At 37.2% G+C, this 118,797-nt stretch overlaps 1 protein-coding gene across 4 annotated transcripts; it reads left to right on the top strand.

Moving 5' to 3' along the window:
- CHD1 (chromodomain helicase DNA binding protein 1) lies at nucleotides 24,433-116,587 on the top strand. Of its 4 annotated transcripts, XM_021085397.1 has the most exons (37): nucleotides 24,434-27,058; nucleotides 29,137-29,336; nucleotides 54,992-55,193; nucleotides 56,172-56,276; nucleotides 57,514-57,578; nucleotides 60,891-61,034; nucleotides 61,159-61,430; nucleotides 63,076-63,301; nucleotides 64,344-64,444; nucleotides 64,654-64,832; nucleotides 65,681-65,808; nucleotides 66,527-66,743; nucleotides 67,736-67,825; nucleotides 68,715-68,905; nucleotides 69,449-69,637; nucleotides 71,342-71,504; nucleotides 72,355-72,507; nucleotides 74,989-75,060; nucleotides 75,514-75,663; nucleotides 78,754-78,902; nucleotides 79,287-79,383; nucleotides 79,506-79,601; nucleotides 84,764-84,940; nucleotides 88,817-88,977; nucleotides 90,488-90,529; nucleotides 91,218-91,348; nucleotides 92,151-92,289; nucleotides 92,488-92,638; nucleotides 93,787-93,909; nucleotides 94,938-95,066; nucleotides 95,519-95,782; nucleotides 96,136-96,276; nucleotides 107,614-107,792; nucleotides 110,249-110,345; nucleotides 111,139-111,190; nucleotides 111,927-112,137; nucleotides 113,289-116,587. In XM_021085397.1, the coding sequence occupies exons 2-37, from the start codon at nucleotides 29,284-29,286 to the stop codon at nucleotides 113,632-113,634; spliced, it is 5,385 nt and encodes a 1,794-aa protein (XP_020941056.1). In that variant the 5' UTR covers nucleotides 24,434-27,058; nucleotides 29,137-29,283; the 3' UTR covers nucleotides 113,635-116,587. The 4 variants fall into 4 exon arrangements, with proteins under 4 accessions (XP_020941058.1, XP_020941056.1, XP_020941059.1 ...); XM_021085399.1 differs by lacking the exon at nucleotides 93,787-93,909 and having other exon boundaries at nucleotides 24,433-27,058; XM_021085400.1 differs by lacking the exon at nucleotides 95,519-95,782 and having other exon boundaries at nucleotides 26,537-27,058; nucleotides 113,289-116,572.

The following is a 118,797-nucleotide window of genomic DNA, read 5'->3' as shown; positions in this document are numbered from 1 at the left end:
ATCCAGCATTTCCACAGCATCGGTTGCTGCTGCAGCTCAGATTCAGTCCTTGTCCTGGGAACTTCCATATGCTATGGGTGCAGCCAAAAATTTTAAAAAAGAAAAAAAATCAAATAAAGAATTTGCAAACTGGGAGGTGCTTTAGAGATCATTTATAGCTTGTATATCCACTGTACATGTCAGGGAAGCAAAGACCAGAGTTAATGGACAGCTCAAAGTTACAAATGTAGAGCAAAGCTTTCAGATTCTTACCTAGTGTTTGTTCCTCAATAACAGTTTGCAAACTGTATTCCTTGAGGATGATGGAGGGGGTGACTGAGTAGAAGAGCCTCTGCATCTCTCCCTAACATCAACTTTAACATCTTGACTTCATAAAGTTCTGAGCACTTTTGTTTTTAAAATAGCTTCACTGCTAAAAATTTAATACATTTAAAAATGTTGGAAACTGCAAAACTGCTCCACAGTGTCCAGAGGAGGTATGTGCATAGTACTGCACACAGTTTAAATATCCCGTCTATAAAACTGCTCAATACCACCTAAACACTTAAACGGTCTCTTAGTATATGGTATATGTTTCTAGGAATTGCTCCTTTTTCTAGCTAGTAGAATTTTTTTTTAAATATTGTGCATGTTTGAAAGTCCCAAAAGAAAGCATTTTTCATTTACTGACCTCAAATTTAGGTATTAAAATTACAGCAAAACAACAAGAAACCCATTCACAGGGAGATGGCTATATTTACTGAGTACAAATCAATCTATATTCAAAAATATATTTTTGACTGTAGTTTCTGTAATATTAATATGAATGGAAAATAGCACCTTCCCTAGAATACTTAATTTTAAAAATAAAGTACTCATAAAGGGTTTGAAGTCAAATTATGCCTAAAGATGCTTTGCCATAGAGTCTATTCAAATACATATTGTGGTTCTAATACAGTACTACTACTACTATAGCAAGTATTTATTTCCTAAGGGGACTGGACTTCAAGGAGTATGAGTGGCTGACTTGGCATCTGCAGTGCCCAACGGGTTTTCTAAGTGTCACCAAAATGTGTTGGAGTAAAAAGAGCAGGGTGTAGACACTTACTAAATGAAAGTACTTTGAAAGTCATTTCAATAAGTTTACTTCTCTCGGATCCTGCGTTGCTGTGGCTGTGGTGTAGGCCAAGAGCTGTAGCTCCAATTCGACCCCTAGCCTGGGAACTTACATATGCCATGAGTGAGACCCTAAAAAGACAAATTAAAAAAAAAAATTACTTCTGAAGGAATTTTGATGCTTTCTTGGGTCACTTACTACTTTCTAGGGCTGCCACTACAAAGTGCCACAGACTGGGTGGCTTAGACAAAAGAAATTTATTTTCTTAGAGTCTTATGATGCTGGAAGCCTAAGATCCAGGTGTCAACAGGGTTGATTTGTTCCAAAGCCTTTCTCCTAGTATCGTTGATGACCATATTCTCCCTAAGTCTTCACATGCTCTTCTCTCTGTACCTGTTTCCAAATTTCTTCTCATAAGGACACCAGCTATGTTGGAGTAGGAAGCATCCTAATGATTTCATTTTAACTGAATTACCTCTTTAAAGATCTTATCTCAGAGTTCTTCTGAGACACAGTGGGTTAAGGATCTATCTGGTATTGTCATTGCAACAGCTTGTGTTGCTACTGTGGCACAGGTTTGATCCCTGGCCAAGGAACTTCTGTATGCCACAGTCAGAGCCAAAAAAACCAAAAAAACCCAAAAAAACCCTTTATATCCAAATGCAGCCATATTCTGAATCCCTGGGGGTTATAACTTCAGTATATGAATTTCGGGAGGACACAATTCAGTCCACAGAGTTCACCATGCAGTAATAAACACTGTTAGTAAGTGTTTAACAAGCACTTCTCCAAATGGAAAACGCCCTGAATTGTAACATTTACTTCTTTCTGTGGTAAAAAGTCTCCAGTCTCAACCAATGTTAAGCTACCAATGTGACTCCTCTGAACGCAGAGTTGAGATGAGATATGAAGCAGCACACCCTTTTATAGTATTTCTACCAAAGAAATACATGTATGTAAATAAACTTGAGAAAAGAGGTCAGGAGTCAGCAAACTTTTCTGTATATGGCCAAGTAATAAATATTTTCGATTTGCTCCACTCTGTGTCACAGCAAGAAAGCAGCCATAAACAATATGTAAACAGATGGGTGTGGCTGTGTTCCAACAAAACTTCAGTTTGCAGTTGGCCTTTGCCTAGCGATAAGGAGTCTGGGAAAATAGTGTTCTAATTGCTTCTTCAGCAGCTTTCAACCAGCCCTTCATATTTCAGCATACTTCCCCAGACCCCCTGATGGAGTTCTGCTAGAGTTTCTGGCATCCCCAGCCTTCTCAGGCTAGATCAGTAGGGCAGCCATGAAAGTGCACTACGTAGATTTCCCTTCAAGGTATAACTTGCCATTCAGCTTCAATGAATGCTAATAAGCTAACTGCCTCCCTCTGTAGCATGTTTAAGATGGAGTTCCTATCATGGCACATTGGAAATAAATCCAACTAGGAACCATGGGTTTGTGGGTTCGATCCCTGGCCTTGCTCAGTGGGTTGAGGATCCAGCGTTGCTGTGAGCTGTGATGTAGGCCAGCAGCTACAGCTCCAGTTAGACCCCTAGCCTGGGAACCTCCATATGCCACGGGTATGGCTCTAAAAAAAAAAAAAGACAAAAATAAAAAATAAAAATTATCTGCTACAGCCTTCTAAGTTGAGGCGACCTCTTCCCTGGCAGCCTTCAGTTAACAACTTGAGCATGATGATGGTACTAGGGTCAAGCTATTTCTGCCCAGTATAGATTTTCAGGACAGGCAATATTCACTCCAGAGCTCCACATTATTGTGTTAACTCTCAACTTTTTTCATATCTTTACCACAATCTGAAGCTTTTTTCCCCCACATTCTTGCTCCCCGCCCCCCTTTTTCTATTTTCCAGTAGACTTCTTGTACTTCTGACTTCGTATCATCTACTGTCTCTCGGAACGCTCAAAGTGACACAGTGGGTAAAAGGAGTAGTCTGAGAAAGCAGGCAGAAAGATGGGAGTTGGGCTAAGTCAGAACGATCCCACTATCAATGACCCTCATCCCATAGGTATTTGGGGTACAGATGGTCCCTGGCAAAATGTGGTGGCCTGATTACTAAAACTCTCATCAGTTATGACTTGGGAGATCATTCTGATACAGAGGAGTGCTTTGGCTGGGGAAAAACACAGAAGTTTGTGTCTGTGTATAGAACAATGGATTCAAGCTATTACTCGCTGGCCATTGTTGGCTTGAAGAAAGTTAATAGAAACCTCACAGCAGTTATCAAACAAGTGAAAACTCTCTGCTTTAGGAGGAGAGAAACTACTAGAGAAGGCCAGACAGCTTCTTTAGTCACTTCCAAAGAAGTCCTTATTTCCTTATCTCTGGGAAAACAGAAACAGCTTGAATATCAAATGCAGAATTTAATCGTCAAGAAGCTTCAAAAAATTGAAGCCAAGGACAGATAACTTGTTGGAAAACTGACACATGGAATGAGGACAGCTGGGTGGATGCCCCTAAAGATTCTGGCTCCTGACACTTATCTAAACACTCTGAGCCTGAAGAGGTTGCCCACCTTCCCTAGTAAAAGCTAGTATTCCCCCTAAGCAAAAAGCTACTGTAGTGAATGCTTCTGAGTAAAACAACAAAGGGCCCCTCAGAAACCTATCCAACCTTCTCTCAGGACTGCCTCTATTAGGGGCAAGTCACAGCAGAATCCAGAAGGGAATGTGCTAGGCTTGATCTATACCCCTAAGAAGCTAGCTGCAAGAATTAGTTTTCATATATAAGCAGGAAACAGGGGAACATTTGGGATTGGAGTTTGAGGGTGCTTGATGAAGAGAGCTAGAAGGTGAGATTGGATAAGGGTGAGTTTATTGGCATGGAGCCATTACTGGGATATAGGATATGGTGCCAACTCCCTTTAGGATGGTTTCTAGAAGTCTGGAGAAAGTAATAGTCTGTGCTGAGGTGCTGAAATGCCTGAATTGCAGACAGTGGAGGGTAGGATTAAAAAGCTCAGGGAAGTGGGCAGGTAGGGCACACCATTCACTAAGGCCATCAGGAGTGTCCTCCAAGAGAGATACCACCCTCATGAAGAAGTTCAGAAGGCCAAGCCTCGCAGAAGGAGGTGCTATCACAGACTTGGGTTATTAAATTGCAATGGGAATGATGATGCCTAGAAGCACAATAGATCCAGGAGGCAGAACTTAATGCCAAAAATCAGGATAGTCACACTTATCATAATGACTGGCAAAACCGGAGTAATAGCCAAGGGAGCTTGAGCTGGAAATAGTTGTGGAGATGTTTTATAGAACCCAGGGTCCCTAGGAGAAAAACAGATAGGCAGGCAACAAGGGTACTGCCTATCACACATAACAAAGGAAGCAAGAGTGGATAAGGAGACTGAGGTGGTCATTATAACAAAAAGTCATGATCTCTTGCCCAGTTCCCAGATCTGAGCCAATTTTCAGACGCAGAACCTGTTGACTGCAGAGGTGGCCAGGGCCTGGAGGAAAGTACCCTACAACACCATGGCAACTACAGAATGTAATGATTCTTCTAGTCCTTCCCTAAAGGGACCTAGGCCATTTTCTCAGGTATCTGAACATTGGAGAAAAGGGGAATATACAAATATTTCAGGGAAAATCAATCACAGGATCTGAGCTGACTCAGATCAGGAGTGTCATCTTGATCTTCCTATTAAGAATAGAAACGTCTAGAGACCAGGTAGTAAATGTAGTTCTGGCCAAATTCTGGCTCACAGTGGGTACACTGACTGGGTCCATGGAAACAGCTGGTGGTCATTTCCTCAGTCTCCGAAGATTACAATTCTGACTGACATACTTGGCAGTTGCGGTAATCACCACATTGGGTTTTATCCCCTGAAGTAAGAGCTAGTATAGAAGGAAAGGCCAAGGAGCTGTCTGGGAAATGACACCCAACCCACTTCCAACAATAAACTGAAAGCAACATATTCTGAGTGAGGGTGACGGAGACTAGTGCCACTCTTAGGGATCACAAGGATTCCGGGTGGTGGTCTGTGATGATTAATTTTATGTGTCAACTTGACTGGGTGACAACAAGCCCAAAGAGTTGGTTAAACATTCTGGGTGTGTCTATGAGGGTGTTTCTGGATGAGATTAACATTTCAACTGTAGACTGAGCAAATGACTCTCCCCAATGTGGGTGAGCCTCACCTAATCTGTTGAAGAACTGAATAGAACACAAAGGCTGAGGAAGGGAGAATTTGTTTTCTCTGTTGGAACTGTCTTTGAGTTGGGACATCAGTTTTCTCCTGCCTTCACACTCAGACTTGACCTGGAACTTACACTAGCAGCCCTCGTGGTTCTCAGACCTTGGGACTTGGACTGGAATTATACCGTACTTGGCTCTTCTGGGTCTCCAGTTTTCCAAGTGCAGGCTGTGGGACTCCTCAGTCTCTGCAATTGCATGAGCCAATTCCTTATAATGAATCTCTGTTTATATATATCTTGACGGTTCTCTTTCCTCTGAAGAACTCTAATACATGGTCCCTATTACATCTCTATTTAATTCATGTGTCTACCTCCTGCAAAAACCAGATGAATCCTAGAGAATGACCATAGACTACCACAAGCCCAACGAAGCAGTAGCCCTAACTGCAGGTGCCAGACTCTAACTATCTCTTTACTAGAGCATATTGACATGGATTCTGGTACTTAGCATGTGATAAAACAAATTGAGCTCAGAACCTTCTGAACATCTATGCTATTTTCCTTTCACAGTTGTTTCATCCACAACTCACTTATTTTAATATTTTTGGTCAGTTGTCTTCGGTTTTTAAAAGCATTCCACAAAAATTTCATAGAAACAACTGTTTCCTTTCTTAGTTCATCATGAGTTTACATAATTTTTCCAATTACATAACTGCAATAGCAAGCACAGTTAGCATTAATAGACTTAAGAACAAACTCATAATCTCTTAAAATATACAATTCAACTTATATGAACAGAAATGTATACTGTACTAGAGTAGCTTACCACCTGTAAGCATTTAGGGATTCAGTATGCCAATAAACAGCACTGTGTTTTACAGCTGGAATGGAGAAGGTTTAACTCCCAAGGACTTAAGAGTGGATTTAAAGATTAAGTGGAGCTCAGTTATGAGTGTGTTTACACTCAGAAAGGACATGATTCTCATCTCCTTCTCCCCTGTCCACTGTGTGGAAGGGGCAAAAAGGACAGTGGTAGGAAAATGTACTTTTGCTCTTTTTCAACACTAAACAGATCTGACCTTAACATCTGCCTGCCCCCAAACCACCCTCAGTCCCTACTGCCTTCAAAACAAATAATCTTCTTAAAAGCAGTGTATAGGGCCCATCACCAGCTCACACTGCCCATCATTTGCCATATTTCTACTTCATACCATTTCCCCCCACCAATCCCCTTGTCATGCCAAACCAGAGAAGGGTATGCTTTTTAACTTACTCATGACTTTGCCACTCAAGTCTAAAATGACTTTCTTTCATCTTTTTAGGGTGACTACAAAAGTTACTCTCCAAACTGGTACACATTCAGGAGTGAAAGGTGACATTAACCAAATGTGACAATGGGAAAACACATATGAACTGGGATAAACCTGTACAGACAGGTCTACGGTCTCCTTAACTCATTATGGATCTACTGGTTGCCTCATCACTGTGCTCTCAGCATCAAACACTCAGTGGGTGTTCCAGAAAGCTTAGCTGAAATGGATTATAAGTTCTATGACCTTCTCCCATTGCTGTTTTTATTTCTGTCTCCAACTTTGGTCACCACTGACACATAAAGAAACTTCTGTGAGTGATAAAATGTGCCCTTTCTTCCTGGAAGCAAATTCCACACTACACAGTGAGTAGACACAAGCTGGATTTCAGCCACCTTTTTCCCCTCATGCAGACATTTCTATGTCTTGAAAAAATTACTCAATGTGTCTTCAACTATTTAGTCTATATAAAAATTAAGTGGTTATGGGAGATAATGACACACTCCACTAAAATACATGTAATATGATACTTTAAATTTGGATGAGAAAAGATGCAAAGTGAATTTGTAGTAAGAGGAGGAAAGTATCAAACATGATCTGAAATTTTATGCAGAGTTAACATGAGAACACTGTGAACATCTACTGAGAAGCAATAAACTGGCTTCACATACAAATAGAAAAGTATTTTACAAGGGAAACATGGCCCATAACATTATTTAGAGAAAGTGTATTATCAATATCACCCGAAGGAAAAGAAAGGCTGATATTCTAAACAATCAGAAACAGGCTATGATAACCATATATATAAAATGCCCATTTCATTTTAAGAAATGTTTAATAAACAAACATTCAGTACTTTTTTGGTTGTTTAATACTCTCAAAGCATAGTGCATACATTTAAGAACGTGAAAAAAAACCTTCAAACTTCTTAGCCTTTCTACACCTAGAATACCAAATATTTTAAAATTTTAAGTTGCCTGTATTAAAATAGTAATTACAGAAATCATTTTTTAAAAATGGATTCAATTTAAAGGTCTAAACTTCATGGGGTGTTTTTTTAAAAAAAAAATCTAAACAAAGTGCATGTTTACAAAAATGAAGTTTTGAAAGACAAACAATGGGAAAAAAAAATAGCCTGCACCTCATCTCCTTTCCTTCCATCTCTAGTCCCTGTTTCCCAGAAGTAAACGCTTCAACTATTAAAGCTGTTTCTTACATTAGCAAGCTCCACCTGTCTAAACAATACATATTAACATACATATACACACACACACATATCATTTACATTTTTTTAGATAATATCTCCTGAGTTGTTAAGCGAGTCAGTTAGGAGCCTCAACTTCTAGTCATCCCAATCCCACCTGGTTTAAAAAAACAAGAAATACATTGATTTGCACAACTGGAAGCCCAGAGTTTGTAATGAGCCTGAGTTGGCTTCATTTAGTGGCTCTAGTTCCACTTCTCCGTGCTTCTCTCAATTCTCTTCTCCTCTGGCTGATGTCTCCATTCTTAGACTACTCTTCCTACAGGAAGACCTATAACAAACAGTTCCTGGATTCACACTGACCCACCCAAAATCCAGAAGAAAAAAAGAGATTCATTCTCTGATCTTCCGCATTGGAATAAGGAACTCTTTTTTTTTTTTTTTCTTATAAGGCCACACTTGTGGCATATGGAAGTTCCCAAGCTAGGGGTTGAATTGGAGCTACAGCTGCTAGCCTATACCACAGCCACAGCAACTCCAGATCCAAACCGCATCTGCAAACTATACCAGAGCTCACAGCAATGCCGGATCCTTAACCCACTGAGGGAGGCCAGGAATTGAACTTACATCCTCATGGATACTAGTCAAGTTCGTTAACCCACTGAGCCACAATGGGAACTCGCAGGAAATTTTTGTTTCCTTCAGTTCCTAGACAGCTTTATACTACAAACTGGGTCACAGCTTATTCCTGAACCATCCCCTACCTAGGGAATGTCATGAATTTATTGGCTTAGACTTGCCCTCCTATAAATTTATGAGAGAGGCAGAGGGAATCGGATTACACGAATCAATTAAGATTAACCAGGCCCACTTATGAAGCTGAAATACAAGGGCACTCTGCAATGGGGTAAAAGGGGAATGTATGTTGAATGACTGCTGACTCCCCCTGCGGATGTTTAGCATTCACACATCACTTCCACCCCAGGCAGGGCAACAGAATGACCTCATCATATTTATTTAAAACAGTAACAGTGTTAACTTTATGATGACCATGGAAAAAATGACAATAGGGTACTAGGATTTTATTTCCTTTCTGTAGAACTTTTGCTTTACCTGTAAATTTTTAGTTGCTTTAAAAAAATTCCTAAAAAACTTACTTTCCACATACCCTTAACTTTTCCAAATGTCTCATCATAGCAGTTTTCCAGGGGGCATACCTTCTAGTAGGGGAGAAAGCAATAGACAAGTAAGACAAGTGACAAAGTAAATTTTTTTTTGAAGTGATTTTGAATCACATCATTACTAGGAAAAAATAAACAAAGTAACTAGCAAAATCACTAAGGAAGCCCTCTTTAGAGAATGCTGTTTAGAAGGCCTCTCTAAGGAAGTGACATCTGGCCTGGGACCTAATGGATGACGAATAGCCTGCATGAGAAGAGCTGAAAGAAGCATTCCAGGCCTAGAAACAGCCAGACCAAAAGCCTGTGAGCAGAAAAGAATTTGGCAGGCACAAGGATAGAAAAGGAGGCCAAGTGGCTGGAACATAATGAGTAGAGGGGAGAATGATGGGGATAAGACTTTGGAGAGCTAGCTTCAAGTGAGATCATGCAGGCTCTTGGAGGACCTGCATGATGGAAAGGAGGCTGGCTTTTTCTAAAAGGATGTTCCAACAGTAGAGCAGTATGATCTGTTTTATGTTTTTAAAGACCCCTCTTGGTTTCTGTGTTGAAAGTGGATGGAGGATGGGGGAAGGGGGGTGGTAAGGAAGAAGTGGAAGTATAAAAAACAGGCAGGTTCTTATTGCCACTTTCCTTCTCACAGCAATTCTACTGGATTGTGCTTTTTGTCCCCTAAAGGTAGTTTTTAAAAAAGAGGTTTGAGGAGTTCCCCCTGTGGCTTAGTGGGTTAAGAACCCAACATAGTGTCCATGAGGATGAGGGTTTGAGCCCAGGCCTCACTCAGTGGGTTAAAGATCCAGTATTGATGTAAGCTGCGGGATAGGTCACAGATGCGGCTCAGATTCACCATTGCTGTGGCTGTGGCAGAGGCCAGCAACTGTGGCTCTGATTTGACCCCTAGCCTGGGAACTTCTACATGCCACAGGTGCAGCGTAAAAAGGAAAAGGAAAAAAAATGTTTGAACAGTTTGAAAGTGTCTAATCAGATTTATTAATTTATTGTCATTTAAAATCAGATGTTAATTTTAACTATTAAGACCTATAGGAAAACAAAGTACTTGCACTTATTTTTCCTTCCCCTCAAATATGTTTATTTCTCAGAGTTCTCCTCCTGGCTCAGCGGTTAAGGAACCTGACTAGGATCCATAAGGATGTGGGTTTGATCCCTGGCCTCACTCAGTGGGTTAAGGATCTGGCGTTGCTGTGAGCTGTGGTGTAGGTCGCAGACATGGCTCAGATCCCTGATTGCTGTGGCTGTGGCATAGGCCGGCAATTGCAGTTCTGATTTGATCCCTAGCCTGGGAACCTCCACATACTGCGGTTGCGGCCCTGAAAAAAAAAAAAAAATACATATATGTGTATGTTTTGGAAGTTTTGCTAGTGATACCTGTAAATAAAGAGTTTCATGTAATTTCTATTTACATTGCTCTAACTAAAGTGATATTAACTGGGCAGATGAAAAAACAGGTCACCCAAAGTAATAAATAATACTAAGAAACCATAAAATCAAATTGTTTTCTTCTTTCTTTCTTTCTTTCTTTCTTTCTTCTTTCTTTCTTTCTTTCTTTTCTTCTTTCTTTTTCTTTCTTTCTTTCTTTCTTTCTCTCTCTCTCTCTCTCTCTCTCTTTCTTTCTTTCTTTCCTTCTTTCTTTCTTTCGTCTTTTGCCATTTCTTGGGCTGCTCCTGCGGCATATGGAGGTTCCAGGCTAGGGGTCCAATCAGAGCTGTAGCCACTGGCCTACACCACAGCCACAGCAACGCAGGATCCGAGCCCTGTCTGCAACCTACACCACAGCTCACGGCAACGCTGGATTCTTAACCCACTGAGCAAGGCCAGGGATCGAACCTGCAACCTCATGGCTCCCAGTCGGATTTGTTAACCACTGAGCCACGATGGGAACTCCTCAATTTGTTTTCTTTAAATAAAGCATTTTTGGAGTTCCCATCATGGCGAAGTGGAAACGAGTCTGACCAAGAACCATGAGGTTTCAGGTTCTATCCCTGGCCTTGATCAGTGGGTTGAGGATCCAGCATTGCCATGAGCTGCGGTGTAGATTGCTCGGATCCTGCGTTGCTCTGGCTCTGGTGTAGGCCAGCAGCTGTAGCTCCCATTTGACCCTAGCCTGGGAACCTCCATATGCCGCGAGTGTGGCCCTAAAAAGCAAAAACTAATAATAAATAAATAAATAAATAAAGCATTTATGTCTTATTATAACTGTAACATCAAGTCCCCAAATATCTCAAATTTTAGGTTGAAAACCTATGGAGAATTTAAAATATGAAAAGAGAGAAGCTTCTAGTAAATGAGCATCCTTATTTCCTCAAATGAGTGTTAATACGAAAATTAGTATAAGTGAACAATTTTTAAAAATTAATATGTGAGTACTCACTCTGCTGAAATCACACTACTCTTCCACGAACATCATAAGCACACTCTGGCCTTATGATTTTTCCCTCTCTCATTCCATGTGGTGGAGTGCCCCTACCCCTGCCCCTGAAATATATGTTCAAGTCTCTCTTTTTCACTTTATTCAGGTGTTAGCTCACATGTTTATTACCTTATCAGAGAAGCTCTCTGTGACCCTGCTTAAAATACCATCCCCATCACCCTCTAACAACCCCCCCCGCCCCCCCCGCCCCCCCGCACTTGGCCCCATGTCTGTGTGTGTGTGTGTGTGGTGTGTGTGTGTGTGTGCACGCACGCACACACACACAGTATTATCTGGCTCCTCTCACAAGAATGTAAGCTACAAAAAATGTAAGGACTTTTCATTATTATTGTTGGTTGCTGTATCTCAAAAATGTAAAACAGATGGCACAATACACAGATGTTAGACATAAAGTTGTTAAATAATAGAGTGTCCATTTTGAATTAAGACCTATATTCTTAACATTAACTGAGTCTACTGTCTCAAACTCATAATGATGCAACTATATCTTATTCAAGTGAAGCCGTTCCTTGCTTCTCTATTACGAATCTCAGGGTTAGGATCTGGGACCAGTGACCTCCTTGCCTCCAAGAATATAAAAGCTCCTTAAGAGCTAATGTTATCAGCTTTACCACTGGTCAGTCCTCTATGGCCATCCACTTCTAGTTATTCTTATTACCATCCTTAGTTCCTGGTTTACTATCATATTTTCCCTTTCCAAGACTATATACAGTCATTCTCAGTGACTTGCAAAAATATATGTAGACAGCCCACCCAACAGCATAGTCTCTTCTATTTTGGTCAGGTTTTTCTGTTTATCTCTAGCACTTCTTTTTGTTTATTTCTTAGGATTCCCATCTTTCTGCTTACATTACCCATCTGTTGTTCCATGATGTCTACTTTATCCATTAGAGCCTTTTGTATACTAATCATAGTTGTTTTAAATTCCCAATCTGATAATTCCAACCTTCCTGCCATGTCTGGTTCTGATGCTTACGCTTTCTCTTCAAATTGTTTTTTGCTTCTTGATATAATGGGTAATTTTTTTACTGATTGCTGGATACACTGTACTGGGTAAAAGAAATTGGTGTAAATAGGTCTTTAGTAATGTGGTAGGGATGTGCTGGGGAAGGGAAGCATTCTATGGTCTGATAGGTCTCAGGCTTTTAGTGGGCCTATGCCTCTGGACAGTGCACATCACAAGTTTCTCAGTTTTTCCTGCCCCCTTATGTGGAACAGGATGGCTAGAGTGGGCTGGAGTTGGGTATTTCCCTTCCCTCAGGTCAGTTAGGCTCTAAAAATACCCAGGCAAGTTAGGCCCCGGTTAACTAGTTTCCCATTACATTAGGCTCTTTCTTTAGAAAAACATAGTACTCTGAGATATTTCAAAATGGTTCTTCTTTGCTTCCTGCTGGAAAGAAGATTTTTGTCAAATATTTACTGTGGGAACTTAGTTGAATTCCTGGAGGTAAATCTTATAATATCGTGGGGGTCTCCCTTTATAACTGAGTCTCCTGAAGTTTTTAATTTTTTAACTCTTAGAGTTGTTTGCACTGAGCCTCCAGCAATTTACAATTATAGTTCAGATTTTCTTATCCTAGACTTGTTTCCACAGTGATTTCTGCTCACCTCTGCTTAGTAAACTGTGACATTTATTTTCCTGTCTCTCCAGTCTTGAGGAAAGAGGTTTGTCCTGTGTCCTCCCCTCTCTTATGTTTCCAAGAAAAGTTGTTTTCACTCTTTTGGGATGGAATGGAAACTTGCAAGCTCCTTATATGCAGAACTAGAAAAAAATTTAATTCTTTAATTTAATTTCCAAAGACTATTACTCGACCTCAATTCACATCCTAGACTAACCCTGGACCATGTAAGCCCTGATAATTGTACTACCTGTGAAACATCAGTTTTGGACATTTTATGCAGTCCACTACCTCACTTTAGTTTGGCAGTAAGTCTTTTTTTTTTTTTTTTTTTTTTTGTCTTTTTGCCATTTCTTGGGCTGCTCTCACAACATATGGAGTTCCCCAGGCTAGGGGTTGATTCAGAGCTGCAGCTTCCAGGTCTACGCCAGAGCCATGGCAACACGGGATCTGAGCTGCATCTGAAACCTACACCACAGCTCACGGCAAAGCCAGATCCTTAACCCACTGAGCAAGGCCAGGGATCAAACCCACCACCTCATGGTTCCTAGTCGGATTCATTAACCACTGAGCCACAACGGAAACTCTTGGCAATAAGTCTTTGGCCTCTTAAAGATGTCAGTCCATTGATCCTCCACCCTTCCACCCCCTAACAAACATTACTTTTTACTTAGCTACATTGGGTCCCATGTTTAACCAGCTTGGATTTCATGGTTCATCATTATATTCATTCCTTTTCAAGCACAATTAGCTGCCTTGGCTCCCATCTCTCTCGGTTGATTTCACTTAACAAAATCCCAAACCTGCTTGAACTCAATTATTTGAGTCTTTGGTACAGAGAATCAAGTCATTTAATAAAGAAACAATACAAACAGCTGACTGATTTCTCTTTAAATTCATGACCACAGACCGCAAATGAGTGCTCAATCCAACCTGACAATCCTAAATGTTTCCCTGTTCATGTTCATATTCTCAGAGGTAAAAGTCCTATTTTTTCCTGTTATCTCAAACTCCTCCACTCTACCCATTTTTATTTTCTCTACCCATGATCTTATATCATACGTCATTGTGAATACAGGAACCATCAGAGGGGATTTATTTTGTTTTCATTCCAACAAATATTCATACCTCTGAATCTATACTCACCTCAGCCTTCTTTTCTGTAAAAATTGAAAAGGTATCATTTTTCCTCTCATGGGCAATTCTAACTCTTTAACACCTATTGTTTCTCAATATTTTGCTTCTTCAGTTATTCCATTTGTCTACTGTGCATCATCAAATTTTCATTCTCTGCATACCAGTCTACCAACATACATTAGTATTTTCTACTTTAAAAAAAAAAAACTATGACTTCCTCTATCACCCCACCTCTGACTTTTTCATAGCAATTATGCATATACACATTAACACAGATACATAACTGTTTTTTATAAGAAAATGATATTGAATATTTACAATAAAAAAGCATTCCACTCCCCCACCCTCTCCATCCCAACTATCTTCAACATTTCTAGCTTTTTGATGTCTGTCTCCACATTTCTGAATAATATGTTTGTATTGCTACTTTCAAGTAACATGCTTAGATACTAATGAATGGTAAATGAGATCCTCTACTCATATGTTGTTACTTTAACATTCCCAGTTCACCTTGTCTCCATCTCCAAAGCTACTCCTCTAATCCTAATGGCCATTATCTACTAAAATATCTAAGTGGATAGTTAAGAGAGTAAAGGGCCACTCTTGCTGCTACAACTATCCATGTTCAACATAGCAACTAGAACAACCTTGTAAAAAGCAAATCAGATTGTATTATTCTTTGGTATAAAAACTTCTAATGGTATCCTGCTTGGAATTAAAGCCATATATTCTGCATAGCCCACAAGGCTCTAGATTGAAAGATATTCCTTGGCTGTCTCTTTAATCTAATTATCAACCCAGCCTCTCACTATAATTCAGCTACAACTAAATTCAAATTTAGTACTTTACTAGTAACAAAACCTGTTTCACCTTAGGGCCTTTACACTCGTTCTCCTTCCTATTCTTCTCAAGGTTCTTGCCACAGCAGACTCCCCTTCACTCTTCCAGTTGCAGCTCAAAGCCTTCTCTGACCAGCCCACCGCCCTTTCCATCAAAGTATGTCTCTCTTATCCTCTCTCTGACATTACCCTATCTTTCCTTTATAGAAACCATCCCAATTTATATTTATTTCCTTATTCATCTGTCTCTTCTTCCCCTCCCACAAATAAGAATGTCAATTTCAAGTAAGAAAAACCTTTGTCCATCTTAACACTACTTTCCCTGAATCTAGCCCTAGGCCTACAAGAAATACTTGAATTCTACAATCTGGGAACTAAATATAAATTTAACTAGCACACTAAAGTATATACAGTATGCAGCAGGAGGGGGACAGTAAATAATAGTCCTTTGAAATCTCCTAAGGCATGTGTTAATTGACCCACTTTCTAGTCAGTGATCAGAAAATTTGGTTGTGACCAATTTGGATTCTCTTGTTCGGAATCCTCCAGAGCCACTTCCAACAAGGGACACCTAAAGTTCTTCATTAGGGCAAGGTGCAGATTCTTTTGTATTGGAAAACAGGAGGTGTGTGAGAGGTTGATAGTCTGTGGTCTGAATCTGTCTTGGAGTTTTTACAGCATGCAATTGCTCTACTGTGAAAGACTGCCTGCTAATTTTCTTTTAGGGAGATTCCTTTTGTATTTAGCTAAGACTTTAGTGGGTCTGTTTTTTCTGTAAGTTGTCAATTCCTCTGGACTTCTGTTTCTTAGCAACAGTTGGGACTCTATCCATGCCCATTGTTCTCTACTTTAGCCACAAAGCAAACGAGAGAAAAAGTAGGCATCGCAGCTTGCAGTCTGCCATTTAGTAATATTCCCAGATACATAGTACATTGATAGTGTGAAGGATCATCACACTTTTGTGAAGCATAAGAGGGGATGGGCAAAGGAAAATGTTTTGGAGGGAGCTGAGGAATTGAAGTTCCCTGAAAACCATTTTTTCCTTGTATAAAATCCTATTCCAGTCATTAAAATTTCACTTTTTATTATTCAATGTCAAAACTTTAGTGTAAGAAACTGGTGGAAAAAGATTATGTTGCAATTCAATGAACCCCTTGTGTAACTTCTTGATCTGATGGTACATTCTCAGACTGCAGGCAAACTGACCTGCAGTAATTGTTAAATTTGCCAAATTTGGCACAATTCACCCCAATCTACCGTCATCTAAGAACTTTGTTTAGAATTCCTCTCTTTTCTAATGTTCTTTTCAAAACTCCACACACAGAATGCACTCAATACTTTTAATACCTGATTACCAGGAACTCTAGGTCCCACCTCAATGACTACATTAGTCTGAATTCTAAGACAACGGTGGAGAAAACCTGAGTAAAAGATTCACTACTGCTAATGGTTCCCATCTTAGGGCAGTAGTCTTTATTGCTTGCTAACAAACCTCGATTTAGCCAGTTTCATTTTCTCTGAGCTTTGTTATTTGCATCCCTATTCATAATCAAACTAGAGCAGGACTTCTTAGTTACAATTGGCTGACCCATTTAAGCAAAGATGAGAAATTTTATTATAAGTATAAATTATGATAATTCAAAGACAGGGAGCAGATACAACCTCCTCAAGGAACTGAGATCAGGAACTAAAAAACTATCTGGAGCCAAGGCAGTTATTATATGTCTGATATGTTAGCACTGCTTCATGAAAACACAAACTGAAGTCAAACTGCCTAGGGTTTGTATTTTAGCTGAAGGAAACAAAGAAAAAGAAAGAAAGAAAGAAAGAAAGAAAGAAAGAAAGAAAGAAAGAAAGAAAGAAAGAAAGAAAGAAAGAAGAAAAAGATATTTTAGCTTTAGCATTCATTTACTTTAGTAAAGCTTCTCAGTTTCCTTATCTGTAAAGTAGGGTTAATAGTACCAACCTCATAGAGTTATAACATTTAGAACAGAGTGACACAGCAAGTAATGTGAAATTACTCTTGCATTACAAGGTAACTCTGACTCTCCTCGTGCTGCTCCTAAACAATGTAGCCCTGGCTTAACTTCATGTTTCTCAGAAAAAGATCCGCTCTTTGACAAATCTTCTCAATCTCAGAGTTCTGGTTGTGGCTCAGTGGATAAAGAACCTGACATAGTGTCTGTGAAGATGTGGGTTTGATCCCTGGCCTCATTCAGTGGGTTAAAGGATCTGGCGTTGCTGCAAGCTGTGGGGTAGGTTGCAGATGCAGCTTGGATTGGGCATTGCTGTGGCACAGGCCTGCAGCTGCAGCTCGAAATCCACTCCTACCTTGTAACTTCCATATGCCACAGTGCAGCTGTGAAAAGAAAAAAAAACAAAAGAGCAAAAAAACTTTCTCATTCCCAATTTTAAATTCACAGAACAATCTGATTGGCCCAGATAAGGTTCAGTTGTTCACCCTAACTAAAGCTAGAGTAGTGTTCCTATGAAACATTTTGGAAATATAAATGGTGTAAAGCAGAGAAGCAATTACGTTAGGACACATCTTGTTAGTGGATGAGCAAAAAATATGGAGACAAAGCACAGATGCTCACAGACATAGTTCAAAGCATGATGTCTTGATGCTGAGATGTTTAGTTCCCAGGGAAGGAGCTTGGATGTACCATTCTTGCTGCTCCAGGTTCATGCCACCTGTATATCAGCTCACTGCAAAAGAAATAACTGAATGCTATTTTCACTTTTGTCTTTTTGTTTGGTTGCACCTGAGTCATGTGTAACTTTCTGGGCCAGGGTTTGAACCTTCGCCATAGCAGTGACCCAAGCAGCTGCAATGACAACTCGGGATCTTTAACCCGCTGCACCATAGGAGAGCTCCATGTTGTTTTTTTGTACAAGCAAAAATCCTCCTTGGATTTATTTCATTTAGCGAAAACAGATACTAAGGCAGTATTTTCATAAATGCAAAGTGGTGTAAAGAGAACTTTGGAAAAGCAGGGGATACCTGTACATATAGAGCTGCTGAGACCCATGCCAAATGTCTGTGGCTATTTCTCAGTGGTGGGGAATCAAGAATCAAGGCTAAATTTTTAAAAATATTAAAATATTTTTATACTTTTTCCAATTCTCTGATCTTCTGTTCTTCCACAGTCACAAAAAGTGCCAATATAAATAATTGACCAAAGTCATATAGCTAATAAAGAATAAAACTGTGGTTCAAAACTAGGTCTGACTCCAAATCCAAAATTTACTTTCATTGACCAACACACTAGAGTTGTTTATTTCTATCGAGAATGTATTAGGCAGCCGATCCTGCATTTAGCCAAGTATTTAAGATACAAGACTTCAAATGGTTCAAAATTAGGTTTCCTGATTTTTTTTCATAATTTTCATTTTTTAAAAATGGAGGTACAGGAGCTTGTGTTGTAGCGCAGAGAAAACGAATCTGACTAGGAAACATGAGGTTGCAGGTTCAATCCCTGGCCTCACTCAGTGGGTTAAGGATCCAGTGCTGCTGTGAGCTGTGGTGTAGGTCATGGATGAGGCCCGGATCTGGCATTGCTGTGGCTATGGGGTAGGCTGGCAGCTGTAGCTCTGATTAGACCCCTAGCCTGGGAACCTCCATATGCCACAGATGCGGCCCTAAGAGCAAAAAAAAAAAAAAAAAAAAAAAAAAAAAAAAAAAAAAAAAAAAGAGGTACAGCATATGTAAAGCTTACAAAATTTAAATATTCAGCTTGATGAACTTTTTCATATGTACACATTCATATAACCACCACCAAAATCAAGATATATTTCCATCATTTCAAAAGACTCCTCTGTGCCCCAAGTCAATACCCAGGTCCAGGGAGGTAACTATTATCTTGACTTCCATCATCATAAATTAATTTTGTTTGTTCTTGAATTTCCTATAAAAGGAATTATACAATATGAAGTGGTCTTCCTTCCTTCCTTTTCTTTCTTCCTCTCTCTTTCTCTCTTTGCTGCACCTGGGGCATATGGAAGTTCCCAGGCCAGGGGATGAATTGGAGCTGCAGCTGCTAGCCTATGTCACAGCTGAACCAATGCCAGATCCAAGCTACATCTGCAACCTATGCAGCAGCTGGTTGCAACGCAGAATACTTAACTCATTGAGGGAGGCCAGGGATTGTACCTATATCTTCATGGATATAAGCAGGTTTTCCACCTGGTGAGCCACAATGGAAACTGCAGCATTTGTCTATTTTATTCAACAAAATGCCTATAAAATCCACCCGTTACTGTGTGTAGTAATTTATTCTTTTTTATTGCTGGATAGTATTCCACTTCTTCATTTTGTTCCAGTTTGAGGATACAATGAATCAAACTACTATGGATACTTGCATTGGAGACTTTTGGTAGACATTTTCTTGGATACATACTTAGGAGAGACATTGCTAAATTATATGCCATAAATTCAGCTGTAATGGATACTATCAATTATCTCCCAAAGTGACTGCAACCAAATTATGACCCCATCTGCACAATTTTTTTTAAACAAGGAAAATAATCTAATCAGCCTATTGTGCTAGTCACACTAATGACACATTAGAACACTTTAAAAGGCGAGCTTTTAAGAATGCACATGCCCAGGACCTTCCTCGGAACAATGAAATGGAATCCCTTGATTAGGGCTTGAGCGTTTTTGTTTTGGGGGGTTGGGGGTGATGGCATGCAAAAAAAGTTCTAGGCCAGAGATCAAACCCAAGCCACAACAGTGACAATGACAGATCCTTAACCACTAGGCCACCAGGGAATTCTCAGGGCTTGAGTATTTTTATAATGAAGCCCCTCAGGTAATAGCACAGTTGAGAACTACCTTTTTAACAGATTACTTTTCCATGAATATATGCTTTAAAATAGGTTTCTACCAATGACTTTTCAAACATTAGTAGAGCATGAAGCAGCTATTTGGGGAGAAGGTTCACAGAAACTCTCAAATCATAACAATTAAGTGACCACCTATAGCCCATAAATATAAAGTGGTATCCACTGTTTAGCTCCTGATTGAAGAAAAAAAAAATCCATTTTTTCCCAAAACACTTAAAAAAATTCACGTATTTTCTTTTTGAATGATTACCATGTGGTAATCTTTCCAGCTAATTTTTTTTTTGGGGGGGGGGTCTTTCTTTTTCTAGAGCTGCTTCCATGGCATATGGAAGTTCCCAGTCTAGGAGTTCAATCCGAGCTGTAGCCACCGGCCTACACCAGAGCCACAGCAACTCGGGATCCAAGCCGCGTCTGCGACCTACACCACAGCTCTCGGCAACGCCAGATTCTTAACACACTGAGCAAGGCCAGGAATCGAACCCGAAACCTCACGGTTCCTATCGGATTCATTAACCACTGAGCCACGACAGGAACTCCACAGCTAATACTTGTAGCTAACCCATATATTCAACCTCTCAAAAGAACATTTCGTATTTTTTCACCTAAACAAAAACTTGCAAAAAAATTTTTCCTATTTCTTTCCAAGTCAGAGTCAAATTGCCTGAAAGAGAAAATCAGACTCACTGATTGTATTTTTTCATTTAAAATACTCCACTCCAATCTGCTTCTAGGAGTTCCCGTCATGGTGCAGTGGTTAACGAATATGACTAGGAACCATGAGGTTCCTGGTTCGATCACTGGCCTTGCTCAGTGGGTTAAGGATCCGGCGTTGCCGTGAGCTGTGGTATAGGTCGCAGACGCGGCTTGGATCCCGCGTTGCTGTGGCTCTGGCGTAGGCCGGTGGCTACAGCTCGGATTGGACCCCTAGCCTGGGAACCTCCATATGCCGCGGGAGAGGCCCAAGAAAAGGCAAAAAGACAAAAACAAAAACAAAAAAAATCTGGCTTCTAGCCCTATTATTCCAACAAAACAGTTCTTGCCAAGGTAACCAATGACCACCAAGTTACTAAAGCCAGTGGATATTATTCAGGCCTACCTCACCTGACTTCTCAACAGCACTCACTGGACATTATTCACACTCCTCCTCCGAGGCACTTAGGCCTTTGTCTTCCATTGTGCAACATCCTTTTGACAGCTGCAACTCCTTATCCAGCTCATCTTCCTCTACCTAGCCAAAAAATCAACTGAAGTTCCTCACTGCATACTCCTAGACTGTCTTCCAAGCCTATTTCATGTAAAGATTTTAATTTCTCCCTACGCATTTTATTTTCAGTCTAGGTCTCCCTTCTCAGGTCCAGGCTATCGAAAAGCCTCTTGGATGACTCAAAGGCATCAGAAAACCAATAAATTCTAAACCAAATCTAGGATCTCCACATTTCCCCATCTTCAAACATACTACTATTCAGTTCTATTCCTTTCCATTGTATGTGCAGCTTCCTTCCTCCTCCTCACCCTGAAGCCAACTGTTATCAATAAATCCTAAGGACATCTGCTTCCAAATCTACCCTACTTCCTTACATTACCCTGGTCATTATTTCTAATCTTTTAGTCTCCTAATTCAAGAATATTGTGTCTACCTGCCTCTAATCCTTTTCTGGAATATAGAGTTAATTTTTTTCAACTTGTAAATCCCATCATTACCACCCAGTTTAAAATTCTTCAAAGGTTTTCCCTTTGTTTCAACGAAGTAACTTCTTTACCTGGCCATAGGACCCTATATGGCCCGGCCCCCATGTAGCTTCATCTTCCTCAGTTGTCTATTCCAGCAGTACTGTACTTCTTGTAGTCACTCAAAGAGTGATAATGTAATTTATCATTCAAACCAGGACATTTCTGAAAGTAAAAACAACAAAAAAGCCTACCCTTGGCAAACTGGAATGTAAGGTGACATCACCTCTCTGGCTGGAGAATTTTTGTCTTGTTTCCTTTTACCTGTTAAGCTCCTCACTTCTCTTTTATTTATCTAATCCACACTAAACTCTCAAATCATGTCACTTCCTTTAGGAAGATTTTCCTGACCAGGGTTCTGCATTATGAATTTTCACAGCACTTTATACTTCTCCATACCATTTTTTTCAGTTATGATTTCAAAGCATGATTGTTCCTTGCACTAGACTTTTAAGCTATTTAAAGTGTATGTTCTTGCTCTATTATAACCCTCCCTCCCTTACCTCCACAGGATGTCTGATATGTAGTTCATACTGAATGAATGTCATTTTAATGTTAACAGGGACACAGACTTGGTGCTCAAGGAGCTCACAATATAGTATAGTAATAAATGCTTTAATACAATGACATGCTGCACTTAAAATAGAATACAAAATTTGATGTCCTAAAAGGGATGTAAGAGAGCTGCCAGACATGTCTCGCAGAGTGTTGGTATAACTGTTGTCAGCGTACTCAAGAACTCTTGATTTACTTACATCTAACAAAACCTGATTCATAAGACTGATGGACAATATTTATTTACAATGGGATAGGTACCTTCTCAATGACCTGAAAAAACGTATGGCTAATGTGTCAAGTGTCTGCTAGGAATGATGGAAAGCAATGCTGGAATGAGCCTGCGAACAGACTAAGTAATTAAAATATTATTTATGCAAATATATGTGGTATACTTAAACATTTGTATTTAAAGCAGGGGGTGATTTCATTAGATTTCAAGTCTGAAGGAAGCCTACAGGGTGAGCTGGAAAGATGTAGGGAAAATAGAACTTAAATAAAGAAGTGGGGATTAAGAAGAAAGGCTGAAAATAACATATATGAGGCATAATGTACAGTAAGTAAAGGATTTGGGGAGAGAAAGAAATGATACAGCATCAAGACACCAATATATTTTGAGGTTAGCTACTTTATCATTGTCTGCACATTCGATTTGTAAGCAGCATCTTTGTATCCACTTAAATGCCTATTAGATTTTATACACAGCTGCTTCTTAACATCAACTTTAAAGTCACATTTGAAATTTAACTGTGATTTAAGAATTTATCAGTAAAAATCTCCAAATATAGTGGCTCTCCAAATATCTCTCTCAAGGTGGATGAGCTGTTGGTGGTTATCAGAACAATCTATTAAGTTTTTTCAAATACCACTTAAAACCGTGAAATTGTGCATTTCAGAAACGGAGTGTCAGGCATGTGCAGTTAGGAAAAAGTTTCTAAGGTGCTAACTCCTGTCCCTGCTCAACACTGGGCACTGCAGTTCTCTCCTATAATTTTTATGATTAAGCAAACAGATAATGTACAGTAAATGTTCACTATAAGGTGACTTGGGATTTCATAGGTTCTGTTTGCAGAGGCTTTGTAAATTTATTTCTTTAGCATTTTTTTAGGGCCGCACCTATGGCATATGGAGGTTCCCAGGCTAGGGGTCTAATTGGAGCTGTTGCTGCTGGCCTACATCAGAGCCACAGCAATGCCAGATCTGAGCTGCATCTTCAACCTACACCACAGCTCATGGCAACACCAGATCCTTAACCCACTGAGCAAGGCAGGGATTGAACCGGCAACCACATGGTTCCTAGTTGGACTCATTTCCGCTGCGGCTTTGTAAATTTAAGTATCATACTTGGAGAGCTCGTTCACTCTTTGGTAAGAACCTGGAGAATCTAGGGTATTATTATTATTTTTTTTTTTTGCTTTTTTTTGGGGGGATGCACCCACGCATGTGGAAGTTCCCAGGCTAGGGGTGGAATCAAAGCTACAACTGCTGGCCTACGCTATGGCCACAGCAACTCAGGATCTGAGCCTCCTCCGCGACCTACACAACAGCTCGTAACACTGGATCCTTAACCCACTGAGCAAGGCCAGGGATCAAACCTGAATCCTCATGGATTCTAGCTGGATTCATCTCCACAGCACCACAAAGGGAACTCCCAAGAATCTAGGTTATTTTTAAAGCTGATGGTTTTAGCAGTTTTTGTATGTAAATCTTCTAGGAAACAAGAACATACTTATGGAATTAAAATCTTATCTTGGCATCCAAAACCATTAACAGAAAAACAAGAGCTGTCACTGTCATCTCAAAATTCTGGGTAAGTGATTTTTCAATCTATTCCCACCTAAAGATAATCATTGGTAACTAGTCCTACTAGAGCATATCAGAATTAAGAAACCTATCCTAGATTTTGTAAAAGTAATGTTCTTTCCAAAGAACATTAAATTTCCCAAATGGAAAATTAGATTGTAATAAAAACTTCATGATTGATATTAATTTTCAGGAATTTTTGCTAGTCATATGTTGAGATTACCTACTGTTTCTCTATTGTTTAGTACCAAAATGATAGAAACACAGAATTTACTTAACCAAAATGAAACTTAGAATTTAACTGTGCAGATAAAATATTTATCAACTGACTTTTAAAAAAAAAGTGAACTGGGAGATCTGGTCGTGGCTCAGCAGAAACCAATCTGCCTAGCATCCATGAAGTCGCGAGTTTGATATCTGGTCTTGCTCAGTGAGACTCGGCATTGCTGTGAGCTGTGGTGTAGGTTGCAGATGTGGCTCGGATCCCGAGTTGCTGTGGCTGTGGTGTAGGCCAGCAGATGCAGCTCCAATTTGACCCCTAACCTGGGAACTTCTATATGCTGCAGGTGCAGCATTAAAAAGCAAAAAAAAATTTAAAAGTGAACTGACAAGGTTGTTACAATTTTCCACTTACCCTAGTATTTCTCCATAGTCTCAAGTCATTCTAAAGTTCTGTGGAGTCATAAAGTATATTATAATCTTATCAGAAATATAAATCTCCAAGGCCCAACATTTTATTGCAAACTTTGCAAGATTTTTTTCTTTTTTTTTTTGCCAAGAAAAGGTCTCGATTGTATGCAGATATCACATCTAAATGACAACTCAGTAGTTTAAAAACACCTGACAGGTGCTTTCAGAAAACATAAAACAGATTAACCCCATACAGTAATCCTTTTTGGTACACAAAGATAAAATGTAGTAGAGTTATAATTGAAGACTTTATTACCTGAGTCACACTTCCGATTAAAAAATTGTCTGCCATGTTTTTTTGTGACTTTTATTTTTTTACTTACCACTCTAGTAATCCAAGAAAAAAAAAATCAGTCCAAGGAACAGGAAGTTCCTATTATTAAGAGATGTTATCATATTTTTAAAGCACAATATTAGAAGTTAGCACTTAAGTTCCTATTTACAGGGACTCCAGAGATGAGAGATTTCTATGATCTTATTATCCTTCACAACCCAACATTATGGTTATTTAAATAACTAGAAAAAAAGGGGGAGGGAGAAGCTGAGTACAGATTTTTGCAAACTATGGTGATGTTTCATTTTGTTTCACTGCTCCCTGACAACAAATATTTTCTCTCTTTTTTTTTTTTTTTTTTTTGAGTAAACTACCGTGTACCTGTTTCTTTCCCTACTCCCCAAGTGTGGTATACCCTTCCACATAACGAATACATATTTTGGGTTATGTTTGGAGATTTTTTTTTTCTTTTGAAGGCTTTGAACCAAAATGCCTAAACAGACAGTAGGCTAAAACATGAATATTTCTCATAGGTGAAAATAATTATTTGGGGAATGCTGATAAGCATTCGAACTCATCTGACTTGGAAGGTGGACCTTTACATCAGATCAAGTAACTGAAAAATGGGATTAGAAAGTTTCAAAAATTATTAACTGGGGACGACTCAAGACTGATCTGAGGACGAGAAAAATAATGAAGTGTAAAGGAATTTTTATTTTGAAAAAAGTTTTCAAAAGAGCGAAGCAGGACACCACCGTGAAAGATGTGTTTCCTTCCACAGATATAAAAAGGTTGTTAACTAAGACCCGCAGCTACAGTTATGAAAGAAACCGTCAACTATATTGCAGTACGTTAAACTGAGACAGTTATTAACGTCCTTCGTGTTGCACTTTTGTTGCGATTAGGCACGCACTCTCCACCCCGCCCTCCAGGCGGGAACCTAGAAAGGTTGTAAAAGTTTTTTTTTTTTTACTGAACCGGGCGTGCGCTATCCAGAAACGAATCAAAAAGCGTCACAGCGTGTCAACAACCCGGTCTGTATTTTCTCTCCGCCTCCTCAGGTATCCGGCTCTTACCGGACTTCAGGTCTCCGAGGGAGGCTTTGTCTAAAGTCGCCTAAGCGTAGGAAGCGGCGGGAGGTGACCACAGTTGCCAAACAGTTGGGTTCCCCGGCTGCCTGGTGTGACGCATCAGCCCCCCTCCCAGACAAGCGTTCAGACCCGGCGGGGGGCCCATAGGAGCCGCAGGCCAAGGCCAGGGCAACTAGACCCCACGCACGACCCCACCCTTGCGGCTTATCCAGCACAGCCCTTCCGCAGCTCCCCGAACCCCATTATAGTCTTCAAAATTTCCCCACCCCCGTTTCCCTAGTTCCTTCTCAGCCTCTCGGTCGCGACGTCCTTACGCAACCGTCCCGAGTGACAGGAGCGTCCATACCCGCATGGAGCGAGCTTGCAGCTCCCGCTTCCCGGACATTCAACTTGGGCCACTAAGGTAGGGAGCTGGAGCAAGGATCACCGACCCACCGCCGTAACCAGAGTCCGACAGCCTCTGCGCGGCCTGCGTGCGCGTTCCACCAGTGCCCCCACCACTCGCCACCCCACCAATCACTTTATTCCTACGCCCCACGACTCCAAAACGTAGCCCCACCCACCCACCGCGCGCCAGCTGGTGGAGTTCGGCGTGCGCGCGCCCGCTCGTCCGCCTCGCGTCCAGTGGGGAAGGGGAGTGAGCAGAGCTTACGTCGCGCGGGAGGCGGAGACGTCGGCGACCTCGGTGGCGGCGGCGGCGGAGGCGGCTACGACGGAGACGGTTGCGCTCGCTCTCTCGGCGTCATGGCGGCTGCCGGGAGCCGATAAGCGGCGGGAGCGAGAGCGCGCGCGTGGCCGCGGCGACGACGACGGCTTGTTAGTTCTCGCTTTTGCTGCCCTCGCCGTTGGTGCTTCAATAATGAATTGATTATTGGATCCGCTCCACAGGGGATCACGCGTTGGAGCCGCGGGCCGGGGCTTCCCCTTCCCCTCCGCGTCTTTCCCCTCCCCCTTTCCCCTCACGGACTCCTGCTTACCCCGAAACGCCCGGAGCCCGAGGACTCACTCCGCGACAGAGACCGCGGGCCCGGGCGCGGGGGAGGCCGCCGATCCAGTCGGCTCCCTCCGCCCCGCGAAGCCTGAACGCCTGCCGGTAAGAAAGGGGGCGGCGGGCGGGTCAGGATGTGGCGAGAAGGACGGGAGCTGGCCAGGCGGAGGGCGGGGGCGGCGCGGTGCCCGGGCGGTGGCTCAGGGGCCGAACGCCGGTCATAGGCCGGGGCAGTCTGCGAGGGCCGTCGGCGGCAGACGAGCTCGGCGCGCAGGGGGCGTGTGAGGGGTGAGCGCAGGCCAGCGCGGCGGAGCGCATCCTCTCCCCGGATAGCCGTGGAGCTGGCGGTCGAGCCCGGGCCTCCTCCGCGTAAGGCCGGTCGGGCCGCGAGGGGAGAGCTGCGAGACGCTAGCAGTGCGCTTGGCCGGTGCGTGGGTCTCTTCAGCGACCCAGGCTCCCAACACGTGGGGAGCGGCGGGGAGGGGGAGGGGGCAGCGGCCCGGGCGAGCCCGGGAGGGCGCGGAGTGGATCTTTGGGAAGTTTGAGGCGGGAAGGGAGACTCTTGAGACCGGAATGGAGGCCCTGGGAGGGATTGGGGGGGCGGGGTGCGTCCGGGTGGGAGGCTGATTGGAGCGAAGCTGCGATGGACGGATGAGGGAGGAGGAAGGTTTCCAATCTACTTTCGAGTACAGCTTTGAAAACTTAGCAGGAGCAAAACAACTGTTAAAAAGACGGGGCAAAGAAGAGGCGGATTAAAGAGGTTTAACGATTTAGGGAAGAGTCATTGTTAAGACGCCTGAAAGGCCGGAGGGAGCTGCGGGCTCTTCGAGCTTCAGAATTTACGGTGTTAAGAAGGGTCTCAGAAAGAGGACTTAACTCTGAGAAGGAAGATGATGAGGAAAAAGGAAGTTACAAAGTACAGAGAAAGCCATTTTGAGGGGCGAAAGGAAGGTGAAAAGGAAAAAACTAAAAGGAGTGAACTTTCTCAATGGAGAAAGACTTTCGGAAAGGAGGCAATTTGTTAGAGTACCTAGATTTTCAAGATTTAATTATTTAATAGTAAAGTTCTTTTGACTAGTTTGAATTAATATGTAACATCAGGAATAAATGTTGCGTGAAGTAATTTTTGGATAATAGTTCTTGCAGAGTCCAGTGAACTGTAGTCCCTGGAGAATTAAAATCCCAATCTAGATGCAGAGTTTGCTATGATTGAATTGGCAGCAGCCCATTTCCCCCCTTCTTTGTAGAATGGAAATAATCGTAGGAGTAAATTCTCTTTGCCGAGGTCGAAGACAGCTCTGCTTTCAGTCGTCTGTCTCGGTACTTTCTGGCTGGGGAAGGATCTGACGTCTCCTTCCCCCGCTTCTTCCTCTCCCTCCCCTGCCAGAGATCTCCTTTGTTTATTCGTGGATGGCTTGTAGGTGACTCTCCAGTGTTGTGCTGAAATCTTGAAACGTGGAAATGTATCTTGGTCCAATGAATTCTGCCCCAAACCTCTTACTTTAAAAACCAGAGTGTATACGTTACCTCCCCTCCCCCGCCATTGGAATCTCTGCCCTTCCAAACTGGATATTTATTATTTAAATCTTAAAATTTCCCTATCGGTTTACCTGAAAAGAACGCATTTGTTTTGACCTGTACTTTTTTTTGGCTAAGATTATATTTATGATAAACGTGTACTCTCCTTTTTTCGTGTGAGCACTTTCAAAACTTTCCCTTTAGTATATGAAGTTCTTGGTGATAGGAATTAATGTTTGAGCAAAGGTAATCCCCCCCTTCATTTGCTTGACCAAGTGTAAGACTCCATGTTCTATTTTTGGAATATATGTATATGTTATAGAAAACTACTTTGCTTTAGTTATTTGTCTATTATGTATGGTATATACACACTCACTTGCAATTAGTCTGAAAGTTTTATCACTCCAAATATTTTAATTTTTCTGTCAAAAATAAGCAATGGTGAATAAGCTGAATTCTAGTAAGTACTAAAGAATGTATTAGTAGAATACTAGGTATTTTGAGAAAAAGACTCCTATCCCTTTCTTGGCACCTCTAATATAATTGGCGAGGGTAGAGTTGTACAAGTTCTCTATAGACTTTTTATCTCTACAGGAAATTTTCTTATGTTCTTTATATATATATATACATATATATATATATATATTTTTTTTTTTTTTTTTTAGGTGAGTCAGAAAGGGTCCCAGGAAACCTGTGAATGTTGAAGAAAATTCGTCTGTGAATTTGTGGTATTCAAACAGGAGTCAGTATTTATATTCATCTTTTAAACTGGGAAGATTTATATTTTATTTTAAACCTTCTTGATATTTACAATGAATGGACACAGTGATGAAGAAAGTGTTAGAAACAGTAGTGGAGAATCAAGGTAAGAACTTTACTATCAAGCATTTATTATGAAAAGAATTGAAAAGTTATGTGACTCTTTAGTTCTGTAGGTGGTAAAGTTTTCAGATTCAGAATCACTCTTAGCGCTCCAAACAGTAAAAAGTTTCTAATATATGAAGCTTTGTTGAAAATACAGATTTTAATTATTTTTTGCATTGAAAGACACAAAGAAAAATTTAAATATAGAAGATTTGGGTTACTTGAATCTCTTTGAAGGTTTATATTATTTGGGTTAATTGAAGTTGGAGAAAGAGAAGACATTTAAATTGATTTGGGGAGTTCCCGTCGTGGCGCAGTGGTTAACGAATCCGACTAGGAACCATGAGGTTGCGGGTTCGGTCCCTGCCCTTGCTCAGTGGGTTAACGATCTGGCGTTGCCGTGAGCTGTGGTGTAGGTTGCAGAGGCGGCTCAGATCCCGCGTTGCTGTGGCTCTGGCATAGGCCGGTGGCTACAGCTCCGATTGGACCCCTAGCCTGGGAACCTCCATATGCCGCGGGAGCGGCCCAAGAAATAGCAACAACAACAACAACAAAAAGACAAAAGACAAAAAAAATAAATAAATTGATTTGACTGTTACTCTCTTTTTCAAATAAAAGCAATAAGAACTTCTTCACTCAATTTTTTCTGGTGTTTTGTCTTCTGTACTAGTGCTGTCCAATATAATAGTAGCCACATGTGACTATTTAAATTTAAATTAATTAAAATGACAAAATATTAAAAATTCAATACTTAGCCACATTAGACACGTTTCAGGTACCATATAGTCACATAATGGCTGGGGGCTACCACTATGGATAGCACAGAATAGAACTGCAAATGGTTCTTTTGGACACTGCTATCTAGACATTTGTTAAAGTATTGCTGCAAACCCCCCCCCCAATTTCAATTTTCTTTTTCTTTTTTTTTTTTTTTTCCTAGAAGTTCCCAGGGTAGGGGTCCAGTCAGAGCTATAGCTGCTGGCCTACTCCAAAGCCACAGCAACTCGCAATATGAGCCGAGTTTGTGACCTACACCACAGCTCACAGCAACACAGGATCCTTAACCCACTGAGCAAGGCCAAGGATTAAACCCACATCCTCATGGATACTAGGCAGGTTCTTCTGAGCCACAATAGGAACTCCCACCTTTTCTTTTTAAATTTGGGTTTTAATTATATATGAATGAATTAAGAGCTCTTATTGGGCCATGTCTTTGCAAGAAGATATGATTTATGGGAATAAGCTATATTAAGCTATTTTAATGTGTAAGAAACCTCTTCAAATACAGAGACTTTTAATATTCTTCTGTGGCCCCCAAATTTTAAGTTACAGGGCACATTCATAATGCAATCCGTATGCATCATAGAGATCAAGTACTTATAGAGATCAATAATATGAATGTTCGAGTCAGACTGCCCGATTATTTATTCAGTTGTATTTTTTATTAACTATGAATCAGGGCAAATTATTTAATCTCTGAGGCTTTGATTTTTGTAATTTTAAAATTGGGGGTTATGCTCTTTTTTAAAATACTATTTTCACTTGAGGACAAAGTGAGATGCTAATGTTGAAGTCTTAAGATAGACCCTAATATAATGAGCACTCTATATTATTATAATTAGGGTCACGTTTTATGTAACATAGAATACTGTATAACTGAAACATTAATTACAGGGAGGGAGAAATGTGAAGGACAAGGGACAGGAAAGTTTTGGCAGATAAAGAGGACTTCAGAAAAAAATGTATAGAAGATGAAGCACTGGTACATGTATTTGACCTGAGGCTTTGGATTATCTGGTTATGCTAGGTATAATTTAGATTATCAGTTTAAAAGGCAGACTATTTGGACAACAAGAACATCATAGAGGAAAAGTGGGCAACGGGGGCAGTTATAGAAAGCAGAATGATGTAATTGAACAAGTATTGGTCTAGGACCTGGAAAAAACCTGACTTGATCCTGTCCCTGCATTAACTAGTTCTCTGAATGATTTCTGAACTTTAAAATAAGGAGAGTTGAATTACTTTTGAGTGTTATCCTACTACGTAACTTTAAAAGTATACTAAGATTTCAGAGAACAGAGTTGTGAGGCTACATTAGAAGACTTTTGAATCTCAGCTTTAATTCAAATTTCCACAGGTATATTGACTATAGAAAGCAAAGAGGAAAGTCACATTGTCCATATTCTCTTAATCACTAGTGAGCAATGATAGGTAGAAATATCTAGAGGGAAACCAGGAACCTAACTACCCACAAAATAGGAAATAAGAGTCTTGAAAGTAAATCTTCTAGTTGAGTTTGTAAGAGAGATCACTTGCTGTTAATATTTGGATCCCTTATATGTTTTAATTATGTATTTTACTGCTATATGTAAAGCAAAGGTAGATATAGATTAAAAAACAAGCTCTGTGAAATCAGATTTAGAGTAATCTTTTGTAATACATACTCATTTTAAATAACTTCAAGGTATATTCTCAATTATTCTGAGTCATTATTCCTACCACATAGGTTTTTGTACTTCTGAGAAGTGTATATAGCTGTCAAGTTATCTAGTTCTTCCAGCTGCCTTGGTGTTTATCAGAAGGAGGGAAACCTACTTCTGATTCCCTTTCATTTTCTTCCGTAGTGCTGTTACGCTGTCCTTTTCCTTTGCTCTACTGTTGTTACCAGGCCTCAGTCCCTCCCCCCAACCAAAAGCTTTCATTACAAGGCAGTACAGAGAAGGGAGGTTGTGCCTAGTTAAATGAGGAGATGAACTTTATAGATTCAAGGATTTTCTTGAAGAAACCAGTTACTATAACTAAAAATATTAAATAGACTGATGGGAGGAGAAATATGGTTTGCTTTTAAAATTGATACATGGATATATTTTAAGTAGTTTTTAAAGTAAAATTTGATTGTTATTGGATAGAAGTTTTCAGTGTGTTTTTGCTTCGAATTTTCTTTTTTTCCTTTGTGGAAATTTATGAAATTAAGTAGAATTAAGCAGCAGTTATTTGGCATTTTTTTAGTTGGCGTAATTAGCTTTCTACTCAAAATTTATTTTGGTTCTTGTCATCTGAAAACCTTTCTATAACCATTGCCAGAAAGGAAGAAGAATACACAGGAGAATGTGTCTTTGGCTATGCTACAACTCGCAATTTTGAAACTTATTTACTAAGAAATGTGGGTCACGATGCACCTGCACATCAGTTTCAACTCAGCATAAGGTTTATTATATAACTGAAGCTTTCTAAAAATACTATTGGAAGATTTTAGAGCATCAATTCCCAGCTATATGGATTTGTGTTGTTATTTGTGTTGAAGTTTTTCAAATGCCGATTAGATATTTTTAATTTTAAAGTTACCATAAGTGATGGTTTGCTCCAGAAGTATATTTATTGTAAAGACCAGAAAAGCATGGTTACATGTTTCTAATTTTTGGATGATTGATAAATGCTTAATTCTCAGAAGAATTTCTCTACTTGCCTGTAGATTAAATTTTTAATAATGTAAATTTGTCCAAGTAAATTTGGGAATTCATTTTAACCACTTCAGTTAGTCTGTATATTATGCTCTTGAAAAATTCTTATAAAGTGAAAGAAATTGTTGGTGATATGTTATAATGGTCTTAACTATATAGAATTGATCTAGAACTGGCAGTTGAGCTTTGTTGACCTGATTCTAAAAATATTCTTTCCTTGCTATATATTATAACTTTTTATAGTGTTAACAGTGCTTAACTTAATATACTTACATGTGTTTTTTATATATGTATAATTTTATATTTACTTAGAGAAAGTCTGCTACAATTAAATTTCCTTGGCTTATTGAAAATGTTTTGTTTTATGCTTCACAAATCTTTGGATGTCAACTTTTAAAATATTTCAGGTAGGCGGTGTGTAGGAAATAATGATAATGGAAATATTCCAAATGAAAATCACATTTTTAGAAATTCAGTCTCTAAAAGACTTTTTAAAGGTTTTGAGAAAAAGATAATCTAAATGACCTGTTAAATTTAAGGAACACCAAGTCAAATTTAATTTGAATGCAGGTCCACATATTTCACCATGTATGTTAGTGTTCTGTTAAAGACTACTATGGTATACCATTTTGAAAACATTATTGTTATATAGACACATGCCAGAAAGATTTCTTGCCATCAAATTCAGTTTCTTTCAGTAAATGGCACAGTTTTTAAAGGCAATAACATTTAAAGTGATATTTGTAGAGCTTGTTCTAAAGTTATCAGAGTTTTTTGTTTTGTTTGGGTTTTTTTTGTTTATTTGTTTTTTGCACTTTTTAGGGCCACACCTGAGGCATGTGGAAGTTCCCAGGGTAGAGGTTCAATCGGAGCTGCAGCTGCCAGCCCATGCCATGGCCACAGCAATGCAGGATCTGAGCTACGTCTGCGACCTACACCACAGATCATGGCAAGGATCCACCAAGCAAGGCCAGGGATTGAACCCACATCCTCGTAGATGCTAGTCAGGTTTATTATCACTGAGCCGTGACGGCCACAGCATTGTTTGCTTTTTTGAGTCAATTTATTAAGTTTCAGAAGTTGTGCTAAGAAGCATTTTAAGGAAGATAGGAAAATGTGAAATCACAAAGCCAGAATGGCTAGAAATCAGTTGAGTTAAGGAAATGGTCTTTAAAATTTCCCATGATGTCATTAATTGCAGGAAAACATGACTCTTGTACATCTCATTTTTGTGTTAATCCCTATTTCTTGATTCGGTATGTACTTTTTTCATCTTTTCCTGCTAGTTTTTTCTCATATATCTTGTATATGCTACTGAATCTAAGATCATTCCTTATGCTTTGAAAACTCAATAAACTGTTGGGGAGTTCCCATTGTGGCTCAGTGGTAACAAACCTAACCAGTATCCATGAGGATGCTGATTTGATCCCTGGTCTCACTCACTGGGTTAAGGATCCAGCGTTGCCATGAGCTGTGGTGTAGGTCGCAGATGCGGCTTGGATCCCGAGTTGCTGTGGCTGGTGTAGACCGGCAGCTGTAGCTCTCATTCTGCCCCTAGCCTGGGAACCTCCATATGCTGTAGGTTCAGCCCTAAAAAGCAACCCCCCCCCCACCAAAAAAAAACCCTGTTAATCAGGAGCTTTAGTAATAGGTATCTCTATCTCTCTCCCAACAATTCACTGAATTAAAATTTTCATGAAACTTCTTAGGGTTGTGGTTAATTTAGATGACTGTCTTATATTTAGACTAGTTTTTAACTGTTAAACATAATTGTATGTCATTTGCTTTTCAGACATGTTATTTTTATCTTCATAAACATGAGATAATGTGGGCAGGGTAAATATTGTGTAGTTGCCCCTTTTTTATACTATTTAAGTCATTGCTTATTTAAGATCTTGATGATTTGTGGGTTATATCTGGTATTGTTTAAAAATGAATATTTGTGGGTGTTCCTGCTGTGGCTCAGCAATAACAAACCTGACTAGTATCCATGAGGATGTAGGTTTGATTCCTGATGTTGCTCTGTGGGTTAAGGATCCGGCATTGCTGTGAGCTGTGGTGTAGATCACAGACAAGGCTTGGATCCCACATGGCTGTGGCTGTGGCCATGGCTGGCAGCTACACCTCTGATTCAACCCCTAGCCTGGGACCTTAAGATATACCTCTGGTGCAGCCTAAAAAGACAAAAAGAGAGAGAGAGAAAAGTTCCAGTTCCAGTTGTGGTCCTTGGGCCAGCAGCATTGACATCTCCCAGGAGCTCCTTCATAATGTTCAACCTTGGGCCCCACTCCAGACCTACTGAATCAGAATCTTCTTTTTAACAACATTCCCAAGTGATTTCTATTGACATATATACATATGAAGCTGTTTGCGTGGGGTCATTCACTTTGCCATTTTTTTGTTATTATACTTGCTTTTTATTTTCTGTGAACCCCCAGGGAACAGCACCATAGGCCATGCCAGCAAGAGGCTGGGTACATTTCATTTCTTTAGAGACAATATTGATGGAAACCAATTTTGAGATCTTTTTCTGAGCCACCATGTACATGGTGCGTTATATGAATTTATCATAGCTCATCCTTACTCATGTGATGTATGCAGCACTCCTCTATGATTCCCACTCTTCAGAAGGGGAGACCAGATTTCTAGTCATTTTAAATGTCTTCAAAAAAAGAAAGAACTCCAAAATATTAACTAAATTCCAGACTTGGCTTGGATTTTGTTAGTTTTTCTTTTTAATGTCCTCTCTGTTCCAGGATTCAGTCCAGGTACCATGTTACATGTAGTTAACTCTCTCCACTGTTCTGATCTGTGAGAGTTTCTACGTCTTTCCTTAATTTCCTTAGCAGTCTTTTTTTTTTTTTTTTTTTTTTTTTGTCTTTTGTTTTTATAGGGCTGCCTTCATGGCATATGGAGGTTCCCAGGCTAGGGGTCTAATCACAGCTTTTGCTGCCAGCCTACACCACAGCCATGGCAACGCTAGACCCAAGCCGAGTATGCAACATACACCAGAGCTCATGGCAATGCTGGATCCTTTAACCGACTGAGTGAGGCCAGGAATTGAACCCCCAACCTCATGGTTCCTAGTCGGATTTGTTTGAGCTGCGCCACGACAGGAACTCCAGCAGTCTTGAACTACTGGCCAGGTATCCTGTACAATGTCCCTCAATTTGGATTTGTATGATTTTTTTTTTTTTTGCTTTTTAAGTCTGCACTCTCAGTATATGGAGGTTCCCAGGCTAGGGGTCCAGTCGGAGCTACAGCTGCTGGCCTCGCCATAGCCACAGCAACGCAGGATCCGAGCCATGTGTGCAAACTACGCCATAGCTCACGGCAGTGACAGATCCTTAACCCACTGGAGAGGCCAGGGATTGAACCTGCAATCTCATGGTTCCTAGTCGGATTTGTTTCTGCTGCGCCACGATGGGAACTCCAGATTTGTATGATTTTTTTGTTAGAATAAACTAGGGTTATTGGTTACCAGTTTTTGGAAAGAATATCAGAGATGAAGTGCTCTACTGATCACATCATATGGGGAGTATAATATCCATTTGATGTTACTGATGATGTTGACTTTTATTACTTGGCCAGGATAGTATTTGCCAGGTTTTTCCACTGTAAAGTTAGTGTTTTTCCTTCCTATACTGTATACTTTGGAAGGAAATCACTATGTCTAGCCCACTCTCAAGGGACGTGGTGAGTAGTGGGGTGGGAATTAAGTTCTATCTCCTGCTGGGAGGGACTATCTACATAGTATTAAATGGAATTCTTCTGTAAAGAAATAATTTCTCCTTCATTAATTCAGTCATTCACAAATACCTATGTGTATTTTTATACTTTGAGTTATAATCCAGTAAGTTAATTTTGTTGCTCAGATTGCTTTAGCCTTGCCCTTTGGGAACTTTATCCAGTTGGCTTCTGTATTCTTACACATTTCCGTTCTTTTGCCCTAGAATCAACCATTTCTCCAAAGAGCCCTTATTCCTTGTATTAAGAAAAGGGTATTAAGAAACCAAGATTTGAGTGCAGGGTTGCAACTCAGGTGTCACTACTTCTAGGCCGTCTCAGTGGACAGAGCAAACAGAGCTAGGTTATATCTATATGTGTTTATATGTACTAAACCATATGTATCTATAGTTGTTTCTATATTTGTGTGCATATTAAGGTAAACATGAGTTAGTACTGTTGTCTTTACCTCTAATGCTATACTACAGGATTCGTCCTAACTTTACTTTCTTGCTCCTCTGTAACTTCCTTCTCTAATAGAGAGGAGCCTGACTCTCACCATCTACCATCCACCATGCATGCACTTGAACCTCAGTATATAAGTAAAGTAGTCTCAAAAATTTTATACTGTACTCCCAAAAGAAATAAATTTACCAACTTAAATACAGTGTTTATGTACAATGTACAGTCCTTTTGTATTTAACTTTACAGTTTCTAGTCAAGACACTATTTTTCTTTTTTGTTCTTTTTAAAAAATTTTGTTGGAGTACAGTTGACTTAGAAAGTTGTGTTAGTTTCAGGTATACAGTAAAGTAAATCAGTTTTACATATATATATATATATATATCCATTCCTTTTCAGATTCTTCCCAACTAAGTTAATACACAGTATTAAGTAGATTTCCCCATACAGTAGGTCCTTGTTACTTACCTATTTTATGTATAGTAGTATGTATATGTTAATCCCAACCTCCTAATTTATCTCCCCCACCCCTAACCCCACTCCCAGCACACATTTCCCCTTTGGTGACCATAAGTTTGATTTTGAAATCTTTGAGTCTTTTTCTATTTTCTAAGTTCTTTTGTATCCTTTTTCTTTTTTTTAAAATTAGATTCCGTATATTAGTGATCTTACGATATTTGTCTTTCTCTGGTCAGACCTACTTCCTTAGTATGATAATTTCTAGGTCCATCTGTGTTGCTGTAAATAGCATTGGTTTGTTCTTTTTTTTGTGGCTGAGTAATATTCCATTGTATATTTGTACCACATCTTTATCCATTCTTCTGTTGATGGACATTTAGGTTGTTTGCATGTCTCGGCTATTAAGACACTGTTTTTCAAAGTTACTCAAGTTAGCTTTCTTTTCTCTTACCCCTTTCGGGGTGACTATGTCATATTTGTAATAAAGTTAGATTTATTTGTTGGAGTTTGCATTCCATCCTGGATCCTCAGTCATATGGGTAGATATTTTAAGCTTGAATATATTACATATATTCTCTGATACGGTTTTATGGGTTTTGACAAATTCATAGAATCATTTATCCTTCACCCCAGTACTGTACAAGATGATTCTTTCACCCTAAATTTCCCCTGTTTCTTAGATCTCCTGAATCAAAATTTTCGTTTTAACAAGATTCCCAAGGAGACATGTAGGCATATTCAGTTTATATGCATGTATATGAAGCTATTCACGTGGAATCATTCACTATCTTTCCCTGTTTTGAAATTATAAGTTAAGTTGAAAAAAGATGATTTTTATAATGGGATAGCCAAGTTTAAATGTATAATCAGGTAAGCGTATATACTCAAATTCATGGGTTTGCATACAGTGAGGGGAAAGAAAATGGAGTTGGGCAGATTACTGGAGTGAAGTAATGGCCTATATGGGAAGTTTCATGGAGCTCTTAAACCTTTGTAATCTTAACACTGATGAGAAATAATGTGATTTGGAAAGAAAAGAACAAATGGTTTATTCAGAAAGATGATGGAGAGAAAGATTTTTACAGAGATTATATAGTCCCCCAGTAAAGAAGTGCAAGTTCCCTATTACAAAGAATGTGTTGGACATCTTAGCTTTGTAGTTTTTTACGCTGAGGTTTATTTAGTGTAATACTGACGGTTTTGTATGGTTTAGTCCCAGGTGGAGGAAAGAGGAAAAAAAAAAAAAAGGAAACATAGCTTAATAAACATTACATGTATTAGATTCCCATGGGGGGGTGTGTATTACCCATGTGAATGAACTGGTCAGAACTCTTACTAATTTCAGAGGGAGACTGTACAAATCTCTTGTACCAGCGTGATGACTGAGCTAATTGTTGTTTATAATTAGGAGTATATTATCTATCACTGTGATATGAAATGACTGCTTAGAAGTCAATTTTAAATAAATGTTAAACTGAATTAGCAAGTTTCTTTGGTGTGGATATCTCAGTTACTGAGATTAAAATACAAACACATGCAAAGTCCTGGCTAAATACTACTGGCTTCTGGGATCTACTGTCTATGGAGCTAAAGCATAAGGCAGAAAAATAGTGGGGAGCTCTTTTCTTAATGAAAACCATTCCCATTAGCTATGTCACATCTCTCCTGTTACTGCTTCTGTTTATTTTTTTGTTTAAACAATTTTTGAGGGTGTGGCATGTGGTGGTTTGGTGTGGGATCTCAGTTCCCAGGCTACGGATTGAACCCAGGCCAGAGTGGGGAAAGCACCAAGTCTTAACCACTGGACCACCAGGGAACTCTATTCTGTTACTCGTTGTAGAAATATAATTCTTTGTCTTAAAAAAACTTAGATGATTGAGCAACTACAGTGTGGTGGATATTATTAGATGCTAAAATTTTGAGATTCTTCTCTAAAGCTTATAAGCAAGAAAAAAATACTAATGGGTAAAAAAACCATTATTTTGCCTATTAGTTATAATTATAAATTATAAATTAGAGGTTCTTTTATAAACTATATAAAATTAGTTATAATTACAAATTTTTTTTATTATAACGAATTTTATATACCTTCTGAAACTACTTTTTAGTGACCTTCAAATGTAAGTATGCATAGTCCTTATTTCTCATCTATTTCCTGAATGCTTACTAGAGAAACTTCTGAGTTTACTGTCTTTACCTCAGATTCAACATGACTAAACCCAGCCATCTGAAATTAGTTATGCTGAATGTTTCCTTTCTTAGCATTGGTTTTTGAGTTTTATTCTCATTTATTCAAAGACTTTAAGGTGAGAAAATAATACTGTACTTTAAGAGTTTATTTTATGATAGACTCTTGTGTTGGATTGGTAATTTAGAATGCTAAAAGGTATTTTTGCTGTTTAGTTCCTAACAGTGGTACTGTCTAGTTTTTAGAATCAGGCAAGTGGATACTTTCCAGATTTTCTCAAATTTTTGATAGCTATTTTATAGCTTGCAGTAAAAGATAAGGTGCATAACATTTTAATACAATGTAATTTTATAAAATTTAAAGGTGATCTTAGCTGTCATCTAGCTGAACCTTTCTTATTTTCTAAGTGAGTTTTTATTGCATAAGTCATGGTCCAAAAAGTTTGAAAGCCAGTGCCTTTGGCCACTAATTCGTTGTTTTTATTGTAATTTCTCAGTACTTCCTTATTTCCACTTTGTTTCTCTAGACCTGTTGAATTGGATAGTGGTCTATAAAAATAACTGAAGGCCCAAACCTAATGAATTCCAGGATGTAGTTATACATGCATAAGCATAATTATAACATTGTGAAGAAATTATCAGTAACACGAGGAAAGTGTTGTGAATGAATGGGCTGGAAAGATAGGATATTTTTGAGTAATTTTAGAGTGAGAAGTTTTATCATTTGCTTCAGAAATGAAGTGTTTTCTAGATGGAAAGTGTGGGGAATACACCAGTACCCAGCTCTGAAATCACTTTCTCTGTAAGCTTTGTTCCTAATTTCATTTGTCCCACTTCTAGTTCCTCAATCAGGAATCAGCCCATCCTTACATCTTTGATTCTCATGTAAGTTTTACTTTTCCTGTGGCATTTTGTCTCTGCTAGAAACTGTTGCTCAATACTTGTTAGTTGAGCAGATGAGCAAATGAATTCAAATAATGTGTATGCAAAACTTATTTCAAAAATGCTTGTTGCAGAAATATTATATAGTGTATCGATTAGAGAACCAATTAAGGTGCTGTATCTTCTAGAATCCTCAAAATACAAGGTCTTAAAATAGTTACTTCTTTTTCATTATCAGGTAAGGAGCTCTACTCCTTGAGGTTATCCAGGTACTCTGGCTAGTGGGACAGCTTTTTTGTCTTTAACATATAGCTTCTATTGCCCTGGTGGTATTTTCAGCCACCGGGGCGGGGGGGAAATGGAGAGGATTTAAGGCAAGCCAGATATTGTTTAAGGCTAAGATGGAAATTTCACATCACTTCTAGCCATGTCATATTCCATTGGCTAAAACTTGTTCACATGGCCACACCTAGCTGAAAGACATGTGAGAAATCTAATCTTTAGCTGGCTGGGCATGTGACATTTCAAACTGGCGTGCCAGTTATGTAATACCAAAGGTCCAACAAAAAGGATACTGGGTGATTGGGGAGGGGCAAGTAGACAACATAAAGAGATTTTACTTTTTTGTCTCTTTAGGGCTGTGCCTGCGACATATGGAGGTTCCCAGGCTAGGGGGTCGAATCAGAGCTGTAGCCACTGGCCTATGCCATAGCCACAGCAATGTCAGGTCCAAGCTGTGTCTGTGACCTACACCACAGCTCATGGCAATGGATCCTCAACCCACTGAGTGGGGCCAGGGATCATCCTCATGGATGCTAGTCAGATTTGTTTCCACGGAGCCACGACAGGAACTCCAAGGGATATTATTTTAAAATAAATCACTAATATCATCCTAGGAAATTAGTGGCTTTGATTTTTATGAATTTTCTTTCAATTCTTTGTAATATTAGTATTTGTTTTTTTAGCTTTCTCTGAGCTTCAGTTTGTTTATTGCTTTATTATATGAAGATGGAAGAATTAAATGAGTACCCAGTGTTTGGCACATAGCACCAGTTAGTAATCCCCATGTCTTCCTTTTCTTATTAAACAGTTTGTATTGAAAATGTTAGTATTCCTATAGGTTCTGTTCATACACATTTTATATACTTATGACAGTCCCAAGAACACCTGAAGCAAACATTGGAGTAATGCTTCTTCTTTTTCCTGTCTTTTTAGGGCTGTACCCATGGCATATGGAGGTTCCCAGGCTAGGGGTCGAATCAGAGCTGTAGCTGCCGTCCTGCGCCATAGCCACAGCAACTCAAGATCTGAGCCGAGTCTGCAACGTACACCACAGCTCGCAACAACTCCAGATCCTTAACCCACTGAGCGAGGCCAGGGATTGAACTCACATCCTCATGGATACTAGTTGGGTTTGTTAATCACTGAGCCACAACAGGAACTCCCTGAAGTAAAGATTCTGATCTTAAACTTGGGAGGGGGGGACAATCAATTTTTTTCATTCCAATAGCAATTTATATTGAGTTTCTAGTATATGTTAGGTAATATGCTTTATGTCTTTTTAAATCTTCACAGTAATCCTTAAATGTGTTTATTATTTCCACGAGGTAGAAACCTGAGTCTTATTTAATGGGTGTACATGTATAAATATAATGGAATGAAAGGGCTAGGAGGCTAGGAGCAAATACGACAGGATTAATTTCAGAAACTCACAAATGTCTGTCAAAAATTCTTCCCAAAACTCCCTCAAAGAAGTCCTTTTGAGAGCATTGACAATTAAGCATTAGTTGATGGGGAAGAGAGCAAGGCATAAAGTGAGAATTTAGTGCAGTATGCTTGTTCTTTAGAATAGTAAATACAGTTCTTTGTGTATTTATTATTGTACTTGTCATGCATACTGTCCTCTTATAGTTTATGTTTAAAATCAGTTTGCCTTCTATCAGTGAATCCTATAACATCTCTCCCCCCCCCCCAGTCTAATTCATCTAAATTCTACCAGTTTGGGGAGGAAAATAGAATAAAAGTAGGGAAATAGAATATATTAGAAAGAAAATCTTTATATACTTGGAGGGAAAGAAGTAAGTAAATGGATATGTTATTTAATGGAATTAATATGAAATCCTTGATCTAAGCCTTTGATACAGGTAGTCTAATTTACATATGATGTTGAAGTGCACATAGTCTTTATTTTCTCTTCACTAGTGTTCCTGTTTTGAGATGTCCTTTTCATTTCTCCTCAGTACTTCTGCAGCCAGTTAAATATTACCTTTTTTTTTTTTTTTTTTTTTCTATTTCTGATTGTGCCTGTAGCATGGGGGAGTTCCTGAATCAGGGATGGAACCCGTGCCACAGCAGCAACCCGAGCAGCAGCAGTGATAATGCCAGATCCTCACCTGCTGTGCTGCAAGGGAACTCTGGTATTACTTTCTTAGACTTTTTTATCTATTCCAAGATTTATCAACAACAGAAGGCTGTTGGTCATGATTTTTAAAAAGTATGTTTTCCCCTGTAATAGAGAAGAATCTTTGTTTATTCACTTGAGAATACATCATTCTCATGTACCTGACATAGGCATTAGTGTTTTCTTTAGTTCGAAGGACTGGTTAAAGTGGAGAATTGAGTACAGAGAAAGGAGATGTTGCTGGGCTAAGGTAGCATAGACTCTCACTCGAAGCACTTCCTACCCCTACACATGAGAATGCTAGATAATATAGAGCAAAGGGAATAAAAGGTAGATGGACAGCTGAACTTTAGAGAAAACTTCCATGTGCCAGGAACAGAAGGGAACTTGAAGTCAGAGCAGTAATAAACAGTAAGCTCTGAGCAAACATGGTAATACAAAGGATGTTTGGAAGGCCATCCCAACAGGCTGCTGGGGTTGGGATTGGAATTTATTATATGACTACAGAATTAAGTCCCCTTAAAGCTGGAACCTTAGAAGGGTTGCCTTCTCAGAAAATGGTCTGTAAAAACTTCCTGTGTGTGCTTTCAAGGATTTTGTTGTTGGTTGTTGTTGTTAAGAGGGTAAAATGGAGTTTAGTATCAAAATATTTTGAAAGCTAAAAATTTTGTCTTAATTGGAGTATAAATGAAAAAGTGGCCATAGGGGCCAAACAGTTAACATAAATGAATGAAACTGTCTAAGTATAAGACTTATTTAGAGGAGGGAACTGATGAACTAGAGATCATATCCTTCACAAAAAGAAACTAGTGCTACTTAGATATGGACATTTGTGACTGTGTGGAAAATGGCCTAGTGTTTTTAAAATTATTCCTCCCAAAACAATTTTAAATTAGATGACTTGGAAGAAAAATCCAAAAGAAGTAGAGATAGTGGAGTTCCCGTTATGGCTCAGTGGTTAACAAATCCTACCGGTATCTGTGAGGACGAGGGTTCCATCCATGGCCTGCGCAGTAGGTTAAAGATCCAGCATTGCCACAGGATCACTGCTGTGGCACAGTTTTGATCCCTGGCTTAGAACTTTTGTGTGCCATGGCACAGCCAAAAAACCACAAACGAAAACAAACAAAATCACTCCAACGCTTATACTAGCTCATGTTAAGCATGCGCTAAGTGCCAGATACTGAGCTAGGTGTCTGTTGTAATCTGGGGGAGGAGGTCTAGAACTAGGGAAGAGGGTGGGATAATGATTAACATGTTTTCCAGGGAAGGCAAACTGCTTTATACCAAGGCTTTGAGTAAGAAAACATGGCAAATTCAAGGGCTAAAGGAAGTCACTGAGGCTAGGGTCAGAAGAGAGAGGAGGGTGGTTTTAAGATAAATTGGAGAGGTAGGCAGAGATCAGATTTTGGGTCATTTTATCCCAAGAAAAAAGGTAAGCCATTAAACTGCTCAAAGTGCCGGCTTTCCAGAATATAGCAGATGAGGGTGTATAGTCGAAAAGTTGGAGAGGGATGGTCATTTTGATGTAGGTTAGAGTTTGCAAAGCATTTCTTTATGCTAATCATAGATACAGAATCATACATTTAAGTTATTTGGAATTCATGGGGAAATAAACCATTGATGATAGTTGCACTAAAGCTTCTAAAAACTTAACCTGAAAAAAAGTTTAAAAATGGATTTAGGAGTTCCCGTCGTGGCGCAGAGGTTAACAAATCCAACTAGGAACCGTGAGGTTGCGGGTTCGATCCCTGCCCTTCCTCAGTGGGTTAAGGATCCGGCATTGCCGTGAGCTGTGGTGTAGGTTGCAGATGCGGCTTGGATCCCGACTTGGATCCCGCGTTGCTGTGGCTCTGGTGTAGGTTGGTGGCTACAGCTCCAATTAGACCCCTAGCCTGGGAATTTCCATATGCCGCCGAAGTGGCGCTCGAAAAAGGCAAAAAGACAAAAAAAAAAAAAAAAAATAGATTTAATGTCTTTAGTTAATTCAGTGAATTTTATTATATTTATAGTTGTACAGCCATTATCACACAGATATATCATGTAAATATATAAATAACACAAAATAATATGTAAATAATATATAATCATATAAAATATATACATGATATATAGCATGTACATAAATGTATATGTAGTACATATTTATTTTTCCTGAATTATTTGAGAGTAGGTTGCAGAAATCATGCCTCTTTCAGCATTAATACTTCAGTATATATTTTCTAAGAACAAAGAAATTCCCTTACACAAGACTTACATAGTTACTAAATTCAGGAATATTTACATTAATATAATACTTTAGTCTGTATTCCAGTTTGATCAATCAAAGCAATGTTTCAGTTTAGAGTTCAGTCTAAAATTACATCTTAGGTTTAGTTGTCATATCTTTTCAATCTCCTTTAATCTGGAGCAGTTCGTCTTTGTCTTTCATGAGGTAAGCATTTTAAAGCTTATAGGCTAGTTATTTTATAGAATGTATTTTTCAGTTTATGTTTGTGCTGTGTTTATTTATAATTCAGTCCAGGGTATTCATCGCCCAGAGTCTACATCTTTTGGCTGGAGGACTATGTGAGGGATTCCTTTTACCAAGGCTTCAAATCTGGAGACTCATAATGTTTCTGTCCCTGTTGGTGGTTTTAGTTTTAATCACCATGAGAAGGTTTTACACTGTAGTTTCTAATTTATCTATTAGAGCTAATAAGCAGTTTATGAGAAGATACTTTGAGACTATGCACATACCTCACTTGTCAAACTCTTCCACTAGATTTAGCATCTTGTGATGATTTTTGCCAAACCAATGCTTTCTTTGATGATCGCAAAATGGTAATTTTGTAGCACCACCATTCTGTCTATATTTACCATTTGGCGTTCAGAATTCTATCACTCTTCCTCTGCCATCTGCCTATCTGTCTGTCTTTGTGCCTACCTATCATCAGCATGGATTTGAGGATTCCTTTTTTTTAAAACTAAGTAATAATCCTTTATTATCTGTTTTGGTGCTTAAATCAGATTTGGCGAATGGAAGCCCCTTTAACTTGGCTCCTATAGCCTGTATTTTTTTTTTTTTTTTAAGTATTTTGCTTTTTGGCATAGCAAGCTTATTTAGGCTCATCTTATACTATACTTTCTCTGACTCAGCCTTATAACATAAGTGTGGATTTGTATCTAGGAATCAAGATTGGGGTAATTGGTGATTATAAAGTTCAGATGTCAAGGGGGATATGTTTACATTGGTTGACAAATAGTGAACCAGAAGATACCCTACCATAAATACCAAAGGTTATATGCAGAGGGCCACTTTCTGTATCGTTGTTTGTGATATCAAAAAACTGTTTCATTGGAGTTCCCTAGTGGCTCAGTGGGTTAAGGATCTGGCATTGTCACTGCTATGGGTTCGAACCCTGGCCCTGTTGTGGACAGGGCCCAAAAAAAAGATTGGTTCATCTCTGAGGGATAGGTTGAAATTATGGTGTACCTATAAAATGGAGTATATGCAGTTGCATAAAGGAATGAGGACTATATCTATCCTTACATTGCTGTGAAATGATCTCCAGGATCTTTTACATAAGATTGTAAATATGTTAGTAGTCACTTTTGAAAGGGGAATATAAAATTATATACTCTTAAAATTTGCTTACATTGAAAAAAGGAAAATAAGTGAAAACCTTAAAAAATCCTCACTGTAGGGAGAGAGAGGTCATGGTATAGAGACGACAAGGGTGGAACTTGAATTTTGACTTTTAACTTTTGTAGCTCTCAAGTTGGATGCAAGTAAATAATAAAGCAACATTAAATCAAGGTGAATAAAAAGCAGTCCCTAAAAATGAAAAAAGCAGGGAATTGCCATCGTGGCTCAGTGGAAACGAATCTGACTAGGAACCATGAGGTTGTGGGTTCGATCCCTGCCCTTGCTCAGTGGGTTGAGGATCCAGAGTTGCCATGAGCTGTGGTGTAGGTCACAGACATGGCTCCTATCTGGCATCGGATCTGGCGTGGCTGTGGCTGTGGTGTAGGCCAGCAGCAACAGCTCCGATTGGACCCCTAGCCTGGGAACCTCCATATGCCACAGGTGCGGCCCTGAAAAAACAAGACAAAAGACAAAAAGAAAAAAGCAAATGACACTAATTAAGGCCAAATTGGTATGCATCAGAAATAAACTACTTTACTTGGCTTCAAAGCAATAACTTGGGGGCAAGTATCCCTGAAGGCCAAAAAGAATTGTGAAGAAGTCTTAACATTTAGTCATTATATAATAATGGTATTGTTATTTTGAAACTTTTAGATACAGTCTAAGATAAAGCAAATAAATTATTAGTGTCATTTGGAACCAAGAAACTCAACCCAAGTGGTAGCAATATATAAAATCAAAGAAGTAAAAAAATCTGCAAATTTGAATTAGAAATATGAATATAAATTCTTAATGCATTATCTCTAAAAATACACATATCCTAGTTCATTCCATTTTTTTAAAAAAATGTTAAAAACAGTGACCAATCCAGTAGTATTATGCTCCCTAGTACTCATATTGTAATTTGATTGCCAACTTGAACAGAAGCAAGGCTTTTTAATGAAATGACTGAGTTATAGTCTGAGGCAAGAAATGTATACAAGATGAATATATATACAAGATCTTGTTAGACCAGAAGTTGAGGAAGCTATCAAAGATGACTTGAGGTCTTGTCAGGATTCAGGAAGTAATAAAGGGCTTTCTCTTTGTTACACTGAAGATGGGACGATTTGGGCACTAACAATGATAGTGGATTGTTAAAACTCATCAAATAATTTCAAATCCATGGGTTCATAATGAGACTTAGAAAAAATTACTGGTCTCTGGAGTTCCCATTGTGGCTCAGCAGGTTAAGAACCCAGCTGATATCCATGAGGATTTGGGTTCCATCCCTGGCCTTGCTCAGTGGGTTAAGGATTTGGCATTGCCGCAAATCACGGCATGAGTCACAGATATGGCTTGGATCTTGCATTGCTGTGGTTGTGGCGTAGGCCAGCAGCTGCAGCTCTGATTCGACCCCTAACCAGGGAACTTCGCATATGCTGCAGGTACAACCCTTAAAAGAAAAAAAAAGAAAATTACTGGTCTGCTCTGAAAGGGTGCTAGCAAGTTAACTCATTTTGAAAGCTGGAAAAGAAACGAAAATGTCTTTCCTGTGTGAACTGTACTCAAGGTTTACAAATATGATGAGAGGTTTCTCATTATAGAAATATTCCACCTATTATTGAAGAAATGATCCAATAGGAAAATAAAGAATGATACAGTATCACCATTTTACTACCTCCAAATAACAGTGAATGGAGCCATTTGATTAGTGACTGCTTAAAAACATTACATGTAAGGCTTATGAGCAACTGTATAATAGATAAGGTTGAAAATTATCTGAACACATAGATAAAACCTTAACCTCACGTGAAAAGAGACAACCATTGTTTCTTCTAATAGAAGTCCATAAAAACTCTTAAAAATGCATTCTTTTTTTTGTCTTTTTTTGCTATTTCTTTGGGCCAGCTCCCACGGCATATGGAGGTTCCCAGGCTAGGGGTCTAATCGGAGCTGTAGCCACCAACCTACGCCAGAGCCACAGCAACGCAGGATCCGAGCCGTGTTTGCAACCTACACCACAGCTCACGGCAACGCCGGATCCTTAACCCACTGAGCAAGGCCAGGGATCGAACCCCCAACCTCATGGTTCCTAGTCGGATTCATTAACCACTGAGCCACAACGGGAACTCCTGTTTTTTAGCTTCTTTTTTTTTTTTTTTGCTATTTCTTGGGCCGCTCCCGCGGCATATGGAGGTTCCCAGGCTAGGGGTCCAATCGGAGCTGTAGCCACCGGCCTATGCCAGAGCCACAGCAACGCGGGATCTGAGCCGCCTCTGCAACCTACCACAGCTCACGGCAACGCCGGATCGTTAACCCACTGAGCAAGGGCAGGGACCGAACCCGCAACCTCATGGTTCCTAGTCGGATTCGCTAACCACTGCGCCACGACGGGAACTCCATAAAAAATGCATTCTTACTGAGAAGAACTGAACTTAAATCTGAGGCTCTAGAATCTAATAGTTTACAAGAAATACAAGGGACAGAAAAATATGTTAAATAATACCACTGAGGTGCAGTCAGCAAAATCTGTAAAGCAAGGAAAGTCGGCAGGAAAAACTACTGAATTTCTTTGATAAAATAAATAAGTGGGTGGGGGGGGGAAAGGCAGCTGTCAGATTAATGAAAGAAACTTAAAAAAGACGTGATTCAATTGCAGTGTTTAAAACCTTGTTTGGATTTCCAGTTAGTCAATTAAGAAACAAAGTTAGAAGTTCCCGTCGTGGCGCAGTGGTTAACAATCCGACTAGGAACCATAAGGTTGCGGGTTCGATCCCTGCCCTTGCTCAGTGGGTTAACGATCTGGCGTTGCCGTGAGCTGTGGTGTAGGTTGCAGACGCAGCTCGGATCCTGTGTTGCTGTGGCTCTGGCATAGGCCGGTGGCTACAGCTCCGATTGGACCCCTAGCCTGGGAACCTCCATATGTGGCGGGAGCGGCCCTAGAAATGGCAAAAAGACAAAAAAAAGAGAAAGAAACAAAGTTAACTGAAGATATAAACAACTGAATATTTAATAAGTGATTTTTTAAAAACTAGATTTGTGGATTTTTTTTTTTTTTTTTTGCCATTTCTTGGGCCGCTCTCGCGGCATATGGAGTTTTCCAGGCTAGGGGTCTAATTGGAGCTGTAGCTGCCAGCCTATGCCAGAGCCACAGCAACTCGGGATCCGAGCCGCGTGTGCAACCCACACCACAGCTCATGGCAACGCCGGATCGTTAACCCACTGAGCAAGGGCAGGGACCGAACCCGCAACCTCATGGTTCCTAGTCGGATTCGTTAACCACTGCGCCACGACGGGAACTCCAGATTTGTGGATTTTTAAAGATAGTGGGTTTTTTTGTTTTTACATAATACTGGAGTATTTATGGATGAAATTATAACATGTTTGAGATTGTAGAAAGCTAAATTATTTAAAACAATTGTGAAACATTATTCATTATATTGCTCTCGTTTAATTTGAAATTGAACACAGAAATAAGCTTGAAAATAAACTTTAAGTGGAATTGCAACTGTATTTCTTAAATGTTGTATTTCTACTTAATTTACCCTAAGAAAACTACAGTTTTATCAAAGTAGCTATAAACATGATAATGGGCTTTCTTTTGTAAATTAAGAAAGATGAGGAAAATAATATAGATACTTATATTAAAAAAAAAACAAAAAACAGGAGTTCCCATCGAGGCTCAGCAAGTTAAGAACCCGAAAGTATCCATGAGGTTGCGGGTTTGATCCCTGGCTTTGCTCAGTGGGTTAAGGATCTGGCGTTGCTGTGAGCTTGTGGTGTAGGTTGCATTTGAGGCTTGGATCCCGCATTGCTGTGGCTGTGGTATAGAGTGGCATCTGTAGCTCAGATTTGACCCCTAGCCTGGGAACTTCCATATGCTGCAGGTGCAGCCTAAAAAGAAAAAAAAAAAAAAGATATTGGTTACTACCTAAATAAATAAAATATTAGTTGCAGCTTAGTGATTTTTTTTTTTTTTTTTTGTCTTTTGTCTTTTGTTGTTGTTGTTGTTGCTATTTCTTGGGCCACTCCCGCGGCATATGGAGGTTCCCAGGCTAGGGGTTGAATCGGAGCTGTAGCCACCGGCCTACGCCAGAGCCACAGCAACGCGGGATCCGAGCCACGTCTGCAACCTACACCACAGCTCACGGCAACGCCGGATTGTTAACCCACTGAGCAAGGGCAGGGACAGAACCCGCAACCTCATGGTTCCTAGTCGGATTCGTTAACCACTGCGCCACGACGGGAACTCCTGATTTTTTTTTATAACCAAACTGTATTTGTGAATTTTTGTAAGACTCTGTATCCATATATATCTTTGTTTTGTTTTCTTATGTATACATACATCTAAGCATACAGAGAACAGTAAGTTAAAAATCCCAGCACTCTAGGAACATGGTAGAACTCCAAAGATAGGATACCAAAAAACCAAAACAGAACTACAGCGATTATTACATAATATGCTTACAGCCAAAATAGTAATAGGTACAGGATTTTGTGGGAATGGTGAAGTAAGTATACCTGATTTAATGTTGGGTTGATTTAATGTTAGAGTCAGGAGAGATTTGTTGAAGAAGTACCCATAAAGTGAGATTCAAGTAGAAATTATATAGTGGAAAAAAGAGAAGTAATTGTGCAAAAAAAGCAGGAAGTGGAAAGAAACTCGCTCTCAGAGAATTACAGGTAGTTTGCCATCACTGAAACTAAGGAAGGGTTTAAGTGGGAAACTGGCTGGAAATAGGTTGGCAGAGACAAATTCCTGAAAGACTTCAGAGGTGTTTGACGTTACAGAAACATTGAAGACTTATAAATTTAGGCTGTTAGATTTTTATTCTAGAAAGAGCATATGCAGCAGTGGGCTGAAATAGAATTACTTCATTAGGGAGAAGCTTTTCACCTGTCTTTGTTAAGAATTTTATGTCTGAATATAGATACTCCCCCACCCCGAACCTGTATATTTTTTCTCCCAATTTTTAGAAATTACTTTTGAAATAAACGTGTAAAACATTTGCATGGTTCAGGAATTGATGACTAACTTTAATCCTAGTTCACTCTGCTATCTTCCCTCTCCTCCCTTTGTAGTTAACCATTTTATTTATTTATTGTTGGTTTATGCTACCACTGTTGCTTTTTTTTTTTTTTTTTTTTTTAAGTATAAGCAAGTGTGTATAAATATTTTCCCCTTGTACAAAGGAAGCATACTATGTTGTTCTGATCCATGCCTTTTTGGGAGGAGGGATCTTTTTATGGCCGCATGTGAGGCATATGGAAGTTCCCAGGCTAGGGGTCAGGCTGGAGCTACAGCTGCAGACCTACACTACAGCCACAGCAATATCAGGTCCTTAACCCACTGAGCAAGGCCTGTATTGAACCTGCATCCTCACAGAGACTGACAGGTTTTCAACCTGCTTAGCTACAGTAGGAACTCTAGTGCTCTTTTTACTTAATAACTAAATCTTGTAGTTAATTTTATGGCAGTGTGTAAAATATTCCTTACTAGTTCTTTGTTTATTTTTAATCCTACTGTGAACAACTAAATAAAATAAACACTTGATACTTTTTTTTTTTTTTTTTTTTGTCTTTTTTGGGGCTGCACCCACTGACATATGGAGGTTCCCAGGCTAGGGGTCAAATCAGAGCTGCAGCTGCTAGCTTACACCACAGCCACAACACTGCCAGATTAGAGCCATGTCTGTGACTTAAATCACAGCTCATGACAACGCTGGATCCTTAACCCACTTAGCAAGGCCAGGGATCGAACCTGTGTGCTCATGTCTGCTAGTCAGATTTGTTTCTGCTGAGCCATGATGGGAACTCCAACTCTATACTTTTAATATCTAAAGAAAGTAAAGACATTCTAATGATAAACCTGTGCCATGGGAGTAGCCTGCACTCAGGCTGTTTGTTTTTATCTCCAGCCAGAACTACATCCGCCTAAAAGTATGAAAGGAAAAATTTCTGCATGTGATTGTAGGAATTTTGTTTTATTAACAAGGAATTTTGACTAGCTATTTATCTGAAATGACTAATCAAGGTAAAATTAAGAATATAGTTGTGGCTCAGTGGGTTACAGACTCAGCTAGTATCCCATTTGAACCCTGGCCTAACTCAATGGGTTAAGGATCCTGCATTGCTGTGAGCTGTGGTATATGTATAGGTTGAAAATGTGGCTCAGATCCCAAGTTTCTGTGGCCATGGCCAGCAGCTGCAGCTCCGATTTGATTCTATAGCCTGGGAACTTCCATATGCCACATGTGCAGCCTTAAAAAAAAAAACAGGCAAAAAAAAAGTATAGAGTCCCATGATAGCCCCCCAAATTCAGTCATTTTTCTCTTTTCAAGAATTTATTAAGCACCCACCTGTGTAAGTTAAGTTACTCTGGGAAAAATAAACAGTACCCTCAGGAAACTTATAAGCAATTAAAATGATACCCCTTCTACTTAATTCTTCTTTTGTAAAGGATTAGTTACCTTCACTTTCTTCTAAATGTTCCCTGACTACTATCTTCAGTGCTCCCCATTACCCTTCAATCATTTCTCTTAAACCTAGCACAGAGTGGTATTGGTTGACATGACATGACTGTCTCTCCATACCAGGTTAGAGTTTTTCAGTGGTAAGGACTTAAGTCTCATCTCAGTCTTCCCTATGCCTAATGTGTGATAATTCTCAGTAAAGTTTGTTGACTGTAAAGTTTATGGAAAGATGTCTCAACTAGTGAGTTAAAGGAAAAATAAAATTGTGTGTCAGAAAAAATAATCTTCTCTAATATTCTTGCTGAAGTTTCAAGGTAGCCAAGAAAAATAGGGTAAATTTTGTTTTGTTTTTGGCTGTACCTGTGACATGTGGAATTTCCTGGGCCAGGGATGGAACCCCTGCCACAGCAGTGACCCAAGCCAAAGCAGTGACACCATACCCTTTACCCACTGAGCCAGCAAGGAACTCCCTGTTTTTGTTTTTCAATTAAAAGGCACTGTGCTGTTCTTGAATCATGTGACTAGAGAGTAGAAATTGTGGCATAAATGATCTTGAACATGATAGTCTTTTAAGAGGCTACTTTTTGTTTACTGTTTCATATATTCCACTGGATTCCCAGATTTTAAAAATAGGTAAATGTTCAGACTTTAAGAATTTTAGTTTATATCTAACTTTTGGTATCACAGGTCTTCTTGCAAACTTTTATGTCTGTGTTTCCGTTTAGAAACTATTGACTCTGCTCTTGAAAAGGAGAAATTACTTTTAAAAAGTGGTTACTTTTTGATATTGTGATGTTTTCTTAGAGTAATACCTCCATCTGGTGGAATTTCTGAAAATTACAGCGGAAGAAGTAATGCTTGGGTTTTGATGTATATACATAAACTACATCACCTGCTATTTCTCATTAAAATCAGGTGAATTTACATCAAAAGCTGAGTCTGCCATGTATTTCAAAATTTTAATACCCTAGGTTTTCAATAATTCAAATGTAAATGCCATATGGGAATGATATTGTGGATAATAGTAATTTACACAATTACTTTTTTTTTTTTTTTTTTTTTAAGGCCCAAACCCACAGCCTACAGAAGTTCCCAGGCTAGGAGTCGAGTTGGAGGTGTAGCTGCAGGCCTATGCCTACAGCAACACCAGGCCTGAGCCATTTCTCCGACCTACATATACCACAGCTGCTGAATCCTTAATCCACTGAGTGAGGCCAGGCATTAAACCTGTGTCCTCATGGTTACTAGTTGGGTTCCCTACCACTGAGCCACAACGGGAACTCCCACAATCACTTTTTTAGTTCAGACCATTTCTGGGCTACTTAGGATTGAAAATTAGTACTGGCTAATGAGATCGTTTTTCATTGAAGTAGTAATTGCTTTAGTATATGTGTATCTAGAAGCTAGGAAAGATTGTGGGCATTTGCTATTTTAGATTTATTACTGAGGAAACAACAGATTCAGTGATTTTCGCAGAGAAGCAATTTTTGATCTTATTTTTTAGTAAATTGTATTTTATCATAACTTAGTTGTAACAAATTACATTCCCCTTGGGTGGAAGAATAAACTTGAAAACAAGTTGAAACTACAACTGAATTTGTTTTCTATAGCTTTTACTATGAGAATTCCTAACATATTTAATCTTTTCACACAATTTCTTCTACTTTATATTTACCACATCAAATAGCCTTTAAGGTTAGGGACTGTTGCTTAAACTTGTCCCAAGTTTCTAGCCTAGGGCTCTGTATTTGGTAAGTTTTGTTCATTATCTGGAGGAAAAGGTGATCTGATTGTATTATCTAAAACTGTACTAAATCTATCAAATATGTCAGTTATTATTATAGATGAACATTAATTCCTTTTTCTATTTGTTTGGTTATAGAAAGTTGAAACATGAAATAAACAAGCTTTAATGAATTGGGACTTTCTGCTGAGTTAATAAAAACTAAATTTTTAATGAAATTTGTTTGAAACCTGTTTATTTTCAAATTGCAGCCAGTCAGATGATGATTCTGGGTCAGCTTCAGGTTCTGGATCTGGTTCGAGTTCTGGAAGCAGCAGTGATGGAAGCAGTAGCCAGTCAGGTAGCAGTGACTCTGACTCTGGATCTGAATCGGGCAGTCAGTCAGAGTCTGAGTCGGACAATTCCCGAGAAAATAAAGTTCAAGCAAAACCACCAAAAGTTGATGGAGCTGAGGTAAAGTATCCAGTGAAAGGTAGATTTCTTGTATTACCTTGGAGAAATTTATAGCATTAGTTTAGAGCATCCTTAGCCTAACTTTTAGAAAACCGTTAATTTTAAACATTAAAATACACTTTAAGCGATTCTGAAACTTGGGGTTAAATATCTGTAGACTAATTGGCTTGGGAGAGAAGCAGTCTATATAAAACAAATAAAAAACTTTCTCTTTTTGAGGCAGGAATTGTTTCATAAATTTCAGTGGTCTTATTGATAAAAATTAAAAGCTTTGTGAGTTTTTTGTTAATGGTATAGTGTCTGATCTCTGCTTTCAAGATCTTCGAAGGAGATACTTTATTGCTAATAGCAGGAGAATTTAATAGAACTCTGCTTCTTTGAAGATACATGGTAGAATAAGCTAAGGGCCATTCTCTTTAAAAGAAGCTACTAAAAGAGTTACTAAAATTTGTCTCTTCCTTGGAATAGCATACAGTAGAGTTGTTATTTAAAGTACCAGTCATAATGAGATGGTTGGCCGGAAGGTACACAAAGCTTCTTTCATGGAGGAATTCTTGGTACCAAAAACAAACAGAAAGTCAGCTGACCTAAAACTGTGCTTAGTTGATTTGCATTCTGACTCGAGCTCCCCATCTTCACTTCACACCAATTAAAAAAATCTGGCAGCCACACTTTGAGTAGCACTAATGTCGCATATTAGCACATTGCTTTTGAAAATAATAGTCTTAAGCCCAAAGAGCATATTGGTTAATATTGTCTGTCTTTGAAATTCAACACATTGTAAATTATTTATATATACAAGCTTAGCATTTTATTTTAACTTTATTGCAGTAATATTATATTACATATAATGTAAGGAAAATAGTCTTAATTCATTATTTGAAGGCGGTGAAAATGTTAGTATTGCTTTTCAATAAATTAACCTTTTCCCAGTTTTTGCAAAACTTTGTTCTTGACTTGTTTATATTTCTATTATAGTTCTGGAAATCTAGCCCTAGTATTCTGGCTGTTCAGAGGTCTGCAATGCTCAAGAAGCAGCAGCAGCAGCAGCATCAAGCTTCATCTAATAGTGGATCAGAAGAGGTGAGTTTTCATTATTAAAGCTCTTATCTTCAAAGTAGACATAATGCCCAGTCATTTAGGTAGATATTTATGAAATTATTAAAAACAGTAAGGGTTTGGAAAGAATAGAAAATAACTACATTTAAGTGTGTATCAGTAGCTTTGAAATACAGACATTTTTATGCAAATTTCTGCTTGTTTCCAAAGTAAGCAACAGAAATTTGTGTTTACTCATCACAGCAAAACTAGCATAAACTGAAAATTAGCACTAGGGAAATACACAAACACACACACATATGAATGAAGAAATATTAAACTCTTAAATCATATTTGTATAGAACATTAATAACAATTCTCAAAATGTTTTTAAAAGAGTAGGCTACAACTGTAAACAGTGCAGTTCCTATGTGAACATGAACACACGTGTATATTTGCACAGAAACATTTAGGAAGAACTATAGATTTTCCCAGCTATCCAAGAGCAATAAGAGTATATCTTTTCTAAGCCCAAATAGTGTAAAGCAAAGAAGCTATTATTTTAGGACACATCTTGCTAACTGATGTACAAAATAAACGGAGATAGAGCACAGACACAGCACAGTTCAAAATTATGGGCACTTGTGCTGAGATGCTGAGCATAATAGTTCTAGAGGAAGGAGTTTGGGAGTGCCCTTCTTTCTGCTCTGCATGTGTGCTCCCTCTTTAACACCTCACTGCAAAACAAATGCTGAATGCTATTTTTGCTTTTTGCCTGTTTCTGTAAAAGAGAAAATTCTCTTGATTTTATTTTCAGTTATTGAAAACAGATGCTAATATAGTTTTTTGTAAACGTGAAGTGATGTAAATCAAACTTGCAAAAAGTGAGGACTATCTGTATATCACAAACTGCCCAATGAAGAATAAAAATATTGAATAAAAATTTGAAATACCGACAATTAGGATTCCGTTTTGAGGCCATACCAGAGGCCATATCAGGCAACAGTAATGATCCCCAGAGTTGTTAGATTAAGATTTTATACAAAATGCTGACATCGTGATGTTTACCTAATTTCACTGCCTGTGTTATAAATTTGCAGTAAAACTATTATTAATTACTTTGTGTTTATTAATGATATTAATATAATAACACGGAAAAAAGGGGCTTTATAGTACTAGTTGCTGTTGCTAGCAAAGTGGATGTTAAATAGTATGACAAAAAATTGTTATTTAGGTTAAGCTCTAATCATTAATAACAGTAACTTTATATTTTTCTTTACAGGATTCCTCCAGCAGTGAAGATTCTGATGACTCATCAAGTGAGGTCAAAAGGAAAAAGCATAAAGAGTATGCCATTTTGTCCAACTGATTACTTTTATATCAAGAAAATCCTAATGATTTTTGTATTACGTTATGAACAATATGTTCCCAAACGTGAACTTTTATAAATTCTTGGTTCATGGCATTTTATTAGGTTAATTTAAACCTTTAATTCTTTGTGTGTGTGAGTCTCTCTTTTTTTTTTTAGTTTATTTTTCTGAAATATAGTTGATTTACAGGGTTTGATTAGTTTCTGCTATGCAGCAGAGTATTTATACACACACACACATTCTTTTTCATGTTCTTTTCCATTATGATTTATTACAGGGTGTTGACTATAGTTCCCAATGCTCTACAGTAGGACCTTGTTATTTATCCTCTCTATATATAATAGTTTGCATCTGCTAATCTGAAACTCCCAATCCATTTCTCCCCCATCACTCTTCTCCCTTGGCAACCACAAATCTATTCTCTGTGTCTGTGAGTTTTAAATTACTAATTTTTTTTCCTATCCTAATTATCTGCATATGAAATTAACTTTCTTTGTAGAACTCATTTAGATAGTCACTATAATTTCCTAGAGATCTTGACCTAGTAAGTGTTAAGAGTACTTCTAATCTCAGTTCCGTTATTTATTTATTTATTTTTGTCTTTTTAGGGCCATACCCACGGCATATGGAGGTTCCCAGGCTAGGGGTTGTATCCAAGCCATAGTTGCTGGTCTACGCTACAGCCACAGCAATGCCAGATCCAAGCAGCATCTGCGACCTACGCCACAGCTCACGGCAGCACCAGATCCTTAACCCACTGAGGCCAGGGATAGAACCTGTGTCCTTATAGTTGCTAGTCAGATTCGTTTCCACTGAGCCACAGTGGGAACTCCCTCAATTCCAACATTTAGATGTCTGAGCTTTTTTCTCTCTCATTGCTTTAAAAATATTGTTCTGTTGTTATCTCTTCTTTTTCTCTTTGTCGTGGATATTCTGTACATTCACTTTGGTATGTCCAGCTTTCGATTTGTTATTTATTTATACCACTATGCTCTTTATTTTATGCATCTTTTTTTGCCCTCCCCTTTTTTTTCTGCTGCCCTGTGGTATATGGAGTTCCCAGGCCAGGGATCAGATCTGAGTCATAGTTGTGACCTAAGCCACAGTTGCAGCAACGCCAGGTCCTGAACCCACTGTTCTGGGCCAGGGATCAAACCCATGTCCCTGCGCTCCCAAAATGCCACCAATCCTGTTGCACTACAGCAGGAACTCCTATTTTATGCATCTTTAATGTGAAAATTCATGTGTTACTAGTTTCTGAAAATTGGGTCATTGTATTTCTAGGCATTTTCTCTTTCTCATTCTGTAGATATATATATTGTAACTGTCTTGCTGGAATATATATAATGTATTTATCTGTTGGATCTCCCTTCCCATCATGTTTTTTATACTTTTATTGCTATGCTACAGTCTGGCTGATTTATTCAGTTCTGTCTTCTGGTTTACTAAGTGTATTTTCATTGCTGTGTCTCAACCTTTTAACTCACTGAGTTTGTAATTTCTAAACTTAGCATGAGTGCAAGCAAAGAATATTTTGAAAAACAAGAGTAGGAGGTCCTGTCATGGCTCAGCAGTAACAAACCTGCCTAGTATCCATGAGGACACAGGTTCAGTCCCTGGCCCCATTCAGTGGGTTAAGGATCCAGAATTGCCTCGAGGTGTGGTATAGGTCTCAGACGCTGCTCGGAACGGGTGTTGCTGTGCTGTGGCATAGGCCAATGGCTGCCTCTCTGATTTGACCCCTAGCTTGGGAACTTCTATTTGCTGTGGTTGCAGCCCTAAAAAACAAACAGGAGTAATCTGGGATGATGGATAGATTTGGTTGAATATAAAAACCATTTTTTTTTATTATAAAATATAAAATGGAGATTTTTTTCATATGTTCTGCCTATTGCTACATCTAATGTGCAAATTAACAAAAAGCTCAAGATAAAAAAATTTGCTTCTCAGAGTTCCCACTGTTGTGCAATGGCATCAGTGGCATCTTTGGAGCATTGGGACGCAGGTTCAGTCCCTCGCCTAGCACGTGCACGCACAGTGGGTTAAGGATATAGTATTGCCACAGCTGCAGTGTCAGTGGCAACTATGGATCAGGTCTGATCCCTGGCCTGGGAGCTCCATATGCCTTAGGGCAGCCAAAAACGAAAAAAAAAAAAATTGCTTCTCTAGTCTGTTTTTTCTCATAAGCCAGATTTTATCATATGTGCTTGCTTATGCAACCCTTAACCTAGTCATAATTGATGCAAGAGATGCAGACCAATGGAATAGAAATAGTGTGAGACAGGATGTAGTGTATATGTAAGAACTTAATCTATGTGTTTCATTTTATATTTATATTCAAGTTTATATTATAGCAGAGGAGTTGTTTGGCGGTGCAGCAGGATAAGGATCTAACGTTTTCACAGTCAGTAGAGCAAGTTAGATTGCTTCTGTGGTGCAAGGTTTTTTTTATTTTTATTTTTATTTTTTTTGTCTTTTTGCCTTTTCTAGGGCCGCTCCCATGGCACATGGAGGTTCCCAGGCTAGGGGTCCAATCGGAGCTTCAGCCGCCGGCTTATGCCATAGCCACAGCCACAGCAACGCGGGATCCGAGCCGCGTCTGCAACCTACACCACAGCTCATGGCAACGCCGGATCCTTAAACCACTGAGCAAGGGCAGGGACCGAACCCGCAACCTCATGGCTTCTGGTCAGATTCGTTAACCACTGAGTCACGACGGGAAATAACTTTCGAAGGGTGTATTTTTATTTTTATTAAAAAAAAAAAAAACATTTTTTATGGTCACACCCACAGCACATGGAAATTCCCAGGCCAGGGAATGAATCCGAGCCACAGCTGTGACCTTCGCCACAGCTGCTCCACAATGGGAACTCCAAAGGGTGTATTTTTGAAAATCAGTCTCCAGAAAATTAAAATGGAAGGGATTAGAATCTCTGAAATGACAAGTATAATAATTACACAGGATTTTCAAAATTAAGCCCTATAACTCTTTAAATTAGCATGCTATTTTTTTCATCCATAGTAATAATGAAAATAGTTTCACTTATTTGCCTTTTACTGAAGTATAAATGATTAATTTAAAAAGCTCTGGAGTTATAAGAGAAATCTGTAAAGAATATTTTCCAACATTTTTCGTATTCTGCAGACATTTTAATGTTTTTAGTATGGGTGAAAGCAGTATTTTTTATATTAACCAAAATATAGTTTATTTGATTATTTTTGTATTTTATCAGAGACAAAATTTGCTGTATAAGTATAAACAAACATCCTTTATGTATTTTACATACAGTGAAGATTGGCAGATGTCTGGGTCGGGATCTCCATCTCAGTCTGGTTCAGATTCGGAATCTGAAGAAGAAAGAGAGAAAAGTAGTTGTGATGAAACAGAATCTGACTATGAGCCAAAAAACAAAAGTAGAAAACCTCAGAATAGGTACGTTTAGTATATTCTTGGCTTGATTCTGAAAATTTTTGGTATGTGTCCTTTTCCAATAGTTCTTCAGATATTCTTTTATGCCAGTGTTTCTGTAAAATACTTCTCCCCTGGTCTTCCCTAGATCAAAGTCAAAAAATGGAAAAAAGATTATTGGACAAAAAAAGAGGCAGATTGATTCATCTGAGGAGGAGGAGGAGGATGAAGATTATGATAATGATAAAAGAAGTTCTCGTCGCCAAGCAACTGTCAATGTTAGTTATAAGGAAGATGAAGAAATGAAAACAGATTCTGATGACCTATTAGAAGTCTGTGGAGAGGATGTTCCTCAACCTGAGGAAGAGGAATTTGAAACAATAGAACGGTTTATGGATTGTCGGATTGGGAGAAAAGGAGGTATTTTAATTTAAAAACAATTTTTTTTTGTTGTTCCAGTGTTTGCTAGAATAAGATATTTCTTAAAGATATTTCACCTTTGAAAGCCAAGAGGGTAGGTTTTCTTCTTTTTACTTATTTGCTAATACTTTGCTCACTTGAGTACTTTGTTCCCAAGAAGTATACACTTGATATCACTCATATATTACAGATACTAGAAAAATATTAACCCATGCATTTGAGTTTTTCTGTCACCACGCCTAAATAATTGCTATTTGGGTACTTTCAATATGACACATGGTTTGGTTTAAAACTTTTTTCTTTTATCTCAAATATGTAGATTATTTTTTAGTTGTCTTGACATTTTTTCCTTTCAGTTTTATTGAGATATAATTGACAATGCAGCACTTTTATAACTTTTAAGGTGACAGCATAATGACTTGATTTACATATATTGTGAATAATTCCACAGTAAGTTTAACTTATGTTACCTGCACCCATTATCTCTATAGATGGAATTAAAAAAATTTTCCCTTGTAATGGGAAATTCCCTTGTAATTTAGAGTCTACTCTCTTAGCAGCTTTCAAATATACCATACAGCAGTGTTTATATAGCATTATGTTCTGCATTGCTCCCCAGTACTTGTAACTGGAAGTTTGCACATTTTGACCACCTTCACTATATTTACCCTACTTCTGACAACTATGAATCTCTTGTTCTATGAATTCTTCCTTTCTTTCTTTCCCTACCTCCTTTCCCTTTTCCATATATTTGAGGTTATATGATGTATCTTTAACTTACTTCACTTAGTATGATGCCTTCAGGATTCATCCATGTTGTCACAAATAGCAGATTTCCTTCTTTTTATGGCTGAGTAGTAGTCTGTTGTTATGTAAATGTGTATACCACATTTTCTTTTATCTAGTCATCTGTTGGTGGACACCTAGGCTCTTTCTATGTCTTAGCTATTACAATGCTGTAGTGAACATGGAGGTGCAGATATCTCTTCCATATAGTGACTTTCCAGATAGGTAGTTTTTAAAGATGATTTTTAGTTATTTTAATTTCCAGTATTAGTGTTCCAGTTGTTACTTATTGTGTATTGATGTATGATCTTAATGTGTGCCACTGTCTTTTGACCTTGTCTTCTAATTTTAAAACTGAGGGAATTAAATGAGGTAATCTTTTCTTTCTAGAATTGAGTTTCTTTTATAAATGTCTAATAAAATTTCTGATGAATTCTTTCTTCTTCTTTTCTTTCTTTTTTTTTTTTTTGTTTGTCTTTTGTCTTTTCAGGGCCGCACCTGCAGCATATGGAGGTTCCCAGGCTAGGGGTTGAATCAGAGCTGTAGCTGCCGGCCTACACCACAGCCACAGCAACGCAGGTTCCGAGCCGTGTCTGCGACCTACACCACAGCTCATGGCAACGCTGGATCCTTAACCCACTGAGTGGGGCCAGGGATCGAACCCACAACCTCATGGTTCCCAGTCGGATTGGTTTCTGCTGCGCAATGACAGGAATTCCTGGATGAATTCTTATACCCTGTTACTTATTTTAAAACGTGTATACTTTTCTCTTTATATTTTTGAATTTTTCAGTTTAAAGGAGATAACTTCTATAACAGAATTATATGGAATGTATTGTCCTTTTTTTCCTCCCCCCAGCTACTGGTGCTACTACAACCATCTATGCAGTTGAAGCAGACGGTGACCCGAATGCAGGATTTGAAAAAAACAAGGAACCAGGAGAGATCCAGTATTTAATTAAATGGAAAGGATGGTCACATATCCACAATACTTGGGAGACAGAAGAAACCCTAAAGCAACAGAATGTTAGAGGAATGAAAAAATTAGATAATTATAAGAAAAAAGATCAGGAAACAAAAAGATGGTATGTTTTATATTAGTATTGAAAATAATGATGCTTGACTATTTCTTCTTCAGTTTTTTCATTATACAAACTGGCTCACATAACAAGTGGCAGAATGAGAGATTTTTGTGTTACAGATGGTATTTGGGGATGGATTTTTTAGGGGAGATTTGTTTTTATTTTAAGTGTAGTTGATTTGCACTGTTGTGTTAATTTCTGCTGTATGTACAGCAGAGTGATTCAAATATGTACATATGTTTTGTTATATTCTTTTCCTATGGTTTGTCACAGAATATTGCTATACAGTAGGACCTTGTTGTTTATCCATACTATATATATATATATATACATATATATATATATTTATGTATTTTGTGTGTGTGTGTGTACGTATACAACATGAAATATACTGTATTTGCTAATCTCAAACCCCTAATCCTTTTCTCCCCCACCTCCCTTCCTCCTGGGCAATTACAAATCTGTCCTCTAAGTCTGTGAGTCTGTTTGTTTCTTAGATAGGTTCACTAGGTCATATTTCAGATTCCACATGTAAGTGATATCATATGGTATTTGTGATTCACATGATGTGTCTATATATATATATATATAGAGAGAGAGAGATACACATATACACCACATCATCTTTATCCATTTATCTGTTGATGGACATTTAGGTCGTTTTCATGTCTTGGCTATTGTAAATAGTGCTGCCATGAATATAGAGGTTCATGTATCCTTTGGGATTTTGGGGGAGGGGGCAGGCTGTGGGTACAGTGTGTGGAAGTTCTGGGGCCAGGGATTGAACCTGTGCCACAGCAGTGACCTGTAGCACCTTAGTGACAATGCTGAGTCTTTAACCTGCTGAGCCACCAGCAAACTCCTGTGTGTATCCTTTGAATTATAGTTTTGTCTGGATATGTGCTCAGGAGTGGAATTGCTAGATCATATGACAAATCTATTTTTAGTTTTTTGAGGAACCTCTATATTGTTTTCCGTAGTAGCCATTCCAGTTTACAATCTAGGGGAGATTTTTGAATCGCTTCTTGGATTAATAATCTTTCAGGTTGAAAAATGCTTCTCCAGAAGATGTGGAATATTACAATTGCCAGCAAGAACTTACAGATGATCTCCACAAGCAGTATCAAATAGTGGAGCGAATAATTGGTCAGTAATAAATGATTCTAATTAAACATTTATCTTTCCATGCTTGAAGTCATCTGAAAAAAAATTTTTAATTGACTGTTTACATATAAAATACAGTAGCTTGCTCTTACTATAATAAGAGTGTTTTAAACCAGATGACTTATTTTTACATGCATTCCTTGATAAGATTCAATATGAAAAATAAAATAAATACTTGTTTTATGTTATAGCTCATTCCAATCAAAAGTCAGCTGCTGGCTATCCTGATTATTACTGCAAATGGCAGGGCCTTCCATACTCAGAATGCAGCTGGGAAGATGGAGCTCTCATTTCAAAAAAGTTCCAAGCATGCATAGATGAGTATTTTAGCAGGAATCAATCAAAAACCACTCCTTTTAAAGATTGCAAAGTGAGTACTGTTTGCCATTTTTAATTATTAAAAATGTATTCATGCATCATAAATATTCCAAGCCTACATAGAGAGTTGGATCCGGATTTCACATAGTCTAAAGGAGAAAACTACTTGGTTGGTAGGTCTTACAGCAAATGATGTTCCTATAATTGTTATGCCATCTTACATGTGGCACTGTCTTTTTAGCCTTGGTGAGTGAAACTGTGTCAGATAATAAATTGGTGGTGGTAATTGTACGGAGTGGGTTAGGGAGACCAAATAGGGAAAAATCCTTGGAAACTAGACATATATGCTTGATTTTAAAAGTAGTGAGTATTTTCCTTGCATTAGGAAAGGGAAAGAGGGATGTCACCATAAGAAAGTATCCAGGATTCCCCTGCCTAATATAGTGTCTTTCTATTTAGTGTCTGTTGGTGATAGCTTTGGAGTCTGTGTACCACTAGAATTTGTTTAGAAGTAAATTCATAATGGTAATTTAGAAATAAAATGGTAAGTTAAACCAGTTTATGGTTTATTTCAAGGTCAGGGTGGAGCAATGGTTGAATGAATGAATTTTACATCGTTTTGGCTTGTGAAGTATGGGAGACCCAAGTATTTGAACAAGAACTTAACTTTATCATTTTGTTCAAAAACGAGCAAAATATTTCACTGTACATTGTTATAGTAATAGTATAGCAACAGTCTTCTTTGACTGAATCCTCAGCTAGATTTTGAATTGTGGAATTTCTGAGCTTTATGATTTGAAATGAAATTTTAAAGTCTATAGTAAAAGATGAAGTCTTCATCTTTAAGTATGATTTCTTATGTTTAATAATTGTTCATATTAACATGTATTTCTACCAAAGGTATTAAAACAAAGGCCAAGATTTGTAGCCCTAAAGAAGCAGCCGTCCTATATTGGAGGACATGAGGGTTTAGAATTAAGAGATTATCAACTGAATGGTTTAAATTGGCTTGCTCATTCTTGGTGCAAGTAAGTATATTTTGAATTCTGTCTGTCTGGGGGAATAAAAATTTTACACATACAGGATTTGGAAAAGATTCTGCTAATGTAAAAGATAAGACTCTTTGGTATTTATATGCGTGTCTTTGAATTTCCTGTTGTACATAAACAATAATTATCATTATCACTAAGAAGAAAAGCTAGTGAGCGGAGTTTGAATTTAACCTTTTAATCATTGCAGTATTTAAATAGGTTTTGATTGAACTTAAAATCAGACTATACACACATTCTATTTCACAACAGTCCTGGACTATTTCTCTTCCAGTTATTTCTAATGCCCATTTACACCTCTTTTTTTCTTTCCTCTCTGCTGTGTACCCTGCTCTGTTCTTTGCAGTATAGGTGACTAGGCGCAATTTATTATTTTATTTTATTTTTTTAACTTTACCATAGCTGTAGTTTTATCTAGACCCTACTACTTGTTAGATAGATTGTGTTTTGTCATAGATTATAGACAATACTATCAACCTTTAAGCTGCTTCTAGCCTAAAATGATAAACTCCCTCCTCTACTCTTAAACTATTAAGACATTTTTTATTTATAGTTAATAAAAATGACATTATAAATAATGCCTGTGATATTAATCTTATTTAACTGTTCGCATAAACTTGTACATGGGTTATATAAAAAGGTTTCTTATAAATTTGAATCTTTATTGCTTATGTGATTTTTATTTTTAACTTTGCAGAGGAAATAGTTGCATACTTGCTGATGAGATGGGCCTTGGAAAAACAATACAGACTATCTCATTTTTAAATTATTTGTTTCATGAACACCAATTATATGGACCTTTTCTATTAGTAGTACCACTCTCTACTCTCACTTCCTGGCAAAGGGAGATTCAGACATGGGCTTCTCAAATGAATGCTGTGGTTTATTTAGGTGACATCAACAGCAGAAACATGGTAAGTTGTCTCTCCACAAATTTAGAAATTTAGACAAACTTGTCTTTGAGGACAAGTCTTTGATTTGTCTTTATAAGTTCTTAGTTTCTAGCATTAAACTTGCCACAAAGTAAGACTATACATATTTGATTGGCATAATAAAAATTAATTTTTATTCTAGTGTTACTGTATCAGTTGATCAGTTTATCTGTCTATATGTTTTCCTGCCTTATTGAAAGTTCAAATATGAAAGCCGAAAGAGTATAATAAACTTCCATGTGTACCTCTCCAACTTCATAATTTTAGCCATTGCCAGTTTTGTTTCATCTGTATCTCTACATGGTACTTTACTCCTAATGATTATGAAGCAAACCCCAGATGTAATATTTCATCCACAAAGATTATATTATTAAGTGAGTTAGTCACTTGTGTTTTGTCAAGTGAGAACTTTTCTTCAGTGAAAAGCACATATTAAAAATACATCTTTTTTATTTTTTATAGGTTTTGATATGCTGGGGCATTTATTTACATTTTATTTATAAGTAAGATCAGTATAGCTTGGGCTGCATAAAGAATAGTTAGAACTATTTCATTACATAGACATATACTTAGTTTATTGTCTATTTTTTTTTTTTTTTAATTTTTTAAAAAATTTTTTTTGTCTTTTTGTTGTTGTTGTTGTTGCTATTTCTTGGGCCGCTCCCGCGGCATATGGAGGTTCCCAGGCTAGGGGTCCAATCGGAGCTGCAGCCACCGTCCTACGCCAGAGCCACAGCAACGCGGGATCCGAGCTGCGTCTGCAACCTACACCACAGCTCACGGCAACGCCGGATCGTTAACCCACTGAGCAAGGGCAGGGACCGAACCCGCAACCTCATGGTTCCTAGTCGGATTCGTTAACCACTGCGCCACGACGGGAACTCCCTGTCTATTTTGAATGGATTTTAATTTAGATATTCATGTAAAAGTATACTTAATATTTGTCTTAAAATTGTCCTTGAATTTCTTGATAGATAAGAACTCATGAATGGATGCATCCCCAGACTAAACGGTTAAAATTTAATATCCTGTTAACAACTTATGAAATCTTACTGAAGGATAAGGTATGTATTATCTATGTTTTTCTGTTTGGTGTGTGTCAGTTTTCGCTTTACCATATATTGTGGATAGGATGAGGAGAAAACTTAAATCATGGGTCAGCAAATTAAAGCCTGTGGGTCAAATCTGGCCTTTTTTTTTTTTTTTTTAATGATCCTTGAAGTAAGAATGATTTTTATATTTAAAATGTTAGAAAAGCAGACCAAAAAATATGGAGCTGGTTTAGTGTATGTTGATTTGTAAGATCTTTAAATAGGAGGAAGATACCTAACAGGATTAATCTACCATTGGCTAAAGAACTGTGCTAATAGCTGTTGTCTTAACTTAATTCTTCATATTACTTTGTGAAATACTGCAATTCATACTGTAAAGAAAAGCCAAGTCTCAGATTAATGAACTTGCTTGGACTCATGCAGCTATTACATAGCAGAATCAGACCTGTCTCTATTAGGTCAGAGACCTATGTTGATATAATGGAGATACACAATTCTTAAAATCGATACAGTGAATTACAGCTACACTTGTACACTGTTCCAAATTTATATCATGTTTTCTCCAAATTGACATCAGTAGAGGCTTTTACTGGGCTTAGGCTAAAAATCTTGTAAAAATTTTAAATGATACTGTAGTTTTTCTTTATTTTCAATATGTAAACTAGTGAAAAAACTTTCACTTCATATCATACTCTGTTTTCCTAATGGTTAAAGTAGTCATGGAAGGAACTTGATCTTGCATGTTGAAGTACTTGATTAAAGATTTTAGTAAATCTTAGAGTAAAATGTAATTTTTATTTAAATTTTAGACATAAGTTTGTTTTTAGATTTACCTAATTTTAATGATTTGAATGCTGTTTTTCTCTTGAAATATTAACTATGTTCTTCTGTTCATTTTAAGGCATTCCTTGGAGGTCTGAATTGGGCATTTATAGGTGTAGATGAAGCACATCGATTAAAGAATGATGACTCTCTTCTGTACAAAACTTTAATAGATTTTAAGTCCAATCACCGTCTCCTTATCACTGGAACTCCTCTACAAAACTCCCTCAAAGAGCTCTGGTCTTTGCTACATTTCATTATGCCAGAAAAGTAAGATAAATTGAGATAGACAATTTTAATGTTAGTTTTGTAGGCTAAGTTTAGCAGGAAAGTAATTAGTGTTTTATAGGATGAGAAGGAAGTTTTATTGCCCAAACATTGGACCAGAGATTATTAAGCAGAAAAGAAATGGAAATGGGATGATATTTCATATTTAAATAATATTTTAGTTTTTCACTTTTGTAAATAAATAAGCTTGAGCCATGTATAATAAATTATAACAGTTGACTTTGCCTATATTCAAAATACCTTGCTTGAAAAATGGAAACATTATCATTCTTAGTATTTGAGAATAGCAGTAACAACAGTAACAAGGAGCTGTTGGAAAATCCCATTTTGTAAATGAGGAAAAACAGACTATACCTCTATGTAGAGACATAATAGATTGCTTGGAAGAAGAGTTATAAGAAGTGATTCATTTTAGCTAAATTTTCCTCAAAAAATCTGTATTTTTTTTATATCTGACTCTACTAGAAAATCTCAAATGCAGTTTGACTTCTTTCAGTGATTTTTCCATTTGCTTAAATTTTTCAGGTTTTCTTCCTGGGAAGATTTTGAAGAAGAACATGGCAAAGGCAGAGAATATGGTTATGCAAGCCTCCACAAGGAGCTTGAGCCGTTTCTGTTACGCAGGGTTAAGAAAGATGTGGAAAAATCTCTTCCTGCCAAGGTTGAACAGATTTTAAGAATGGAAATGAGTGCTTTACAGAAACAATATTACAAGTAAGCAGTAAAGAGAGCACATGTTCTGAACATTTATCTTTATGTAAACCCCATCCTTGTCTCAATCTAGGTGGCCCCCATCCTCATTTGCATCATAGAGCATTAGCAGTTATTTTTATTTATTTATTTATTTTTTGAGGTTTGTTTGTTTGTTTTTGTCTTTTCTAGGGCCGTGTCCGCGGCATATGGAGGTTCCCAGGCTAGGGATCTAATTGGAGCTGTAGCTGCCAGCCTACACCACAGCCACAGCAATGCAGGATCCAAGCCACATTTGTGACCTACACCATAGCTCACAGCAACACCGGACCCTTAACCCACTAAGCGAGGCCAGGATAGAACCTGCAACCTCATGTTCCTAGTAGGATTCATTAACCACTGAGCCACGCCAGGAACTCCAACAGTTTTTAAATATTAAAATAGGTTTACTCTATGGAATATGGAAGCAAAGAGAGATTTAATGGCATGTGCAAGATCATGGGTGACATAGAATAAACAATTGATTTTATAACCTACCATTAATTGCTTTTCTCTTTTTCATACTCTGTTATGTTGTAGTGGATTTTTTTTTAAGTGTTGGGATTTCCATGATACCAAGGCATTATTATGTGATTATGATAACTGTATAATTAACCAATAGAAGTCAGAGAAGGAAACTTAAAATTTTAGGCTCCCTTGCTTTTTGTTTTGTTTCTTGGCCATATACAGCAGTGACAACACTAGCTCCTTATCCACTTGGCCATCAGGGAACTCCAAGGCCCACTGCTTGCCGAAGAATATTATTAAATCATATTTGCTATAAATTATGTATGTCAGATCTCTATAGTAACACTTTGAATAATCAAAGAGAAATATCTGTCCTAATATCTATTTAAACATTTAATTACATAAAATGTACTGCCTCATGCATTTGATTTATTTGAATTCTCAGAAATATGTTTTATGATAATACCTGTAAGTGCCATCCACTTAAAAAATACATTTATATATAAATTTTACATTTTTATGATGGAAAATTGCAAACATATACAAAATAGGATAGTGTAATAAATTCCATCATTCAGCTTGATATTCAACTCATTTTATCTCTAACCACCTCCAGTTCCCTACTTTCTATTATCTTGGCACAAATCAGATATAATTGTTTCAAGTCCCTCTTAGGACTGACCAAAGAGAGAAAATAAAAAGTGTTAGTATAGATGATGGTGAGAAGAAATGTTGTGTATAGTTTGCAGTAATAAAATAACCACTTATAATTTTTCTCTAGGTTTTCATGAGTATTGTGTAATTGTAATCTAGAGAAGGCAGTGTGGCTAAACTAGGTATCCTCATGAACTTTTAGCTATCTGCATTAGCTGCCCAATATAGTAAAATTTATAGAAAGGTTAAGATAGGTAATGCAATTGACCATTTTAAAAATAAATTTTGGGGGAAAGGGTTTAATATGCTGTATTCACTATGTTACGTTAAGCCTTTACTGTGTGTAGGTAGATAATGGTTCTGATAACAAGTTTCATGTTCTCATAAGTCTTATGAATGAGTATAAATGTCTTGTGAACAAAGTTTGGTTCATTGCATATGCAGTTGAGCTTCATAATGGTGCACTTTTGCTTTGGTACTTGATTGATTTTTTTTTTTTTTAATGATTTTAGAATTCATCCTGGTAAATGTTCTGCTACATCGTTTTCATAATTTTTTTTTGAACAGATGGATATTAACTAGGAATTACAAAGCCCTCAGCAAAGGTTCCAAGGGCAGTACCTCAGGCTTTTTGAATATTATGATGGAGCTAAAGAAATGTTGTAACCATTGCTACCTCATTAAACCACCAGATAATAATGAATTCTATAATAAACAGGAGGCCTTACAAGTAAGAATTTTAAAATTTTGTTACTTTGTGGTAAAGCAAAATTCTAGAAATGTTTACTTCAGTTGTAACTGAAAGTGGCACAGTGCTTTAATATATTGGTTAGAAATTCTCTTTGGTTAATGGTGTATTTAAGTAATGGTGCTTGGGTTTTTTAGACTTTATAAAAAGGTTTAAAAATTATAATTTATCCAAGTAATCATTTTGATAATTCTTCTAAAAACAGATCTCTAACCATGAGCTGTCTCACACTTTATCTAGAAAAACCCTTAGTGTATTTGTATTCTTCATTTTCAGAAAAATTCAGTAATAGCAGTTGTGCTGAATTCATAACATGGGCAGTGGTAGTCTTAAGAAGACCATCTAGACCTTAGATCTTACCAGTCCTGTCACTTCTGGAAGATGAAGAGTGTGAAGAAGGCACAATTGCTATCCAGCCATAGTAGTGCTTTGAAGTGCTAGGATCGGTGACTGAGATAGATAAATTAGAGTACATTTTCTTATTCTTTCAAAAACTTTGGTTGCTTAATTGCTGCTTCTTTCAGTGTATTGTTTTTCAGCCAAGATTTTTGGAGAAATAATAAGCAAATAGAGTATAACAGTTCTGTTCTTTCCTCCAGAAAATACAACAAAAGCCTAGGTGCTAAATGGCAAGAAAAAAATGGTGTTCTTAAGCCATAGAGTAAAGATAAAGGTTCTAAAAAATTTCGAAAGCTGAAATAAACTTTTAGCACATTATGAAAATTTTAAATCTCAAAATAGTTAAAGAAACTGAAGTGTTGTGGGGCATTTGTTTCATTTGATTGGTTCTTTTAACATGTTATAACAGTTGTAATTTATTGTTTCCTCATAGCACTTAATCCGTAGTAGCGGAAAATTAATTCTTCTTGACAAACTGTTAATTCGCCTAAGAGAGCGAGGCAATAGAGTTCTTATTTTTTCTCAAATGGTGCGGATGTTAGATATACTTGCAGAATATTTGAAATATCGTCAGTTCCCCTTTCAAGTAAGCATCTCATTTTTTGTCTTTTATTTTTTGCGATGTTTATTTTCTTTTAATGTTAAATTTCTCTCATGTATTTCAAATCTAAAGAGGTAGCCATATGTAATAGGCTTTAGTCTGAGGAAGGACAAGAGAGAGCAATCCTTGTGAATGTTACCAGAACTGTTGCAGATTCTGAAAATTATATGATCATAATCTCATTCAAATGCATAGTTTGCTGAATTAAACTACATGATTTTAGGAAGGATACCGATGACCAAAATGGGCTTATATTCCATCTATTCAGTGTTGACTTTGAAATTCATTCAATATGATTATAGCTAATATGAATGAGCATTTAGAGTTGGGTTCTAGTCTTATATATAATATCTTATTTAAATCGTTATAGCAATTTTTTATACATTGCCTGGGATGTAGCAAACAGCATATACAGCTAATAAATGATGTGTATTTAGTGTAGGCAGTAAAATAGAAGTAGAATTATAATGATGAACCTCAGCACACATAATCCCTGCTCTATTGGAGCTTACAACTTAATATGGGAGATAGACATTAAGCATGTAATTACAAATAAATGTAATGTGATAACTGTTAAAGAGCAGGTGTTGGGTGATATAAACATGATTGAGATACATGTAGGGAAAAAATGTAAAGAATAAGAGTTTTTACTAATTGTAATTTTTAGTGAAAAAGAAACATATCACTTTAAATTTTTTTGATTTTGTTGTTTTGACATCTGTTATTTATCTAATGTGTAGTAAACACTTAATAAATGTCAGACACTGTGGTAGGTGTTTTCCTGTGTTCTCTCACTGAATCCTCTATTTTATATAGAAAGTACTACTATTATGTTCATTTACTGAGGAGGAAACTGAGGTAGAGAAAAGGCAAGGTTCTTGCCCAGGGTACCCACAAAAATTCAGGATATTCAGATGTGGGCTGTTGAACCAGATTCCATGGTGTCCCAAATCAGTGACCCTCAAACTTTAAACCAGAGGGGTTTTGCTGGATCCCTCTCTCATGATTTCATGGGTTTTTTTTTTTGTTTTTTGTTTTTTGTTTTGTCTTTTCTAGGGCCACTTCCCACTGCATATGGAGGTTCCCAGGCTAGGGGTCTAATCGGAGCTGTAGCCACCGGCCTATGCCAGAGCCACAGCAACTCAGGGTCCGAGCTGCATCTGCGACCTACTCCACAGCTCACAGCAATGTTGGGTCCTTAACCCACTGAGCAAGGCCAGGAATCGAACCCGCAACCTCATGGTTCCTAGTCGGATTCATTAACCACTGCACCGCGACGGGAACTCCTCTCTCACAATTTCTGATTCCATATGTTTAAATGAGTCTCCATAATTTGTATTTCTGGGTTCTCGGGTGACATTGATGTGTTGGTCCATAACCACACTGGACTCAATCAGTGGGTTTTTATTTGTGTATTTCATTTTTGAAAGTTTTATTTTGAAGTATAGTTGATTTACAATGTTGTGATAATTTCTGTTCTACAACAAAATGATTCAGTTATATATGTACCCATCTCCATTCTTTCTCAGATTCTTTTCCCATATAGACCATCAGAATATTGAGTAGAGTTCCCTGTACTCTATACAGCAGGGCCCTCTTGGCCAATCATTCCATATATCACAGTGTCCATATGCCAATCCCAAACCCCTAGTCCATCCCCCCATGCCCCCAACCTGTCCCCTTTGGTAACCATAAATTTGTTTCCAAAGTCTGTGAGTCTCTTTTGATTCTGTAAATGAATTTGTATCCTTTTTTTAGATTCCACATAAAAGTGTTTTTAAACTGTGGGCTATAACCTGTTAATGCATCTGGGAAGCTGTTTAATGCATTGTACCAGTGTTTGTTTTTTTTTTGTTTTTTTTTGTTTTTTTTTTTTAATGGGGAGTTCTCCATCGTGGCACAGTGGAAGTGAATCTGACCTAGGAACCATGAGGTTGCAGGTTTGATTGCTGGCCTTGCTCAGTGGGTTAAGGATCCAGCGCTGGCATGAGCTGTGTAGGTCATAGATGCTGCTCGGATCTGGTGTTACTGTGGCTGTGGTTTAGGCCTGCAACTGTAGCTACAATTAGACCCCTAGCCTGGGAATCCCCTTGTGCCATGAGTGCGGCCCTAAAAAAAATAAAAGTTAAAATTAAAATAAAATAGATCATAACATACTGTGAATCCTCATATTTTATGTCATGAAACTTGGTTTGAGTGTATGGCTGTGAAATGTTAAGTGTATTCTTACATAAGTCTAAGGCATAATGACAGCTAGTGCTATTATTTACTCTTAGCGAAAGGAGTGGTTAAGAGCACAGACTCTGGAGACAGGATGCCTGAGTATTGTTCCTAACTATAATAAGTACCTTGTAGTCTTAGCAAAAGCAGTGCTGCATTTTCATACTTATTTTCATAATTGATTTTAATTCCTTTTCAAAGTTTTGATTCTGTTACCATGCAGTATTTTAATGTGTTTTATTCCAGCGATTAGATGGATCAATAAAAGGGGAGCTGAGGAAACAAGCCCTAGATCATTTTAATGCTGAAGGATCAGAGGTATGAATGCTTTTAAAATTGTATTTAAGTTTTTTTAGTCATTATTCAAGTCATACTTCTGGTTAAAAAAACTTATTGGTGGTAACCGGTTTTGATTTGCAAGTGAGGTTTCTAAATAAGTATCATCTATTAAATCTGAAGAATTTTATCCATTTGTATCAATACTATTGCAATGTAGGATATTAAATTGCTTCAAAATAAATTAGCCCACTTTCATTTAGAATTCTTTTTGAATTGTTTATTATTCCCATGTATATGTTTGTATTTGGGATCTTATCGATAGGTTTTGCTAGAGGTTTATATATTTTATTAGTAATTTTAAAAACTACCTATCAGTTTTATCGGTAAAATATTTTTTAAATTCAAAAATTCAGTTGTAAAATTCTCACACTGCTTATTCTTGTTCGAAGTTTAGAAGAATTTAAAATTGTGCTTATTTATAATTCCTTACAGGATTTCTGCTTTTTGCTTTCCACAAGAGCTGGAGGTTTAGGAATTAACTTAGCCTCAGCTGACACTGTTGTTATATTTGATTCTGATTGGAATCCACAGAATGATCTTCAGGCACAGGCTAGAGCTCATCGAATTGGGCAGAAGAAGCAGGTATTTTTTATTTTCCTTATTTTATTCTTTTAGAATCTGTTTAGAGGTGATTTTTTTTTTTTTTTTTTTTTGCCTTTTCTTGGGCCGCTCCCGCGGCATATGGAGGTTCCCAGGCTAGGGGTCCAATCGGAGCTGCAGCCACCGGCCTACGCCAGAGCCACAGCAACGCGGGATCCGAGCTGCGTCTGCAACCTACACCACAGCTCACGGCAACGCCGGATCATTAACCCACTGAGCAAGGGCAGGGACCGAACCCGCAACCTCATGGTTCCTAGTCGGATTCGTTAACCACTGCGCCACGACGGGAACTCCTTAGAAGTGATTTTGATTTATTCTCCTGGTAAGATCATTGGAACAGTCATATTGCTATTGAACAGACCAAAATCACCTGGAAATTTTGACAGAACTGAGTTAATTATGCCTGAATAGGATCATGCATTCTCCTTTGATCATATTCTCTTAACTGTAGAATACAGTGTTTCTTATTTAATATATAAACTTTAAAATGACTTCATATACTTATTTTACTGTTGAAAGAGATTTTGCTTATTAGTACATTGCTTCCTTTTTGTTACCCTGTGCTTTCTCCACATACCCAAAGAGTCATCCTCATAGTTTTTGTACAACTCTCTGGCACAGTTGTAATAGCCCTTGAGAAAAACCATCTGTCATGTATTTTAATTCATTTACCTTTATCTAGAGTAGAGTTTCTCAAACTTCTTCAAAGTAGAGACTAGAGATAAGTAGCACACAGAGGCTTAGCACATTTTTTTGACTTTTTAAACTTCATATTTTCTATTGAAAAATAAATTCATAATCTAAAACTAAATAAATGTTTTACCCAGATAATTATAAAACAGATGGAAACTTGAAATAGGGATAACAACACACCAAGACAAATTATAGGCTGTCATATATGAGAGTGAGGAAAGAGGATAGTCTTACAGATGATCTGGCCCTAAATGTATATGTGAAGAGTCAAAGTATTCCTCCTGTATTATGAATGAGATAGGGAACAGTGGTTAATTGTACTGAACATATACTTACAATATTGAAATGCTCAGCACATGGCTAGATTAAACACTCCATTTATACTACTTAAGGATCTTGGCCACTACATTTTCTAATATGGGATAGAAAATAGAGAATACATTAGGAAAAGAACAGTAAGACAAGATACTATAGAAACCTGTGGTGGATCTTTGGAATGAATACCTGAGTAAAAACAAAATAATGCAATACAGGTTTTGTGTTAAAAGAGGTATAAATATGAAATATATTTTTATTAATGATTATTAGATACATTATTATTTCATTATTGGTGAAATACAAAATTCCTATGCTTCACGCCCTTGCTATTTTTAGTAGTAGATGGTTCTTAGTCTGACTGAAGGAGTCTAAGATCTCCTTTTAAATGTTTTCATGTAGCAGCTACAAAATAGTTTTAGGTTACTCATACAGATGAATTTTATTGGTGATGCTGCTACTAAAAACATTTGTAAATGATAACTTTTTATAAAGATCCAAACAATATAATATCCATTTATCTACTGACCTAAACAATAACTGCATTCCTGAAAAAAATTGGTGTGTAATGTAACTCTAAAAACCTTTCATGTTTATATTAAAATAGTTATAATTTAGACTCAAGATAATTTAAAACAATGTTTTTTGCTCTTTTTTAGGGCCTTACCTGCAACATATGGAAGTTCCCAGGCTAAGGGTAGGATTGGAGCTGCAACTGCTGGCCTACCTCATAGCCACAGCAATTCGGGATCCAAGCCACATCTGCAACCTACATCACAGCTCACAGTAACGCTGGATCCTTAACCCACTGAGTGAGGCCAGGGATTGAACCCTCATCCTCATGGATTATAGTCAGGTTTGTTAACCGCTGAGCCATGATGGGAACTCCTAAAACAGTTTTTAAAAATCATTTGAAAGATTTAGAGTTCCTTTTGTGGCTCAGCAGGTTAAGAACCTGACATAGTGTCTGTCCATGAGGATGCAGGTTCAATCCCTGGCATTGCTCAGTGAATGGGTTAAGGATTCGGTGTTGCCTATGGCTGAGGCATAGGCCTCCAGCTGCATCTCTGATTTGACCCTAGCCTAGGAATGTCCATATACTGCAAGGCATGGCCCTAAAAAGAAAAAAAATCATTTGAAAGACTTGAAAAACATAGGTCCAATTTAATGAAGGATGCTGGGTATTCCAGGTCCCTATGCCGTAAATGCTCGTAAGTCCACCTAGTCACTGTGAAAACTAAAAATGTTCCCATAAATTTTCAGAGTATCCCTATATGGTGCTATTGTTTGATATAGAACCACTGACCTTGAGAAATAGGGCATATTTTTAACACATCACTTTTTGTCTGTTTTGGAGAGTTTCTTTTTTTTTATGGCATGGCTTTATAAACATTAGCTTGAAAAGTGATTCATACAATTTTGGATTCTGTGGAATGATGAAATGATCAGAATCGAGGGAACTGAAATAAGATTGTCATAAATTTACTCCCCCCCAGCTAAAAGATAATTTAAAAATTACTGTCATTTCTCTAACAAAAGAAAAATAAGCAAATAAAATCTCTTAACCAAAATGTGAGAATGAAGGATATACTCTCAAAATAATAATTAAATTGAAGAAACTTAATTTTAAACATATCGCTATAAGTTTTTAAATTTTTATTTTTTCTTTTGAGCAGTGAAAACTTCATGTTGAATAAACTTCAGTCTGTGTACCAATATTGGGCATTTAACATGAGCAAAACAAATCCTTTTTACTTTTAGGTTTCATCGTGTGTATCTTTTTTTTTTTTTTTGGACTTGTCTTTTTTCTAGGGCCGCACCCACGGCATATGGAGGTTCCCAGGCTAGGGGTCTAATCGGAGCTGTAGCTGCCGGCCTACACCAGAGCCACAGCAATGTGGGATCTGAGCTGCATCTGCGAACTACACCATAGCTCACAGCAACACCAGATTCTTAACCCACTAAGCAAGGCCAGAAATCAAACCCACAACCTCATCGTTCCTAGTCGGATTCGTTAACCACTGAGCCACAGCAGGAACTCCTCATCATGGGTATCTTTCACAGGTGAACATTTATCGTCTGGTTACAAAGGGATCAGTTGAAGAGGATATTCTTGAAAGGGCCAAAAAGAAGATGGTTTTAGATCATCTTGTGATTCAAAGAATGGACACCACTGGGAAGACAGTACTACACACAGGTTCTGCTCCCTCAAGGTAGTTACTTTACTAAAAAACGTCCTCTTAGAATCATATTACACTCATTTTTATGAAATGTTACGTACTGTAAGCAGATCACTGAAATAGTATATTTAGTGTGTCATTTTATTTTTTTGAAGCACTGAACTAATTTCTAGTTGGCAGCATACATTCAGTACATGGTTTCACTACTTTAGTTCTGTAATCTTGAGGGGAAACCCTTTAAGTTACAGGCTTCAAGTTCTTTGATTTTGAAATAAGTATACTAGTAATACCTCACCTATTTATCTCTGTCATATTAACTGTTGTAAAGGTGACTATGTCAATAATTCATAAAGGTGCTATATAAATGTTGAATTAATGACTGTTAGTGTTAAGTGTTTTTGTTTTTCCTGATTTTAGTTCTACTCCTTTCAATAAAGAAGAGTTATCAGCCATTTTAAAGTTTGGTGCTGAGGAACTTTTTAAGGAGCCTGAAGGAGAAGAACAAGAGCCCCAGGTAAAAAAACAAAAAGCAAAAAAACAAACTTGTCTTAAAATATGTCATTTTTTTAAACTATAAATGTATATTTATTTTAAAATGTATTAAAGTATTTTAAAATAAAGGTTTCTTTATTTTAGGAAATGGATATAGATGAAATTTTGAAGAGGGCTGAAACCCATGAAAATGAACCAGGCCCTTTAACCGTTGGAGACGAATTACTTTCTCAGTTCAAGGTAGAGTTTCTCTTGATATTTTTCTTTATAATTATAAAAATTGAGAAGGACTGACAATGTTTTATCATTTAGTGTTTTATTCATTTTTTTTTCTTTAAGCCTGATCAGCAAGGTCATCTAAAAAAAATGTTTAACATCTGTGTCTTAAAATTTGCTGTGTGTATAAAAAATTTTTCTTTCTTATTCTTACAAACCAGCAGTGACCTGATTTGAAAGGGAGCAAATAACTTATGAACACTTTTATTTCCACCACTGAAGACTTTCAGCTGATTTTGTATTGGAACAGTTTTTGACATTAGGTTACACATTATCACAATTAAGAAAACACAAGTAAATCAGTCAAAGTAAGCAAAGTAGGCAATAATACTGACAAATACTCCTGGTTAGGTGAGGGCTAAAAGGGTGCAAGGATTCCTAAAGCAAAGAAGTCAACCAACCTTAGGTGTGTGCCATTTAGCCTTAAGAAGTGGGTTCCTCTATATCCTATTTTCCACAAGTTGAGGTTTTTAAGAAACAGTTCATGGCATTCATTCATTAAACAAATATTTATTGAACACCTGCAGTGTGCCACACACAGAGAAACAGCAGTAAATAAAAACTTTTATAATTTTAATGGGTCATTCCGGCTGTTAGGCAGAAGATTACTATAGTGGGCAAGAATTGAAGCAGGAAGACTATTTCAGCAATCCTGGTAAGAGGTGAAGGTTTCTGGAACTGCCATTCACTCTGGGTATAGTCTAATTCTTTTTTTCTTTTTCATTTTTTTTTTTTTAAACACTGTTACACTATTTGCTTTCATTTTTTTTTCCCCCCTCTTTTTGGGGCCTGCTGCATATGGAAGTTCCCAGGCTATGGGGTCGAATCAGAGCCATAGCTGCTGGCCTACACCACAGCCACAGCACTGCCAGATCTGAGCCGTGTCTGCAACCTACACCACAGCTCACGGTAACACCAGATCCTTAACCCACTGAGCAAGGCCAGGGATCAGACCTGCATCCTCATGGTTACTAATCAGATTCATTTTCACTGAGCCATGACAGGAACTCCATCATTTCATTTATTTATTTAATTTGGGGTGGGGGCAGGGCGTGCCTGTGGCATATGGTAGTTCCCAGGCCAGGGATTCCCCACTGTGCTGGACTGGGGATTGAACCTGTTACCTCAGCAGCAACCTCAGCTGTGGCAGGCACAATGCCAGATCCCTTAACCCACTGTGCCGCAATAGAAACTCCAACACTATTTATTTTCTTTTTAATTATTTCCCCAACACAATTTTTTGTGTGTGTGCTGTACAGCATGGTGACCCAGTTACACATACCCAGTTATACATTCTTTTTTCTCACATTATCATGCTCCATCATAAGTGACTAGACATAGTTCCCAGTGCTACACAGCAGGATCTCATTGCTAATCCATTCCAAAAGCAGTAGTTTGCATCTGTTAACCCCAAGCTCCCCATCCACCCCACTCCTTCCCCCTTGGCAATCACAAGTCTAGTCTCAAAGTCCATGATTTTCTTTTCTGTGGAAAGGTTCATTTGTGCCTTATGTTAGATTTCAGATATAAGTGATATCATATGGTATTTGTCTCTCTCTTTCTGACTTACTTCACTCAGTATGAGAGTCTCTAGTTCCATCCATGTTGCTGCAAATGGCATTACTTTGTTCTTGTTTATGGCTGAGTAGTATTCCATTGTGTATATATACCACATCTTCCTAATCCAATCATTTGTCAGTGGACATAGGGGTTGTTTTTATGTCTTGAATATTGTGAATAGTGCTGCAATGAACATGTGGGTGCATGTATCTTTTTTAAGGAAAGTTTTGTCTGGATATATGCCCAAGAGTGGGATTGCTGGGTCATATGGTAGTTCTATGTAAAGATTTCTAAGGTACCTCCATACTGTTCTCCATAGTGGTTGTACCAGCTTACATTCCCACCAACAGTGCAGGAGGGGTTCCCTTTTCTCCACACCCCCTCCAGCATTTTGTTATTTGTGAACTTATTAATGATAGTCATTCTGACTGGTGTGAGGTGGTATCTCACGGTAGTTTTGATTTGCATTTCTCTAATAATCAGTGATGTTGAGCATTTTTTCATGTGCTTATTGGCCATCTGTACATCTTCCTTGGGAAAATGTCTATTCAGGTCTTTTGCCCATTTTTCCATTGGGTTGTTGGCTTTTTTGCTATTGAGTTTTGTAAGTTGCTTGTATATTCTAGATATTAAGCCCTTGTCAGCTGAATCATTTGAAACTATTTTCTCCCATTCTGTAAGTTGTCTTTTTGGTTTCTTTTTGGTTTCCTTTGCTGTGCAAAAGCTTGTCAATTTGATGAGGTCCCATTGGTTTATTTTTGCTTTTATTTCTATTGCTTTGGGAGACTGACCTGAGAAAATATTCATAAGGTTGATGTCAGAGAATGTTTTGCCTATGTTGTCTTTCAGGAGTTTGATGGTGTCTTGTCATATTTAAGTCTTTCAGCCATTTTGAGTTTATTTTTGTGCGTGGTGGGAGGGTGTGTTCTAGCTTCATTGATTTGCATGCAGCTGTCTAGGTTTCCCAGCAATGCTTGCTGAAGACTCTTTTTCCCATTTTCTGTTCTTGCCTCCTTTGTCAAAGGTTAATTGACTGTAGGTGTCTAGGATTATTTCTGGGTTCTCCGTTCTGTTTCACTGGTCTGTCAGTCTGTTTTGGTACCAGTACCACACTGTCTTGATAACTGTGGCTTTGTAATATTGCCTGAAGTCTGGGAGAGTTATGCCTCCTGCTTGGTTTTCGTTCCTCAGAATTGCTTTGGCAATTCTGGGTCTTTTGTAGTTCCACATAAATTTTTGAATTGTTTGTTCTAGTTCTGTGAAAAATGTCATGGGTAATTTGATAGGGATTGTATTAAATCTGTAGATTGCTTTGGGTAGTATGGCTGTTTTTAAGATATTAATTTTTCCAACCCACATGGAATATCTTTCCATTTTTTGCTTCTTCTTTAATTTCCTTTATTAATGTTTTATAGTTCTCAGAATGTAAGTCCTTTACCTCCTTGGTCAGGTGTATTCCCAGGTATTTAATTTTTGGGGGTAAAATTTTAAAAGGTAATGTATTTTTGTATTCCTTTTCTAATATTTCATTATTAGTATACAGAAATGCTACTGATTTCTGAATGTTAATCTTATATCCTGCTACTTTACTGAATTTGTTGATCAGTTTGAGTAGTTTTTGGGTTGAGTCCTTGGGGTTTTCTGTATATAGTATCATGTCATCTGCATACAGTGACAGTTTTATCTCTTCTCTTCCTATTCGGATGCCTTTTATTTCTTTTGTTTGTCTGATTGCTGTGGCTAGTACTTCCAGTACTATGTTGAATAACAGAGGTGAGAGTGGACAACTTTCTAGAGACCTACAGCCTGAAAAACTGAATCAAGAAGAAATAGATCAACTGAACAGACCGATCACTAGAAATGAAATTGAATGTGTCATAAAAACACTCCCTGCAAATAAAAGTTCAGGGCCAGATAGCTTCACAGGTGAATTCTACCAAACATACAAAGAGGAATTTACACCCACCCTCCTTAAAGGTTGAAGAAGAAGGAACACTCCCAAAGACATTCTGTGGGAGTGTTCACCATCACCTTAATTCCAAAACCAGACAAAGATACTACCAAAAAAGAAAACTATAGGCCTATATCTTTGATGAATATAGACGCAAAAATTCTCAACAAAATTTTAGCCATCCGAATCCAACAACATATCAAAAAGGTCATACACCACGACCAGGTTGGATTCATCCCATGTGCACAAGGATGGTTCAACATATGCAAATCAATCAACATCATATACCACCTTAACAAAGGAAAAGTCAAAAATCACATGATCGTCTCAATAGATGCAGAGAAAGCATTTGACAAAGTCCAACATCCATTCATGATCAAAACTCTTACCAAAGTGGGTATAGAGGGAACATACCTTAACATAATCAAAGCTGTTTATGACAAGCCCATAGCAAATATAATAATCAGTGGAGAAAAGCTGAAAGCTTCTCACTAAAATCTGGAACTATTTGCTTTTAATTGACTAATTGGCAGTTTGGGAAAAGTCAGTGATAAGTCAACTTGAATAAATACAGATTATTTTTATACTAGTGAGTTGCTACTCATACACAGCTGGCTGTAAGGCTATCATCACATTTAGATAGTATACATGAGAAGAAAAAGCTCTATATTTTCAGACCCATCCTTACAGAGCATAAGCATAGTTTTCTTGTCTTTCCATCTGTCTGTAAGCTTTAATATACTAATAATGGCAGTTAGCTTTAGTGAGTGCTTTCTGTATACCATTTACTGTACAATTCCTTAAATGTATTATCTTGCTTAATCCTCACAAAAGTTAGTGTGCTGTTTCTATCCCTCTTTTTTTTTATTTTATTTTATTTTTTTGTCTTTTTGCCATTTCTTGGGCCGCTCCCACGGCATATGGAGGTTCCCAGGCTAGGGGTCAAATCGGAGCTGTAGCTGCCAGCCTATGCCACAGCCACAGCAACGCAGGATCCAAGCCGCGTCTACGACCTACACCACAGCTCACGGCAACGCCGGTTCGTTAACCCACTGAGCAAGGCCAGGGATCGAACCCACAACCTCATGGTTCCTAGTCAGATTCGTTAACTACTGCGCCACGACGGGAACTCCCCTCTTTTTTAGAGATGAAGAAACTAGGGTTTAGGAAACCTAAATAAATTTATCCATGGTCTCAGTGTTCCTTTATCTTGTAATTAGCTTCTTAGGTGCTATTTTAGTGATCATAAAAATAGGACTGTTGGATTGTTTTATAGCAATTGTAGTTGATGGACTGGTGTGGTGATTACTACAGAAGGTAACTTAGCGTATTACTACTGTAAATTACTTCATTGTTATTCTGTTAACTTCCTCTGTTTCTGTTATAATAGTAGTTTTGTTGATCAGCAGGGCAAAGGAGAATCATTGCTGGAAGAGAATTCTTACAAGTCATTTCATTTGATCTGCTTTGACCTAGTGAGGAAATAAACTTAGTTTAGCAGTCATACTTGGATTAACCCATAGTCATATTCATTATCCTGAGGATATTTAAGTTTTATTGTCTTATTCTGATATGCCTCTTCCTCCCTGCTTAAAAAAATTCTGGAATTTATCAGGTTGCCAACTTTTCAAATATGGATGAGGATGACATTGAGTTGGAACCTGAAAGAAATTCAAAGAATTGGGAAGAAATCATTCCTGAAGATCAAAGAAGACGATTAGAAGAAGAAGAAAGACAAAAGGAACTTGAAGAAATTTATATGCTCCCAAGAATGAGAAATTGTGCAAAACAGGTGACTTGAATTTAGAAGATATCTCTGTATTATAAGAGTACTTACACCTGAATTTTTATGAGAAATACTGGTCCTTAAGTTTTTTCTTTTTTTAATTATAATGACTTCATCTGATTTGATAAAATCATTTGGAAGGTGTTCTCTCTGTTTTTGGGAAGAGTTTGTATAGAATATATATTGTTTCCTCATTAATGGTTGGCAGTGTTTGTCAGCAAAACTTAGGCTTGGAGTTTTGTTAAGGTTTTTTTTTAACTATAACCTAATTTCTTTTATAGATATATAACTATTCAGATTACCTATTTCTTGAATGATTTTGGTTAGTTGTTTCAAAGAATTTGTTCATTTTATCCAAGTTGTTGAGCTTATTGGCATAAAATTATTCATGATACCCTTTAGCCTTTTGGTGACTATAAGATAATGAGTGATTTCCCTCTTTGCATTCCTAATGTTGGTAGTTTCTTGATCGTTCTAGCTAGTGGTTAATTTTATCCATCTTTTCAAAGAACCACGTTTTGGTTTCATTGATTTTCTGTTTTAAATTTCAGTGATTACAGCTTTTTATTATTTTTCCCTTTTAGTTTTGCTTGCTTTTTTTCTTTTGGGTCTAAAGGTGTAAACTTAGATTATTAAATCAAGACCTTCCTTTTCTAATATTAGCATTTAATGCTGCAAGTTTCCCACTAAGCCCTCCCTTTTCCAAATACCCTAGATTTTGATATCTGTCATGTTTTCATTTTCATTTTTTTCAAAATATAGTCTAACTTCTTTTGTGACTTCCTTTGTGACCCCTAGGGTTTTTTCAGAAGTGTGTTTGATTTTCAAATATTTGGGAGATTTTTCAAGTATCTTTGTTATTGATTTCTTATTTAATCCTTTAATGGTCATAGAGCATACCTTGTGTGATTAGAATTTTTAGAAATTTGTTGGTGTTTATTTTATGGTCCAGATGAACAAAATGTTATATTTTTAAATAATAGCAACTGTGCCATGCCAAGCTACATTGAGTCCTGTGGCAAAACGAAAAACTTAATGTTAGAACTCTTGGCATTAACTTCCATTTTTTAGAATACTATTGCTTTGCAAGATTATTTGTCTTGATTATTGTGTTTTTTTAATATTTCCTTAAAAATGCCCCACCCTAGTCTAGTTTTTTTTTCTTTTGCTACAACCATACTAGGTCTTCTGTGTTGTCAGTTCAGTAGGTGAGGAGAATCTGATGAGGTTTCCTGCCTGTCCCCTCAAAGATGACTGCTCTCTTTTTCCAGGCCTTTCTCTAATCTCCAGCCATGCTTCCAGTCTTTCTCATAAGCTCCTGGTGGAGGCTGATGGAGGTTGTGGTAAAGCATCTGAGAGTGGGTGCAGGTTCTCCCTGTGTCTTTGGTTCCCAGGGATCCTCTGCTCTCATGGGAGTCAACTCTTAGTCTCTAGCAAATATTAGCTGACTTTCCCCTTAACTGCTTTTATCTACTGTTCATGTTCTTCACAAGCAAGCCAGTGTTTGAGTCCCTTCTCTTCTTGTAATCTGCTGTATTTTCTTATATTTTAAACTAATAGATAGCCTTGTGATTTTTATGTGTTTAATGAAAGTTATAGTTTTGTATGTTAGGTTTGTTAGGGTGGGAGCAACCTACCAACTTTCTTCACCCCAGGCAGAAATGGAGCCAGGTAATTTGTGTTTGGCCTGAGATTGACAGTATACTTAGTTTCTTATTTGTGTTTATTTCTGCAAACCCATAAGGGTTTCTTTTTGTAATGCCTGAGAAGCATTCATTATATTAGATCTAGTGAGAGGCTAAAGGAAAGTTAGAATGAGTAAGAATGTTGTCATTGAGGATGTTCCTGTTGTGACTCAGAGGGTTAAGAGCCTGACACAGTGTTCTTGTTGGTGTTGAGGTTGTCTTGTTAGTGTTGCAGCAAGCTGCCATGTAGGTTGCAGACACAGCTCAGGATCCTGCATTGCTATGGTGTGTAGGCAGGCAGCTGCAGCTCCAATTTGACCCCTAGCCTGGGAACTTCCATAAGCCTCGGGTTAGGCTCTAAAAACAACAGAAAAATGCGTCATTGATTTTCCATCAGCTCTCAGCATATTAGACTTTTAGAACTTTGGAAGAACTTCAAAGACTTGCAGAAAAATGTTTTGAAATGTCTGTTAAAGAATTAATATTACAAATGTGTTTTTATATGTATTCACTTGGTACTTTTTTCTTTTAAAAAATCTTACCAACCTAATTAGTAGCTTTTAGAAGAAGAGGAAAAAAAATGACACATCTGTTTACTCAGATATGTCATAGTAGTAATATTATTGTGGTGTATAGGGATTTATGTACATATTCCCAATTTTTTTAAATACTTATCATTTGCCAGGTTTAATTGGAATCATACTAATTTAGAAATTGCTTCCTTTTTGACATTATATAATGTTAATTATTCTACAAAATTGTTAATGGCATCTCAGCTTTCTATTGTATAGGTTATTTGTCTAGTATTTTTTAAAATATATTATCTAATTTATTCATTGCCAGGAGTTCCTGTTATGGCTCAGTGCTAATGAACCTAATTTCCATGAGGATGTAGGTTTGATCCTTGGCCTCTCTCAGTGGGTTAAGGATCAGGCATTGCCATGGCTGTGGTGTAAGCTGGCAGCTGCAACTCCAAGTTGACCCCTGGCCTGGGAACTTCCATATGCCGCAGGTGCAGCCCTAAAAAGACAAGATAATAAAAATAGTAATTTACTCACTGCCAGAATTTTCTTGCCAAGTTTTTTTTCTTTTTACTGCCGTACCTGCAGCATATAGAAGTTCCCAGGCTAGAGGTCGAATTGGAGCTACAGCTGCTGGTCTGCGTCACAGCAACACCAGTACTGAGCCACATCTGTAACCTACAACACAGCTCCTGGCAATGCTGAATCCTTAACCCACTAAATGAGGCCAGGGTTCAAACCTGCATCCTCAAGGACAATATGTTGGGTGAACATTTAGGTTGTTTGCAACTTATGTGTTTTTACTTTTTTGATAAAAATGACTTTATTGGTCAGTGTTAGTTTACATTTCATTTTTTTTGTCTTTTTTTTTTTTTTTTTTGTCTTTTTGCCTTTTCTAGGTGTGGCATATGGAGGTTTCCAGGCTAGGGGTCCAATCAGAGCTGTAGCCGCCACCTACACCAGAGCCACAGCAGTGCCAGATCCGAGCCACGTCTGTGACCTACGCCACAGCCCACGGCAACGCTGGATCCTTAACCCACTGAGCAAGGCCAGGGATTGAACCCCGCAATCTCATGTTCCTAGTCGGATTTGTTAACCACTGAGCCACAACAGGAACTCCCTGTTTACATTTCTGATGCCAGGAAAAATGCTTAGGAATTATGTTTCTGGGTCAGCAGAATGATAATTTTTAAGGTTTTTGATATAATACTGCCAGATTGCCCTTTTCCTTTTTAAATAGCCACTAGAGAAATTTGAACATTTTTCTATACCATTACCAATATTGGCTATTATTGCTTGGTTATTGGTCAAGTTGATGAATTAGAAAAAGAATTGCATTGCATTGTTACTTTAATTTACATTTTAAGAAACTTATACCAATGAGGTTTTATAATTTGCTGTTTGTTATTTGAGTAATTACTTGTTAATTACCTTTTACATATCTTTACAAAAGGACAATGGGTATTTTCCTGATGATTTATGATAGTGATTTAAGTCTTAAGGCTATTAATAACTCTTTGTCCTTAACATGCTGTATTTTCTCTTTAGTTTGGTTTTTATTTATAATGTTTTTTATACATGTTAATTTTGTCAATCTTTTATAAATTTTTTTTTTGCTCTTAAAATAGAAGCCTATTTTATCTTAGCTTAGGAAGAATTTTGTTTTCAAATTCCAGATTAGCTTCAATGGAAGTGAAGGGAGGCGCAGCAGAAATAGGAGATACTCTGGATCTGATAGCGATTCGATCTCAGAAAGGAAAAGGCCAAAGAAACGTGGAAGACCACGAACTATCCCTCGGGAAAATATTAAAGGATTTAGTGATGCAGAAATTCGGCGGTAAGATGACATAAGACCATTTTACTTGCTTTTAGTAGAGGGTGAAATTAAAATACAGAAATTTTGTAATTTTTAAAGATTAAGATAGAAGTTTTAGAGAAGTGAAATATATAATTGTGTAGGGACTGGGTGGTTCTGCTTTTGGTTGTTCATTATAACTATGAGGAAAAACATGTTTAGCATCTAATCTTTACGTGCTATTTATTTATTGTTACTCTATTTAGACTGCTAAATTATTTTGGTTTTATTAACCTGATTCAGAATAGTGGCCTTTTTGAATAATGAATGTATATTTCAATATATCAAATTATTAAAAATTCTCACTGCATTCATGACTCCCAACATTACACTGTTTTTATGTGAGCCATATTTTTCTAGTTTTTTTACACTGAGGTGATTGACTTTTTGAAAATAAGCGTTAGAAGTATTTCTTGTATGTCCAAATAGTAAGTAAGATTGGCCATGCAGGATAAATTTTAGTTTCCTTTCAAAATATTTAGGAGTTACTGTCGTGGCTTAGAAATGAATTCGACTAGTATCCATGAGGATGCAGGTTCAATCCCTGGCCTTATTCAGTTGGTTAAGGATCCGGTGTTGCCATGAGCTGTGGTGTAGGTCACAGACAGACTCAGATCTTGCATTCCTGTGGCTGTGGTGTAGGCCAGTAGCTGTAGCTCCATTTTAACCCCTAGCCTGGGAACTTCCATATGCCGCAGGTATGGCCCTAAAAAGAAAAAGAAAAAAAAAAAGGAAAAGTGTTTATATATGCAGATAATTTATTTAAGGGGAATGAGATAACAGCTTACTTTGTTTATGTATTATTTTTGCTTAGAAATTTGTGAAAGGTTGTTACTGTATTTTGAGTTTTTTTCTTTCAAGCCATTGTAACTCTTATAAATCATAGACCTGACTGATTAAAGTTCTTATTTTTCCTACCAGAAAACTAAATATATTGTTAGATTTCATTTAGGTTACTTTTATGACCACTTGATTTGCTGGACTTTCTGCCTTTAGTTGAAGAGGCATTTCATCTTCTACTTTTCCTGGATATTTTCTCTCATCCATCAACCACTTGGGTAGCTTTGTTCTTAAGTAATAAGTATTTTTCCATTGTTGGTATAATACCATCATCTGAATCAAAACTATATTCAGTAAACTTTTATCAACACTGAAGTGTAAGGAGGTGTAATATGAATAATAATTCTGGAGACACTTCCTCTGGTAGCCTTGAACCTTTTTTGTTTTGTGAAAATAATAAAGTAATTTGTAAAATAAAATTTAGCTTCTATTGTTTTATTTATATTGGTTTCTAAACATCATCCTGGTGTTAAAATGTGTCTTACTTGGTGTATCTTAATGTTTTAATATTATTGATTCTAGCATAGTTTATTCATTCTGTTAGTAATAGTGCCTTGAATTAATTTTTACACTAACAAGTATAAGCTTATTCTGTGTATTTTTTAACGACTAGTGAAGCCCACATTTAAATCAAACAATTATTTTCTGTTAGGTTTATCAAGAGTTATAAGAAATTTGGTGGCCCTCTGGAAAGGTAAATACATTTGTCATTCTCAGTAGAATTACAGAATGTGTGTTACATGCTGTCAGCTTTATTTACACTAATATTCAGTTTGGCTACATTAAATTTGCTGTAACAGGTATTTATAAAGAAAGCAAACTATTATGTAGAAAGCAAATTTTAAATAGAATTTTTTAAAGCATTTTGGTACTTTAGTCTCTAAAACTTTACAAATGAAGTTTTTTATAAACTGCATGGTCTGTAAAATACTTGCATTTTTATATTGTAAGGTACATTTCTAATGTTTTTTTCTTAGCTTTTCTTCACAAACTTATAAAATAGCATAAAATACTAGATTCATCCTTAGAGAAGTTGAGTTGGTAAATAAGCCTCTGCCTTTAAGACTGGTATTATTTAAGTTATCAGTTATCCTAAATAATTGTTGGTGATTTGAATGTTTTTTGTCCTTTGTTATGGCAAAATTCTGCTAGAGTGGTGTAATTCTATTTTTCTCCCCAAAATTTTTGAGATGTTTTATATGAAGCTACAATAAAATAAGTACATAATTATTTTAGATGATGACAAAATATTTTAATATTAATCTTGTTCACATTATCTACTCAGTGTATAGTAATAAAAAATTATAGAACTTTGCTCTTACAATAAAATGGCTCCACTTTATTCTGCATATTTGCCTAAAGATTGTATTATTTTATTACAGATTAGATGCAATTGCTCGAGATGCTGAATTAGTTGATAAGTCAGAGACAGATCTCAGACGACTAGGAGAATTGGTACATAATGGTTGCATTAAAGCTTTAAAGGACAATTCTTCAGGAACAGAACGAACAGGTAATATTAAAATGAAAGTGATTTAGAGAGAAGTAAATGTAAGTTTCAAAATATGCTTTTACTGAGATAGGTATTATATCTTAAGTTATCTTTTCATCAGTATTAAAAGATGCTTTATAGAACAAATCAGTGCCATTTCTGGGTAATAGGAGATGGAGAACAGAATTGAATTATTGAAGGCAGTATAATCAGTCTACCTGGTATATTTCTGTCTGAGAGGTAACATCAGGAAGTATTGTTAGTTATACTGTATTTTTAGTATAGATGAAATATTGTAAGTATTCATTTGTGTTATTGCTCGGGGCATTGTTACTTCATTATACTTATTGCAAGTCATTTATCTAAATAAAAATATTTAGGAGTTCCAGGATGGCTCAGCAGGTTAAGGATCCAGTGTTATCACTGCTGTGGTGTAGGTTCGATCCCTGGCCTGGGAACTTCAGTATGCCGTGGGCATGGCTAAGAAGAAAAATATTGAGATAGGATTCAGTAATTTGATGTACTGAGAAAAATCATACTAGAACTCTTATAGAAAGCCCCACAGTATTAAAAGATTGATGTATCTAGTGCATTTGATAAGTATGTGAAATGCTTTTTGTGAATTCTGTTAATCACTATTATGTATTGAAAAATCCGAGAGTGAAATTGAAGGTTTACCAGCAGGCCTCCCCGTAACAATAAATAAGTAATACTTACAAGTACACAAGTAATGCTTACTAATGTAAGTAATAGCATATATTGCTTTGTATTTTGTAGAATTACATTTTTATACTTTTTAATACACCTTTTCAATTAAATTAAGGTGGCAGACTTGGAAAAGTTAAGGGTCCAACATTCCGAATATCAGGCGTACAGGTGAATGCCAAGCTAGTCATCTCCCATGAAGAAGAATTAATACCATTGCACAAATCCATTCCTTCAGATCCAGAAGAAAGAAAACAGTGAGTTTACTTTTTCCATTGCAAAATATTTGTTATTCAATAATTCAGATATGAATTATACTATTTTTATGCCATTGGCCACTTTGAATCAAATGTTTTTTAAAGTATAGTACTTTGAAGATCTAATGACTCAAATGTTTTTCAAAATTAATTTTTAACAAACATAAATTTGACAGTGGTTATCAACTTTAATGCTAGGTACACCATCCCATGCCACACAAAGGCAGCTCATTTTGATATAGACTGGGGCAAAGAAGATGATTCCAATTTGTTAATTGGTATCTACGAATATGGCTATGGAAGCTGGGAAATGATAAAAATGGATCCTGACCTCAGTCTGACACACAAGGTACTTAAGTATTTCTTGATTCTGTTGACCATTGATGTTAAATTGAATTTTTGCTTTTAAATTATATTACAAATAAACTCAACTGGGAGTCAGGAAACCGCGGCTCTAGCTATCTGTGTGTCCTTGGCTTCTTTGGAATCTGGTTTTCATGAAGGGATTGAATTTAAATGGTCTCTAAGATTTTTCCTTTACTCTGAAATTAGATTTTTGTTATTAAGACATAGGTATATTTTTCTTCATAGTATCAAGTTAAAAGTAAACCTCTTATTTAGTCATAAACTGTATTATTCAAGAGCGAAAAAGGAAGAGTTCCCGCTGTGGCACAGCGAGTTAAGGATCTAGCCTTGTCTCTTTGGTGGCACAAGTTCAATCCCTGACCCAATGCAGTGGGTTAAGGATCTGGTATTGATGCAACTGTGGCTTGGATTTGATCCCTGGCCCGGCAACTTCCTTATGCTGTGGTTGTAGCCAAAAAAAAAATGGGATTGTAAAATCATATATATCATGTTTAGAATTTTTGGTGATGTGATGCTATCACACTACCTATAATCATTTCTTTGCTTAGAATGGAAAACATCGAAAGCATGGCCCTCTTTTTATCATTTAAGTTATACTTTGCTTCTTCATGGAAGAAGGTTCCCATTTAGATATTTGTAATTTGCAACCAATTGTAAGGCAAAATTTAAGTAGTTCATATTTTCACTGTAAAAGTTTCCTCACAGTGCATTCTTTGAATCATCTTCTGTATAGATGATTCTTTGTATTCTGAGAATTTTTGTATACTTTATAGTTAATTATACTATTGAGAAAAGAAGGAAATCTAAGAATACTATAATGTTTAATAACACTGGATGCTAATACATCATTATATATTTGAAAGAAATTTCTAACCTCATACTTTGTAGTCTCATTTTGAATAGAGAGGGTTATTTTTCTCATGTATTTAGAATTCATTCCCAGGGAAGTTAAATCTTTGTCTCCAGCAGAGGTATAAAAAAATGTATTTTGCATTCTAAGTTGTTTATTCCCACAAATTTCAAGACTTGTAATTGTTAGTGAATTATGCATATTTTTAAAATAAGTACTTCCTAGATAATTATTATTTTTCATGTTATTTGTTAAAGACAGAATGAAAAATTGCTTTTCAGATTCTTCCAGATGATCCTGATAAAAAACCACAAGCAAAACAGTTACAGACACGTGCAGACTACCTCATCAAATTACTTAGTAAAGATCTTGCAAGAAAAGAAGCTCAGAGACTTTCTGGTGCAGTAAGTTAAATAAAATACAGTGCTTAAGAGCAGTTTACTTTTGATTAAGAAGTTTATTTTAGTAATCATCCTTGACACCTGTGGATAACATGGGCTTATAAGTGTATTTTTCTGTAACTTAGTAGCTTTATTTGAATATGTTAATATTTTGCCTTAAACAATGTGAGCGTTCATATTAAACTCTAGTGAGTCACATTTTCAGAAATGGAATCTGTTTTCTAGTATTTAGAGAGAATGAGCACAACTTATTTGGAGTGGAGTACTTTTTAAGAGGTCAGGCCTTCATTACTGTTTTGTGGGGGGGGGGGGGTGAGGTTAAGTTTTTTTGCTTCCTAGGGCTGCACCTGCAACATATGGAAGTTCCCAGGCTAGGGGTTGAATTGGAGCTGCAGCCACTGGCCTATGCCACAGCCACAGCCATGTAGGATACAAGCTATGTGTGCAACCTACACCACAGCTCACAGCAGTGCCTGATCCTTAACCCACTGAGCCATGGCAGGAACTCCCCCTCCATTACTGCTTTATTTGAAGACATTGGGCACCTTAAGGAATAGCGCTAAAGATCACTGAGCTTTTTTATTAGGGTAGGGTCTCCAAGTAGGAAAAAAGACACTAAAAGAGAGATAATTGGATACTTAGGCAACTTTTAAAAGTTTACTTATGACACAGTGTCAGTAGCTACCTGTGTACTCTTAGAAATAATTTCTAATGCTATCTCTGGCAGTATCAAATTTAATGACCATAATAATAATTTAGGAAGGCGAACAAAACTTTTTTCTATTTCTATTCGATTTTTAAAGGAGTCATTAACTGTAGTTAGCATTTATTCACATTAATTTGAATTTGATTCATTAAGTTATATTACTTTTGTTGATACAACTTTCTAAGGTTGGTATAGCTTATTGCCAATAGATAAAGGATTGGCTAGGAATATGTGTTATTTTAGCTTTATAATTTAATGTTTAGGAATTTGGGGGTTTTTAAATGGAATCTATGGGGTTGGTTAGAATAAAAATAATTATTTTTAGGGAGGTTCAAAGAGGCGAAAAGCAAGAGCTAAGAAGAATAAAGCAATGAAGTCTATAAAAGTAAAAGAGGAAATAAAAAGTGATTCTTCTCCCTTGCCCTCAGAAAAGTCTGACGAAGATGATGATAAGGTAAGACTATGTTTTTGAAAAGCAACCTGTTATATAGAAAGAGAATATGGCATGTTTTTAGTATGCTTTACATTTAAAATATGTACTAAGGCTTGAAATTTTAGATACTGAAGTTCTTTTTTATAGTTCATTTCATAGTCTCATTTACAGAACAGAATTCTACCCATCCAGTAGAATATTATATATCACTAGAGGAATAGAGCAAAGGTCCTTCCTTTTCAAACATTTGCCATTGAATGACATTCTGTCTCCTTTAATTTTATTATGAATTTTGAGTGGGACTGGCTTACCTTATTTATAGGAAGGTAAATATTGCGTGTATCATTACTAATGGGATTCTGGGTTATTTCTCTCAGAATCTGCATACATGCAGTCCATAGTCATCAAAGAAAAGAAACTAGTCTTTGTCAAGAATTGGTTAGTAATACATTGGCCATACTTGCACTTTTCAGGATGAGATCACTTCTGTGAAACATCCAAATAAAAAAATTAAAACAGAAGGAGACAGTGAAGAGAAACCTGAGCCAGATGTTTGTATAAAGAAGGAACCAGAAGAAAAGAGGGAAGCAAAAGAAAAGGAAAATAAAAGAGAACTTAAAAGGGAGATAAAAGAAAAAGAGGATAAGAAAGATATAAAGGAAAAAGATTTTAAAGAGAAAAGAGAAAACAAAGTAAAAGAAGCTATACAAAAAGAAAAAGACATAAAGGAAGAAAAGGTATGCAAATAATAATATAAAATTTAGGAAGTGACACAATTAGCATATTTACATTTTAGGAAAATAAATTGCCCAATTAGTCACAATAACAGTTCTTTAAAAATACATATGGGTCTCTAGTAGAGGAAAAAAACAGGTTTGAATTCTGTTAGATTACTTACCTAATGAGCAATGTTACCAAGTAGCTGTATTTTTGGTTCCCTCAAATAATATTGGGGGAAAGAAAAAATAGATAAGAATCCTAAGTGTAAATAAACTTTATGGAGTAAAATGAGACAGTAATTGTCTTCTGGAAGTGTTAATCATTTTGCCTTTGTTGTTGGGTTTTTGTTTTATTTTCTCTGCTTCATCAGTTGAACGAATCTAAATCTGAGAGCAAGGAAAGGTCTAAGAAATCTTCATTGTCAGATGCTCCAGTTCATATCACTGCAAGTGGTGAACCGGTTCCCATATCTGAAGAATCTGAAGAGCTGGATCAGAAAACATTCAGCATTGTAAGTAGTAGAGTTTTGGTTATTGGTAACAATCCATATAACATTTATCTTCTTTTAAAGCTTTAAATTTAGGAATGTGTTTGAATTTGATGGTACTATATAGTTAAGATTGACAAAAGCAATAGATTTAAATTTTGAAAGGTATCTTTAATTTAAAATAAAACTGGAGGAGTTCCTGTCATGGCTCTGTGGTAATAAACCTGACTAGTATCCATGAGGATGCAGGTTTGATCCCTGGCCTCGCTCAGTGGGTTAAGGATCAGGCATTGCTATTGTGTAGGTTGCAGAAGTGGCTTGGATCCCGTGTTGCTGTGGCTGTGGCATAGGCTGGCAGCTGCAGGTCCAGTATGATCCTTAATATGAGACCTTCCATATGCTGTGGGTACATCACAAAAAGACAAAATAAATAAATAAGTCTGTAAAAACTTATTCATAAATTAGACTTTAAGAAGAGGTGTTTAGGGAATACTTTTAAGTGAACTTTTTTCTTCCACCTTTAGAATTTTAAACTTTTCGATTCCTAATCCTCTTATCCATGTAACAGTGCTTCTTATTTACAGTGAAGCACTCCCTTCTTTTCTAATCTTTTACAGAAAATAAAATAGGAAATAAAAATTAAAATAAGGAAAAAAAAGAATACAAAATATAAGCCCCGGTGTAGTAGTATAATATTCAGTAGGTATAAATTTCCACTGTCAAATTGATATAAAGGTTTCTTTTTTTTTTTTTTTTTTTTTTTTTTATTTTTTTTTAATTTTATTTTCCCACTGTACAGCAAGGGGGTCAGGTTATCCTTACATGTATACATTACAATTACAGTTTTTCCCCCACCATTTCTTCTGTTGCAACATGAGTATCTAGACATAGTTCTCAATGCTATTCAGCGGGATCTCCTTGTAAATCTATTCTACATTGTGACTGATAAGCCCAAGCTCCCGATCCCTCCCACTCCCTCCCCCTCCCATCAGGCAACCACAAGTCTCTTCTCCAAGTCCATGATTGATTTTCTTTTCTGAGGAGATGTTCATTTGTGCTGGATATTAGATTCCAGTTATAAGTGATGTCATATGGTATTTGTCTTTGTCTTTCTGGCTCATTTCACTCAGTATGAGATTCTCTAGTTCCATCCATGTTGCTGCAAATGGCATGATGTCATCCTTTTTTATGGCTGAGTAGTATTCCATTGTGTATATATACCACATCTTCCGAATCCAATCCTCTGTCGATGGACATTTGGATTGTTTCCATGTCCTGGCTATTGTGAATAGTGCTGCAATGAACATGCGGGTGCATGTGTCTCTTTTAAGTAGAGCTTTGTCCGGATAGATGCCCAAGAGTGGGATTGCAGGGTCATATGGAAGTTCTATGTATAGATTTCTAAGGTATCTCCAAACTGTTCTCCATAGTGGCTGTACCAGTTTACATTCCCACCAACAGTGCAGGAGGGTTCCCTTTTCTCCACAGCCCCTCCAGCACTTGTTATTTGTGGATTTATTAATGATGGCCATTCTGACTGGTGTGAGGTGGTATCTCATGGTAGTTTTGATTTGCATTTCTCTTATAATCAGCGATGTTGAGCATTTTTTCATGTGTTTGTTGGCCATCTGTATATCTTCCTTGGAGAAATGTCTATTCAGGTCTTTTGCCCATTTTTCCATTGATTGATTGGTTTTTTTGCTGTTGAGTTGTATAAGTTGCTTGTATATTCTAGAGATTAAGCCCTTGTCAGTTGCATCATTTGAAACTATTTTCTCCCATTCTGTAAGTTGTCTTTTTGTTTTCTTTTGGGTTTCCTTTGCTGTGCAAAAGCTTTTCAGTTTGATGAGGTCCCATGGGTTTATTTTTGCTCTAGTTTCTATTGCTTTGGGAGACTGACCTGAGAAAATATTCATGCTGTTGATGTCAGAGAGTGTTTTGCCTATGTTTTCTTCTAGGAGTTTGATGGTGTCCTGTCGTATATTTAAGTCTTTCAGCCATTTGGAGTTTATTTTTGTGCATGGTGTGAGGGTGTGTTCTAGTTTCATTGCTTTGCATGTTGCTGTCCAGGTTTCCCAGCAATGCTTGCTGAATAGACTTTCCTTTTCCCATTTGATGTTCTTGCCTCCCTTGTCAAAGATTAATTGACCATAGGTGTCAGGGTTAATTTCCAGATTCTCTATTCTGTTCCATTGGTCTGTCTGTCTGTTTTGATACCAGTACCACACTGTTTTGATGACTGTGGCTTTGTAGTATTTCTTGAAGTCTGGGAGAGTTATGCCTCCTGCTTGGTTTTTGTTTCTCAGGATTGCTTTGGCGATTCTGGGTCTTTTGTTGTTCCATATAAATGTTTGGATTGTTTGTTCTAGTTCTGTGAAAAATGTCATGGGTAATTTGATAGGGATTGCATTGAATCTGTAGATTGCTTTGGGTAGGATGGCCATTTTCACAATATTGATTTTTCCAATCCAGGAACATGGAATATCTTTCCATTTTTTTACATCTTCTTTGATTTCTTTGATTAAGGTTTTATAGTTCTCGGCATATAGGTCCTTTACCTCTTTGGTTAGGTGTATTCCGAGGTATTTGATTTTGTGAGGTACAATTTTAAAAGGTATCGTATTTTTGTATTCCTTTTCTAATGCTTCATTGCTGGTATACAGAAATGCAACTGACTTCTGAATGTTAATCTTATATCCTGCCACTTTGCTGAATTTATTAATCAGTTCAAGGAGTTTTGGGGTTGAGTCCTTAGGGTTTTCTAGGTATAGAATCATGTCATCTGCATACAGTGACAGTTTGATCTCTTCTCTTCCTATATGGATGCCTTTGATTTCTTTTGTTTGTCTAATTGCTGTGGCTAAGACTTCCAAAACTATGTTGAAGAGCAGTGGTGAGAGTGGGCATCCCTGTCTTGTTCCAGATTTGAGTGAGAAGGCTTTCAGTTTTTCCCCATTGAGGATTATATTTGCTGTGGGTTTATCATAAATGGCTTTGATTATATTCAGGAATGTTCCCTCTATACCCACTTTGGCGAGGGTCTTGATCATGAATGGATGTTGAACTTTGTCAAATGCTTTTTCTGCATCTATTGAGATGATCATATGATTTTTGACTTTTTTTTTGTTAATGTGGTGTATGATGTTGATTGATTTGCGTATGTTGAACCATCCTTGTGAACCTGGGATGAACCCAACCTGGTCATGGTGTATAATTTTTTTGGTATGTTGTTGGATTCGGTTGGCTAAGATTTTGTTGAGAAGTTTTGCATCTATATTCATCAATGATATTGGGCGATAGTTTTCTTTTTTGGTGGTATCTCTGCCTGGTTTTGGAATGAGGGTGATGGTGGCCTCATAGAATGTCTTTGGGAGTATTCCTTCTTCTTCAACCTTTTGAAAGAGTTTAAGGAGGATGGGCACCAATTCCTCTTTATATGTTTGATAGAATTCACCTGTGAAGCCATCTGGTCCTGGGCTTTTATTTGTAGGGAGTGATTTTATGACCTCTTCAATTTCATTTCTAGTGATTGGTCTGTTCAGTTGGTCTGTTTCTGCTTGATTCAGTTTTGGCAGGCTGTAAGATTCTAGAAAATTGTCCATTTCTTCCAGATTGTCAAACTTATTGCCATATAGTTGTTCATAGTATTCTCTTATGGTTTTTTGTATTTCTGCTGTATCCGTTGTGATTTCTCCTTTTTCATTTATAATTTTGGTGATTTGGGTTCTTTCTCTCCTCTTTTTAGTGAGTCTGGCCAGGGGTTTATCAATTTTGTTCACCTTTTCAAAGAACCAGCTCTTGGTTTTATTAATTTTCTCTATTGTTTTTTGAGTCTCTATTTTATTGATTTCTTCTTTGATCTTTACAATTTCCTTCCTTCTGCTGACTTTAGGACTTCTTTGTTCTTCTTTTTCTAATTCATTTAGGTGGAGGGTTAAGTTGTCAATTTGGGATCTTTCTTCTTTTTTGAGAAAGGCCTGGATTGCTATAAATTTCCCTCTGAGCACTGCTTTCGCAGCATCCCATAGATTTTGAGAGGTTGTGTCTTCATTATCATTTGTTTCAAGATAGTTTTTAATTTCCTTCTTGATTTCCTCATTGACCCATTGGTTTTTTAGTAACATGTTGTTTAGTCTCCATGGAGTAGGTTTTTTCTCTTTCCTTTTCCCATGGTTGATTTCTAATTTCATGGCATTGTGGTCAGAGAAGATACTTGAGATAATTTCTATGCTCCTAAATTTATTGAGATTCGCTTTATGTCCCAATATGTGGTCGATTCTTGAGAATGTTCCATGAGCATTTGAGAAGAATGTGTATTCTGATTTTTTTGGATGTAGTGTCCTGAAGATATCAATTAAGTCTAACTTTTCTATTGTTTCCTTTAGGATCTCTGTTGCTTTATTGGTTTTCTGTCTAGAGGATCTGTCCATTGATGTGAGGGGGGTATTTAGGTCTCCTACTATGATTGTATTCTCATCAATATCTCCCTTTATGTCTGTTAATATTTGTTGTATGTATCTGGGTGCTCCTATGTTTGGGGCATATATGTTGATGATAGTAACATCCTCTCCTTGGATGGATCCCTTAATCATTAAATAGTGTCCTTCTTTGTCTTTCTTTATGTCTTTTGTTTTAAAGTCTATTTTGTCTGATATGAGCGTTGCAACTCCTGCTTTTCTGTCATGTCTATTGGCATGAAATACTTTTCCCCAGCCTTTCACTTTCAATCTATATGTATCTTTTGTCCTAAGGTGAGTTTCTTGTAGGCAGCATATTGAAGGTTTTTGCCGTTTTATCCACTCAGCCAATCTGTGTCTTTTGATTGGGGCATTCAGTCCATTGACATTTAAGGTGATAATTGATAGATGATTATTTATTGCCATTTGATCCTCGTGTTCCAGTTGATTCTATGGTTCTCCATTCTTCTTTTTTTTTTTTGGTTGGATGGTCTCCTGTTATTATCTGCTTGAGTGTATTTTTTTTTTTCATTTTTTGCAAATGCAATATTTGGTTTTGGCTTGTGGTTGCCCTGTTTTTTAAGTATGCTAACCCCTTCCCATAATTGTGTGTTTTAGCCTGATGGTCCTGTAAGTTCAAACACTTCATTATTATATTAAAATTAAGAAGAGAGACATACATACAAACAAAAAGGATTATTTACCTCCTAACATCCCTTGCCCACATTTTATGGTTTTGATGACTCTTTTATTTTTTTCTTTTTAATTTTATTTTGTTTGAAGCATGTTCATGATTAAATCTGTATGCTGGCTTATTTGAGTGACTGCTCTCTGATTGTATCTTCCTCAGTCCTAGTTCTTCCTCTTCTTCTTCTTCTTCTTTTTTTTTTTTTTCTTTTCTTTTTTCTTCCCTTTCCTTCCTTTCTTTTTGGTTTAGAGAAGCCCTTTCAATATTTCCTTTAACCTGGGTTTTGTGTTGCTGTATTCTTTAAGTTTTTGTTTGTTGGGAAAAATTTTTATTTCCCCTTCTATTTTAAATGATATTCTTGCTGGATAAAGTATTCTAGGTTGCATATTTTTTCCTTTGAGCACTTTAAATATCTCTTGCCATTCCCTCCTGGCCTGTAGTGTTTCTGTAGAGAAATCAGCTGATATTCTTATGGGGGTTCCCTTGTAGGTAACATTCTGTTTTTCTCTTGCTGCCTTTAGGATCCTCTCTTTATCACTAACTTTTGCCATTTTTATTATGATGTGTCTTGGTGTGGGTCTGTTTGGGTTCAGTTTGTTTGGGGCCCTCTGTGCTTCTTGTATCTTGAATCCAGTATCCTTTAGATTTGGGAAGTTTCCAGCGATAATTTCTTCAAATATATTTTCCATTCCTTTATCTTTTTCTACTCCTTCTGGAATTCCTATTATGCGTAGATTGGCCCGTTTTATATTATCCCATAGGTCTCTTATATTGCTTTCCAGTTTTTTGATTCGGTTTTCTGTCTGTTGACCAGATTGAGTGATTTCCATTATTCTATCTTCCATATCACTGATTCGTTCTTCTGCATTATTCATTCTGGTTTTTACTGCCCCTAGTTCAGTTTGCATCTCTGCAAATGAATGTTCTAGTTTTTCTTGGCTCCTCCTTATATTTTCTAGCTCCTTTCTGAGGGTATCTGCATTGCTGTTCATATCTTCTCTTAATTCCTTCAGTATTTTCACTATTTCTCTTTTGAACTCCAGGTCTGTCAGACTGCAGAGATCAGTTTCATTGTTGACTGTTTTAGGTGAGTTCTCCTGTTGGTTTGACTGGGGGTGGTTTCTCAGCTTCTTCATCTTGCTTGTTGTCTTCTTTCTCCTGAGGGAGTTGTACTCTCCGTTATCGGGTAGTGTTTGCCTTGTCACTGCCCTGGAATATTTCCTGAGGGCTGTCGTTGTTGGTCAATCTTTTTTTGAGGCAGTGTGGCTTTTCTGGAGTGTTGATGGGACTAACAGTGTTTCTTTGAAGCAAAGGAGGACTTCCTGAGGGCAGACAGGACTGGGAGGTCCACCCCACGATGGTAGCAGATTTCACTTGGTTCTCAGCACCCCCTGGGGTCTTGGGCGGGTAGCAGGGCCCTTGGAGACTCAAGAGGTTCCTCCCCAGGGCAGCCCGACTCAGAAAGACCGTCTGAGATCTTTTCCCGATTCCGCCAGGCTTGTTGCAGCTTTTCTGGGCTGCAGGGGGTCCTGCCTGGAGCTGGCAGTCCTATGCAGCTGGTCCACTAGGTCTCAGCACCCCTTGGGGTCTTGGGCGGGTAGCAGGGCCCTTGGAGGCTCAAGAGGCTCCTCCCCAGGGCAGCCCGACTCAGAAAGACCGTCTGAGATCTTTTCCCGATTCGGCCAGGCTTGTTGCAGCTTTTCTGGGCTGCAGGGGGTCCTGCCTGGAGCTGGCAGTCCTATGCAGCTGGTCCACTAGGTCTCAGCACCCCTTGGGGTCTTGGGCGGGTAGCAGGGCCCTTGGAGACTCAAGAGGCTCCTCCCCAGGACTGCCCGACTCAGAAAGACCGTCTGAGATCTTTTCCCAATTCGGCCAGGCTTGTTGCAGCTTTTCTGGGCTGCAGGGGGTCCTGCCTGGAGCTGGCAGTCCTATGCAGCTGGTCCACTAGGTCTTAGCACCCCCTGGGGTCTTGGGCGTGTAGCAAGGCCCTTGGAGACTCAAGAGGCTCCTCCCCGGGGGAGCCCGTCTCAGAAAAACCGTCGGAGAATTAGGTCGATCTATTCACGGCCTGGCTAGGCTTGTTCTAGCTTTTCTGGGCTGCAGGCCTTTTCTAGGGGGCTGGTGGTGTTTGGTGCTGCTCTGTGGAAGTGTAGCCCCTCCAAAGGGCAAGCAGGCCTGTGCAGGGAGAGCCCCTGCGGTGGTAGGCTTCAGGCAATTGTTGAGGCCAGCCCTCCTGGATGGCAGGCAGCCCCAGGTTCCGCGAGAGCGTAGGGGGTGGCGGGGGTGGGGGGAGGGAATGCACTGGGAAGCACAGCTTTCTGCTAGCTAGCGGGCCTGTAAGCTTGCTGTGGCGTGGGGGGTATTCTATGGGGACCCACCCCTTCTTCTCTCCGCTCCCCAGCACGGGCGCAGACCAGGCTCTTCTCCCAGGTTCCCTCTGAGGCGGCTTTCCACTTCCCCGCCCCTAGAGTATTGCTCCCTTCCTCTGCGACAGCTTTGTTTTCTAGTCTCCCAGGCAGTCTCTGCCCCGTCAAACGGTTTAGAGACCTCCCAAGCAGTTTCCGCTCTTCCCCGCCCCCCTAGCCCGGGGACTAATCTCTGGAGCCGAGGTCTCGGTGCCCAGCCCCCCCCCCCCCACGCGTCCCCCGGCCCTTTCTTGGGGACTAACCTTCGGAGGCGAGGTCTCGGTGCCCAGCCCCAACCCAGGCGTCCCCCGGCCCCCTCTCGGGGACCAACCGATATAAAGGTTTCTAAATTTACTGTGTGTATCTTGTAGACTGGCACAGGTTCATAGGCCGTACTTTGAGTAACACTGGTCTAAAATATACTGGTTTAACATGCTACCATGCTTTTATGTTCATCAAAGTCAGGGAGACTTTATCGTGGCCTTTCTCCAAAGGGTTTATTTACTGGATCCATTACATCTTATGGATGTAATCTTAAATCAGTTTTATCACTGATAATAATCAAATGCTATACCTGAAAGGTGGAAATTTTCACCTTCTAAAATTATATTTGTGTTTGACCTATTATATTCTCCTTGATCCCAGCTCTCCTTTTTATCCCATTTTCTGCTATTGTATACTGGCTAGAGAAAATTGACTAAGGTTGAAAATTCATTTATTCATTTCCTACTGATTCCATGACATGCCCTAATATAGTTTCAGATGTTTTTCATGCTCTTTCTTAAATAAAGTAATTGCTACCACAGTTTTCTTGTCCTCACTTTTGACCGTTGGCATCCCTCAGATATTTGAATATTGGGGACATTCCAAAGTTCGCTGCTCCAGCTCCTGTCTTCCATCTTAATTACTTGAGCACACATTTATCTTACTTCTTGACTTTTCATTTTTATCTTTTTTCCAGGTTCACATGTTGCAGTTCTTTAGCAACATTTAAGGCTAACCTTTCTGTTTATAGCCTAGATCTTAATCTAGCCTCTCCCTATTTTCTTCGATTTTTTTTTTTTTTTTTTTTTTTTTTTTAACCTACTCTGTGTTGGGCGGAAGTAGTGGGGAGGTGATGAGGGGAAACACTGAACTTTTCAAAACTGCCTCCCCTACATTACTTACTCCTTAACTGAGTTAGGTGAAATTATACCTCTTCCTGTTCTATGCCCACATTTCCTCCTTAGCCATCTAACTTGTTCATATAACCAGTGAAATGGAAAATTTTCTCTGTGCCCAGTGCATGAATTTCTTTTCCATTAACCTTCATAAATGATTTTAAAGTCCCTTGTATTATAGAAAGGAATAATGGAGTCATTTTAAACATGAACTCCAGAGCCCGATTTTCTAAGCTTATATGATTAGGATTTTCTTCATATGTAAACTTTATTATGGAATAGCTTTATTAAGAAATTTACTAGTCTTTTCTCCATCATCATTTTCCTTGACATGTTTGCCTCATCTAGCTAAGTCTCTTAATTTTCTTGTGTCTTAATGATTTGTCTTCTTAAATAGCAGTATAATTTAGAAGTCAAGAAAGAGTATAGTGTTTGAGGTCAAAGCTGAGTTTCGCAGATGTTCATTCTAAGCTTCAATTTATTTTTCTATAAAATAGAGTGAATAATATTGTGAAGGTTTATTGTCAGAATCAGATCAGGTGCATTTAAAGAAGTCTCTAGTACCTAGTAAGTGCTTTATAAATATTAGTTATCATTGCTCCAATTCCCATCTTCAGGCCTTGACCTTAACATAGATATTAGTTATCAGTTCCTTTTCCTCCAGTCACATTCAGTGAGCAGTCATATTGGCTCTAACACACTGGTTCCAGTCACAGTCATCTCTTTCCTAGATTATGTCAATAGTTTCATAGCTGTTCTCACTGCTTCTGTCCTTGTCATCTCACCCTGTACCCTTTCATACCTCAGTTTGTACTCCACACAGCAACCAGAGCATGATTATTATAGGGATAATAAAGTCACCCCATGTTACTTTTCTGTTTAAACCCCTCAGATTTCCCTCATTTTGGATAGATTCATTAAGAGTAGCCTAAAAGACGCTACATCTGGTTTACTCTCATCATCTCTGCTGCTTGCTTCACTTACTTGGTTCCAGCCACACTGAAATTTATACTGTTCATTGAACATGTCAAACAAGTATAGGACAGTTTTACTTGCTCTTCCTTACACTCGAAATGGTTTATGCCTTAATTTTTTTAAATACCTGCTTGAACATCACCCTTCTCTGAAATCTTAAATAAGGTAGAACGTTCCATGCTTTTTCTTTCTATTAATTTGTCTGATATGACTATTGCTACTCCCACTTTTCTGTGATGTATTATTATTCTTTTACCATAGTTGTCCCTATCTAATACACACTGTGTTTTGTTTATTTATTGGTTCTATTCTCCTTCTAGAATACAGGTTCCATAAAAGCAAGGTCTCCGTTTTATTTACTGCTCCATTTGTTGTTGTCTACAACTACACCTAGAATATAGTATATGCTCAGCATATATGTTGAATAAATTGTTTTCTAGCAGAATGTAAACTACCAAAATTGAATAAGGAATTGTAGAGAACAGATATAAGTTAGACTAAAAATTAGGAAGGAAATTAAAGGCTTCCCCTTTAAAAAAGGACATTAAGGAGTTCCCATGTTGTTCAGGTAAAAGGATCTGGCCATGTCACTGCTATGGCTCAGGTGACTGTTGTGTCATAGGTTCTGTCCCTGGCCCAGGAACTTCCAGTGTTATTTAAATTATTCCTGATAAAAGATGGAAAGTATCCTAACTGATTTGAACAAATAGGTCAATAAAACAGAATAAAGTACTCAAATTCACACATTAGAATATAGATATGTACATAATTGATAATAAGAAGGCTCTTCATGGCAGTGATGTGAGGATTTCCTTTTTCATATAGTGGTGTAGGATTAAATAAATGTATTTATTGTCTGTAGTTGATCTAGCCTTAAATTCCTGAAACTTAACCCAACTTGTTACTCATGGATATAATTACTGTAAATTTTAAAGTTGGTTTTTGCATTTATATACAGTAAAATTTATCTGCAGTTTGCTTTTTCAGTAATATTTTTATTTTGGTTTGGTGTAAGATTATAGTTTTAATTATACAAATTGGACATTAGTTGAGTGTGGTACAAGCTTTGGTATGAGTTCCTATTATTAGCATGCCAGTGATATGTAGGCCAAGGAGAAGATTGCCTCCTGTCAACCACCCTCACCTCCCCGACTACTCAAAATGTGGGAGTAGCCAATTCATCATTAGCTACTTTGTTTTGTCCCAGAGATTTAGAAGAATAGGCAATTTATGGTTGTAGCTATATCAATCAATTTTAATGACTTTGTTAGTATGTATTGCTTTTATATATTTAAAAATAGCTTTGCCATTATATATATTTTTTATTCTATATTCTAGTCAATATAGGATAAGTTATACTCTGAAATATTTTAACAGTCTGTGTTTAAGACTGCTCAGAATGGTGAGGATTAATGTAAAAATAACCTTTTTTATAAGAAGTAAGTAAAATCCAAGGCTTTTACTTATACAAAGACTGCTGTTAAATGGTAATGGAAAGCTGTGCTTTCTGAATAAAATCTGAGGGACAAACCCTTGATATTTAAGAGATATGGGTAAGATTTAATGCTTATTTGAGCATCAAATGAATGTATATAAGTATTATTGAAAGATGTAGATCTTTGTTGAATTCATGTTTTTAATACATGTGTTTATGTTCTCATTTTCCCATTTTAAAGTGTAAAGAAAGAATGAGACCTGTCAAAGCAGCTTTGAAGCAACTTGATAGGCCTGAGAAAGGCCTTTCAGAAAGAGAACAACTGGAACATACTAGACAGTGCTTAATAAAAATTGGAGACCATATCACTGAATGTCTGAAAGAGTATACAAATCCTGAACAGATCAAGCAGTGGAGGAAGTAAGTGATGTGTTTTTCAGGAAGTGTTAGATTTGTAATTTTTGTAACCATTTATTTGTCTACTTCTGCATTGAGGAGGTAACCTGATGATGATTTTCACTTTTTTTTCTTCTGACATTAAAGCTTTTTAAATATTAAGTGTGCATCATGATAAATTACAAGTGGCGTGCCTGCCTTTAAATAGTGAAAGCTGATTATAATTCAGATTGCATTTTATTTTTAAAAATCTCTACAGTTCACCAAATTATTCTCAATAATATCTCCAGAGGTTGGTATACCAATTGTTACATAAATTTACCAATTTGTCTTCTATGTATAATGGTAAAGCCTTGTAAAAATTCGATATCCTCAAGCAGTGTAAAATGCAGACTTCTCTCTTCCCCTTCATTTTAGAAGAGCAACACAACTGATCTTAAAATTATATATCTGAGCTACCTCCTACTATACTAATCACTTAAGGATTGCCAAATCCAGATCACTGTTAATCCAGACTACTAGACAGGTTAGGAAAAAATAAAATGAGCACAACTCAGTCACTGATACCAGTTTATTAGCTTATTGATTTGCTCTATGCAGTACAGCTGGTTATGAAAACAAAAAACTTGAATGACATTTCTGAAGGAGACACGATTACACTAAAGTTAAAAAATCTTTCCTTGGGAGTTTCCATTGTGGCTCAGCAGTAACAAACCTGACTAGTATCCATCAGAACAGTGTTCGATCCCTGGCTTTGCTCAGTGGGTTAAGGATCTGGCATTGCTGTGAGCTGTGGTGTGGGTCACAGACAAAGCTCAGATCCCTCATTGCTGTGGCTGTTGTGTAGGCCAGAAGCCATAGCTCCGATTTGACCCCTAGCCAGGGAACTTCCATATGCCATGGGTGCAGCCCTAAAAAGACCATAAAGAAAAATCTATCCTTGTCTCCTTTCTTCTTAAACTGAACCAGGACCTGTTCAGTTTAAGAAGTTGATAAGAAGTTGATCATGATCACTAGGTTTTTGAAAAAAATTGAAACTAAGCTCTTAAAATGTCAAAAGAAACTAAGTCATGAATGTCTAAGAAGAGCCTGAAGTCACGTGCCTATAATGACATGCAGTGTTGACTGGAGTTGCATCATAAGACATGCTTAGTTCCCATGTTGGCTAGGATTTGGCGTTGTGACCTTGAACAATCACCAATACCTATGAGCCCCCAGTACAATCATCTATAAACAAAGACCTTTAAGTCCTTTATAAGTTTTTTTTTTTTTTTTTTTTGCGGTGGGGGAAGGGTTCTTTTTTGGCTGCCCCATGGCATATGAAGTACCTGGGCCAGGGATTGAATCTGAGCTAAAGCTGTGGATCCTTTAACCCACTGCACCAGGCCAAGATCTAACCTGTACGTAGGCTGTGACTGAAGCCACTGAAGTTGGATTCTTAACACACGGCACCACAGCAGGAACTCCCAAATTAAGTGCTTCTATATATTTCTGCCTGAAAAAGTTATTTTCTAGCTAAGAATTTTTGCTTTCTTAGACCTTCTTACTTCCATTAATAACACTGAAAGATGGCTTTCTTTTGGGAAGTCATTCACAGTTTTGCTAAAAAATTTTTTAAATCTTTTAAAATCTTATTTCTTGACTCAGTAAAGATGTTGATGTTAGATGGTTCACTTCCATCATTGACAAATTAGTAATTTCTTTACTCTGTTTACATAAGCAAGATTCAAAATCTTAGTTTAACATACCTACTGAAAAGCTAGTGGTTCAAGAAAAATTTGTAAATATATGAAGCTGTTACTATTTCAGTGATGGCAGGTAGATTTCAACTCAAGGGTCGGTGATTTTTAGTATCTTCTGAGGTAGCTGTGTTGAGAAAGATTCAGAGGCTTCATTTGAATTTATCATGAAGCATTACTGTGATCAATTACTAATCACAACCCTGAGATGGGAAAAGAAGCCTAAAGACACAATGCTGTCCTTGGTTTATAGTGTCTAATCATGTTACTCTCATGATCATTACATTACAGTTATTAAATGACACTTGCTTTTTAATGTGTTACTCAGGACTGTTCTTTCACAAGCTTAACCCATGTTATCTGATGGTATCTTTACTCAGACTACTAAAATGCTTTATTCCTCTTATATCTAATCTGAACCATAATATGAGGCCTTTCCTGATTTGTAAGTTTACTCTCCTTGGTTTCAAATTAGGGTTGATTACTACTTTTCACTCCAAAAATTATGAAGAAAAGGCGTTTGGAAGAGAAGTAAAAGTTTATAGTTTTATTTGAAATCTTATGCATATGTTTCTTCATAACCTTGAAGTTTAAAAAAAAAAAATGCTAGAAATGATTTCCTTAGACTGTTCTGTGGAGGGCTAAGATGTGTGTATGTGTGTTTCTAGTCTAGGGAGGAAATGGATTCCATTAAAAGCTCAATATATTTTTCCCACCAAATTAATTTGCCTTGTCTTCTAGAAACCTGTGGATTTTTGTATCGAAGTTTACTGAGTTTGATGCAAGAAAATTACATAAATTATATAAGCATGCTATTAAAAAACGGCAGGAATCTCAGGTAAATTAATTCATCTTTTTAAAAATTTATGTTATTAAAATAGTTTTCCATACGGAAGAATTCAGTTAATAAATATAGAAGGAATGAGGGAAATAGAAAATCACCATTAAATTACCACAGTAAAAATTATTATAGGTAAGGAAGCTAAAAAAATTAATGGGCAGGAAAACAAGATCATGGCATAAGTATCTCCTCCAAGATGATTACTGATTACAAAGAAAAACAATCACTTTGTAGAGAAGCAATTTTAGAGGCTGCTTCACACCACTTAAACAAGCAGTCAAGGTTAATAACACCAGTAATAAGACCCTCTGATGCTATACGGTGTAAAAAAGATGTATCAGTTCAAAATCTAATTATTTGAAAAGCCATGGGATAAATAGTTCATGATTTTTAAAAATATCTGCAAATGGTACATTTATACATTCTAATTTTTTTTTTTGGGGGGGTTGTCTTTTTAGGGCTGCACCTGTGGTAAATGGAGGTTCCCAGGTTAGAGGTTGAATCAGCTGTAGCCACTCACCCATGCCACGGCAACGCAGGATCCAAGCCACATCTACGACCTACACCACAGCTGACAGCAACCCCATATTCTTAACTCACTGAGTGAGGTGAGGCCAGGGATCGAACCTGTGTCCTCTTGGATGCTAGTCAGGCTCGTTTCTGCTGAGCCACGATGGGAATTCCACATACATTCTCATTTCTTATCAGCATCAAGATTTTCTTTTTCCTATTTTATAAGAGGTTTTGAAGCCATTTAAAAGATTCTTATATATATGTGCATTTATTTTAGCAAAATAATGACCAGAACAGCAACTTGAATACTCAAGTCATTAGAAATCCAGGTAAGTCAGTCTTAACTAAATTGTTTTGTAAATTAAGTTTGAAAATTGGGCTGTTTTGAGGGAGGTTGTTTTAGAAGATGCCACATTACTAAATCAAGTATCTTAATCCTTTTTAGCTTATTTAGGCGCTTTTCCATAAATCAACTTGTTACCAGTTTCTAGAAATTATAGGGTAATTATTGAATATATTTTTAAAAAATATTATTTGGAATAATAATGTATTCTTTCTGTTCAAGAATCAAAAAGCATAGTTTGAGAAGGAAATAATAGGCCTTAACTTTATTTATTTATTTATTTTTTTTGTCTTTTCTAGGGCCATACCGTGGCATATGGAGGTTCCCAGGCTAGGGGTCTAATCGGAGCTGTAGTTGCCGCCCTACGCCACAGCCCCAGCAACGCCAGATCTCAGCCTCGGTAACGCCAGATCCTTAACCCACTGAGCAAGGCCAGGGATTGAACCCTCAAATCTCATGGTTCTTCGTCAAATTTGTTAACCACTGAGCCAAAAGAGAACTCCAGAAACAGGCCTTAACTTTAAAGTGACTGGTTTGTAAGCCTTAGTCTGGCATTTATAGACCATTTCTAAATGCTTAAACTGTATTTGGGAACTGATTTTGCTGGTTGGAGTTAAAACAGGAGTTCTTGTAATCTAGCAGTGACATTACTTGGTTTACCATGGGTTTTTTGTTTTTTTTTTTTAAGTCATTAACAAAAGTTGGATCCTTTTATCTAACAGATGTGGAAAGATTAAAAGACAATACAAATCATGATGATAGCAGCAGGGACAGTTATTCATCCGATCGACACTTATCTCAGTATCATGATCACCATAAAGACCGACATCAGGGAGATTCTTATAAAAAGAGTGACTCTAGGAAAAGACCCTATTCTTCCTTTAGTAATGGTAAAGATCATCGTGATTGGGATCACTACAAGCAAGACAGCAGGTATACTTAACAGTTTTGTAATTTTGCTTATTCGTGTCTTTTAAAAATTTTGTTGTATTTGACTTTATCAGCCAATTCAGCATTCAAGTAATCAAAACAAGTCTTTTGTAAAATAAAGGTTTTGTTTATAAGTAAAGAAAATAAAATGAGAATATTGGAGAATATTGGCTTAGATACTCTTCAAAATAGAATAGGAAAAATAAAAGCTTGATGGACTATGGCTGAAATGTGGTGGTCAGGAATTCTGCATTCCATGCCAAATAAAAGTACTGAGAAGAGTATAGTAAAAAAAAAATTTTTTTATTTTAGTTGTATTCATTGCAGTAATTGTTTCTGAGAAGCACTGCAACACTATAAACATATCAATTGTAGAGTGACTCTTAAAATTAGAAGAGGGCATGCAATGAAAAGGAACGGCCGTATCTATAGTGATAAATATTTGTAATTTCACAAACTTATGTAACATAGTTTATATTGTTTATAATAAGGACCTTTTGTGAACCAAAACCCATTAAATTATGTTTGGTTTATTTGAAAATGCACATGTTTTAGAGATTATTTTTCATTAAGCTGCCATAAATATTTTTTAGCAAACTGCAACATTTATGTATAGAGTAAGTTTCACAATAATGATTTGTATATAAAGTATTACTATTTAACCAATCAAATTAAGGAAGCTTTTAATAGGCATCAGCAACCAATGAAAAGTCCTTTATAAATTATTTCATAGACTGTCTTAGAGGTTTTTATTTTTTCCTACTTACAGTCTCATAAAAGGCTCTTATTTCAAGGATATTCTAGGTGGATGTAGTTATCTTAATTCCAAGTTTCAGATAGTTAAGTTGCATTAATAGAAATGATGCATAGAATAAACAGTAGCAACCAATCTAAAATGGGGATGTGACATTAGATGCTATCTGAACTGCTTTGTATGGTTCACTTTAGTTTTATGAGTAGTTTTTCCAAGGGCATGCAAAGTTGTTTCTAGTGATTTTTAAGATCACTTATGAATTTTTGTGATGAAGTACTGAATTTGTATACAATTAATTTTGTATGCTTTAAAGTATTTTATTTTTAGTAAGATTTTATTTGTTTGGAAACATTTATTTTGCACTATTAATTTAAAATTTCTAATTTCTCTCTTCTATTAGATATTACAGTGATAGAGAGAAACACAGAAAACTGGATGATCACAGGAGTAGAGACCACAGGTCCAGTTTGGAAGGAAGTTTAAAAGACAGAACTCATTCTGATCATCGTTCTCATTCAGATCATCGGTTACATTCAGACCATCGGTCAAGTTCTGAATATACACACCATAAATCTTCCAGGGATTATAGGTATCATTCAGATTGGCAAATGGACCACAGAGCTTCCAGTAGTGGCCCTAGATCACCACTAGATCAGAGGTCTCCTTATGGCTCCAGATCTCCCTTTGAACACTCAATTGAACACAAAAATACACCTGAGCATACCTGGAGTAGTCGGAAAACATAACAAAAACTGATACTGTCTTTCTGGATTTTTCTTTTAGCCATATATCATAAACCAACACAGTAATTGCCTTACATGACTTGAAAGATATAAACAGATCTTCTATCAGTAGCAGTATTGTTACTTCTTTCCAGGATGCAAGGTCTATTATCCAAACAGAAGAGAAAATATTTTTATATTTAAGGATTATGCTGCACTGTACTACAAATATTGTAGTACTTTTTTTTTTTTCTTTTTTAAAGAAATGGAAAATGTTTACTATTACAGGGACCTCAACACTGCCCTTCCATATAGGCTGGATAAAAACTGTTTTTAAGTCAGTGATTTTAGACTGACCTCCATTTAAATTATGTTTGTATATGAACTTTACTCTGACCTGTGATCATGTTTCAGGAAGGAATGAAAGAGAGTCTTTTCTTAATAAAGAAAACACACTCAAGGACTTTGTTCACTTTCCAAAGCTACTTGTTTACATTGTACACTGCGACCACCTTGCCGCTTTTCATCACAAGCTTGAATATTTAAATTCTGTACTTATATCTGTAAAATAGCCAGGAATTTCCTGTTTGTGATTATTATGCCTTTTTACACACACAAACAATGGCTGTAAATTATTGTAAATGGATTAAATGAGCTTTCCTTATTTCCTTCCCCTTCTCAGGCTTTTTTTGACTGTTCCTTTCCCTACCAACTCAGGCCTTCTTATCATTTAAAAAATATATATCAGTGTAATAACACTTTTTAATGATTTGTCTTGATGGAATCATTATTTAGAATGTAAAAAATGGGGAAAGGGGCCACTTAATTCCATTAGTCCTTTTTATATTGACTTTTATTAGATACATGTTATTTCCTTTTTCTCCCTTTTTTAAGTCAAAATATTGTGTATGTAGTGACAAAATGGTGAGATATGTAAAAATCTAAACTGCATGCTCTGGAAACCTTTTCAGATGCATTTGGTTTAAAAGGGTAGGTGTATGAACACTTTCAGAATCCAAACGGCCAAAAGTTATTGTAAATCCATTTGTTTTCCTTTTCATGTGGGCAATAATGTCAAATGTGCTATGCAGCCAGGTAACATTTTAGATAAACTTGATTGACTTTTAATAAAAACTGTTACAGTGCACACTGATTGTATATAAAAACCTTATATATGACAAATTAAATTTAAGAAAAAGGATATGTGGGCTCCTGTAATTTTCTGCTGCATTCTTATTCCCTCAAGCACTTAGCTTTTTTTTTTTTTAAGTAGTAACATTTAGTTTCCAGAAAAGGATATTTTGGTAAGCAGTTGGAGAGCTAATGTGTAGCACTACCACTAAATCTATTTTGAAGACCATTTAAATCTATGAAGTAAAATTTAGATCATAGAAATCTTTGTTGGATTCTTTTTTTTTCCCTGCAGATATTATTTTAGAATGCCTTATATTTATTTACAGATTTTTATTTTGATATACTCAGTGGGAATTTTTTAATCATGCGGCATACATATGTTTTCTGTAATGTAACAAATTTGAACCTTAACTTTGATAAATATAAGAGTGTATTGATATATTCCTATAATATTCTTAAATGTCTCTTGAGCTATGGGAGTGATGTACAGAAATTTGTCCATAGATGTATTTTTTAATATTTTCCTTTTATCTAGTTAGGTCTAAAATTTACACTATGTGTACAAAACAAAGCTTCTTTATCCCCTCCCACCTTTTTTTTTTAAAGCAATGATTCCTCTTTTATTAGTTACCCTGAATGTAAAGACTACATCCTGGTATGTCAGATAACATGAAGAATAACTCAATTTTTAAATATCTAATTATAATTAAATGTAAAAGTGATGAAACAATTTAGTGTTGGTATACATTTTTTAAGCCTTTCACTTTTTCCACTATTAGTAAAAAATGATTTTTTATTACACAAGATAGCATTTATTAAAAAATTATAATGCTTAATAAAGTCATAATCATTAACCCAGCAAACAGATTAGGGTTGGCATTTTTAGCTCATCACTTTGTAGCTGGGATATTTGCATTATATCCTATTGTGAAAATTTCATAGAACAGTATTACATTTTTTGAGACAATGGAATGGGCTCTAACTTTAACAATGCTACGTTTAAATATTTCAGCCAACAAATTTGCTGAGTTGAATGAAAAATCTAAATATGTAACATTTATCAATTGATATTATTTATTATTTGTAAGAATCAGCCATTACATAGAAAAGGAACAAGCCATAAGTTATTTTAAAGACACAATGGAGAAGAACTTTAGTACATAGCTATAACAGGAAAACCTTCTCTATAAAATATGCTTAATTTTCGTCTTTTTACGTGCTCCTTCTGATTTGCTATTTTTATCCATTTGTGTTTAATTTCTCAAGGATGAGAGTACTGTATCAATTAACCCTTCACCCTAATAATATACAATAAATGATTCTTACTAAAAGCAATGGCCTGTTTGCATATAAAGAAAATACTCTTTGTTTAGGATATGTCAGAAACTAATTTTCAGACTGGAGAACTGGAGTGTGGATGATTCATTCATTAATTTCAGAGTGATTGGGCTTAATAAAATTAGAACCTTTACAGTTGCATAAAACAGTTTACATGTATAATTTTCCTTTTGTGATCTGTTTTTGTACTTAATGAAAGGGTTGTGTAGATTGATTATATGTTGATTTAGAGATTTCATTTCCTTGAGATTTATCAAGAATATGCACAAAGGGTAAATGGCATAATTCTGTCTTTGCAGTACATTACTGTTTCTGACTAGAAAAATGATCATTGGATTATGAATTTTTAAGGTGGGAGGATTTGAAAAAGTAACTAATCATTAAGTATGGAATTTTTTTTCCCCTGGACTTTCCCAGCTTCATCAGAAACAATTTAAATGTGAACTGGTAAATGTGGCTTAATTGTTAAAATTTTGAGTAGTTCATTACTTAGCAAAAAAAAAAACGCAAAAAAAAATCTTTTACAGTGTTTCTGAATTGATAAATTTAAGCATATTAACAAAGATACCTCTATCAAAACAGATATTTAAATTGAGGAAAATTTAAAAATACAAAGAACACTGTAAATCAACTATAACATGAAAAATTTTTAAATGATAGAACATGATAGAAGGTAATATGAGAAGAATGTATATGTGTATGGCTGGGTCATTTTGCTGTACAGCAGAATTTGACATTTTAAGTCAACTGTAATAAAACTTTAAAATGAAAATACAAAATTAATACATATTAATTATTGCAGCACTTTATGCAAGATTTGTGATGGGGAAACATGTTTAAAAGGAAGCAACTAGGCTATAGTGCAACATCTTCATATGAAAACTGCTAAAACTCGAGGTGTATTTTCAATATTTAAAAGGAAACAATTCAACTGAAATTATACTTCCTCCTGGAAATGACTATAAAAGTGATTTTGCAGAATGCTTTATGCTAATTTTTTTCATTTTTTAAGAACTTAATAGCTCCTGGAAATGACTAGAGTAAGTGATTTTGCAGGATGCTTTATGATAATTTTGTTTTTTCTAAGAACTTAGGTTGATTTTATTACAGAAAATCTTTGGATTCTTTGTAAGGAAAGACCTCAATACGGGAAATATTATCTCTGTTAATGAAAGATGAGATCACTTGGTAAAGTAGAATGAAAAAAATACTTTTCAGATTTTTCCAAGTATCTACACAAGTTCTCCAGTGGGGCCTCATGTGCTATTGTAAAAGGCCGTTAGCCACCTTGTCCTTCAGTTTCAAAAAAAAAAAAGTTACCCAACCATTATTTGAAATGGAATTGGTAGTTCAAACTCCCAAATGAATGAGATACTCAATTCAATTCCATGTCCTTCTCTATGTTAGAGTTTTGATCTAAATATTAAATTGAAGAGGTATAAAGAGTCTCAAGAAACTCCCTAGATCATAATGATTCCATTAAAAGAGCTAAGGATATCGATGGCATTGATAATTTACATACTTTACATGCAGAAATGTTGGCAATTGTAATTTCATTCTTTTAGTCTGCCATTAGGTTTCCAATCTGTAAAATGAGCTGTGGAACTGAACTGGCATATGTTACTTGGTTTTTCCTCTTTTTAAAGCTTTTATTTATTTGGTTGTCTTTTTAGGGCGGCACCTGTGGCATATGCGAGTTCCCAGGCTAGGGGTCGTATTGGAGCTGCAGTTGCCAGCCTGCACCACAGCCACAGCAACAGGGGATCCAAACCACATCTGCAACCTACACCATAGTTCATGGCAACTCAGGATCCCCTACCCCCTGAGCAAGGCCAGGGATCAAACCCGCACCCTCATGGATACTAGGTTCATTACTGCTCAGCCATGACAGGAACTCCTCTTTTTACTTTTAAAATCTCTGCTTTGCTTCTGCCAGTGTGCAGTTTCACTTTGCTAAATCTAGGTGTTGTGTGTTGTTTTATTATTTACTTATTTTCTTTGCCCAGTTCTTTTTACCTTCTGGAATCCCTATGGAATTGTTATTATACGACATTTGATATCTCTTCTCTGTTTCAACAGCTTTAACTGTTCTTCTTCTCTTTTCATTTCTGTGCTGAGTATCTTCAGCTTCAACCACTCCCCTGAAGTCATCTCCATTAAGATATCTAATAGGTATCTAATTTTAAAATAGTATAACCTGACTCGTCTTACCAACCAATGACAGTAAAATTCCAAATGTTCCATAATTTTTGATGAATGGACTCAGCATTCAAAGCTCTCTAATCCCTCCACCCCAGCAACTTCTGTTCATTTTGCCTATCATTACTCCTTTGTTTTTAGAATACATCTAAGGATACTTTCAGGTCATTAGATCATTGTTTGCTCTATTAAGAATGTTTTTAATCCCTGGAGTTCCCGTCGTGGCGCAGTGGTTAACGAATCCGACTAGGAACCAACCATGAGGTTGCGGGTTCGGTCCCTGCCCTTGTTCAGTGGGTTAAGGGTCCGGCGTTGCCATGAGCTGTGGTGTAGGTCTCAGACGCAGCTCGGATCCCTCGTTGCTGTGGGTCTGGCGTAGGCCGGTGGCTACAGCTCCGATTCGACCCCTAACCTGGGAACCTCCATATGCCGCGGGAGCGGCCCAAGAAATAGCAAAAAGACAAAAAAAAAAAAGAATGTTTTTAATCCCTGATTTGCACAAAGTTCGTTTCCTCA

The sequence above is a fragment of the Sus scrofa genome, chromosome 2 (assembly GCF_000003025.6).
Source record: "Sus scrofa isolate TJ Tabasco breed Duroc chromosome 2, Sscrofa11.1, whole genome shotgun sequence".
Lineage (NCBI taxonomy): Eukaryota > Metazoa > Chordata > Mammalia > Artiodactyla > Suidae > Sus > Sus scrofa.
Note: the sequence above shows the minus strand (reverse complement) of the source record. Positions and strands in the feature narration are given on the sequence as shown.

Coding starts and splice junctions, on each gene's coding strand:
- CHD1 (XM_021085397.1), top strand. CDS start 29,284: ATGAATGGACACAGTGATGAAGAAAGTGTTAGAAACAGTAGTGGAGAA. Junction 75,664..78,753: donor GAATTGGGCAGAAGAAGCAG/GTATTTTTTATT, acceptor TATCTTTCACAG/GTGAACATTTATCGTCTGGT. Junction 107,793..110,248: donor CAGATCAAGCAGTGGAGGAA/GTAAGTGATGTG, acceptor CTTGTCTTCTAG/AAACCTGTGGATTTTTGTAT.